A 144,179-nucleotide genomic window follows, 5' to 3' on the forward strand; every position below is an offset into this window, starting at 1 on the left:
TATACCTGCCTTCCTGGATATAGAGGAATGGTGTGGGAGCAGCAAAAAGCAACTGGCCCAATACCAACTAATGCTGCCCGAAGTGATTAGGACGTGGACGCTACAGTGAACGTAGAAGATGCAGATGTTGTTGCAGTTGATGTGTTTGCAACATCAGACTTTACAAAAATTATAGGACAAACGGTTTCGTCCAGGGCAGAGGCAACTCTTCAGACGCTGCCTCACCTCTTCGCTGGGAGCAGCGTGACCGTGAGTGGCATCGAAACCGTTTGTCCTCTAATTTTCGCAATGCTTGGGTGTCATGCCCCAAACGAGGGATCCGCGGACCAAAGAGACGTGGGAGTAAGTTGCTCTCCATTTGGTCCGGTCCAACAACAAGTGGTTGTGGACTTAGGATCCCTCACTATCCTAAACAATCAGACTTTACTCTTGACACCTCTCCAGTGCAACCAATGTCCATATCGTTGTCTAGGGAAAACCATATTGCACACGTCTCCTTCTTCATCGAGTTCTTTGGCCATTAAATTCTCACTGCTAATGTCTACCGCAAGATAATCGTCAGCTGTAAATATGTCAGAATTTGCAGGAAAAATGTCGGTTGATGCGAAGCCTTTTCGGATATTCAAGACGGTATAGCTCTGAATCAAGGCCTTATCAATCACTCCGGCAACATGGTATATCTCAAACTTTCGCCCGGCATTACTGAGACACCAATCATGGACTTTTTGACGGGACCAAAAACTGACACATCCAGTACACAAGTTGCATGCGGTGGCCACAATGAGGCGGCAGTGTCAAGACAATAACGCCTTTATCAATGCACAGATCAATGGCATCAATCGAAACATGTGATACGTGATTGTCCATGATCAATAGCAGTGGATTATCTTTCAAGGCCGATTTGATGTGCTTTATTCGGTAGATCCCGCTTTTTTCCTTTGCTGCCAAAGGATGCTTGACGCTTCCCAGTAAATTTCGCAAGGAGGACCATCGACTTGAACCTACGATTTCCAGTTGAAATGGGATAGTTATCCGTCTCGTGGTTGCCTCCTTATGCTGCGAGAATAGTGTTGTATAGCCACGCCTATTGTGTTGCTTGATTTTCCTTACGAGCTTCCCAATAGTCTGAGGATTATGCCCATTCCTAATAGCGGTGTCAATCATATGCTTTCGTTCCTTATTGAAGCCGCATTCCGAAGAAGGGTATGTGATCAGTCGGTGAATCATGCAATTATAGGCTGCAATGTGTGGTTTGAAGTTGCTGGTATCGGTCTCTGCGTTGCTGTAGGCTTATGGTATATCTCGAACTTAAGCTTCCCGATAAGGTTGGCGATATTCAGATCTAGCAAGTCCCATACTTTCCTACCTCTGGTGTAAACTCGATTTTGTGATGAATCTTGTTTATAGAGGAGATGGCCATGTCGATATCGTCTCTTCTAATAATCTCAAACACCTCGTCTACATACCTAAACCATACTTCAGCCATTATTCCCCTCGAATCAACTTCTTCTTCGATTGATAACGTGAACCTTTCAAAAAGTAACGGCGAGAGGAGGTTCCCAGCGCTACTCCCGAAGTAGTTTTGTAGAATCTATCCTGAAACGTAAAATAGTTTTCGTTCATGCAGAACCTGACAAGGTTTACATAGATTCGAACTTTTCTTCTCTATTCCGGGCCAGATTTGAACTGGCTCAGCCACCTCTCGAGTTCGAAAATTGGGTCTTTCACTGGTGTGTTGGAAAACAGTGCCTTCACCTCAAACGACATCATCCCCTCGTCCTCATCCATCCTCTCAATAATAATAACCTAACCTAGGGTAGCGCCATATCTCTAACGCTTTGATATGGATGCTGGATAGGAATGGAGTAAAAATTATGGCATACGCTGACAGCTTGATGATATTGCTGAGAACAAGAGATTTTAGAGGGTGCGATTGGAAAGGTATGTCTGTAGGCCAATCAAAGCCCAATCGAAACGGAGCTACAGCAAGGCCTGCAGAAAGGCTGTCGTGAGCAAATTGGATCTTCGGCCGAGGAAGGTTTTTTGTAGTTCTATCATAAAGTGCCCCACGCTTAGCAAGAAATGCAATAGGATAAAACTAAATTAGATCCCAAGAATAGCATGTGCAGCTCTTAATGAGGTTTTACAGTCTTCGTCGACAGATACCTATAGCTCCTTCTACTAGAACTTCATATCGTACCGTGCAGTGCCGCCAGACTTCGTGAGTCTGGATGTTGTGCAGTGAAGCCCTGGGGCCCTGTTAACATCCTTGACGAAATACCGTGGAAACTCTGGGTATCCCCAGCGAACTATACTAGACGCAAGCCGAACTTACAAAGGAATTTCGCTAAGGGCTTGCGAACTAAGGCAGAATGGAAGATCGGCAATGTGTTGAGAGGTTATGGTACAATATTCTTTACTGGCTGATCAAAGATGTGAAGTATTTCGGTTCCATATGAGTACAGTGTACCTGTGGCACAGCAGAATTCGCGGCATTCGAAATTTATTTCGAATGTTGCGAATACGAGCAGATGGATGGCGCACGTAACTCTCCACGTTTTGTAGAGCTCGCCACGGGAGTGAAGAGCTAGCGATGAGAATGGCTGTTGGTTGGGGGCAAAAGAACCGCATGGAGACGAACCGATCTTCTGCCTCCAACTGTGACTGCGAACAGTACAAAATACGCTCGACGTCGCCTTATACAAAAATTTAAAGTTGAAATAAAATTAATAGTATTTGAATTGAAATTGAATTAATAGGTAAATACCTAAAGTGGTGACCCCGATGTGATAAATAGAGAAAACAAACAACGCGCCCAGTTCAAAACCAAGTGAAAATCGGAGCCAGCTAAAACAAACGTTTGGTATACTAAGAAAAATCAACTAGAAAATTGCGCGGTTAATTGGCCCAGTTGATGTTCGCCGGTCTGTTTTTCAAATACTTCCGTTTCTCCCTAGAAGACAGTCCGTTCACAGTGTTCACGGACCATAAGCCTCTCACGTATGCTTTGAAACAAAAGCCCGACAAAACGTCCCCTCGTCAGCTTCGACACCTGAGCTTTATAAGCCAGTTTACGTCAGAGTTCCAGCACGTGTCCGGCAAGGACAACATAGTTGCTGACGCTTTGTCTCGTGTCTCCGAGGTTAATATCCCCGCCTCAGTCGACTTCTCGGCTATTGCCAAGGCGCAGGAGGATAACACAGCACTTCAGAGCCTCAAATCCAACCCCAAATACAAATTTCGGGAGTTGCCCATCTTCGGTACGAATCTCTCTCTCTGCTGCGAAGACTCGGAAAAGGGACCTGGGCCATACATTCCGGCCATCTTTCGCAAGGAAGTGTTCCACGCAGTTCACGACTTAGCGCATCCAGGCATCAGGACAACAAATCGGCTAGTCACCGAGAAATACTTCTGGCCCTCTATGAATAAGGATGTCAATTCCTGGGCCAGAGAGTGCATCGCATGCCAGAAGTGTAAAGTCTCCAGGCATGTAAGGAAAGAAGTGGGCTCATTCCCCCGCACCACCAAGCGGTTCCACACAATACACCTCGACATAGTAGGGCCTTTGCAAGACTCGCACGGTTACAAGTATTGTCTCACAATCATCGACAGGTTTATGCGGTGGCCTGAGGCAATACCTCTGAAAGACATTACGGCGCAATCTTGTGCCGAAGCCCTCTGTCGAGAGTGGATACCTCGCTTTGGCGTCTCTGCAAGGGTCATCACTGACCAGGGAATGCAATTTGAGTCCACCCTTTTCTCGGAGTTAGGCAAACTCCTGGGTTTTAAACGTCAGCGGACTACTACATACCATCCACAATGGGATGCTAGAACGTTGGCACCGGACGCTGAAAGCCGCCATGATGGCACGCGACGATCCGCGCTGGACTCAAATCTTGCCTCTCGTCCTACTCGGCCTACGTACACCCCGCCGAGAGGAATTTGCTGCCAGCCCCGCGGAGCTGGTATACGGGGAGAACCCAAGACTCCCAAGCGATCCGGTCTTCGACAAGAGAATGGGTCTCGCCGAGTCGGGGTTGGTGCGTCTGCTGAGGAACAATCTCGGACGCATCAAAGCCATACCACTCACCCGACACTGGTCCGCACCTGCCTGTGCGCCCAAGGAGCTGGACACGTGCACGCATGTCCTAGTCAGGACGGATGCCGTCCGAAAGTCGCTGCAGCCCCCATATGAAAGTCCGTACCGCATTCTCGAGCGGGGAGAACATTTCTTCCAGCTCAAAATCGGTAGACGCAAAAACGCGGTCTCCCTGTCCAGGCTGAAACCCGTGTGCACCCCGAGGCAACGTCGCGTTCGCTTCACGGACTGATGGAAAACTCAGTTACGAGTTCAGTCGCTGAAACCCCCTAGGTTTCATCTGGGGACGGAGTGATGTGGCGCAGCAGGACTCGTTGAATTGAAATTGAATTAATAGGTAAATACCTAAATACCCCTGTCCTACGGTACGGTCTTACAGAATACACCACTGTGTTCCAAATGAAGGTATTGAAAATAGTGGAGGCTTGTCGCCAATATCTTGTGCCAGTAACGACATATTACAACGCAGTGCAGAGACACGCTTAACATTCTGGGTGACAAGTTTAAAATTACCCTTTTCTGGGTTCTCGATCATTGGACAGAAACGGAACTGAGTAGTTTGATGGACTACCTAGGCGAGGCTCCGTTCTTGACAATCCCTTGGCGGATACAGTCTGCGTCTCGATGACGACTGTAAAGGGTGGCACGAAGGTTCAACATCCACAATAATTTAGGGAGGAACTGGCTTCCTATAACTCAACCCAATCATTAACACTTTTGTTCCAGGGGAACGTAAACCGATAAAGGATTACGGCTGTTGCGCGAGGCGCTGGCTTACAAAACGACCAGACTCGGTATACCTTACAATCGAATTGTCGAAATTGCGGAGGGGAGAGAGAGGCCCTGAGAGACTTTCTTTACGTTTGCCCTGTTCTAACTAGAGCGAAGCTAAGTAAACAATTCTTTAGAGACCTGGAAGAAAAGGGGGGGGGGGGGGGGGCAGTTGTTCTTCATTAACTTCATGGACTGGCTCTGCCGCCTCTGAAGTTTTGAACCGGCTTGGCTCTGTTCCCTTTGTCCCTCGCACATCAATCACGGCCTTAGGAATTTATGGTATCAAAATGGCGCACTACAGCTTTAATTGGAGTCCTCCTTATGCCTATCTGAAGAGAACATGTATTCGCAAACAAATGCAGGCTTTGAAGCACTTATCCCGCGTTAACTACTGTAATATTCAGGAGTTTATATCGTTTTCGTGGTATTTTTTGAAGTCGTGGCCAAAGTTTAAGTAAGATAATAGAATAATGAAAAAATTGCTCTGAATGTTGCCATATGTTAACCAAACGATTTATGGCCATATAGTAAAACAAAGGCGACGACGTCTCCGATATCACCTTTCTCAACCGCAATTCTTCCATACGTATTCAAACCCCATTCAATGGAAACATACCTTGTCATTTTCTTTACTCCCTTCTTAGTATTTCCCATCAGGTGATCCATTAATGATTCATTCTTTAGCCACGCACCGGAAAATTAGCTTCACGTTCTTCATATGTTCTTGTTCCCATAATTCCCAGCTAAGTTTTTTTTGCATTTTTAACACGAATAACCTATCAGAATTTGCCACGTAGCTAACAATATAAACTAATTGTAAGAAATGACTTGTTAAAAATTTATGTAATAAAATGGAAGAATATCTTCATGAGTATTGACTGATATGTACAAGGTGAACATACATATGTGCATACATAAGTCGCACGATATAGATACGGAAAGTCTCACGGTATTGTCAAGAAAAGTTTTATCACACAAAACCCAATACTTTACCGATTATTACTTATCAATTATTAATGATGATAAGTATTAAGTGATATCTGATTCAGACACCTTTTACAGACGCTCTGTTAGCTTTAAAATTTTAAATTCTTTATTACTTGTTTTACTTTTATTGCTTGTTCGAAACTAATTGAAACTTTTCTGATCTGTATTTACAGACACCAATCAAGACAGATCAAGAAATTCTAGAAAATTCCATGTTAGAAGATGACCCCAATGGGAACTCGTCAATAAAAAGCAATACCGCAGAAAAGACATCACCGCGATGGGGTCCGCAGCATAAAGGTGCACAAGAGCTAGCGAATCTCTACAGTCCAGGTAAATGTTTATCTTTAACAAATGTTATCCAGAATTTGCATCTATTGCAGGACGTACTACTTCGTATAACTTGTATACAGTTAGAAACACGAGAATCTTCCATTCGGATTCTCACCCACATAAGTCATTCTCTCTTCTTTTGCACTGTACCCAACTTCAAACCCACCAAAAATAATTGTTATATAAAATGTCGTTGCCGTATACCCATATATGGCACATATCAAGTCAACTTCAGCTCTCCCCACAAGTTTCCCAGAAGCTCAAAGAACAAGTTTGCCCTCAAGGCACTATTTGGCAACCTGCTCCGCTTGGGAGCGTTGAACCAGCAGCTTATACTATATCCATATATTGTGAGGGCAACAGAAACTCCTCAATTAAAAATATATAGGATGTCCTTTAAGGTACCTATTTCTGGTAGGCCTACAATAAATATGGATACTTCCCTTAACAACTCTAGAGTTCAGTGAAGGATTGTTCCTGGTATTAGTTCATATCTCCGTCCGCTTCGTTATCACTTTCCCAAGACCACCCCCATATCTTTTAAATGTATCCTTTATATACCTGGTAAGGCGATATAATATTAATAATAGCCGGTCCCAAGCCCGGTTGTGAAAGGAGGAGGGATGGATAGCGTCAGTCTGAATGGCAGTACGCCATCGCAACGTCTCAGGGAGTAGGCGAGAAAAGTGCAGGAAGTTTGCGGTCTTGCAGATTACTCACTAAGGAAGCTATCCCAACACCTGGCAGTTAGGGATAAAATGCACCACCAAAAATGAGAAGAAGAAGAAATTTGAGGTCCTGTACGGATATTCGGCGGGAGTCGTCTGACTTGATGACTGGGCCGGGCTCTCGTAATGGACAGCACGGCGTCGAAACCGCTAGTCGTGGGGCGGTTCGACGTCTAGGCGCCACGACGACCAGAAGCACAGCTCCGCCTGCTGCAGCTGTTTCGTCACAATCTGTGGCGACCACTTCAGCAGGTTCGCGTAGGCAACGGATGAAATGGACTGAAGAAATGAACCTCTTCATCATCCGCTCCTACTACGAAATAACGGCGGGGCGGGTACAACATCTTACCGCACCTTGTTGCACCAGAGATTCGTCGAGCGTTTCCCGCAATTCGCGCACTGCAGGCAACAGTTTCAGTACTCGGCGAAGCACTCTTCTCTACCGTCCAGCTGAAGTTTCCCCTGAGATTCGGGACGAATTCCAAAGAGCGTGTATAGAATTCTCGGATATGGATCCTTTGCATTATCCAGGTATTCCCAGGCTCTATGCATCTCCAGCTATTCCCAATGATGAGATTGCATCTCGCCTGTGTGCTATATGTCGCTGCTGCAACTACAATCACCTGTGTATTGTAGTGCAGTTGCGGCTATCAGATTGCACGGTCAGAAGATTCGCTTTCGTGTTATTGGTTTGAATGACCAAAGAGATCCACCATGGAAAATTCGTCTGGAACGTCGGCGGGACTCACTAAGGACATTGCTAGACTCATTCAGATCAGCACTGACATTGCCAGCAGACGGGTGAGAAATAAAGTGCAGAGGGTTTACCGCAACTATGCCATCCTCAGTGAGACACCCGTAGTTGAAATTCTGGATACACTAAAACAGAAACTTCCTGTCGCATGCAAACGGTTACAACGGTATGGCGAAAGTCATTCCAGACGTGTCCAGAATGCAACATACGTGAGGAACCAGCGGAGTTTTTTCAGATCTCTCAACGAATCCCAACAGAGCGCCCAGACAATACAGACGGAAGCGAAAGAGTATTGGGGTGGACTTTAGGGGTTACCCGCCCAGCATGCTGAGTGGATCACCGCCAAAGGCACCCGCCATGCCAATACGCCTGGCATGAATTTTGTGGATATTACCGAAGAGGAAATTCGACGAGTCATAAACAGCTCGAAGAGCTGGAGGGGCCCAGGTTTGGATCGGGTGCAAAATTTCTGGTATAAGAAATTTACCAGCATACACAGTCGGTTGGCACGCAGTATAAACGAGGTCATGAGTCGGCCGGAGGAATTTCCACCCTTCCTGCGGGGATTACCTACCTTATCCCTAAGAATGACACGGTGCAGGACCCCGCAGACACAAGACCGATTACTTGCTTACCAACCCTCTACAAATTCATCACGTCCATTATTAGTGGAAGGATCAATGCGCACCTCGAGACAAACAACATTCTGTCCGAGGAGCAGAAGGGCTGCCGAGTTGGGTCAAGGGGTTGCAAAGAGCAACTCATTATCGACCCGGTAGTTGTAGGACAAGCAACTAGAGGCCAAAGACACCTCTTTAGTTGCTATTTCGATTATGCCAAGGCTTTTGATAGTGTTCCGCATACCTAGCTAATCGATATCCTACATCTGTATCGCATTGATCCAAAACTAATAAAGTTTTTGGCGACAGCCATGGAAGGGTGGTATACCACCTTATCAGTCCGCACATCTGAGGGTGCTAATATCTCAGAGCCCATTCGTATACGGAGGGGCATCTTCCAGGGGGATTCGTTGAGTCCCCTTTGGTTTTGTATGGCATGAACCCCATTTCATGGCTACTGAATGATGCTAGAGGGCATGGTTTTTCAATAAAATATGGCCTACATGCTAAGTGCGAACTGACACACTTGATGTACTTAGATGACATCAAGTTGCATGCTGCGACTGACAACCATCTTAGAAGTCTGTTGCGAATAATAGACATGTTCAGCCGTGATATTCGGATGCAGTTTGGATTAGACAAGTGTCGAATCCAAGCCATCCGCATTGGTGACCTCCACATCGAAGCTATGACCGGGACAGACTTCTACAAGTACCTAGGAATTCTGCAAGGAACACATGCTCGAGTTGGTGATCTGATAGAATAAAATAAGCGCGTTGAATGTATACGCTATCCCTTCACTGGCTTATGCATTCGGAATATTGCCGTGGACGAAGACCGATCTCGAAAATGTCCAGCGGCGGATACGGACAACTATGTCCAAATTCCGAATGCATCATCCAAAGTCTGCCGTGGAACGGATGAACGTGTCTCGTGACATCGGAGGTAAGGGCGTGGTTGACGTGGCGGCACAACATCATCGCCAAGTTGACTCGCTGCGCGCTTATTTTTACAGCAAAGAGCAGGCGAGTCCCTTGCACTCGGCTGTCTGTAAGGCAGACTGTGGACTGACTCCACTTAACTTGAAGGATCGATCTTTCAATCCTCTGAGTGGGATGAAGTCGGACCAAGAGCGGATCGATGAATGGAAGTGGAAGGCAATGCACGGTAAACATGTGAATTGTCTTTGGCAGCCATTTTTCGATTTGCATTTGTCGAACAGATGGCTGTGTGGATCAGAGCCTTGAAGTGTGTTAGAGCACTTCATTCAAGACCGTAACGGTACACTACAGTATACTGTAGGAGGCAATATGGTCAGCATTGCGCTCGACCGAGATTATTACCCTGATTTGACTCAGGTACTCATTTACAGCTGAGTCGACTGGTATCCGACGTCAAATCACGATACAAATCTCACTGATTCGAACCGCGACCTTCCGTATGACAGCCTTGTGCTCTAACCACGTAGCTATCCGGACACTAAGGTAAGGTGATATAGACGAATTATTTACCTGGTAAGGCGATATAGGCGTCCGCCGCCACGACACTCTGAATGAAGTTATTGTCCTGTTAGTCCTGAGAGTGATCTTCCCTAATGTTTGCATATTGTTAGTCTGATCTTGCACGGTTTTTGTTAGCAAAACCTGGAGGTTGGGAGAAAAGTCACATAAATCATATCTAGCAAAAAAGTCCACGACCGTTCTTCCTGCCCAATCAGACGAAGGGGTGATCAACCTAAGAATCGATTTGAGGCAACAACCAAAGGCCAGCATCATAGTGATGATGCGTTTTAACGCAAAGTTTGAGCAACCATGGGAAAATGTATTCGATTGTCGCCAATACTTTAAGCCGTGACGAAGTAGTCCTTAGATGGTAAATATGAGCTAGCGCAAATCTAGATCTGGAGCCTTTGCTGCTAGCTGCGGCAATCTTATAAATGATGTTAAAACAAGTAATTGGATGACACTTTAAAGGGCAAAAGGGACCCTGTTCCCTGGGGATCAGATAAGTTATTCCCTTGCTGAAGAATCGTGGAACTAGGCTCAGATCCATAGGAGCCATGGTACTTCTAAATTGCAACGACTGGGTTATCTCAAAAGACTTCTACAGAAGACTTCTGCCCGATCCAGGTTGTGGTTGCTTTCCCGACTTGAGTTGGTGAGGTTTTCAGAAAATCCTCTTTGATGTAGAAAGAACAAGATGTTATCTGTCCTTTGTTGAAAGTTCTTATGATAGCGACTTTAACTGTGGTCAAAACTTCATTATAAATTGGGTGTACATCCTCAGTAACTAAGCTTTTCCTGACTACTGAGTTCATGGAGTGCCTTACAGGTGAAGTGTGCGAGTTCTTCATTCTTTTGATAATCCGGTTAATTGACGACTCCTCGCTCAAGTGAAATTTCATGACATATTTCTTGTCTGGTTGGAAGAGCAACTCTTTTATTTTTGCTATTTGGGCCAACCCTAGACTTCAAACTTGAAGGAGTGCTCCCTTCGCTCCAAGTCTTTAAAGAGGCCTTCATATGGTGCGTGCAGTGGTCTCCGAGAAGCGTTTACTCTAATGAGGACCTATGAGCATGTCTCGAAGTCCCTGGGGTTGTCAACCTCTGGCGCCTTATGTCGGGAAGATGGAGTCGACCGCAATTTTGAAATCCCGTCCCTGACTAGACGCAGCATGTCGCAGTCGGTTAACTCTTCTGTTATATCCAGCACAGGGTCGGCTGGAAGTCGCAGATTCTCCCCGTATACCATCTCCGCGGGCTCTCGAGGGAAGGGGGCATGTATCTAATTTTTTTTGTGACTTGATTGTTATTTTCTAATTTTTTTCTATATTTTTACTTTATTTTCTTATTTTTTATATTTTTTTTTTTTGTTTTATTTATATTTTCTTTAAGTTTTCCTCATTTCTTTTATTTTATTTCTTTTTACACATGGCAATGAATTTAAACTAATTCCCTTTTGATTTGAGCAGCTCGTTTAGCCCAGCAAAACTCTTACAGCAAGGGATATCCTGCAAAATCATAGCCTGAGTGTGTCAAGGTTGGGTGGGAAACTCAAAGGCTGGACCTTACTCTACAGCTGAGGCAGGGGAAACAAGGATCGAGGATGTAGTTCGTCGTGAATCCACTTGCGTCCAGAGTTTCACCGCTTTATTTTCAGGTTTAGCTCGCATGTTGGTATTTTGATAGGTGCACGTGAATCGCCATGTTTGTGTATTTTTCACGATCCGATGCTTAAAGGACTTCCCCCCCCCCACATTCCCGAGCCTGACTGAGACGGGTGCATGTGTCCACGGTGCGCTTCGATAAGCTTGAATATTTGTGGATGGACCTTCACAGTCAATATCGATATTTTTTTAGGTTCTTGGGCTAGTCTCCCCTCTTAGTCGTCTCCGGCCAATAAGGATGGTCTTCTGACCGTCGACAAACCAATTGGGTCGTTACAAGCCGATCCGATGCTTAAAGGACTTCCCCCCCCCACATTCCCGAGCCTGACTGAGACGGGTGCATGTGTCCACGGTGCGCTTCGATAAGCTTGAATATTTGTGGATGGACCTTCACAGTCAATATCGATATTTTTTTAGGTTCTTGGGCTAGTCTCCCCTCTTAGTCGTCTCCGGCCAATAAGGATGGTCTTCTGACCATCGACAAACCAATTGGGTCGTTACAAGCCATACGAACCAATGGCATGAAAACCTTTGGAAGTTAGTGTAAATTGTGTGTGCTCCTTTCATTTGAGGTTTTACCAGCAAATGACGCGTCTAAAACCGGACGAAAGGTGCCCCTTTGATATACTTCTCAAATTGGTCGGTATTTTTCAAGCAAAGAATCTTTCCGTTTTTTGTGTAGAGAGATGATAAATGCCTCCTTCTATTTGTCTGTAAAGGTCAATATTCGATAGATATTCGGAATAAGCATTCCTGATTATAGGTTCTTGGTCGAGCTTTAAAGCTGACTTGATCAATTCACTTCCTTTAAGGCGGAATTTTGGTTGGGCGTAATTGTCACTTTGAGCCCGGATTTTCTTCTAGAGCCTTGGTTCCAAGATGTGTGCCTCCTGTGTGGTATGGGGCATCTACACAGTCTCCTCATTATTGCTGTTATTTTCCTCCACCTCATTTCCAATCAGACTGTACTTCAGTTTCATTATCGTCACACTTAACGTTGTGCAAGTGATAATCCATGATAACTGGGATTCGAACCCGGGGCAACGAGATCGAGAGGCTTAATGGTACCTTGCATCGATACCCTTGCACACCCTCTCCACACTCGAAAGACAGACTCATCTCTACATAAATACCATTATCTTTTCCGCATATCAGCCTCTATTAAAATTGGATCAAATTCCTTTAGCGAAAATATTTTGAGTGTGAAATAATATTCTTGAATCTCACTCAACAGCGCTCACTTTTCTAAGTTAGATTGTCATCCGTAAGATATGATATTATATTTGGCTTATTGCCAAACTACTAAACGTCGCTGGTGATGATTCTTTTTTTCTTCCGGAATAATATATGTTGTGGATTCAGATATATCAAGGCTACGACAATTGATATGGACGCGATGCTGAATGATGGCGTTCAGGACGTGGCGTGTGTAAAAATCCATGAATGTGTTTTGTGCGAAATTTTGATGAGTTATTTTCGAAAATGTATGGGCACGAATATATATAGTATGCTGATGGCAACTATTTATGCTCCATTGATAAATATTTTTATAGGTCAATGTTTTGCACGTGAAATATTAAATCATTCAGGTCAATCAGATGGGCTAACAAAACAGGATGCTAATTTTGTCTTCTTTGATAATTCACCGTTTTATCAAGGGTAGATAGCTGCATTTTATAGTTTTTTTTTTTTTTGGGAGTAGGGTAGGTGAATGCGTTTAAGCACAGAGTGTTGGACTCCCGCAACAGCACGCTGCGGACTACCAACTAAACACCTCCCTGTCATCAGAGAACTAGCCTGGAACCGTTTGACACATTACTTCGGGCTAGCCCTCCCGCTCTCCCGGCGTTGGGAGCCTTCAAGTCAGGGAATTCCTTTCACCAACGTTCAGTTCAGGGAACCCCTTACCGTCCGATCCCTCCGCCGGTCGAGTTCAATCTTCTTCGTAGTAAGAAGAGCCCGAACATAATGCGCAATACGATTCCAGCTGCCAGCGCTCTTCAGCATCTCTCTGACAATGTTGTCTGGAGAGAGCTCCCCTGTGTCTGCATAAAGCTGCTGGCGGAGGCCCTCCCACCTCTCGCCAAGAGAAAAAGGTGTGTTCAGCGTTATCCGCCACTCTATTGCAGAACACACAATCAGGAGATCGCGCCTTCCCAACCCTGTGCAGGTAAGACTGAAAACCTCCATGCACGCTTAGAAGTTGGGTAAGGAAGTAATCAATCTCACCGTGTTTTCTGTTCAACCATGGGTCTAATTTGTCGATGAGCCGCGCAGTCCACTTGCCCCTTGGCTCATTTTGCCAAGAAAGTTGCCACTCGTTAAGGGTGCGTTGACACTCTTCACGGGCAACCACTTCTCTTAAGTTTTCGCCCTTACGGCGATAGATAGCTTTGCGCTCCTTGGCAAGGAGGGCAACGGGGATCACTCCCGCAATCACCATCACAGCCGGTTCGGAGACGGTGCAATAAGCAGACGCCACTCGCAAAGCTCCCCGCCTCTGCACTTGAGCGAGGCGTTTATGATGCACCTCCTTGTCAAGGACATCAGCCCATACCTCCGCACCATAGAAAAGGACGGACTGCGTTGCTCCCATGAGGAGACGTCTCCTAGTTGATATAGGACTGCCGACATTCGCCATTAGCCGACTCAAGGCCGCGACTCCTGCTGCAGCCCTGTCCGCGGCTGCTTTGATTTGCTCGAAGAAGCTCATCTTCGAGTCGAGCATTAAACCAAAGTATTTAATCGCTGGTTTTGACTGTATAGTCAACTCGTCGATCGATATGGGACGCAAGGTCGGGATTCTCCTTCTGGTCAGGATGACTACTTTGGTTTTTTGCCAGCGCAAGTTTGAAACCGTGAGCAGTCATCCATCCGCTTATCCGTCGCATCAATATGCCAAGTCTGCTTTGCGCCTGTTCAACAGTGCGTCCGGCAACAAGTGCCGCAACGTCGTCTGCATAACCGAGCAAGCGCGACTCTTCGGGCGTATCGAGTCTCAGCAGACTATCGTAGGAAGCGCTCCAGAGGTCGCCCCTAGGATGGATCCCTGCGCTACTCCCGACGTGATTTCCATCCTCCTCTGGCCGTCTAGCGTCTCATAGAACAGGGAGCGGTTTTTCAGATAATCCCTCAATATCCGCAAGAGATAGCTTAGCACGTGACAGGAGTTCTCTAGTGTGCCTAGCATATCTGTCCATCTTACGGAATTGAAGGCATTTCTGACATCAAGCGTTATGAGGAGCACTATCCGTCGAGATCGGCGGCTGTGTGCCCCGGCTCGATTAAACGCATCTACGACCTCCATAACAGCATCCACTGCTCGTAGAAAACTGGTCTCATACAAATTGTCAATCGACTACTGTTAACTATAGTAATTTGGAAAAAGGGAAGGAAATTGTGCTCGAAAATTGTCGGGGCATTGGAAACCAGTCTTTAGCATATAGGTTAAAGCGGACCTCTCCTGCTCGGATTGCTGACATAAAGCTCAAATGGTAACCACCTACTGAGTCCAAAGTCTGATCTATAAAATTTGCGTCCGAGCAATAAACAAAGTGACTCCGTCGGGCAAACTGCCTCCAAGGATCAACCGAAGCGGCACCACATTTTTTAAAATCCTAACTCGGAGGGGTGGGGTAGGTGAATGCATTTACGCACAGAGTGTTGTAGTCCCGCAACGTTACGTCGTCTAGCCACGATCTAAACACCTTCCTATCGTCAGAGAGCCAGCCTGAAGCCGTTTATCACACTACTTCGGGCTAGCCCCCAACTCCCCCGCCCTGCCTTCAAATCAGTACCCTCTAGCGGCCCCTCCTGTCCACCAGTGACGCCTCTGACTCCGACACGAAGGTTACATCTTGAAAGCATTCCTCGCAGCCTGGGCGCCGGAACGTTGTGGTGAATCCGCCGTTTAAAACTACCAGTCCTGTTCTTGCCGCCATTTCTACAATTTGTTTCCCTCTGGAGTCTGGGTGAGGTATGCCCCATTCAAGTACCATGGCATTGAAGTCACTCCCGACCAGGATCCGCCCCTCTGTGCCTAAGATAGCGTCCTCCAGATCATCAAGCCTGCGTCGAAAGTCCGGCATCGTTGCATCCGGCGTAAGATAAAATCCAGATAAATCCGTCCCCTCGGCCTTGGGCAAGAACCCAAATGGCACCGCTACCTGATATGTTAGGGTGCCATGACGCAGGGTCCTTGCTTCGATACTGCTCACTGATGAGCACTACATCAGTTTTGATCTGCGCAGCGAACTGTGCTAGCGTCCTGGCTCTTCCCAGTTCTTCTCTGAAGACTGGACACCGCCCCGAGCCCGCAGTGTTCACAACGTTCTTACACTTAAAACTAAGGCGCGAAAACGAGTCCAAGCTGTAGTGCATTATAACTCCGACATAGTCTCGGGATCAGGGAATGGAAATAGACTTCGAGCACCGATAAGGGCACACCAAAAATGTCAGCGTTACGCGTGTTGTATGACGAAGAGTGTACAAAGATTGAGGAAGATTCTACGTTGTTGTAGATAAGGGAGACGAAAGGTACGACGGGGAGGGGGAGGAGATAGTCAACACGGGGAAGCGGGTGAATTTACACTGTATCTGCTTTAGGGCAAAATAATCACAATTACGGAAGTAGGAATCATGGAACAATACTCAACGATACTTCTCACGAGGGAGTTAAAAAGGATTATGGAGGGTTGGACCGAGGTGAAATCGGTATAGGAACGCATTATGAAACCTGACATTTTAGTTTATTGTCGAAGGTTACGGAAAGAGTTCAGACAGACAGACAGACAGAGAGGTTTTAAGCGACTAACACTTCGAATGACATTTGCTGACAATAAGAATCAACTTGCTAACTGTGTACCAATGTACCAAAGTATCCAGATTTGCCTGCAGGGAAGCGGAATCCATTGGGAATGAAACAGAGGAAAGTAGCTTGAGGTCATCGGCGTATAACAAGCAAGGGCAAGTGAAGAATCGAAGGCCTTATGGTGCGAATGACATGGATTCCTGCCGAGTATTGAGGCATTTGGTGCAGCTGGTGAGTTCAAAAGGAAGCAGTGGATTGACGTTTTATGAAGCCGTGCTGCTCCTTCGCTATAAGGTGGCCGAAGGGGGTGGTCAACCAGGTATTGACGTACCTCTCGAGGATTTTGGAGCAAAATGAGAGGACCGAAATAGGGCGGTAATTCTCAGCAAGAGTATGGCTATCGCCTTTGTGTATGTCAAAATAAAGGCTTCTTTCCACAGACTAAGAAAATGACACTCTTCAAGGCTCTTATTGAAAACAATCCAGAGAGGAATGGAAATGAAGTGAAAGGTTTTAATCAAGAATAGGTTGGGAAGACCGTCTGGATCTAGTCCGACATTGGCACCAAAGTTGTCAATGAGGTACTCGACCAAAGAGGGAGTAAGGAGGGGAATGGCAGGAGATTCGGAGGAAGCTGTACTCAAAAAGGGAGAGAAAAAAAAGATGGAGAAGAGTTATGCACTGAGGAGAAGTAACTGCAAAGCAAATCACAGGATAACTGGGGAGAGGTAGCCGCGGAATTTGATAAAAGTGAGAGGTAACTAGGAGACATTGCGAGCGTTACGGATATGAGACTAGAAAGGCTTCAAGTTACCACGCACCAATTCAACTTCAACACTGTCCAGATAATGCTTCCTAGACTTAACTATCAGCGACTTAACTAAAGCTTGCAGAGCGCTGAAATGTTCAAAATCTGCGTGCACGCCTTCCGGCAGAAAAAACTTTTTTTTTTGCAGCTTGCTTCAGACGAATTTTTCTACGGATTTCAATGGTGAACCATAAAGGGCAGGAGCTCAGGGATTTGGGGGTGGGGGAACATAATTAGAAAGGAGGTCAGACAGAATGGAATAAAAGGAAAGGAAGGCTTGGTCGCAGGTTAATTGTGAGAAAATGGGAACCTAGTTGATTGACGCCAGAGGTAACTTCAAACTTTCTAACTTTCTGGGTTCCTGTCTCCGTTGCAGGTGCCGCATCACTTTGCGCGTCCTTTCCTCTGTTTGCGGATATTTCAGCCCTTGTTGCGTCCTTTGCTGGGCGCTGGGGCGAGTGGTGCATTTTCATGCTGTGAATAAACGCAGCCAGCTCTCTCTAGACTTCCACTATCTCCTCGTTTGATTTGTTTTTGTTCGCCATTTAAGTTGTTTAACAATGCATCATGTGCAAGGGAGCGGGCCGCAATAGTCAGGAACGGATATACCCTCGAGGACAAAACCCCTACGCCAGTTCCCTGAGGCCTGACTTACGATTAACTAATCCCGGCACTCACGGACGGATCAGCGCTCGCTCGAGGCAACGCGGTCTACTAATACCGGTTCAATGCACACTACCCGATGCAGAACTGATTTAACAATAGCACACTTATATCATAGTTTTCCCCAAAAAAATGGCATTTATTATTGTTCTTACTGTTGGAACAATGCTAAATGGCATCATCATCATCAACGGCGCAACAACCGGTATCCGGTCTAGGCCTGCCTTAATAAGAAACTGCAGACATCCCGGTTTTGCGCCGAAGTCCACCAATTCGACATCCCTAAAAACTGTCTGGCGTCCTGACCTACGCCATCGCTCCATCTTAGGCAGGGTCTACCTCGTCTTCTTTTTCTACCATAGATATTGCCCCTAGAGACTTTCCGAGTGGGATGATCCTCATCCATACGGATTAAGTGACCCGCTCACCGTAACCTATTGAGCCGGATTTTATCCACAACCGGACGGTCGTGGTATCGCTCATAGATTTCGTCATTGTGTAGGCTACGGAATCGTCCATCCTCATGTAGGGTGCCACAAATTCTTCGGAGGATTCTTCTCTCGAACGCGGCCAAGAGTTCGCAATTTTTCTTGCTAAGAACCCAAGTTTCCGGGGAATACATGAGGACTGGCAAGATCATTGTCTTGTACGGTAAGAGCTTTGACCCTATAGTGAGACGTTTCGAGCGGAACAGTTTTTGTAAGCTGAAAAAGGCTCTGTTGGCTGACAACAACCGTGCGCGGATTTCATCATCGTAGCTGTTATCGGTTGTGATTTTTGACCCTAGATAGGAGAAATTATCAACGATCTCAAAGTTGTATTCTTCTATCCTTATTCTTCCTGTTTGACCAGTGCGGTTTGATGTTGTTGGTTGATTCGTCTTCGGTGCTGACGTTGCCACCATATATTTTATCTTGCCCCTTTCCTGGCTTCGTAACATCGGTTTTCCGTGTAGCGTTGTCAGCCCTACCCAACTCCCAACCTGGAGGACCAGTTGGTACAATTTGTCCCGTTTTTAGGCGCGGGAGACTCACCTTCATCCTTCTCCGTTTGCAGCTTTTTGTTATGAAAAAGCTCCCAGCGGTCACCACGTGGAGGTAGAGATAGGGTTTGGTAGTAGAGCTGTTGGTATTGGTTCAGCAGGCATTTCCCAGGTTTTATGCTCCATCGTGGGTACCAATCCACGTTTCGCCCTGGGACCTATACTACCCTTTGACCACCGCTAAATGGCATACTTTGGTTAAAATTTACCTCCTGGTAGCCAAACTAATGGTTTGATTTCAACTGTCGACTAATCAACTGACCCTACTGATTTCCACGTCCGTTCGTCCGTCCAGTTAAGTGTTCGCCCTTATCAAACAAAACATTCCCCATTACGAGTTCATTGCCAAAAAAACTGACCCGTGACCCGTTTGTCAGCACTTCTATGAAGTTGATTGAACTGTGCGAATTTTTGAAGTGAAAAAACTCATTCAACCCCACAATTATCGCCACATTTCTCTTGCTGAAGTAACCTAGCAAAGTTCTTTCACTCCACATCGGAAACAATTAGTTGTCCCAATGAAGTCACCTTCCTTTTGTATTTCAAACACTCGATAATTAGCCACGTTACAACCACGACATGCAATCCATTATCAGCAATTTGAAGACTTTCACTGTTTCTAACCGTCCGCCATTATTTGAAATTCATTATTTCAGGCCACTCGATAAACTTCTAATTATGATGTTATCAGTGGAAATCAGTTAGTCTAATGTAAAGCTGGAGAGCACATTCGACCTTTTAATAATTGATTAATGACCACATATCCTCGCGATGGAAACGTGGGAACGCATATGTATGCTTCGAGTAAGCACGAAAAGCTGGCATGGGGGCGAATGCGAGATACGCACTGTTGTAAGGCCAAATATTTGTTTATCAGGCTTCAGGAATTTCTCTGCCTCGAGTCGTTGAATAACTTATTTGCATTGATCCGGAAACTCATTCGGCCGACAAGGAGCGTATTCATTCATGAAATTCTAAGGAGCACATGCTAAAATTTATATGGTGGAAAAACGGTGTGGGGAGAAGTTCATATTGCTGACGCAGGATTGGCAACAGATAGTGTGATTTCCTCCTTTTCGGAAAATAGTAAGGCATATGTCTAATTTTAATTGTTGAGATCCTTGTAAAATTGTAGAAAGAGCGGTGAATGGTTGCTGGAAAAGCATTCAATTGTAAGTCTTCGGTGGAAATTACATTGCAAGGGTTTTATAGAAAACTTGCTCCCTCATCACACTCTGTAGTACAAGACACCTTCTAACTACAAACTGGTCGATAGTATGGATTAAACCTTTTCCACTTGCTCCCACTCCTCCGCAGTTGCTTTTCTTGGCTCTCCATAGTCTGTGGGAGTACATTATTACTTACCCCTGTGGGAGTCGGCATTTTCGTTTGGGAAGAGAATCGACTACAGAATTTGCATGAATGACCTTGCTCTTGGTTCGATTTTCGATGGGAGTTGCTGATGCTTACATGGAATCTACCACAATGAAAGCCGTTCAAAGCTTTGTTTAGTGCAATAAAACTGAAATTTAAGGATAGCCTAGTCAACCAGTGAATCCCAAATTTAAAACTGCTAGGAAGTGCTGAAATGAAAACACCTACTTGAACTTCACATAATAGCAAAAGCAGTGCTCATAATATCTGCACAGGGATAAGCCCTTTATGCTTGGATAATTATTAACACAGACCTCAGTAAACCTTAACTTCCATCGCCAATGAAGCAATTACGGTTGAAGGTGCCTTGCCAAAAAAACTGTCTATAAAAACAGGAAACTATGCTCCCACGCCAGCAGGCGCAGGGAGGTACCAATCACTTACTTCAAAACTAACTCAATTATCCTTACGAAACTGAAGACTTAAGTTGATAGCTTTCATCCTTATCTCTCCAGCCATTATCGGCAATTATACTCGTACACTGAGCACTAGGTCATACCGAGGTGTGGATATTTGCATTTAAAGTAGATTGTCCTTACTTAACTTTTTTCAGGCGACAAAGTGTCTCCTCTTGATTGCCGCCCACTTAATTTGAGAGTCCTTGTAGCAGTCGCCGATACATTGAACATTAAACCGGGCACTTGAGCACTTCTCCCCCTCACTTCCATTGCAGTCAGGACCTGGCTCCCTGTGCCCGTATTTACCAACATTAAGGAATTCACAATTTTGCTGTAACGTTCATTTCTTTTCAATTTACAGGAAAGCGTGCACAGGAAATCATTTGCGTGTATTCATGCATAGCATTAATGGTTCTCGACTTTTTTCTAATAATTAAACATTTTCGCACGGAAAGGATAAGCGTGGCATTCGTGGCTGCATTCTGTGGCATTATTACAGCGGATTTCGGGTCGGGTCTAGTGCATTGGGCGGCGGATACTTGGGGCTCGGTTGATTTACCCATAATTGGAAAGGTAAGCATTGATTCAAGGTCATGTCCTTTTGAAGTAGGCCAGGCTGCAATAGGTTAATTGCTTAATGCATCAATCAAGTTTTGAATTTGTTTTCTTCCATTTTGCAGGCTTTCCTGAGACCATTCCGTGAACACCACTTGGATCCTACGTCCATCACAAGACATGATTTTATTGAGACGAATGGCGACAATTTTATGGTTGCTGTTCCGTTATTAGCTACATTAGCTTATAAATTTTTAACGCGTAGTAATCATGAAATTCAACAAGACTTTGCGTGGAGTGCGTACTTGTTCCTGTGTTCGATATTTGTAGCAATGACGAATCAGGTAAGTGAATGGCCAGAAAAGTGGTTGTTAGTAAAACTGATTTTGCAACTAATGGGCTCCATTTATTATCAGACCCGAATCAACCTATGTAGTTTGATTGATAATGACTCCTGGTGGGTATGAAAAGGATATTATGTTAAATATATCTCATTCAGTAGGAAGGCTAAAGTCTTAGAGCTTCAGGATGAACTTCCACAGGTCATTGCGCTCCGGGCTTCGACCCTTCAAGCAAAGAGAAAAAGCTACACGTGAATTGCTGGTCGTTTTCCATAATAAAGCACCACTTTCCCTAATGGGCATCATTGCGAAAAAACATCTTGTCAAAATATTTGAAGTGAGAGACAGCCTTCCCAAAATCCTTGAAGGCTTAAATCGTCAGTGACTAGCTTCGTCATCGTGAATCGGGAACTTTATTATATACGTTAAGGACTAATCGACTTTCCATAATAAATAATCTAACCAACCATCAGGAGCGACGTACTATAGATATGAACTCTCCCTAGGTTCAGAACGTTCAGTACCAAAGTATTTCACAGGTATATCATCTGAGCTTGGACGTGTTATCAACGGATCCATGCTTTGGTATCAACTGGGGGAAGGTGATACCAAACTGACTGGCAACAGCCTTCCTTAAATCAATTGTATTATTGAGACGGCATAATTCGCTCTTTAAAAAAACTTATTGATTATTATTATTATTATTCTGTTAAGGGAAAGTCGCACCGCGTCCTTGAAGAACTATTGTGCCCCTTTTACTGGTTATAGTGTACCTATTGATCATAGTATCTCAAGCAGGCCTGTAACCGTTAGGAACTTTAGTATGTTCCCCACTTCCAGTTCCAAGTTTCAGCTTTGCATCTGGTATTAAGTGTTCTCCCAGATGTCTCGACCTACTTTGCACAAGTGCCGGACACTGTCCCAGGACGTGTATAGAGGTTTCGTCCTCTTCCTCACAAAACCTGCAGGCAGTGTCCGTAGATATCCCTAGCTTCCGTAGGTGATAGTTCAGCCGACAATGACCAGTGAGAATTCCCACTATGATTCGGAGGTTCTTTTTGGTGAGGTTTAAGCAATCCTTTGTGCGCATTGGTTCGTATCCCCCAATAAGCACCCTGGACTGCTCCATCCCTTGCAGGCCCGCCCAATATAGTTCCCTCAACCGTTTCTCTTCATTTCTTAGATTCATAGCCACGAAACCGTTTCCGATTCCAAAGAAGGGTTCTGGCCCCTGCTCCCTTCTTGGCTAGTTCGTCCGCTGCCTCGTTGCCTTCCAACCCAGCATGGGCTGGAACCCAAAGTATCCAGACCTTGTTGGACGAGCCATACCAGTTTGTAGTTCACCTGGTTGGACCTAAGTGCCTTGATCGCTGCTTATCTATCGGTGAAAATAGCTATGTTCTACCCCCTATAGTTCCTTTGCAGATTAAAGGAGGCACATTTGTCTATGGCGTATATTTCCGCCTGGAATATGCTAGTGTACCTGCCCATTGGCTCAAAGTACATTTTCCTTGGACCAATGACACGGGCACCCGCTCCCTCTGCTGTAAGGGATCCGTCAGTGTACCAAGTAATCAATTTCTGGTTTAAGCCGTATGTCGCAGCCACGCTCTCCCAGTTTGCCTTATTACTCCAACGTGTTTCAAACTTCTTATCGAAGTGAAACCTCGTTGTCATGTTGTCCCTCGGTATCAGTAATTCGGGATACCGCCTAGAAAGAATATCAATCTTCCTTCGATTTAGGCAGCTCCTCACCTCACTCATACTACCCGCCATCCTGAATATTGATCTCCTCGCCTGCATCTGTATGTGCAGATGGAGAGGGGTTAATTCCCTGGCTTGTGTGCTGAGTTGGGTTCTTTCTGCCCAGATTACCGCTCCGTAGATAATCATTGGCCTTACTATTGCAGTATATATCCAAAGTAGTATCTGCGGGCTGCAACCCCATTTTTTTTGCTGCTATGGATCTGCAAGTCATCAGAGCCCTCGTGGCTTTCCGATAAGTGTTTCCGACATGTGTCTTCCAGAGTAATTTTTGGTCTAGCGTAATTCCCAAATATTTGACCTCTGTTTCTCGTTTCACCTCCATATCATGTAATGTTATGGCTCTCAGGTGATCCAGCTTACGCCTCCTAGTGAATGGTACTATGGTGGTTTTGGTTGGGTTGATCCGCAGTCCCACCTTCCTGCACCAGGCACTAGTAACCCTTAATCCAGTTTGGATTCTATCACATAGGGTATCTTCATATTTGCCCCTACAGGTTAAAACAATGTCGTCCGCGTAGCCCTGAACTTGTATTCCAGTATTTGTTAACACGTCCAGGAGTTCATCCACTACCATACTCTACATCAGCGGCGATAGTACTCCACCCTGTGGACAGCCTTGAGTGGTGTTCATGATAATAGAATTTGTACCTGTTTGACCCCTATTTGTCTGCTTTCTAGCATTTTGCCCTTCCAGAGTGCCAGGGTGTTTCCCACTCCTTTGCAGCTCAGGGCATCCTGTATCTCAGTGTGCGATGTGTTGTCGAATGCTCCTTCGATATCCAAAAACGCGCACAGTGCAATTTCTTTTGTTTCTATGGCGTCCCGTAGTACCTCTGTCGGCTGATACAGAGCCGTTTCAATTGACCGTCCTGCCCGGTAAGCGTGTTGACAGTTGATTATTGATACTTTTCATAGCAATCATCCCCAAAAAATTGGTGGCGATTTCATCGTATGAATGAGATAATTGGAGTGGTTTAGCAGTGAATACACTGATGAGCAGCCCATTCTTACAACACAGCTACCGTTCTCGGCTGATTCTCTGGTTCCGTTTGAAGGAAGTGGGGAAACGAAAGGAACAGCGGTGAAGAAGGCTGGACAAATACCTCAACGCTTAACTAGTACTGCACGTCCACCACCACGCCAACGCAGCTTTTGCTCTCCAGCAGAAAATCGAACTACGAACTCATTGAGGCAATTAAGTCATCTTTCTCCGAGTAAGGAAACTTTGTGAAAAGACAAAAAGAGCCCGAATCAACATGAACTGGAAGGTCAATACCCAGATTTTCGTTGTAGCCTGAAGCGAACTATATAGAAAAGCAAGCTGGAATACTACAGGAAATTATGTATTGAAGCCATGGGCACTTCCTAGAAAAGTGTTACACACATTACATATTGCTGAAATGGCATAGTTATTTTAAAAATCTGAATAAAGGGCGGAAACTTTCATCAGAGTGGAAAATGAAAATCTATTGCAATGATCGAAGCAAGTAAATATTCGATAAGTGAAAATGTAGATATGGGGTCCTCGGCATATTTAGGCCTGCGTATAGGGTATCTAGCGTAAAAAATCACAACCAATAACAGCCACGACGATCAAATCTGCTATATTTTAATAGTTAGTAAATACGTATTTCGAACCTACTACCAAGGTAGCTTAAGTACTGAGGAACAGAGTAAGTAGCTGCTCTCGAAATACGTATTTACTAACTATTAAAATATATTGTAGTCGGAGAAAGCTACCTAGTTTTATTTTTATATACCAGGAGACCGCCGACTCTGCTTCAAACTATTATATGTTACGATGAGGGTAAGACGTTGCATCACCTTGGCACCAACACGGTCACCAAGGCTGTCAACCAACCAAACTGCCCTAACAGGTTTGCCAATCGTGAACACCGACTGCGCGAGATAATATATGGAACCAGACGGCACGTGCTGAAGTTAACCCGAATGCTATCAGTTTGGTGAGATGAGGGCTGGGGTTTGTGGTTCTCAAATATTATCTCCCTGACAGAAGACAGAGATGTTACTCACGTGCCTAGACTCAATAATCACAAAAACTAAACCCACCCGAGGTAAACTACTCTAATAGAGACGTGTAGTCTTGAGGCGGGTTGATACCACCGAAAATTTCTTCACAAAAGGAGCTAAACTGCCAACCAGCCGTATAAGAAAGTGGAGTTTGCCACTGGTGAAATTGCCGTCCATCGGTGCTATCTGTAAATGAGCCCCAGCCAGCTCACTGAACAAACTCTGAAATTCATTTGGTATTGAAAAGCCGTTGCTGGTTTGATTTTCGCGCGGGATACTCGGTTCTTGTACCCCTAGCCTTACGGAAGCTGCAAGGACTACAAAGAGTCGTTTGACGGAGAGATCATCAAGGTCACCGGCTTTACCTCACTTGAGTGGATTACTAGCAGAAATGGTTTCATTTTTCTTGGGAGGGGACATTCCATTACGCTATTTGGCTGACTAACCATTGCATCCACAAAAAGTAAAACTTCATCGTATATTATCCGGTTAAGAACCTCTTAAGCAGTGCGTTATGATGGATAAGAAACTTTAACAGTAGGCTGAGAGCCATCAAAATTCTTACAATCGCCTACAAACTATTTCTTGAAGCGGTGTCCAGTACTGAAATCACTCATTGACGCGATAATTAATTCCTTTTTGTCACATAAATGTCATACAATACGCTGCATTTCCCGTCACTTGCCGAGGTACCGGAACTAATGCATATCCCATTCTTAACATCTTACGACGATCAAAAAGCATATATGATAGTTCCTTACACTCATCAATTCGCGTTCACATTCCAATTGTCGGATAGTAGCAATCACATACTGTTGACAAAAGCAAAAGATCGTTGCCAAGAAATTCAAGAGTCTGCCTTTCATGCGTAACACCCGTTTATGGAACATGAAAAATATTCCAGATTTGCAGATTGCTAGCCCACAAGTCTTTACCCCTTTTAGTCGGCCTTTACTAAAACAAGCTTAAAAATAAATACTATTAGTCCAGTTGAGGCCTACCCCAACAACACTACCCTGAAATGTTTAGGTCGCTTAAACTATAGTGATACTTCGTTCTTGGCGAAATTAACCTGGTACTTAGCCTTGCCTCCTGCATTTCAGCAGTACCGGCAGTGTTGTTCATGGCCTCCTGGTATAGATTCTTGAAAAGGACCGTGTTCCTTTTCACTTTCAGGAATCCTCACTGTCATTTTTGCTATTAACGTAAAGGCATTCGGCTGGTACTTACTGTGCTGAAATTCGCAGTCACTGTCCGTTCACTGGACGTAAGCGGTTTTTCCAACGAGGACGCGTCTGACAGCATGTTCTTTTGGTTGTTGAGTAGTTCATGAAAGTAGTCAACCCATCGCTCCAATATGCACATACGGCCGGAAATTAGATTTCCCTCTTTGTCTCGGCAGGATGATTATCTAGGTGTATGTTATAAGGCTTCATCTTGCTGACTTGTTGGTAAAACTTGTTGCTCCTTGTATTTCTCCAATTCACAGACTTATTGGTTCTCAAAGGCTTCCTTTTTCTTTCTGTGCCCACGTTCCTAAAGAGTGCAGCATTCTTCCGTTCCGTTCATCATCATCATCAACGGCGCAACAACCGGTATCCGGTCTAGGCCTGCCTTAATAAGGAACTCCAGACATCCCGGTTTTGCGCCGAGGTCCACCAATTCGATATCCCTAAAAGCTGTCTGGCGTCCTGGCCCACGCCATCGCTCCATCTTAGGCAGGGTCTACCTCGTCTTCTTTTCCTACCATAGATATTGCCCTTATAGACTTTCCGGGTGGGATCATCTTCATCCATACGGATTAAGTGACCCGCCCACCGTAACCTATTGAGCCGGATTTTATCCACAACCGGACAGTCATGGTATCGCTCATAGATTTCGTCATTGTGTAGGCTACGGAATCGTCCATCCTCATGTAGGGGGCCAAAAATTCTTCGGAGGATTCTTCTCTCGAACGCGGCCAAGAGTTCGCAATTTTTCTTGCTAAGAACCCAAGTTTCCGAGGAATACATGAGGACTGGCAAGATCATAGTCTTGTACAGTAAGAGCTTTGACCCTATGGCGAGACGTTTCGAGCGGAACAGTCTTTGTAAGCTGAAGTAGGCTCTGTTGGCTGACAACAACCGTGCGCGGATTTCATCATCGTAGTTGTTATCGGTTGTGATTTTCGACCCTAGATAGGAGAAATTGTCAACGGTCTCAAAGTTGTATTCCCCTATCCTTATTCTTGTTCGTGCTTGTGTTTGACCAGTGCGGTTTGATGTTGTTGGTTGATTCGTCTTCGGTGCTGACGTTGCCACCATGTATTTTGTCTTGCCTTCATTGATGTGCAGCCCAAGATCTCGCCCCCATTGCCGCCTGCTCGATCTGGATGAAGGCAGTTTGAACGTCTCGGGTGGTTCTTCCCATGATGTCGATATCGTCAGCATAGGCCAGTAGTTGGGTGGACTTGAAGAGGATCGTACCTCTAGCATTCACCTCAGCATCACGGATCACCTTCTCGAGGGCCAGGTTAAAGAGGACGCATGATAGCGCATACCCTTGTCGTAGACCGTTGTTGATGTCGAATGGTCTTGAGAGTGATCCTGCTGCTTTTATCTGGCCTCGCACATTGGTCAGGGTCAGCCTAGTCAGTCTTATTAATTTCGTCGGGATACCGAATTCTCTCATGGCCGTGTACAGTTTTACCCTGGCTATGCTATCATAGGCGGCTTTAAAGTCGATGAACAGATGGTGCAACTGTTGTCCAGATTCCAACAGTTTTTCCATCGCCTGCCGCAGAGAGAAAATCTGATCTGTTGCTGATTTGCCTGGAGTGAAGCCTCTTTGGTATAGGCCAATGATGTTCTGGGCGTATGGGGCTATCCGGCCTAGCAAGATAGTGGAGAATATCTTATAGATGGTACTCAGCAACGTGATACCTCTATAATTGCTGCACTGTGTGATATCTCCCTTTTTATGTATGAGACAGATAATGCCTCGCTGCCAATCGTCAGGCATTGATTCGCTGTCCCATACCTTGAGCACAAGTTGATGAACCACTTGGTGTAACTGGTCGCCTCCATATTTAACCAATTCGGCTGTAATTCCATCGGCTCCTGGCGACTTATGATTTTTTAGCCGATGAATTGCACGGACTGTTTCTCCTAAACTTGGTGGTGGCAGTATTTGTCCGTCGTCTTCAGTTGGCGGGACCTCCAACTCGCCGATGTTCTGGTTGTTCAGTAGCTCATCAAAGTACTCAACCCATCGCTCTAATATGCCCATTCTGTCGGAAATCAGATTTCCCTCTTTGTCTCGGCAGGATGAGCATCGAGGTGTATAAGGCTTCATCCTGCTGACTTGTTGGTAAAACTTCCGCGCCTGGTGCGGTTGCTCCCTGTACTTTTCTAGTTCACAGACTTGTTGGTTCTCCCAGGCTTCCTTTTTCCGTCTGTGAAGTCGCTTCTCCGCTCGACGGAGTTCGTGATAAGTCTCTGCGCGTGCCCGCGTTCTTTGAGAATGCAACATTACTCGGTATGCGGCATTCTTCCGTTCCGTTGCTAGCTTACATTCATCGTCAAACCAGCCGTTCCGACTCCTTTTGCGGCTGGGGCCAAGTATATTTGTGGCCGTATCCATGATAACGTTCTTCAGGTGGTTGTGAAGATCATTAGTTGATGCCTCATCTCCAGGTCCTCTATTGACTGTGGTTATTGCGGCATCCATTTCCCTCTTATAGGTGTCGCGGAGGGTTGTGTTGTGGATGGCTTCAGTGTTCACTCTCACCTGATTGTCAGAGGGGATTCTAGGTGGTATTGTTATTCGAGCTCGGAGCACCATGCCAACGAGATAGTGATCCGAGTCTATATTGGCCCCCCTATATGTTCTGACATTCATCAAGGCTGAGAGGTGGCGGCGTTCGATCAACACGTGGTCAATTTGGTTGAAAGTGGTCCCGTCTGGAGAGGCCCACGTATGTTTGTGGACCGCTTTCCGCGCAAACCAGGTACTTCCAACAACCATTTCGTGTGACCCTGCTAATTGAATAGTCCGCAGTCCGTTATCATTTGTTTTTTCGTGTAAGCTATGGGAGCCAACGTATCGCCTGAATACGGGCTCCTTCTCTACTTGGCTGTTAAAATCCCCAAGTATGATTTTGATATCATATCTGGGACAGGCTTCGAGGGTTCTTTCTACTGCCTCGTAGAAGGTATCCTTCTCCGACTCTGCAGTCTCCTCTGTAGGGGCGTGAACGTTTATGAGGCTTATATTTCTAAACTTGCCTCGCAAGCGCAGAATGCATAGCCGTTCGCTTATACTTTCAAAGCCGATAACAGCAGGTTTCATTTTTTGGCTGACTAAGAAACCTACTCCGAGCACATGGTTTACTGGATGGCCGCTATAATATATGGTGTAGTGGCTCTTCTCCAGGAAACCGGTCCCTGTCCATCGCATCTCTTGCAACGCTGTTACATCAGCCCTATATTGGGACAGGGTATCGGCTAGCTGCTTATCAGCTTCATCTCTGTACAGGGAGCGCACGTTCCATGAGAAAATGCGCAAATCGTTGTTCCTTTGTCGTTGCCGGGTCCGTCGTTTTAACATCCGTCCTATCCGAGGCTCCTGTTGTGGCTTCGTAACAGGTTGTTTTCCGTGTAGGGTTGTCAGCCCTACCCAACCCCCAACCTGGAGGACCAGTTGGTACAATTTGTCCCGTTTTTAGGCGCGGGAGACTCGCCTTCATCCTTCTCCGTCTGCAGCTTTTCGTCAAGAAAGAGCTCCCAGCGGTCACCACGTGGAGGTGGAGATAGGGTTTGGTAGTAGAGCTGTTGGTGTTGGTTCAGCAGGCATTTCCCAGGTTTTATGCTCCATCGTGGGTACCAATCCACGTTTCGCCCCGGGACCTATACTACCCTTTGACCACCACCGTTCCGTTGCTAGCTTAAATTCACCGTCAAACCAGTCACCCCGACTTTTTTTGCGACTGGGGCCAAATATGTTTGCGCTCGAATCAATGATAACGTTCTTCATGTGGTTCTGAAGATCATTTCTCGATGCTTCATCTCTAGAACTTCTGTTATCTGCGTGGTGTAGGTGGTGTTTTTGGTGTTTTTATGTAAACTATGAAAGCCAACGTACCTCCTCAATACGGTTTCCATCCCTACCCCATCCCTATTGACTGTTGCATGATTTTGATATCTTTTCATGTTTTGGCTGATTAGGAAACCTACTCTGAGCACATGGTTTACTCAATGGCTGCTATAATATATGGTGTAGTGGCTCTTCTTCAGGAAACCGGTCTCTGTCCAGCGTATCTCTTGTAACATTGTTACATCAGCCTTATTTTGGGACAGAGTATCGGCTAGCTGCTGTGGCAGCGTTCGATCTACACAGGGAGCGCACGTTCCATGAGAAAACCTTCGTCCGTTTTAGTTACCGAGTCCTTCGTTGTATTGTCAATCCAGTCCCAAGGATCCTTTCGTGGCATAACAAGTTGTTATCCGTGTAGGATTGTTAGCTCTACCAACCCCCAACCTGAAGGACCAGTTGGTACCATTTGTCCGTTTCTGGCGCTGAAGATTCGCCATCACCCTTCCCCGTCTGCAGTTTTTCATTAAGAAAGAACTCCCAGGTGGAGATAGAATTTGGTATTAGAGCAGTTGGTGTTGGTTCAGCAGGTGAGATAAAACCTCTGTGTCCTAACAAGAAGATAATATCTGAGAACCAAGAACCTCGGCCCTCATCTCGCCGAACTCGTAGCATTCGGGCTAGCTCCACCACGTACCGTCCGGTTCCTCATATTATCTCGCGCAATCGGTGTTCATCTATCAGGGGAGTTTGGTTGGTTGACAGCCTTGTTGACCACGTTGGCTCCATGATGATGCAACCCTGGACTCTCATCATAACAGAGTTGGCGCCCAACGTGGGGCCACAGTTGTTGCGTACGTAACACCTCATATATCTGGATATATGGCCGCATATATATAAATAGGAGCAACCCCATCCTTAAAGCAACTAACCATTTTTCAAATGTATCCTTCTGTCATTTCCATTCATAATTATAGACGAAGCGTCACTTTCGTACTCAAAAAATGATTAAATATTCGCATTCCTACAAAATATTGTTTGACCTAATAAACCAAATTAAAGTTCGCCTACGTTGAATTAAATATATAAAGCATGGCCTTGTACAATTCTCAAAAAAAGCTTATGTCTAACCAACGACAGACACACCCTCACAGTAAAAACGCAAAAAAATCGTTTTGTTAATTAAATATATATGTACGTACCCATCAAGCGTTCCTATCAAAACGAAAAGAATGAAAGATACATACATATGTGTGTAAGTTGGTGATGTAATAGGAAAAATTCAATGGGAGTGATAAATTGTCTGGATTCCTTTTTATTTAAATGACCGTCGTCGGGGGTGATATCAGTGAGTTTATCTGTGGAGGATGAAACAAGTTAATTGCTCTAATGGATGATAGTATGCAGGTCAAGGAAGAATCTTCATTGTAATTTTTATCTAATGGATTGGAGTTAGTTAGTTAGTTTAGTTAACTGGGGAGAGCCGCAGCTCCGAGCACTCAGGCCATTGTACTATCCCCGTAAGTTGCCTATTCAATGGCTTCCCGCCTACGATGTTCGTAGGCTTTAGCGAATCTGAGAACATTCTCAAGAGACAGAGAGTGTGCAGAATCTTCATTGAAGAAAACCTTGCCAAGGTGTCTTCGTCTGAGATCTGAGGATGCCGGGCAGCTGCACAAAAAGTGCAGGGCTGTCTCCTCCTCCTCCTCATATTGGCTGCATACAGCTGAAACCCTTAACCCAATCTTTTCCATATGGTAGTTTAAGGGGCAGTGTCCCGTCAAAAGCCCTACTAGGGTTTTCATGTCCCACTTCTTAAGGGACAACAAAAATGCCGCTCTAGTGGCCTTAGGCTCCTTCACAAGGATTTTCGCTTGCCGGCAAGAGTCCAAATTTCTCCACTCGGTTGCGTGAATCCTTGCGATTTCACCTTTCAGAGTAGACTTGACAGTAGATGGTCGGATTCCAAGAGCTGGTTCTGGCCCCACCATTGTAGATCCAGACCCTCGGCGAGCCAGTCTGTCAGCCTCCTCATTACCGGCGATGTTAGAGTGTCCCGGCACCCACATCAGGAATGTTTCGTCCAGTCAGCCAAGTTTCAGCCGCACCTGATGACAACTCCACACCAACTGGCTTGATATGTTGTTGCCATTTAGTGCTGTTAATGCCGCCCGACTGTCGGAACAGATTCGAATGGTGCGACCCCTCCATTTTTGTCGCAGATATTCTTCTGCTGCCAATGAAATGGCATATATTTCTGCCTGGAATATGGTCGTCATTTTTCCGAGGGGTCGGACCAGTTCTATAATCGGATTCTCCGAGAACACACCTGCACCCGATCTGTGAAGATTATTAGGTCTGTAATCTGAAAAGACTCATGGCCACTTGTCGACCATTCTTCTCTTTCGGTGATTACGACAGTGTATGTCTTTTCAAAGACGAATCTGGAAACCATATGATCGGTCGGCATCAGGGCTACCGGATGTTTTTCAAGGAATTTCCAAATAGGCGCATGCCCGTTGGATTTGCCGCCTTTCCACGCCTCAATGGTATCGAGCCTATATGCGTCGTTGGCTGCTTTCCGTTTCACCTCCAAGTGGATGGGGGGTAAATTTAGGATGGCTTCAAGTGCCGCAGTCGGCGTAGTACTCATTGCTCCAGTAATACTTAGGCAACCAAGTCTCTGAATCTGCGTTAGCAGCTTCCTGCTGTTAGCAAAGTTCAGTCTTGGCCACGAGACGATGCATGCATACATCAAAGTGGGTTTTATTATGGATGTATACATCCAGTGTATCCGTTTAGGTGAAAGTCCCCAGGTCTTGCCTATCGCATTCCTACAGCACCAGAGCAATCTGCAGGATTTCTGATATTGTTCCTGGATATGATGCTTCCACGTTAACTTGGAGTCCAAATGTACTTCTAAGTACTTGACTGTTTGTACCAGCTGGATTTCCGCCCCTGCTAAGGTGGGTAACGTACAGCTGCCCCACCTGACGTTCCTAGTGAACATAACTAGTCCAGTCTTTCTAGCGTTCACCGTGAGTCCATTGCGGAGGCACCAGCTGTCGATTACATACAGAGTTGAATTCAAGCGGTCGCATACTGTGTCCGCAAACTTGCCGGTAATTATTACGGCTAGGTCGTCCGCAAATACTTGTGCGAAGACTTTTTTGTCCTCCAGGAGCCACAGCAGGGTATCCATCACCAAGAGCCATAACAGTGGAGAGAGAACCCCTCCCTGTGGGCATCCCCTGAGATATCCTGCTTCAATAGATTTCTGGCCGACCGATATGTGGATTTTTCTCCACTCTAGCGTGTGAAGGATCCAACTGATTAGCAGCGGTTCGATTCCATGCTGTCTTGCCGCATCACAAATTGCCGCGAGAGAGACATAATTGGAAGGCACCTTCGATGTCCATGAATGCACCTAAGGCGTATTCTTTTTCGGACATGGCCTTTTCAATTTTTGCCGTAAGTTCATGGAGTGCTGTCTCCGTGGATTTGCCTTTCTGGTAGGCGTGTTACGTATGGTGAAGTGACCATTTAGGAATGTGTGTATCCCTTATGAACCGATCTACTAGTCTTTCTAGTCCTTTTAGCAGAAAGAACGTTAGGCTGATCGGTTGAAAGTTTTTTGCGTCTGTGCAGGTGGGTTTACCTGGTTTTGGAATGAACAACACCTTCACATCCCGCCATTTAATTGGAATATAAGCGTGTGCAAGGCATGCACGATATAAATTCCGAATGTGTAGACCCAGGGCATCCATTCCTTCTATTACTAGCGCAGGGATGATGCCATCCGGACCTGCAGACTTGTATCTATGGAACGAGTTAAATGCCCATTACACTCGCTCCAGTGATACTACTTTGCATGCCAGATTCCAGTCTCTCGGTTGAGGACTGTATGCACCTGTTGGCCCCGAGATTAGATTTTGGATGCTGCCTGGGAAGTGTACTTCAAGCAAATGATTTGCCGTTTCTTCATCGCTTTCTGTGTACTTCCCATTCTGTTCTTTGACTAGAATCCGCTTCAGCTTTGAGGTTGCCTCAAGAGAGTTAATCTCTTCGCAAAAGCGTCTCCAAGATGATCATTTAGCCGATCTTATGCTCATCTTTAGAGCCTTCTGTGCCTCTTTATAGCGATTCCAGCTAGTGCCTGATTCACCCTTCAGAGCACGATTAAGGAGCATCCTTGTCGTTCTCCTCTGCTTTGCCAAATCCGAGTTCCACCATGGTGTTTTACCCTTCTTTGGCATCTTGAGTGGACAGCTTTCTTCGAAAGCTTCTCTCATGCTAGTCGTGATCATCTGGGTTGTCTTCTCAATTCCAGCAATGGATTTGATGCGCTTCCCAGGGATCGTGACTCGGGCGCTCAATTCTGTTTGATACATTACTCAATCTGTCTTCCTCGGATTCCGAAATGGAGTGGATGGAGGTGGATCCATGCCCAGAACGAAATCAATGCGTCTGTGATCCGAGAGTGTGATATCGTTTGATACTCTTCGATCAGAGCCGCGATGTCAGGAGATGGCACCGTGATGTCGATGACCTCTCGCCTGACCACGTTGAAGAAAGTGGGTTCATTACCCACATTTAGGATCTGCAAATCGGTTCTTACTAGATACTCCAGTAGTCTCGATCTTCTTGCATTGATGTTCGAACTTCCCCAGCATATGTGGTGAGCGTTGACATCACATCCTGCTATTACCCCCATGCCTCTACTTTTGCCATATTGGATAGCTCTGATGAATGTTCCACTGGGAACGTCTTCTGCGTCGTAGGGGATCTTTATCTCCCTGTTGACTTTTTATGGTTAGCTTACCCGATGTGGTGTCGCCATCACATAGGTCGTTAACCAGGTTAGCCTGGAAGTCTTTGGAGACTACCATGCAGGTGCGGGGTCGATCGCTTCTATTGGCATACAATAGGTCAGCATGTTGGAAGTTTAGGCCCCTGACTGCCCCACCAACAACCCACGGTTCTTGTATGAGGTATATAAATGTCTTGCAGCTATTGATCCGATGACTGATAAGTGCAGTCGCCGCTTTACAATGCTGCAAAATAGATTGGGGTTAGTATAGGATACCATACAGTGGAAATACCACGAGTATCATTCCTTAAAGTTGTTGAAATGTCTGCTCTGTGTATTCAGAAATGAATAACCAGACTAGAAACACATTCCATGTTTCTAATATACAATATTTCGTCACAACAAAATTTGCAGAGCAAAAAATCGTAAATATCCAACCACCCACTTCCTTATCGTCTGAGTTTGTAAGGAATTATGCCGACAGCAGAAGTGACCATTTCAACAACGATGGAATTAGTTTCATAGTACGTGGGCTTGAAGTTCCTCTAGATACAATGCCTTCCACTCACCACATGAATCACATAAAAAAATCATGATCTTTGTTGTCCTTTCTTCACAATTTTCAATTTCCTGAGGCAGAAGGAGCACCATTCAAGTGTCTCCGCTTCGTTTCCGCATACTATCCGGGCAAGGCTATCGTGTAAATAGAATTTTGAATGTCCATTTATTCGCAATAGGAGCAGAGCGAAATTTTGCATGAAGAGACTATAAATGATATCATGTTCCGGAAAAGTAGAGAACCTCTTGCCGGACGGACGATCTAAAAAGTGTCATAAATATCGCATGTGGTATGCACTCCTTATAAAATGGAAACTCTTCCTTTTTCGTGAATATTTCAAAGACTGAATGAAAACTCGATGCAACGCTCTCATTTCAGATTCACAAGTGGTCTCATACGTACTGGGCGCTACCCCGCTGGGTGCTATTCTTGCAGGAGAACCATATCATCCTTCCGCGACGACATCATCGCATCCACCATGTTGCACCCCACGAGACGTACTTCTGCATTACTACCGGCTGGCTGAATTGGCCCCTCGAGAAAATAAGGTCAGTAGAGTTTAAAATTACACATAGTCGCGGCGACGTCCTTTTGCCGCTTAAATGGACAATTTATGCGAAATTCAGTGTCTGCTTCCCTTCCAGGTTCTGGCCTAGTCTGGAAATTGTTATTGAGTATCTGACCGGATACAAACCGCGCGCTGACGACATGAAGTGGGCGCAGAAAGTCGATTAGCGAAAATTCAATACTTGGAGCCTTTTGTGGTGCTACCGACATTGGAATGGACAAATATCACGACCCTACCACTTTCATTGCACATCGATTATTATTTATACTCATTTCAGTAAGCCGTAACCAACCAAACGTTAGAGGAGGCTCTAATTAGGAGGAGTCATGAGGAGCGCTGGACCACTTATTTTTTCGCTAGGAATTTTTTACACCCTCGATGTAACGCATAAGTGCCTTTTTGGTAACTCATAGCAGGACGCGATCCACGATACTTACAACCAGATAACAGCCAACTATTATCATGCGACTGCAAATAAACAGAATAAACTACTAAGTCATCGCCTATTACCATTCTAAAATGCAAGAGATGCATCTTTATCTTAATCTTGTGTTTCCAACAACAGCAAAGAACAAATCCTTATGCAGAAAAACTGATACAAATGTTGCCTTGCTGGTCCTCGGCAAGGTGAGCGACTGCAAGTATCGCATGTACAAATTTATTTTAGAAAATATTGAAGCGTTGAAAAAGGATTACTCATTACGGGTACCTACTTGCATAACTTTCTTGCTTAGCAAGCTTGCACTGAGGTGATTCAACCGTAGCTGCCTACTCAATTTGATATGTTCTCGGGATAAGGAACGAGAGAAACACTTTCATTGTTAGAAATATAAATAAAACGCCTTTAAACAACATAAATTTAGTGATTTATAAAAAAAAACTAAAATATAAACTCTTTATTGAAAAATTGACCAAAATTTTACAAAGCAAAAATCAAAAAAATTAAAAATTGGAACTTATATCGCAAAAAGATTAATTAAACGATATCAATTTTATTTATAACAAATAAATTGAGTTTTATTTGAGATGAAAAGTTAACTTTTATATCCATGAATGGAATTCATAAAAAACTATATGAGTCGCTATTTGAATTTTCCGCCTTTTGTGGAGTTAAGCGCTAGCAACCTTAAAAAAAAATTTGACAGCTGACACTTGAAGACTAGTAAAAATGCTGCGTTACACGATAGAACAACGTGTCTTTATTATTGAATATTATCTCAAAAATAATGAAACGAGTCGACCCCGCTTGTGAGCGGGTCAAAGACTGAAGAAAAAGATCTGAAAAATAATGAAAATTTCATAAAGAAAATATGGTCAGAATGCATCAACTGTTAAAATACTAATTGTAAAATTCAAAGACATTGGATCTTTTGGAAACACTAAACACACTAGTCACTGGCTCTAAGTTCCTCGATTGCGACGGTTACTGCGGGAAATCTTACCACATCAAATGCCTAGGTATCACTGCAGTATTCGATTCGAGCAAAGTTCGCTAAAAACATATCTTATCGCTGCAACACTTGCCATGGCTCCACGCTGTCTGATGCAATACAGTTGCTCAATAAACAGTCCTCGACCTTGGCCGCCATTCAGTGCGCCGTTGAGACTTCCGCTTTGGTACCGAAGTCAAATGGATTCCCTCTATCGGCGGCTTCTATTGTATCTACTGTACATCCAGCTGTGTCTACATCTCCTTCTGCCAAGGACGACCATACCAAGCCCCCTGATTCAGCCCAATCACTGAATTCCGCCGAAAACGTGAATCGCAACACTAGTGCAGTGCCAAAAATGCAACGATCAACGTCGTCATCTGCGTGTTCCCGACGGCTCAGGAATCCGTTAGACGAGACTGTGACTATCGAAAAGGCGCTTCCTACTGTGCATAACAATGTAGCCTCAACATCATCTCAGGAGTCTATGCACCAGGCCTCTCAATCGCCTGCAATGCCCTCCTGCATCAGGGTTGCTTCCACTGGCTCTACACCCCTAATCCAGCGGCCCCCATGCGACGAGTTACGGTCGACCGAACCTCCGATCCTGTCTCGCTCCATCGCGCCTACGACGGGACAATATCCGCAGCCTCCTCAGCAAGTTTCGAATCGAAACACAGCCGCCCCACTTTTTGACATCGTTCCTGTCGCCAACGAAGCTCCGCTTCTCGCTACCGCCATATATCCTGGCACTTCATCCATCCATACCAGTGGCCCCAAGCTAAAGGTGGCGTCCCCACCTAAACAGCTCTTCATCTCCAGGCTAGCGTTCACAACTTCTACGGACGATGTTCTGGAGTATATAAGGAGCAAAGTTGGTTTGTCCTGCATTAAACTCACAAAAGACAACAACACCGACCAGGTGATTGCATCTTTCAAGGTTACTTATCCACACGAAGTTGATGTCCTCGGCAACCCTTCTTTCTGGCCTGAAGGTGTATTCATCAAGCCATATAAGCGCCGCAATTCGCGGGTAAATTTCAGGGCGACCCACCTGCTTCGCCGAGCTATATAACTGAATTCATGTTCACTGTCCGTCTGTTTTATCAGAACGTCAGGGGTTTAAGAACCATGCTGGGGGCCTTCAATTTATCCGCGCTGGCTCAGCAACACCATGCCATCTGTATCTCTGAAACCTGGCTAGACGATGCCATATTATACTCCGAGCTCCCCGAAGGGTACTCCACTTTCCGCTGTGACAGGGACCGGGATGCTTCTCGTAAGTCCACCGGCGGTGGGATCCTAATTGCTATAAAAGATTTACTCCCCGCCGAACTCGTCTTCTCCTCCTCTGGCTTTCCTTTTGATTGTGTGGCTCTTCATGTCTCCCCGCCCAACTTCTTCCCGTTCATTGTTTCTTGTGTATATGTCCTCTGTGCTAGCCCTTCTCACCTCTATGAAGAACTGTTTGACAGTTTGTCTGAACTCCTTACCGTCAGATTCCCTTCCCTCCCTTTCTTCCTTTGTGGAGATTTCAACCTCCCCATGCTCAACTGGCCTAATCATCCTAGCCTTCCAATTCCTTCCAACAACCTCTCCCATTCTTCCCTCCCACTTTCTTCCTTAATGAGTTAACAAATAACAGTTGACAAATGGGTTAACAAATGAAACGATATTTGTTTTATACTTTTTTATTCATTCACGAGGGCCAGAGTGCTTACGCTCTGGTAGTACTCGAGGAACTGCTGATCTCCGTTTCTACACCTCCTTAAATACTACGTCTTATTTACTAATGAGTCGACAGGGAAATATACAACACATATTTCCTTGTGACCCATGGTTCTTATCTTTAACACAGGGAAACTATACAAAACATGTTTCCCTATGACCTGTGATCTTAATTACTATATGGGTTCAGACTTTTATTACCCATGATGATAATGTTCCTGGAAGGTGGGGGATTTATTTATCTAATGGAATATTATTCCAGGAAGGTCGGGGATTTATTTACCTAATGGGATATTATTCCAGGAAGGACTACAGACATTGTTATCTATTGAATTGCAGATGGTTGGCATCTGCTTCGTCGACTATGACTACTCCCCATCTTAAGCAGATTCGTCCCGAATCTGTTGCAAGTTGCTATTGATGGTTTTCAGGATGAGCTGCATTCTCTCGTCGTTGTTGAATTGGACTGGGGGTATGATTGTTGATGAGTATTGTATTCTCGTCGATTTGTACAATTGGTGAAATGTGGTGGGCTGTCGTGGTGTTGCACGTGGCTGTGGCGTTACTGAAAATCTGCACTAAACAGTGGTCGAAGGGATACTTCTGCCAGATAGATAAACTTAAGGCTTCTTTGCAATTTCTTAATGCTTGGTTTCCTGACTCACACGTAGAGATATTCTGATGAAGCAGATTTAGAATAGTATTATTATGAACTACGGAAGAAACTTTTACTAATGGACAGATTTCCTCAATTTTTGGAATTTTAATTAAATATTTTAATATGCTTTCGTCGGAATAGACTTTAACTTGTGAGGCTGTCATTAAATCATTTAGACTAATAGTAACGTTTGAATTAATCAAATCTCTTATTTCATAATTTGCTAAAATAATAGGATTTACAATGTTTAAGCGTGCAAAAGTAACCGAGTAGACGACATTATCTAATAGACCTATTGCTCCTTCATTTCTTATTGAGATTAGTTGAAATAGGGTGGATCTTGCAGAATTTTCCACCCTAATGGAATTACGTTGAATCGTATGAATTTGAGTGGTTAATTCGTTAATTTTTGCAGTGAGTTCTGTATTGGTCTCAATTTGTTGAATTTCCGCTATAAGCAATCTAGATTGTTTTTCTTGAAGTATTGTCCAGTCACTATGATCAGGAGTGCCAGTAATAAATTTCAATGCAGAGCCTATGAAATCAATTGGTCTTTTTTGTTTGTGGAATCGCAAGGAGTTTAGTAATTTCGTTAAAATCAGCTTCAAGAGATGCTTTTTCTTCTTTAACTTTAAATAGCTTTTCAAAGTTCTGAATATTTTCTGCGATTACTTCGAATTCGGTTAGGTTCACGGTGTGTATTAAATAAATAAATTCTTGGTAAATCGCGACGTTACCCTTCCGGAAAGGTATATACATAGCCGTTGAGAAGTCCAATAGTCGTGCGTTGGTTGTGGTGAAGACTAGTAATCCGAAAAGATTTTTATCGAATATGATCTTTGTGAATCTTTTTGCCATCAAGTAATACAGTTGTCCCTAGATCTTCTTGAACAATCTTCTTTACGTATCTCCTAGTCAGTTTTGTTCCTCGCCGTTTGTCTATTCTAACAAATATTTCTTGACCGGCGTGGAATTCACGGGATACCCGTTTCTTATTCTGGATTTGACATTGTTTCTCTTGAGCTTTCTGGAGGAGATATCTTACTTCCTTAATTTCCTTTTCAGGTAGGGAAAATAAGACGTCTACAGGTCTTCTTTTAGTTACGGAGTGAATTGAACCATTATATTTGATGGCGGCTGTTAATATTATTTCCTCAGTGTCATCGGTGTGGTTCTCCATATTCAAAGTTCTCGAAATTTCAGCAAGTGTTGAATGGAATCTCTCTATTTGACCATTACTTACGCTATGCATTGCAGGTACGGTATAGTGAGATAAGTTGAACTTGTTTTTAATCAGAGATTCGATAGTTTGAGAACAGAATGAAGGTTCATTGTCAGTAACCAGTATTCTTGGTTTCCTAAAAAATCCAATAATCTTGAGTAGAACATTCTTTGTATCGACTATGCATCGAGAGGATATACGTTCTACAATGGCAAACTTAGAGAACTTGTCGATACATGTGATAAAGTAAAGACCATTTGTGTTAAAAATATCCACGTGCAAGATCTCACCAGGGTAGTTGGGGATTGGAGTAGGAGTCAACATCTCTTTCTTCGGATGTCTTGCATACTTTCCTTGCGCACAAATAGCACATTTTCCCACGAAAGCCTTAATTTTCTGCCTAAGCTTGGGAAAGAAATAGCTATCTAAAATTTGCTGGTAGTTCTCGTTTGCTGAACGGCGTGCTCTTTCATGCTCTATAGCTATGGTTTCCACTTGATCGTTACTATTGAGAAGATCAATAACGAATTTAGTAGTGTGCCTAAATCGGACTGATGGAAATAGTTCCACTAATTCGTTTTGAATTTTTCCGAGCACATCAAGCGGACAATAAATTCCGTTTACAATATTATATGATAGTTAATTACATTTTTAAGAACCATATATAATGAATGAAAATCCTTAAATTGAATATCGTGTCGGAGATAGCCGGCGAACGGTGCTGTCGTTTTTATTTCGGTTGATTCTGCCAGTGATAAAAATATTTGGTTTCTGAAACTATTTATCGGTTTTTACACGGTCCGTATGTACTGAGTAAAAGATACTTCACTGTTTGTGCAAGTTCTTCCAGTGGAATTATCGTTGCTGAGATGTTGAATGTACTGACGAGATAGAGCGTCTGCTACGACATTACTATTGCCAGGTTTGTAAAAAATTTTTGGTGAAAATTCCTCAATGAAACTTCTCCAACGTTTAAGTTTTGTGTTTGGATTACGGTCGGAAATGGAGAATGTAAGCGGTTGGTGATCGGTAAATATTGTGAGATCACTAACGCCATATAAGTAGTTCCGTAACGTTTGAAGTGCCCATACTATAGCTAACATTTCCCGTTCATTAGTTGCATAATTTTCTTCAGTAGTACTAAGGGTGCGAGATATGAAAGTAATTGGTTTTCTGTTCTGCGAAAGAACTGCGCCTATAGCTACTGAAGATGCGTCAGTAGTCAGTTCGAATGGCTTTCTAAAATCCGGGAAAAGGAGGGTTACATCTTCAGATACCAGGATTTTTTTCTAATTTATTGAAAGCTTCTCTAGCCGTTGAGGACAACGCTATTTTTCTATTTTTGGATTGGTTGGTGCCAATATTTCCATTATCGCCTCGTAATATTTCCGTTAACGGTTTGGCAATTGAAGCGTAGTTTTTTATAAATCGTCTATAGTAGCCGGACAGGCCTAAAAACGATCTTAAGGAACGCAAAGTGGTTGGGTCCTCATACTTAAGAATTGCTTGAACTTTATCAACAGATGTTTTCAATCCGTCCTGAGAAACTGTGAAACCAAGAAACTCTATACTGCTTTTAAAAAATGTTGATTTTTCCACTGCGATTTTGATATTAGCGTTAAGCAATTTTTTTAAAATAATGTCAATATCTTCAATGTGTTTTTCCGCATTTTCTGAGAAGATTATAACATCATCGATATAAACGTGACAACGTACACCTATTTCACCACGTAATATATCATCAATTGCTCTTTGGAATATTGCAGGAGCATTTTTCAATCCAAATGGAAGTCGGCAAAATTCATACTTCCCATTGTTGACTGAAAAAGCTGTTTTCTCACGATCTTTCTCTGCTAAGAGTATTTGATGAAATCCAGATTTCAAATCTACAGTAGTGAAATATTTAGCCTTTCCAAGGTTAGCTAGAATTACTGAAATATCTGGTATTGGGTATCGATCGGAAATAGTTTTATCGTTCAGCTTACGAAAGTCGATAACTAACCGTTGTTTCTGATTTCCTGATTCGTCGAGACCTTTTTTATTCACTACCCATACAGGGCTGTTATAGGGTGATCGGCTTTTGCGTATGATACCAGCTTGTAACATGGAGTCAATTTCGTTCTCAACAAATTGTTTTGCGGACATTTGATATGGGTATATTCGACAATAAATGGGTTCACTAATCGTAGTTCTAATGGTAGCCACTACTGCCGTATTGTATGGTAGAGCTTCGTTTGGATCAGCAAAAACGTTAGAATTACATCTCAAGATTGATCTGAATTCCGAACGAACCTCTTCAGGAATTTTACTATAATCCATCTTCAAGGTATTTACCTGAGCACACTCCATAAAGGAAAGAGGTTCCACGCCATTTTGGTGTCTGATGCAGCTTGAACCTGTATCAACAGTAGCGCTGATTTCCTTAAGGAAGTCATAACCCAATATTCCGTCAAAGTCAACGAGGTTCGGTAGAATGAAAAATTCGGATTCCTGTCCTAGAATGTGAATGGTGCATTTTTTTGAAATTTTGGTTGACCCATTAATTGATGAAACATAAAATGGATTCTGTATCGGTCTAATAGATTTCAAAAATGAAAGTTCTTTGATGTAATTCTTTGCAGCTCCAGTATCAATAAGTACCTTCAACTTTTTTCCATTAGCTGCTGTTTTCACAATAAAAGGTAGTCGAGAGCTAGTGTTCAATAAATGAAGTTGGTCAGTAACATTTGAATGTTGTTCATCATCTGAAACATTAGGATAATTCTGAGCTGACTTTGATCCGTATTTCTGTGCACTAATATAATTGGCACGTTGTGATCTTTTATGGTCTTTACCGGATTCTTTATTCTTAGGTTTGCCTTGTCGGGAAAAATTTGTCACTTGGTTTTGGTGGAACACTCTATTTTGTCCACTTGTATTAACATTTGGTCGGTGAGTCGTCGAATACCTGTTCTGAGTTCTTTTAGAACTTGATACATTATTGAATCTCGAAAATGATGGATCTATATCCATAGGCTCGGGAGTAGGTAAAATCTGTTTCTTTGTTTGGGACTCTACCTTATACTGTGGAAAATGTTTGCGAGGTATTGGATTGAAACTTTTTCGTTCAGCGAATGCGCTAGCAAAAGCTGACCTTTCTTGGTTCATTTCCAATTCTTGAGCCAACGCTAAAGCACTAGGAAGATCTACGGGTCTGCTGGAAAACAGTATATCGCTTAATGGGCGATTCAATCCAGATACAAATACACGCAGTGCGTCGCTCCTGTATTTTTCATTCAGCAATTGCAATGCTTCCTGGTTCTCGGAATATTGCATTAACGCTTTGTTTGTTATGAGAGTGAGCTGTTTTTCCACGGTATCGTAATACTTTACTATAGATAATTTACCCTGCCGAAGAGTTGAAAGTTCCTGCTCTAAGAGATGCAATGGTCTTTTATCACAATACGTATGGTCAAGTCTAACTAGAATAGCTTCAAAATTCAAAGGAGTGCCAAAGGAAGACAAGACAGTGTCGGCTGCTCCTGTAATTTTATTACGAAGAATTGCAATCGCCTGATAATATCGATTTGATCCAACATATCTCTCATAAGGCTTAATAGCCGCTTTGGCCGATTGTCGCCAAGAGGGGTATTTCTCAGTTATTCCTGAAAATTCTGGCACGGTTTTTACAACGTCCAGCGAAATTTCACATGGAATAGCGTCATTAATTTGTACATCTTCGTACTTTTTTACTTCTTTAGAAGGAATAGCAGAATGAAATTGGGAAGATAATTCATTTTTTTGCGATTGGAGTGCATAAAGAAATCGCGTTTCTAAAGCGGCATTTGCTTCCGCTGAAATCTTTTGACTTTCAATGGCTAATGCATTGATTTGCCCTTGCACTTCGAATTGCATTTTAGATACAATCTCCGTAGTGATTCGGGTTATAAGGTCAGTAATGGCATCTGCGCTCAGTGACATTTTTTCGAAGTTTACGAAATTTCAAAAGAGAATAGAGAAATAAGAGCAAAGTAGATAATATTAGCTACAAGGTTTTACAAAAAAAAAAATTACTTACAGGATTAACATCGACATATTTTCACAGGTAACTATAACTAACACTTAACTGTCTCTAATTGCTCGCCAGAATGCCACTTATCACTGCTATAACACCGTGCAACTCGACGCGATTATTACATGTACTATACACTCTCTCTTATACCGGCTGTAACTTTGCCGTGAAAAAATTAATCAAGGAATAGGATAGGTTCAAATCCTTTGTTGGGCGCCAGTTAACAAATAACAGTTGACAAATGGGTTAACAAATGAAACGATATTTGTTTTATACTTTTTTATTCATTCACGAGGGCCAGAGTGCTTACGCTCTGGTAGTACTCGAGGAACTGCTGATCTCCGTTTCTACACCTCCTTAAATACTACGTCTTATTTACTAATGAGTCGACAGGGAAATATACAACACATATTTCCTTGTGACCCATGGTTCTTATCTTTAACACAGGGAAACTATACAAAACATGTTTCCCTATGACCTGTGATCTTAATTACTATATGGGTTCAGACTTTTATTACCCATGATGATAATGTTCCTGGAAGGTCGGGGATTTATTTATCTAATGGAATATTATTCCAGGAAGGTCGGGGATTTATTTACCTAATGGGATATTATTCCAGGAAGGACTACAGACATTGTTATCTATTGAATTGCAGATGGTTGGCATCTGCTTCGTCGACTATGACTAATGCATACTTGCTCTGCCTTGAATTTCAATACCACCAAAAACTCTTTGGGCCGCACTCTCGATCTCTTCCTTTCCAACCTCCCCGAGCGCCACCTCTCTTTATTTCCTGGCACATCCCCATATGTAAAAACCGACGTTCACCATCCCGCGGTTGAATTTGAAGCGGAAATCCCTCGTTCAAAACCCAAAACCAAGCGTAAACCCACTAAGTTCAACTTCCGCAAAGCCAATTTTGTCGGTCTGAACTCAACTTTAGCGTCTTTCAACTGGGTACATATATTAAGCAATTCATCGTGTGATCAAGCTCTTAACACCTTCTACAATATCCTCTCTGATCTCCTCTCCTGTTATGTCCCTTCTTCCCCTCTCTGCCTACGTTCGTACCCAACTTGGTTCACAACGGAACTTCATATTAATATTCGCTTGAAACATACACTGCGGAAGAAGTTTCGGGCTTCTAAAAATGACGCCGACCTTGCTCACTTTAAGGCTATACGATCTACTCTGAAGTCAATGGTCAGAAAAACACGTAAAAGGTACCTTTTGAGCGTCGAAGTCGCCCTTGCCCGCGGTAACTTAAAACCCTTTTGGTCTCACGCCCGCAACTCTCGTAATACAACTCAATCTCTCCCTTCTTCTATCAGCTTCGCTGATTCCACTGCCAACTCTCCACAACAATCCGGCGACCTTCTCTGCACCTACTTCTCTTCAGTGTTTTCTCCCTCAAGCCCGTCACCCTCTACACCTTTCATAACCACAGACTCCTCCGAATCACTAGCCATTCCTCTCCTTACGCCTTCCTTGGTTGAGTTCCTCATTGGTAACCTTGACCCCAATGTCAGACCTGGCCCCGATGGGCTTCCTAATCTCTTCCTCCTTTACTGTAAAAAATACATTACCTTGGGTACGCTCACGCGAAACTAGCAGCAGGCAAACCTTACTGCCTTCAAGCGCAATCGATCTCAGGATGAGAAAGAAAGTAAGAGGAAGAGGAACAGAATGTGTAACGGGAAGCCGGCGCACTACACCACGATCCCCATGGACAACAGGATGATAATCAAGCAGGAGGAACCCCAGGTGTACCACCAACCTTTTTTAGTCTAAAAAAGGTGAACTAGAATGTGCGGTTTGCAGTCAAGGGCGCAAAGATGAAAGTGTTACTTTCCGTAAAACGGAACGACCATTTAAACCGAATCATCGCCACCAACAAGCTTTTGAAGGATATCCAAATCGATGATTCAACAGAGACTGATGATCTTCTTACGCAAACAAGTCATGATCAAAGCAGTGTAGATGATTCTAAATAACTAATATCGGACTCGGTTTAATTTTAGCCCAGGGCCCGATTCTTTCACCTAATTTTCACCTTGGGGTTGGATATCCTCTCCACGGCCATGTAACAGGATGCACCATCCATCCTTTTCCGCAGTTCGGAGAATTTTGACGTTTGGGAGGAAGTCCTTGATTTCGTCCTGCTAACCGGCAGGTACTTTCAGGGCGGAGAACTGGGGAGATTTTTATGGACAGTTATATTCTTTTCCTTCTAAATTTCCCTGTAGAGGTCTTCTACCCTTTCAGAGACCCCAGAAGGATCGACTGGAAAGAGTTTAGCCAAGTGGTGCTCACAATGGCAACATTGCCACGAGTGCCCTGCAAAGTGCAACAAAAAACATTTCAACTGTAGTAGAATGAAGATCTTTCAAACTCAGGAAATTGATCAGGTATGTCTTTAACATCTAATACAGGCACAAATAGTGGCAGCCGGTACATGGACTGCCAGAAGAAATATAATTCGATCATCAAAACTGACCGGAAGTGACCCTGAATGAACTTTTGTCAGAACAACTAGTTTGCGAGACTCAGTAAGACTCTGCCCAATAAAGAAAGGAGCCCATCTTTTCTTAAAAAGCGGAAGGCTTCTGGACGGAATCTTCTGGATAGGTCCTAGAGTTAGATATTGTCTTCTATTTGTAGTCTAGCCTAAAATTGTAGTTTGGAGTAAGCTATTGGTCTATCGATCCTGGAATTGCTAGTCCATACGCACTTCCCCAAAAACAAAGAGGACTACCGGTCAGAATCTTGTTATTGGTGACATATACCGACAACTTGGTGATATTGGTATCAAAAGGGAACTCTGTTATGAGTGAAGTCATGGAGAAAATGTTTGTAAAGGTGTGTGTGGTCTTCAAGATGCGATCTTGGACCTTTAAATATAAAGTCGCTGGGTGGAATCCTGGATCCTCCATAAAATTTAGACCATACATTAAGCGAAGAGTTGGGTGTAGTCTCCTACAGCTGCAGGAGGACCTTTATAACGAAATGGAGTCTTCGTCTGAGGATGTATACAACCGTGGTTCATCCCTTCTTATCCGTTGATATCCCTCCCCCCTCCCCAGGAGATCCCCTGAAAGGATATGATGAATCTTTACTTTTCGAGAGAAATGAGAAAAGTGACTTCGATAGCGCGTTATTGGGACAGAGATCTATCGCCCATAATCCTCTCTTGTGAGACACAATACGTTACAGCCGAATAGAGTCTACTCCATTCAAAATAATCTAATTCTCTCAAACTGGTTTTTATTTTGAAGGATATGAAACGTTCCAGGCATAATAAATCTTATTATGTGGCTTAGATATCTGGAAACAGCTGAAAACTAGACTACATATTTTCTATCACACTTGTAAAATCGGAACAATCATTTTTATTTACGTTCTAGACGCGTTTTGTTGTTATGTAAATATTTAGTGAAATTTAGTTTTTGGTTGGCTTATATAAGTTGATTGCTACGATAGAAATGAGAATGAGTAGTGCATAAGAAACATTAAATATATGCTCAAGGTGGTTCATCTTTATTGTGAATATTTATAAATTTTTTTTTTTTTTTTTAAATTAATAGTGGTATAACAATTTTCTTCTTATTTGAATAAAAGGTAACAATAATAGCACGTTTAGTGTCTGACTTAGATATAATTCACTTCGTTTCGTTTTACGGTCACAGCCGAAGTTCCGTTAACTCACATTTTTAATGTAGGATACTACTTTGAAAGTACTCTAAACAATTATCAAACTATTCAGTACAAATAGCATAACAAAAGCCTGCACCTGTGCCAGCCATAATGCATGCAGATGGTAACTCGATAAGAGTCGGTTGGTACCTGAAAAACGGAAAATCTTAGAAATTCATATAATCACAGAAAGCACAACAGAAATTCTAATTGCATGGAAAATGTCGCACAAATGTAATCATATGAATAGACCGCATATAGAAACTTACACATTTTCAACATCTCCATTGCCGCAATTTCCATGCTCATTCCATCCCCACGTGAATACTGCACCCTTATCGGTAAGTAGCATGCCATGTTCCGAGCCCAGATGTAATTCTTCCGGCCGGTGATTATCAGCAAGTTCAAGCTTATTCGGTGCAGGAATGACTTCCTGTGAATCGCCTCCAACCTGACCATAGCAATTACGCCCCCATAAATACACTTCTTTCGTTGCTCCTGGTGCTACGGTCGTTACAATTCCATTATGAGTCCATCCGGAAGCAATTTGCACGATGGCCGTGTCGAAGGTGAACATATTAACTTGGCCATATTTATTTTCGCCTAATCCAAGAATTTTGTGTCCGTCGGACATGATTAAGTGATTTTGCCCACTGATAATTTGTTTTACGTTTATTTCAGGTTGTAATTTGTATATTTGTCCTTTGTTGAAGGGAATTAGCTTAATGATGATTCCTGGATGGGAGTCACCAAATCTTAGTCTTCCAAAAACGTATAGTTTATTATCATCTGTGAGAATCGCTGCATGCCTCAGTCCAATTGATAATCGTATTGCTCCTTCATTTCGCGGTAAACTAACATGCATGGGTTCTGTGACAAATGCAAATCCGCGCTGACATACACCAAGTTGTTGAAAACTATTTGAACCCCACATATAAAGTTGCTTATCTTTTGTAACGGCACCTGATGAATCCCATCCACAAGCGATACCCTTTACTCTAGGCCCGTCGAGGCTTTCTACGGACACTGGAACAAATTCATTCTGATCTTGAATATTTCCAATGCCCAGTTGTCCTCGATTATTCCATCCACAGGCAAAAATGCAGCCACCTTTGTCCAGTACTAAAACGTGCCCACCTCCACCTTTTATTGATTGGATGGTGACCGGATTGAATGGTACCCGAGAAAGCCTTTGCGGTGAACTGCATAGTTCATTTTCAAAACCAAGGCCTAGTTGACCGTGAGAGTTAGCACCCTAGAATAAACGTTACGGAAGTTGTTTGATTTAGTGATTTTATATAATTGTGGTGTGACGCTATTGAGAATGTAATTTTAACAGGTAGATTATGTTACAATTTAATTGTAGTTATTTGTGCTGATACGACGTAGAGCCGACAAAATTTTTAGAATTGCAAATATTTCCATAAAGGTCTGTTCTTAGAGTGATCATTAAAAAAAAAGAAGATAATAAAGTTGTAAAACATGGAACGTCGCAACCGTTAGAAATTTCCTTCTTTCTATATGTAAGATTTGGTTGTCTTCCGCTTTATTGAGCCATTAACAATTTACCTATATGGACGAAAGCTTGGGACTATCTGTTTGGAAATTTTGATGGTTTTCCTTTCGCAACTTGAAGGTGTTTGATGAGGTAATATAATGGCTTACACTTTTGAAACCAATGAGGTAAATAGGTAAATAGAATAGTCTAAGGAATATCGAATCGAGAATAGGATATTTAAGCATATGAACGAAAATTTCGTTGGACTCGAGAGAGTAGCAGCAATTCATTATAATTGACAACACATATATTATTGAAGGTTCTTCATAAAACCATAAAACCACCTCAATTAGGCTTCCTTAAGTCAATATACGCCACCAGCCTCTCATCCTGTCTGTGCTTTCTTCTGGGAAGAAAGGCTTTAGGCAGGCTAGGGAGACCCTCTTGATCGTGTCTCCGGCATTCAGACTAAAATCGTGTAGGCCTCGCTCGGGGACTTCGAAAGGGCTGCAGCGGCGGTCATCCTAATTAAGACATACGAGAGGGAGTCAAGATCTCTGAGCATTTCAGGCACGTTTTCGCTGGTTGGCTGGTGGTGGCGGCTTCAGTTTTCGCACTGCGTCCTTGAGCAAACGCAACAAGCTGGTAGTGACAAAGTCCTCACCGTGCTGCTGCAGTCTTTGTGGCTGTAGAGGCATTGGGAGGGCACACTAATTGTTTTTCGAAGTAATGCCCGACTCGCCACAGTATACTGGGCGCGATTTGAACGATAGAGAAGTAAATATCAATTATTTCTTTCGGTTTAGTGTCGCGTTATTAATTATTTTCATAAGGGTATATTCAACCCAATCCTCTTCTACTCCGCCAAACAACAAAATTCCTTTAAACGATTTCGATAGTCTAGTTTATTTTTTCCTAAAACAAGGAATATTTTTCAATTGTAGAAGCGTATTTCGGGCACCCGGTTCGCCTTTCTTCAGTACGCTATCAACTGTCTATTCGTAGTTGGTAATGTACTGGTGGAAGAAATACGCATCTAATATTAAAAAGTATATCCCATTTTTGGAAAAAAGTCAACTACAGTTCTTTTTTTAAGGTTTTGTGTGAAACAAAAGCTTATTAAAATCTCAGGCGATGACGGTTTTACGGTTTCTTACCAGGGCAGCACTTAATATCTGCAAGCCGCTTCGGTCACGCTGCTCCCAGGGCAGAGGTGAGCCAGCGTCTGACGATTTGCCTCTACCCTGGTAAGAAACCGAAAAGCCGTCATCGCTTGACATTTTTTTTAAATTTCCTCAGTACTTAAGCTACTCGGAAGTTCGATTACATTTAAGGATCGAGGGGGTGTCGGCGATGGCATTTCTCATTGAAGAACACCCTATTTGCGGCTACGATGTTTGGAACGACGAGTAACACTGTAACACTGTGAATTGTCGGGCAACCAGATAATGGCGATCCATTTGATTATTTAGTTCGGAAGCGATGCCATTCACAAGTTGTGTGTAATTGACCAATTGTCTAGAATTAAAGATGTTATGGGATATAAAGCCGTCGTGATGCTGTACATCCTCTAGAAGCCATATTGATAATTAACTGATTGAAGATGGATCGCGAGTGCCCGGAGGAGGACTTCAAGCGTCTTTTCAACAGAACAATAAGTTATAAAATTGAGGAGTACAAATTCAAAATTAACTCTCTTTTGTTTGCAGTTCAAAAATAAGGTGTAGGTGAAAAAGTATAGCAATTGCGGATTCTCTTCGTGTTTCTAACAATATTTAGTGCACATCAATTTATTCCTTCCGACACAAACTCAAGCCATAAAAAGCCATGATATAATAAATAATTTAATTTATTTAACCGAAGAAACGGCTTTACTGAAAGCTAAGACGGGGTGGCAGTGGGATTTGTATCGTGATTTAACGTCGGATACCAGTTGACTCAGCTGTGAATAAGTACCTGAGTCAAATCAGGGTAATAATCTCTGTGGAGCGCAATGTTGGTCGCATTACCTTCTATAGGGTACTGTAATCCTGCAGTGTACCGATACGGTCTTGAATGAAGTGTTCTAACACACTTCAAAGCCCTGATCCAATTGGCACGACGCTAAAAAATGGAATGAACATTTACTGTCACGCTTTCGCATGGACTCAATTTACTATTCATGGTGAAAAATACGCAGGCATGGAGTGCAAAGTTTAAGCCTAGGTTTAAAAGTTCCTCTTGGAGAGAGAAAAACCGGTATTTTATTTGAAAGCAAACAAAGGAAATGTGGTCGTAATAGTGAAGGAGACAGAATATAAAGCGGCTATGTTCGAAAAACTTCGGACGAGAGGATACTTTGAATGGACGAAACACCCTTTGCCGGATTCCTTTAAATGGGTAGAAAAAGTATTAAAGGAATGTCGCCACATTGTTGAGAATCCAGCCAAACTACGAATGACTAACCCCGTGCTGCCAAGAATAAAGGGGGCTATTAAAGATCGACACACCTGGCAACGAATTCCGGGAAATTATAACAGCCACAAACTCGCTCACACAAAATATCGCCAAGTGGCTATTGAATAGGTTTAAGGAACTAGGGGGACTACACGCTGGAAAATCCATCAGGAATAGAGAGGACCTCATCAGGAAACTAAAAGATGTGGAATTTACGATACCGGATGAACGATTATTCTCATTCGATGTAGAGGCCTTGTTTCCAAGCATCCCAGTCAAGGAGGCGTTTTTGAATCTGAAGGAGTGGCTCCTGGAGTGAAAAAGAGATACAGGAATGCGTATGAAACTTGTGGGGTATGCATGTTGTAAGCTACCTGACATGATCAGAGGGAAGTTCTACATAGGAACCCGAGGGGTGGCAGTGGGGAAACCTCTTTCACTCTTTTTGAGTGACGTATTCATGGACAAAAGACCTATATTCCAAAGACCTGCTCCCAAAGATCTGGTCAAAGTATGTAATTGATATTTTTTTCGCCATTGTCCATGAAGACGAAGTGGAGCAGATGCTGGAGGTCTTGAATAAGGTTCATCGGAACCTTAGATTTACAAAGGAAGTAGAGATCAATAGAGAACTCCCGTTTCTTGATTTTGAAGAAGGGGATCTCTTTTGACATCTATAGGAAGCCTACATACACGGAGCGAACGATACCAGATAATTCGAACCACTCCCATTCACACAAAATGGCTCCTTTCCATGCCATGATCCACTGATTGTTCACCGTGCCCTCAGTACTCCTTTTCTTTCATAGCGTATATAATCCACACCGGAGTGAAGAACGGCTTCCAACGGTCCATTATTGAAAGACTCATGTGGAAAAAAGCGAAACGGCAAGAAATAAGGACAATGACATTCCTTGCTAAAAACTTGGAAGGGCAAAGAAGAATAGGGGCCACGTACTCTGTGGCTTCGTCGAAATTCATAAAAACGATGAAAGGGCTAAACATCGACATGGTGTTATCGAGTATGATCCCCCAAGGACAGCAAATTAAAACATGAATCCAGTGGGATATATAAAATAGCATGTCCAGATTGTGAGAAGTGCTACATAGGACAAGCTAAAAGACTGGTTTCGGTACGCTGGGGAGAGCACGAGAGAGAAGCGGAAACGACCAGGAGGAAGAATAAGAGGAGCACAATACTAAAATAAATAATAGCACAGCACATGGTTGAAGAGAGACATAGCATCACATGGGACAACGTAGAAGTCATCAAGGAATGCGGGAGCAGGAGGAAGTTGGACGCGTAAGAGAACTTGGCGATCCTAAGGGAACTAGAAGGGAAAACATTGAACCACGACACGGGCAGCGAGCAATCGAAGCTTCTGAGAGGTGACAAGGGTGACACCGGGCAACATCTCCACGATCTCTAATTAAGTAATCGGGTAGCAATTATAAGATCCGAAACTTAAATTTTAAGGTTGCTAGCCCAGAGTAGGAATCCTGATCTTAGTTGATCAGGTACTGTAGAAGAGCATCACTTGCGCCCGAAATACGTACATACTAATAAATAATATACAGTGAAAACTCTCTTAGCGGATACCCCTAATGGGACGCCCCTCTTAGGCGGACAATTTTTCTCTGATTATTATTTTTTCTATATGTCAGAAAAATTTGCCACTCTTGGGCGGACTCCTCTTTTGACCGGACGCGGACGGTACGTTTTATATTTAAAAAAAGCCTCATAGCCGGAAACGAACCCCTTGAAGCGTATACGATGCACAAAATTTCGCGTAGGAATTCAAACGTAAAAGTCCAAAAACTAATTTGGGGGCTCTCCTAATAAGAAAAGTGTGTGCAAATTTCGTTTACAAGCGCGACATTGTCTCATTCAATCGCAGCAAGTTGAAGTGAAAAGTCTAAATGGTAAAATAATTAATAATGTCAGAGAATCCTTGAAAGAGAAAATAGATATTCTCAACGAATATGAAAATGAAAATACATCAGTGCGTGTGCTAGTCAAAAGGTAAAACTATTGACAAATAATCTGAAACAGTTTCAATATTGATAAATTAATTTGACTTGTCTGAACCAGATTTGACATAGGATAGACACAGGCTTCTCTTATTGTGCATAACAAAAAGGCATTAAGGGCCAGATGGATTGCTGGAGAAAATATCAACAGTAAAAATTTTTTATCAATTCAAAAGGGAAAAATATTGGTGCCATGGTTTATTAATGGTTTTGCAAGGTCCGAAGACAAAACACTCCATTATCGGGACCAATTGTTTAAGAGAAAGCAAAGGAAATAACTTTAAGCCTTGGAGTTAAAGATTTCGCCGCATCTAACGGTTGGCTGCAAAGATTTCGCAGTAGACACAACATAGCATTTCGATGTGAAGCCTCTACTGTTAATCCAGAAGACGTTGAACAATTTTCTAAAAAACTTCCAGCACTTCTAATTGGTTATAGACCCCAAGACATTTATAGTCCCGACGAAACTGGTCTTTTCTTTAGAAATACGCTTCCTCTCAAATCGGATAAGTGCCACGGTGGAAAACTGTCTAAGGAAAGTTAACAATTTGACTGTGCACTAATTTAGCAGCAGAAAAAGAAAAACCAGTCGTGATTGCGAAAACTGCACGTCCCAGAGCATTTGCCTCCATGGACATCAAGCGGTTGGCGATAATTTGGCATTTTAATAAAAAGACGTGGATAACACAGTTAAGAACTCAGTGGCTAATGGAAATCGACCGAAAAATTAAGCAGCAAATAAGAAAATTTTGGTTTTCCTAGACAATCCAACTTCGTATCCTCGCGACTTGCAATTACAAAATATATAAATTATTTTTCTTCCAAACAACACGACATCAGATTGTCAGCCGTTAGGTCAGGGCGTTATTAAAAATTTCAAAGTTCACTATCGAAGCATGCTTGCTAAACACATGTTGGCAATTATTGACACTTCTTCGGCGAAAAAACCAATTAACTGAGTGTAATTATGCGGTGTTTCCAACGATTAATTATCTGAAATAATAAAAAACTTGTTGGTTCTTTTTCGTTGGTGTGGATATTTATTCTTGCAAAGTTGAACTTGTTAGCACTGAATTAACATCTTGGAGGCTGTGTATTTCATAAAAGCAGCCTGGATTAAGGTGCATCCAGTAACAATTATAAACTGCTTTAGAAAAGCTGGGTTTGATAAAAATGATTCTGAATCCGAAGAATTCAACTCTGAGGATGACTTGCCCTTAGCGACGTTGTCTTCTATTTTTCAGTTGGCAGAAACACTTGGGGAGGGCCATTCGGACGCAAGAGAATTTCTCGAAATCGATAAAGAATTTGCCACTGAGTCCCGAGCAACACTCCCAGAGCTTGAGATCGACTGAACAGCCTCAGGAAGCATCAGAGGTGCTGATTTGAAAACAATTTCAATCTTAAAGATTTTTTGTAAAAACGACTATATTGCCTTCAAGCATTTAAAAAGTTATTCAAGCACTGTTCTTGGAAGAAAAACCAAAAATGTAAAGTCAGTCCACAATTTCCGAGTTTTTTAAAAAAATGTAATGCAAATAAAAATTGCATAAATTTTTGGTTTAACTTTTGCCTGGTAAAGAATTAAATAAAAATTTTGTCATATCTTTAGAAAGTGTAAAATTGATAGACAATCTTTTAGAAGGTAAAATCATTTGTTTACAAAAGTCACCCCCCTCAACGGATTTTTTTCGAAAAATTGTATTATTTCTCCTTATGGGCGGACACTCTTCTTGAGCGGACAAAAATTGCTCGACGGTCGGTGTCCGCCCATGAGAGTTTTCACTGTATAACATTTCAGAAAAAAATCAATTACATTTTATTTTATTTAGATTCACATTGTTAGCTTAGTCTAAGCTGCTTAGAAGTCAGTTGCAAAGTAGATCAAATACGAATAAATATTTTTTTTTTAATTCGAAATTCGCACTATGTAATCTTACTTGTATAGCACCAGGAAATGGTTATATTAAGAAGCAGCACTCCAAGTCCCATTTTTATTCGTTTTGGAGTTTTATTTAAAATAATTTGAATTTTCTGCCGGTCAGCATAAGACTTGAGAAAGTTGAGAGCGAAGCTATATGCTTCCCTGGAGTAAAGAGAACTAGGATTCAAAATCAACTGCACATACCCTTGAATTCAGAGTAAATTCCCCTTATTTTCGTTTTTAATTTTTTCGCGACTAGGTTGCAGCTGTAAATATAGCCAGCAGGGTTACACTTTATTGACTCTTAGCGTTAATCTTGGAGATTTTTTTTATCTTTTCCAATTAGATTATCATCGTCAACGGCCCAACAACCGGTATCCGGTCTAGGCCTGCCTTAATAAGGAACTCCAGAATAAACAAAACGAATATTGAACTGACTGATAACGAAATTAAATTGTTAAACAATGGTCTTGCGTTCGCGGTACCACCAACCAAGGTTGCCGACGAAACCGTGGTTAATATCGAGGAGGGTATAAAATTCTTGGATAACGAAACCAAGGATGAAATTCGTTCGGGTCTAACTAAAATCATTCGGAATAACGCGCCGTTAAAGATTTGTAAACGCGATTTAAAAACAATACGTGAACTTCGTGATAAACCGCTATACTTTCTAAAGGCGGACAAGGGGAACAACGTCGTTGTCATGGAAAAAACTAAGTATGACCAGGCTGTTTTTCGAAAATTGGAGAGTGGAAACTTCTTCGAACTGAGGAATAACCCACTGCCCGAATCCATCAAAAGGGTAGATCGAGCGTTGAAGGAAGCTAGCGTGGTATTCCCGAATATTGGGTGACTCCGAATGCCTAATCCTGCGCTTCCAAGAATTAGATGTCAACCGAAGATCCACAAGGAAGGAGATGAGATACGAGAAATCATTGCGGGCTCGAACTCACCGACGTACAACATAGCCAAGTGGTTGATTAATGAGTGCAACAACATTGGGACGACCAATAGTAAGTACTCAGTTGCTAACTCCCATGAATTGATAGAGAAGCTGCAACGCATTGAGAGGATGGGTGATGACGAGGTGATGGTATCGTTCGATGTAAAGGCATTGTTTCCCAACACATCAGTGAAAGAGTCAATTTTCGAACTCGAGAGATGGCTGAACCAGTTTGGATCTGGCCCGGAATGGAGAAGAAAAGTTCATATCTACGCTAACCTTGCTAGGCTCTGCATGAACGAAAACTATTTTACATTTCGGGACAGCTTTTACAAAACTACTTCGGGAGTAGCGATGGGGAACCCCCTCTCGCCGTTACTCACTGAAAGGTTCATGCCATCAATCGAAGAAGAAATTTAATCGAGGGGAATAATGCCTAAAGTATGGTTTAGGTATGTAGACGAGGTATTTGCGATCGTTAGAAGGGACGACATAGACATGGTCATCTCCTCTATAAACAAGATTCATAATAAAATCGAGTTTACACAAGAGGTAGAAAAGGATGGGGTTCTACCTTTCCTGGATCTAAATGTCGTCAACTCTAACGGAAAGCTTAAGTTCGAGATATATCGTAAGCCTACAGCAACGCAGAGAACGATACCGGTAACTTCACATCACACATTTTCCCAAAAAATGGCTGCCTATAATTGGATGATTCACCGACTGATCACATACCCTCTTTCAGAATACGGTTTCAATAAGGAACGACAGTACATTATTGACACCGCTATTAAGAATGGTTATAATTCTCAGACCATTGAGAAATTGATTGGAAGCTATTTTCGCAGCAGAAGGAGGTAACCACCAGACGAATAAGTATCCCATATTCCTACCTATTTAACAACATCAGGAATTGGGTAAAGAAGTACCAACTGGAAATCGTAGGTTCGAGTCGATCGTCCACCTTGCGGAGTTTACTGGGAAGCGTTAAGGATCCTTTGGTAGCGGACGAAAAAAGCGGGATTTACCGAATAACGTGCAGCGACTGTAATAAAATATACATAGGACAAACGAAACGCCTGATAACGACGAGATTTAATGAGCACATCAAGGAAGCGGTAAATTGTGTTCGGAAACAAAAGTCGTCCATAAGGTCATCAGTGGCAGGGCACATAGTCGAAGAAACCCATATCATTCAACGCGATAACCTTGAACTCTTGCGGCATACAAACCGAACGACAACCTTGCACCCTTGGGAAAGTCTAGAAATTCTGAGAGAAGACGCGACGCGATTATTAAATACAGATTCCGGTAATTGCCCCTCAAAATTAATAAGACTTGCCGACTTGACTACAAACAGAAAGCAATATCTAACATTCCAGACATCCCGGTTTTGCGCCGAGGTTCACCAATTCGATATCCCTAAAAGCTGTCTGGCGTCCTGACCTACGCCATCGCTCAATCTTAGGCAGGGTCTGCCTCGTCTTTTTTCCGATTACTTACTTTCTGCTACTGAAGAATTCTTTGCGTGCATCACAGAATACTTTTATTTCGAATCTCAAATATTAATCGCTGTTAAGACTTTATGAAAAAAATCCACTCACCCACGAGAAAACAGACATTGGAGAGCCTCGTTTAGATTCTTCCTAATTTTCTCCTAACGTTTGCGCTATTATTTTATCTTTTGTTTACTACGTTTGCACCTGTTTCCTTTTGTTTACCATTCACAATTTCAAAACAAGGCAAACACCGAGGGAACACTAGCAACAATTGTCAAACTACACGTGCGATATGTCCGTCGGTCGGCAGAGAAATGACAGAAGACTCGCTAGTGGAGAGACCAGGCGATGGTTGAAGGCTGCGCTATAGTTGAGGAAGTATCGATTCCAGCCGAATGCAGATGGCGCATGCGGCTTTAAGGGGGTGTTATGATTGGGTTGGAACTTTTGCGCGGGCCAGAGCGTATTGTAACGGCCAAAGAGCAAAGATTGATTTGAGTTGAGTTTCCAATTTCACCGAATTCGTTGTGAAGACAATCTTCATAAGTATACGTTACTTACATATAATATAAACAGAGGAAACTGAACCAATGTCCTGCAGTTACTTATTGGATAATTTCATGCGTAGTTCGAGCTAGCCAAATTTACGTTGGGACACTATCAAAGGAAGTGAAAGTATTTCCAGCTGCACTTAATAAACAAATAAAAAGTACATTAGCTGAGAGAACAGGAAGTGGAGCGAAATTCGATTCCAATGAACTAATAAGATATTGCAGCAATGGAGCCTTACTAATACAAGCCATTGGGGGTTTTCCTTAGTATGCAAACAACATGATAAGATATGACTAAGATACGTTTGCACTTCGGTTAAAAGACGGTCCACATGAGAAAAAAATCTACCTTGCGGAAAAACGTCGAAAATGAAGATATGGATATATGCTGATTGTAAAAGCTAACTCAGTATTAGCTTGCAATAATTTTATTGGAAATATTCAGTTGGAAATTTACCTGTATAGACCGTATCAGTACTTCCAAGAATAGGCGTTGGTAAGTATACTTTGCAAGTAGAATTAGGATCACTTTTTGCGCCACAGCTGTTAAGGGATAGAGGGGGAAAAGCTAATTTTATGAGTGAAATTTTTCAGATTCAAATGAAATTTGAAATTAAAAATGATGTTTGTATAGCGATGCAAGATTAGTCCGATTGTATAGCATTCGATCGAATGTAAAATCCGGCTAAAGCTAAAGAATATTTATATTATGGATTATTGTATTGCAAGGTCGATGACTGAACATGCTCCCCGCCTTTGAACGATAGATCAACCCTCGTTGCTACTGGTCCAATTGGCTCGTGAAAGATTGCGTTGTATTGGTTCTAGGTTGAGGAACTGGCATCTTCGGCCTGCTGCTCGTCGCTATCCGTCGGTTGGTCCATAGAAGATAGCTAGAGATAATTACAATGCTAATTATCCCTAGATAGTCCACTGAGACAGAATGAACATCAAATGTATCCCAAGTGGTATCTAGCATTTCCCGCTGCTGGAGCTTCATATTTCGGTGAAATTCATCTCTTGGTGAAATTCCTTTGGAAGGAACTACTCGAGCTCATCATCAACGGCGCAATAATTGGTATCTGGTATAGGCCTTAGTAAGGAACTCCAGAAATCCCGGTTTTGCGCTGAGGTCCTTTCTTATCTTCTTTCACTCACTTCAGACTCCTGGCGACTTATGGTTTTTAAACCGGTGGATTACACGGACTGTTTCTTCTATGCTTGGTGGTGGCAGCATTCGTCCATCGTCTTCAGTTGGCGAGACCTTCAACTCGCCGATATTTTGGTTGTTGACCAGTTCATCAAACTACTCAACATGCCTATTCTGTCGGAAAACAGATTTCCCGCTATGCTTCGGCAGGATCAACATTGAGGCGCTGAATGGCAACGCCGAGGGCTACGTGGCCAAACGGAAGCTTGATCTTTAGAATGCGAACTCTGAATACCTTGGGTATCTTTAGTTTCATATGAGACCCTTAGCTTGATGGCCGGGCTAGCCGTGGTGAACATTTTTCCCAGACTAACTTAATTCAACAAAACAAAAAAATGTATAACACGGGCGAATGAAGAAGAGGTGGTGATGCCAGGTATATCAACGGAGGACGAGTTACTGGTATCCAGCCAGAAAACAGTAGCCGTCGAAAGAAGTAGCCACTTAAAAACGATAATGGGAAGAACGCCTTTCTCTAAGTCCCAGCATGCCTACCTTGAAGGCAAATCGGCAGAAACTGCTCTCCACGAAATAATTGGCTCGGTTAAGTGGTCAGTACAGTACAAGCAGTATAGCTGCCTTCCTGGATATAGAATAAGTGTTCAATAAAGGTAAAATCCACGCCATTATGGAAGCCTTAATCAGTTTTGGATTGGTTATCTTATGCACTGGAAAATATCCATGCTAAGAACTGAGATAATCCACTCTGATCTGGGGGGTAACCACTTGACCAGAGCTGTGAATACAGGTGCGCTCCAGAGTGGTGCGATTTCTTCGGTGTTCTGATTGATAGTGATATACAGAATTTTACCCATATTGGAAAATAGCGGGCACATACCGACGACTGGGTGATATTGGTGGCGGGGATATTTTTTACTCCATTATGAAGGATGGAGTGTTGAGAGAGGGGTGCCTGTAGGTCGCAATATGTGGACTCGGCATAAATCCAACCAAAACGGAACTGATGCTGTTCATGACCAAGACAAGATTATCCAAATTCTACCTCCCGCGGTTAAAGGAACAAAGATTGTTTCTTTCCTACAATGTAAAATATCTTGGTGTAATCCTGGGTCCAAAGCTAAATTCAACTTAAATTGGAGATTGACCGTAGATCTCATCCTGCTGACTTGTTGGTAAAACTTATCATTGATATCCCTATGTTATCATTGGTATCCCTGAATAAGCTATGGGAGCCGACGTAACGCCTGAATACGGGCTCCATCCCTACTTGACTGTTGAAATCTCCAAGCATGATTTTGATATCATACTTGGAACAGGCTTCGAGGGTCCGCTCAACTGCCTCGTAGAAGGTATTCTCCTCCGACTCTGCAGTCTCCTCTGTAGGGGCGCTTCATTTTTTATCTGACTAAGAAACCTACTCCGAGCACTTGGTTTACCGGATGGAAACTATAATACATGGTGTAGTACCTCTTCTCCAGGAAACCGGTCCCTGTCCAGCAAATCTCTTACAGCGCTGTTACATCAACCTTATAGGGGGACAGTATATCGGCTAGTTGGTGAGCAGCATTCGGTCAGTAGAGGGAGCGCATGTTCCATGAGAAAATGCGAAGATCGTTATTCCGTTGTCGTTGCCGAGTTCGTCGTTTTAAAGTCCATCTTGTCCGAGGCACTTTCTGTGGCTTCGTAACATCGGTTGTCAGCCCTACCCAACTCCCAACCTGGAGGACCAGTTGGTACATTTGGTCCCGTTTTTAGGCGCGGGAGACTCGCCTTCATCCTTCTCCGTCTGCAGTTTTTCATAAAGAAAGAACTCCCAGCGATTACCACGTGGAGGTGGAGTTAGAGTTTGGTAGTAGAGCTGTTGGTATTGGTTCAGCAGGCGTTTCCCAGTTTTTATGCTCCATCGTGGGTACCAATCCACGTTTCGCCCTGGGACCTATACTATTCTTTGACCGCCAAAGCTGAAGAATATTTATATCATGGATTGTTGTATAACGAGGTTGATGACTGAACATCCTCCCCCTTGGAACGATAGTTCAACCCTCGTTGCTATTGCTTCAATGGAATCGTGAAAGGTTGTGCTGTATTGCTTCTAGGTTGAGGGACTAGTATCTTCGTCCGTAGGTCCATAAAATATAGCTCGAGATAATTACGGTACTAAGTATAATAACCCTAGATAGTCCACTGAGACAGAATGGATATCACCTGTACCCCAAGTGGTGGTATCTAGTATTTCCCGCTGCTGCAGCTTCCTTTGTTCATTTCCTTTGGAAGGCATTCCTCGAACGCATATTGTTGCTTAATTCTGGTTGATGGTCTGTGCGAATGAATTCGGAGATGTTTCTGATCGGTACGTATAGTACGATCTTGGCGCAATTGAAAGATGCCACTTCTTTTTAGCCGAGCCCTAAGTTATGGTAGAACCACATCCAATATTAATTTCCCTTTCATGTTCGGTAAAGTATATCCAGTGATTGGGTTTTATTAGTTGAGTTCAATTTGGTGGATGTTCTAGCGTTAACACTTTGCATTTCGTCTTAGCCGGAACATGACTGATGAAATTCATTTCAGAGTCATTCATTCGAGACTCAATTCGATAGAGAGGATGCAACCGTTTACAGATGTCGTTGAGATTTGATGTATGGCGACAATTTGCGAGCTCCTTTTCAGAGATTGAGTAATATTGGCTTCGATTCCAGCTGGTAATTAAGTAGCTGCAAATAGTTTGAGTGACCACGATGGGTGATGGGTACCGGTACAATATGTAGAAGTTCGAACCATGCTAGCTTCAGTCGAAAAAGTGTCTGATCTGTTACAATCCATGCTTCAATGCTCATGAGGTTATATTATATATGTAATTCCAAAGGATCAGATGACTTAATCGGTAAGCGCAAATGTGGCGGAAATTCCTTTTTAATGATCAATAATTCTTGGCGGAGTTGCTCTGATGCTTATAATTGAGGATTAAATTTCCCATGATGTGTATCGAAAAGTAGGTTTAGTAACGCCGTTTGAACCCTTTGGTAGCTGTTGATGACTAGCAACAAGTGCATAACTGCCATGGAGAATGTTTGTGTTGCTTCCCTTTTCCACATTTCCTTGCATATGTTGTTCATCCGAGTTATGGTTTGATTGAGTGCAAGATGATTCAATGAATGAAATGAGCTTTCTGTTTAGTTTTTCCAAGTGTGCATCGTTCCCCTTTAAATATTTAATAAAGATTGCCATCTTAGTTGCGTAGTCTGAGTCTAGTACCCCGAATAAAGAGTTGGCTATGTTAAATTCAGGGCTCTTGTTGTGTTCGTTATTTCGGTTGATATCACCTAGAAGATGATTGAACTGTTGCACTGTAATGAAGCGGGAACGTTTGCCCATAAATTGATCACATATTTTGGAAAGTTTCTCTACTCTGCACAAATATATTGCCTTTCATTCCAGTACAATCCCAAGTTGTAGTGTACGTTGCGCCCAGATTTGTTACGACCGGAGTTCAGGGTGGCATCTTGGCCCCAACACAGTCACTAAGGCTGTCAACCAACCAAACTCCTCTAACAAGTTGCCAGTAATACATGGGACCGGGCGACACGTGCTGGAGCTAACCCAAATGCTAGCAGTTCGGTGAGATGAGGACCGGGGTTCTTCGTTTTTCAATATTATCTCCCTGTCAGGACACGGAGATTTTGTCACGTGCCTTGACTTAGGAGTTAATGAAACTAAACCTACCTCGAGAGTAGGGAGAGTAAACTACTCTAATAGAGACGTGAAGTCTCAAGGCGGATTGATACCATCGAAGATTTCAATCCTAAAGGAGCTAAACTCCAAACGGCCTAGTAAGGAAGGGGACTAAATCGCAAAAATCTAAAGTGATTAAATATAGTGGAGGAAAGTTGATCTAGTCTGCATACTTTCGTACTGAAATTACTGCTCGAGACTTTTCTGTTTGCTTTTGGATGTTGGATTATATTTTATCAGCGTACGAGAACTTTGCCGTTTGTCGGATTTCGTTGCTATTCTGGTGAGCGTGATTGTAAGTGTTCATGACAATGAGCCAAAAATATGAGAGCGCTTTGAGTTCTGTCCTCAATTTTAGAGTAGTCGCTGTCACTGGATCCGTAATGATGGCCTTGACGAAGCTCTTGCCAGTATGTAGAGAGTGTTGTAGCCCTCACTTCATAATAGGCTTTAGGTTGCGTTTCCTCGACTCCATCAATTTGATGATATGCTCAATTGTGCGCATCTTGCATCCACGGAAATTCCAATGGCCTTCTGCTTCTTTGGTCTTATTGGTGGGGTTGTAGTAAATGCTGTCTTCAAGGTTCCCTCAGAAAGATGAACCCGTTGAGTTAAGTCGTTCCTCACCTTGACGTATTCGCGCATCACCGCATCGAAAAACGTAAAGTACGGATGGTAGGGACATGTGTAGCTTATCTGCTGATTATAATCATTTGCTTGGAGAATGATGCTCAAAGTTCATCTAGTCACGTTGATCGTGCCGCAACATATTTCGTGGTCTTCCTCTTTCTGGAGTCCTTCAGGTAGTTAGAGCTTCGGTTTGGGCGTTGAGTAGCCTAAGCTCAACCTTAAAGATCACGTTATGGTCACCAAAAATGTTCATATAGCGATTCAAGATTGGCCCGATCAGGTGCAGAATCCGGTCTGTCGCTTTCCCTGTTGATTAAATGCAAAATCCGTTCAAAAGCTTGTAGTCACAAGTAATTGCGCCGCTATCACCAATACTGTTATTCATATATATATAACTATTATATATAAAATTGGAAGCCAGAATTTTTCATTCTATGTTAGCTCAACGTCAACCTCTCGATCTTTATATTTGAGTCCCGGTTCATCTCTTTCAAGAATTCTCCTACAGCATATGCTTTCATAGTGTCACCCCCAAGGCAGCAAATAACAATGACAATGAGCCCCTTACAGACTCTAATATTGTTCTCCAGTACTTGGGAACAGTACTCCCAAACAGCTTATCTACAATAAACTCAGTGCGGAGGGCGTAACCAAGCCATTTGCCCACCATACTGCATGCAAATAAACAATGACGATGGAAGAAGGCACACGTGTATAGATTAGCGCATCATAGCGTTTCACTGCTAACAAGGAACTGACTTACATCAAAGATACTATTATCCAGCCCTATGAATTTAGCCCACATTAAACGCACCTCCACCTGGAACAAAGGTTTCGCGAGGATAGAAACTCATTGAAGCTAATAAATGGCCCTAGTCACTCCACCTGATAACTGCTCATAATATAATTTTTTAGCAAAGGTGCGCCTGGATTTTCGTGATTACCTCTAGATCAGGAGGAGGAATATCCGAAAGTATCTGCATGGTGTTGCTGGAAACCATTCGACATTCAGAAAGACACCCTAATAAGTGGACTCGACTCATCACAAATACATATATATATGCGAATACAAGTTTAATCAAATCTTGAGCCCCTCCAGGTGCGGGTACAAGTATATGCGTCACGATGTCATGCCTCCCCGTAAGCTAGATCCGGAAATTTACGAAACCAACAATCACAGTGTCCTTTAAATAACCTGTCCTAAACTGCGGGTAATCTTTCTCCGGGCACGAACAGGGGCTCATCGAATTGAAGACGACGTCCCATGCAACCCCCACCAAGTATAGGAGAAACGGTCCGTGCAGTTAATCGACTTAGGGAAATTCGATGAAATCACAACTAAACTGATTAAATATGTAATCGACCAACAATACCAAATAGTTCATCAACCTTTGTTCAATATTTGGGACGTCAATCTATGTCTTACGACTGGCCCATTTGTAAAAACGAAATATCACAGGGTCCAGGAAGTATAGAAGAACAACGCTAGTTTCTGCTGCCAGTTTCCATAATCCCCTGAGCCACAACATATACGACCCACACCAAAGAGTTTTCACTTCAAATAAGTTAGAAGCAAATCAGATTTTTCTTCGAGACAGTCGATGAGAAAACTAGTAACCTATGCTAATGATAACCAGTCCGAGACTGGTTCTCGTTTTGTAAAAACCTAAAACTTCCAAAATCCCTACTACGTGAAACTACGAAACTGGTACTGGTACTGGTACACATCCCCTATTCCTGTGTATTCGTTATAGTGAATTGCATAGCGTACTAATAGAACCCCGTTCATAGCCGCATTCAAGAGGAGAATCCTTAGTTGTATTTTCGTCCCTTACAAGGAGTAAATAAATAGCCGTAACCTACATAATGAAGGAATCTCTGAACTATATCGTGATTGCTTTGTTGTGTACACAAGGTCGCTCACTATCAAGCTAATATATATAGCTAAAAGTTTTCTAGCCCGGAAAATTCATAGGGGTAATATCTTCGGTAGAAAGTTAGACGTTGCAGATCCTAACTTTCATGGAGCAATGTCATGACCAGCAATGATCTGTACCTCCAGGATACACCATCTCCAATCTTCTCTAATTTCCACCCGCGATTTTAAGCATCAAGGATTTAAATAGTATCGTTGCTGCTGTACTTCTTGTAATTTTCCTGATGGCCTATTCTAATGCCAGATTGAAGACCACCAAGACAAGTCCGTTTTCCGACTTCAAGTCTATTTCGGTTCCGATGTGCTGCGTAAGCTCTCCTTGCATTCTGTCCTGAGAATCGGTATTTGCGAAACTGACGAGGAAGGGAAGAAAAAGGGATGATTTTTCCGGGTTCGAAGCTTCCTTGGGACTCAGAATAGAGGCTTTAATGAAATAAAAATATAATATAGGGGTTCAAAGGGGGTTTTCACTTCATTCCCAGATTTTTCGCTTATGTGAACTTCTGTATTCATCAGCATCCATTTCTCATTCGTTACTCACATGAAACAATCCAATTTGATTCCAAGAGTTTACAGTACACTAGGAAGCAATGAGGTCAACATAGCATAGCATCATGTTGATATCTGGAAAATCACCGGCGCTATCCACACATTTTTAAGGTTTTGTGTTTACACAAAACCTTATTAAAATCGGTTTACTGTCTGTCTTTTTTTTGTTTTTAGGTGGAAATCTTCAAAAGACACTTTTCTGGACACACCAGCGTGTGGGATCTTTGCCCACTAAAACCACCCCGACTCCCTTCCTGCCACGCGGAACCACCATAAGGTATTACATCACGGAGCGGAGTCAGCTCACTCTAGCTTAATCCCATTTTTTCTATACGCGGTGAACGTGACCGCGCTTTTCTCCTTTCCTCTGCCTTTCGCAATTTATCTTGAATAGATGCGATGGAGTTGACTGCATCCCAATTCTCTTGATGTGCTAGCATTTTCGGCACCAGATTTTCTGGTACCAGCACCTCTCCTAGAGTCTCCTCTCGATTCTTCCTTTCTTCCACAAATCTCGGATAGTGGGAGAATACATGCTCTAGGTCCTCTGGGACTCCATCACAATTTGGACAGTCGGGTGAGGCCTCCAATTTAAACCTGTGAAGGTATTGGAGATATCCTCCATGTCCCGTGAGAAACTGGGTGAGATTATAATTAATCTCACTGTGTCGTCTCTCCAACCACTCCTTGATGGCAGGAATGAGCCTGTGAGTCCACCGACCCTTTCCCGAGCGTTCCCACCGCTCTTGCCATCTATTTAGGGATCTCTCCCTCTCAGCGTTCTTCGTCTGCAATGAGGGAGAGATTGGCTTCGCATGGTATATATTCGCCGTCTCATCTGCCAAGATGTCAATCGGCATCATTCCAGAGGTGACGAATGCTGCATCATCTGAAACAGTCCTGAAGGCAGAGCATACCCTCAGAACTGTCCTCTTGTAGACTGCATTCAGTTTGCTAGTATTAACTGTCGTCTGTTCGTCTGTCTGTCTGTCTGTCCGTCACACGCATTTTTCTCGGAGACGGTTATAGCGATTGACACCAAATTTGGTAGAAAGGTGGGAACTGTGAACGCTCATGCAGTGAGTTACATCCTTTTACATTGGATTTAAGAGGGGGTCCCCATACATGCAAAAGGGGGGTGTAACATTTTTTTTCATCAAATATAGTCATGTGGGATATCAAATTAAAGGTCTCTGTTAGTACTTTTCGAAGCCGGTCTTAGTTTTGACATTTGTTGGAAAGGTGGTGAGTGCGGGGGGTTGAAAGTGATCATTTCTTTAAGGGGGCCATTCTCATAAACTACCTAACCGAAAAATCTGAAAAAAATCAGGAGGCTGCCACTGCCTGGGCTCTGAAATACCTTCCATACCGATATCTTTTCAATTAAAGTTAATAACAGTATATTACTATAATTTTTTGTAGTTGGCTGGAAACCCCCCTTAAATTCATCCTAGCACCATGAAATTTTGTAGTGATATAGGCTATAATGTAGAGCATGATCTTACCAAGTTTGGTGGAAACAACTACTAACAAAGTTATAATACGTCAAAGTTGTTGCTTCTTTGAAAATTGAAGACTATGAATGTCAATATCATCCGAAATTGGATACTCTCACATAATAGATGGATATATTACGTGCTACGCACTAAGAAATACACAAAACTTTTCGTACCTGAAGCGTCCAGCTTCCGGTTTTCCGACTCGTTAGAACTCGCCACAGGAGTGGAGAGCAGGCGGTGGAAGTGTGCCATGAGTTGGAGGGAGAATGACAGAAAAAAAAAGTTGCTAATCTTCTGCCTTCAGTTTGAGGAACCGCAGCTGCCACGGGAGAGATTTCCAATTTGAGTTAAGACTTGTTCAAACTTTATTCTATTTTGAATTCGACTTGAAATTTAAGTCTTTTCAAGAAGACGATTGCAGGGGCGCTTTTCGAGGACCTTTTAGCATAGCATTTACTAGGTTGGGTTGTGTGCTTGTTTATGACCTACGACTTTTGGCTTAGTTTGGCGAAACGTCTTTCAGAAGTTGCGGGATTTTATCTTCCATCGTATCTAGTGAAACTAAGGTACAAGCAGTGTGATAGTATTTCGATAGGTACTAAACTATGATAAAAGCCCAAATATTCCCTTTAATTTCGAGATATCTTTATTATATTGATATCTTTATGAGAAGAGCATAAATTTCTTACTCTTCCCAACATTATATTGTATATATTTAGCCCCGACAAACATATAATGGCAATATTTACTAAGAAAGCACTTTTGCCGCCTAATGCATTTCTAGTAGTAGCTGTAAAATGCTACCCTATCTTTTACGCCGCCCACAACCTCGTCAGCCGAAATCCGTAAATCCGTATATCCTTGTGTATTTATGGACATACTACATGTGTGTTGCCAGAAAATCTTAGCTGGGCTAAGCAAGTTGGCGATGGAAAAGAAAAGCAATCGAAAATGTGTAATAAATACCACAGATAAATTTATCAAAAAGAGGAGAAAAACAATGAGAAAAAAGAAATAACTAAAAGGTAGTATTACACATATAGGATCTTGTAATTGAAGCCTTATTTTGAAGGTGAATTTCTTAAGTAAGAATTTATGACTCGAGTACATTGAGGGAGTTCGAAACACTCTCCTTATCGTATTCTGGTCTTGCTGCCTTATGTTGTCCATGATGCAATTGTGGCCACCAGAAGACCCTGACATCCAGGAGAACACGATAGGTGTGCACTCAATTTATATGACCGTCCAAGCCATTTTGATAACACATCCTGGCCTTTTTCTTATACCTGTGAAGTGAGGAATCTATGATTGCTGTCTAGTTGGTCTTATATTGTACCTTTGAATAAGTACAAGTGCATACCTATACAATGTGCAAGTATGGTGCCCGTCTTTTATGTCACGTTTGCGACATGGTTACATGTTTATTTAGACGCCGACGGGTTCGGTGGAGTCGCGTGATATCTTTTTGCACGATACCACTGTAACTGACTAATGTTTACGACAGTAACAGGTTGCGATTAAGCTCTCATGTAGATTAATATTCTGCTGTAGTTGGATCTCTCGAAAATCTTGTGTACATCTACGTGTTGTAAATTGCAGGTAATAGAATTTTATTGTAAAGGAACAAGTGGTGTTTCCAAGGCAGAGGTGATGTGTTCGTCAAAATTGTTTTATGATTTCAAAACATTATTACTTCATGTATCTGGTAAAATCTGGAAATATCTAGCAGGCACAAGGTTTATCTTAGAGTATCCTGAAAGGAAAGCAATAATATGCTTTTCGAAAAGACATCAAAAATTTGGGAAATACCAATTTCTTGATGACAGGATTTAATGGTTAGAAGGTTTACCACCTGAAAGATAATCATCATCATCAACGGCGCAACAGCCGGTATCCGGTCTAGGCCTGCCTTAATAAGGAACTCCAGACATCCCGGTTTTGCGCCGAGGTCCACCAATTCGATATCCCTAAAAGCTGTCTGGCGTCCTGACCTACGCCATCACTCCATCTTAGGCAGGGTCTGCCTCGTCTTCTTTTTCTACCATAGATATTGCCCTTATAGACTTTCCGGGTGGGATCATCCTCATCCACACGGATTAAGTGACCCGCCCACCGCCGAATTTTATCCACAACCGGACGGTCATGGTATCGCTCATAGATTTCGTCATTGTGTAGGCTACGGAATCGTCCATCATCATGTAGGGGGCCAAAAATTCTTCGGAGGATTCTTCTCTCGAACGCGGCCAAGAGTTCGCAATTTTTCTTGCTAAGAACCCAAGTTTCCGAGGAATACATGAAGCCTGGCAAGATCATAGTCTTGTACAGTAAGAGCTTTGACCCTATGGTGAGACGTTTCGAGCGGAACAGTCTTTGTAAGCTGAAATAGGCTCTGTCGCCTGACAACAACCGTGCGCGGATTTCATTACCGTAGCTGTTATCGGTTGTGATTTTCGACCCTAGATAGGAGAAATTGTCAACGGTCTCAAAGTTGTATTCTCCTATCCTTATTCTTGTTCGTGTTTGTGTTCGACTAGTGCGGTTTGATGTTGTTGGTTGATTCGTCTTCGGTGCTGACGTTGCCACCATATATTTTGTCTTGCCTTCATTGATGTGCAGCCCAAGATCTCGCCCCGATTGCCGCCTGCTCGATCTGGATGAAGGCAGTTTGTACGTCTCGGGTGGCATAGGCCAGTAGTTGGGTGGACTTGAAGAGGCTCGTACCTCTTGCATTTACCTCAGCATCACGGATCACTTTCTCGAGGGCCAGGTTAAAAAGGACGCATGATAGGGCATCCCCTTGTCGTAGACCGTTGTTGATGTCGAATGGTCTTGAGAGTGATCCTGTTGCTTTTATCTGGCCTCGCACATTGGTCAGGATCAGCCTAGTCAGTCTTATTAATTTCGTCGGGATACCGAATTCTCTCATGGCCGTGTACAGTTTTACCCTGGCTATGCTATCATAGGCGGCTTTAAAGTCGATGAACAGATGGTGCAACTGTTGTCCATATTCCAACAGTTTTTCCATCGCTTGCCGCACAGAGAAAATCTGATCTGTTGCTGATTTGCCTGGAGTGAAGCCTCTTTGGTATGGGCCAATGATGTTCTGGGCGTATGGGGCTATCCGGCCTAGCAAGATAGTGGAGAATACCTTATAGATGGTACTCAGCAACGTGATACCTCTATAATTTCTGCACTGTGTGATTTCTCCCTTTTTATGTATGAGACAGATAATGCCTCGTTGCCAATCGTCAGGCATTGATTCGCTGTCCCATACCTTGAGCATCAGTTGATGAACCACTTGGTGTAACTAACCGCCTCCATATTTAACCAATTCGGCTGTAATTCCATCGGCTCCTGGCGACTTATGATTTTTAAACCGATAAATTGCACGGACTGTTTCTCCTAAACTTGGTGGTGGCAGTATTTGTCCGTCGTCTTCAGTTGGCGGGACCTCCAACTCGCCGATGTTCTGGTTGTTCAGTAGCTCATCAAAGTACTCAACCCATCGCTCTAATATGTCCATTCTGTCGGAAATCAGATTTCCCTCTTTGTCTCGACAGGATGAGCATCGAGGTGTATAAGGCTTCATCCTGCTGACTTGTTGGTAAAACTTCCGCGCCTGGTGCGGTTGCTCCTTGTACTTTTCTAGTTCACAGACTTGTTGGTTCTCCCAGGCTTCCTTTTTCCGTCTGTGAACTTGTTTCTCCGCTCAATGGAGTTCGTGATAAGTCTCTGCGCGTGCCCGCGTTCTTTGAGAATGCAACATTACTCGGTATACGGCATTCTTCCGTTCCGTTGCTAGCTTACATTCATCGTCAAACGAGCTGTTCCGACTCCTTTTGCGACTGGGGCCAAGTATGTTTGTGGCCGTATTTATGATAACGTTTTTCAGGTGATTGTGAAGATCATTTGTTGGTGCTTCATCTCCAGGTCCTCTGTTGACTGCGGTTATTGCAGCATCCATTTCCCTCTTATAGGTGTCGCGGAGGGGTGTGTTGTGGATGGCTTCAGTGTTCACTCTCACCTGATTGTCAGAGAGGATTCTAGGTGGTATTGTTATTCGAGCTCGGAGCACCATGGCAAAGAGATAGTGATCCGAGTCTATATTGGCCCCCCTATATGTTCTGACATTCATCAGGGCTGAGAGGTGGCGGCGTTCGATGAACATGTGGTCAATTTGGTTGAAAGTGGCCCCGTATGGAGAGGCCCACGTATGTTTGTGAACCGCTTTCCGCGCAAACCAGGTACTTCCAACAACCATTTCGTGTGACCCTGCTAATTGAATAATCCGCAGTCCGTTATCATTTGTTTTTTCGTGTAAGCTATGGGAGCCAACGTATCGCCTCCTTCCCTACTTGGTTGTTAAAATCCCCAAGTATGATTTTGATATCATATTTGGGACAGGCTTCGAGGGTTCGTTCTACTGCCTCGTAGAAGGTATCCTTCTCCGACTCTGCAGTCTCCTCTGTAGGGGCGTGAACGTTTATGAGGCTTATATTTCTAAACTTGCCTCGCAAGCGCAGAGTGCATAGCCGTTCGCTTATATTTTCAAAGCCGATAACAGCAGGTTTCTTTTTTTTTGGCTGACTAGGAAACCTACTCCGAGCACATGGTTTACTGGATGACCGCTATAATATATGGTGTAGTGGCTCTTCACCAGAAAACCGGTCCCTGTCCATCGCATCTCTTGTAACGCTGTTATATCAGCCCTATATTGGGACAGGGTATCGGCTAGTTGCTCATCAGCTTCATCTCTGTACAGGGAGCGCAAGTTCCATGAGAAAATGCGCAAATCGTTAATCCGTTGTCGTTGCCGGGTCCGTCGTTTTAAAGTCCGTCCTGTCCGAGGCTCCTGTTGTGGCTTCGTGACAAGTTGTTTTCCGTGTAGGGTTGTAAGCTCTACCCAACCCCCAACCTGGTGGACCAGTTGGTACAATTTGTCCCGTTTTTAGGCGCGGGAGACTCGCCTTCATCCTTCTCCGTCTGCAGCTTTTCGTTAAGAAAGAGCTCCCAGCGGTCACCACGTGGAGGTGAAGATAGGGTTTGGTAGTAGAGCTGTTGGTGTCGCTTCAGCAGGCATTTCCCAGGTTTTATGCTCCATCGTGGGTACCAATCCACGTTTCGCCCTGGGACCTATACTACCCTTTGACCACCAAAGCAATAATATGCTTTTCGAAAAGACATCAAAAACTTGGGAAATACCAATTTCTTGATGACAGGATTTAATGGTTAGAAGGTTTACCACTTGAAAGATAATCATAAAAAAAATGCAACAACTGAATCTCAATTCCGTAAATTGAATTGAAAAGTACTTTCCAATCACCATAAAACCATATTTGCAATTCGCCCACAAAGTAAAAAACAATAATTCCGTTCGCATGGATAAATTAATTATCCACGTTCAACGATTAAAATAATTTATATTCGTCAAACATGGCATGCCATGGTATTTTCGCCAAAAGGAAAGTCGCACCTGAGTTAATGATGCAGGTGACGCAGCAGCGCGACTTCCATGCGTTTCGCGCCATACAGAAATTATGCAATCATGCTGTGAATTATTGGGCGGCAGAAAGAACGGGAGAAGAAAATTTATTTATGACTGGCTTCATACACACTCCTATATATATAAATAGAGGTTCGTACCTACATGCATACTTTCTTTGGTCATATTAAAAAGTTCCTGTCGCGACGCTTTCTCCCATATTGCGCCTAATTTGTGCAGAAGGCAGTCATACGGGCCACATATGTTGGTAGAATGAAAAACGTATGGAACTATACGCAAGGAATTCAGTTTTCAATTGTTGTTTACGACGGAGGGATTATGCTATAATATATTTCCTTGATTAAATATGACGTACATGATTACATGCTTAATTATTGACACGGAATCTTAATAAATTGCATATGCGCACTGTGAAGGTTGCACCATTTCGTAAGGCTCTCCTTGGATTTCTAGAATTTCATTTAAATATTGTATTATAAAGAGGAATTTGTGTTCGTATATAAATGAATAATTTAGGGACAAAAGCCATTCCTGATTTTTCTTGTGACTTATCCACAAATCAACTTTAGGTTCCTCCTAGGAAGTGTAGGTAAATATATTAGAAAAAAATCAAAATTTAGTGACCTTAGTTATCGATTGTATAATTATTATTTCCCTTACTTCTGTGCACCTCCTAGATTTGATTGACCAACCAACCAACGCTTTCTATAAGTAACTGCATGCAGTTTATAAGAGGCTTCCCAAAGATTGCCGTTGGGATGGCAATGAGTGGTTTGAACAACAGTGGAAACAATTTTTTGTAAAAAGATTATACACACAGAAGATTCTTCCTTCGGCGCATTGATTGACATTGCATGGTGGAAAAAAATCATTGCGTATGTCTCACCTTCTCCAGTACATGCGCGGGAAAAAATCCGCGCATTACCACTGGCGTTGATGCCGTGTGTGAGATGCAGTGCATCGGTGTGCGGCCACGTGGTTGCGAGAACAGCTCTTTATGGCTTACCACAAAGGATGGGGGAACACACATAAGAAAACCAACTAGAGGCCATCGACACACCGACACATACACAACCACAAGGTCACGAGCCAGTTAACCACCTCGTCCCTGCTCCGCCAATGCATAATCCGTGCCCCCTACACACTTAATTTGTACCTCCTGTGTTTAGTCTTCTTGGTTTGTTGACTATGGTAATTTCACCGCCCGTTATTGGCGGGGCAATACTGGGGCATCACTTTTTTTACCGGACAAACTACACAAACTCTAAGCAACTCGCCGGAGGATATTGATGAGTAGTGAGCCGCTATCGAAGGTGCGTTTACCCCCTGTGCGGACGAAGTTTTCGGCCATGTCCGAAGACAAGGTCACAAGACCTGGCTTACTAGGGAAATTTAAAGGTGAATGGATGAACATAAGAAAATGAGAGCTCTGTTGATGGCTGTGAGCAGAGTATGCATCACGAAAGAACTTGCATCTGATCATTATCCTTTCGATGGTCCTGTAAGTGTGTGATTGATTCTTGCAGTTCTTCCAAAATTAGTATTTCCATTCTCTATGCCGCTTTAGATGAAGGATATGGAAAGGTTCAATGGCCAACGTCATTTTTAGTGAAATACTTTGGTTAGACTGATGATATCTGCTTCCTATTTCATAGATTCACGGACCTTAGCCAAATGGTTTTGGATTTGGCAAAGAAAGCAAGCAGAGTCTAATTTTAGGTAAAAGCCAATGAAGTCATCGCATTAATGGACAAAATATTGAAACGTCGAATAATAATTTGTACATCTAGTGCTGTTCTGGCCGCCGGCGACACTGAACTTAATTTCCTTCGATGTATTAATAGCACTAAATTCGCCCTCACTGTTTTGCCTAAAATCAGGAAACGCAATTATCTCAATACTAATATCAAGTTGAGTTTGTTTTTGCCAATGTTCTCTCTGTGCTGTTATATGAGGGCAGCACTTGGAAAGTGATTGCCACTATTACTCGAAAGCTTTAAGTGTTCTTCAGCTCATGTCTACGGCATGTCATTGGACATCGTGAGGAACCGGCAAGGATAGAGTGTAGGTGGGATTGATTCACCATGCCCCACAACCATATTAATAGTGATAAAACTTTTAGCATTTCGACAATTCCTTATAAGAAAATAATTTTGCTATTTTAAGTTGAACACAAATCATTAAAAATCACATAAAGAGATACAGTCAAATCCTTCGGAAACACTAATTTAAACAATATTCAGTCTATATATCGTCTAGTTCTATCCCTGAATTATTTCCAATTGCATGATATTTACCAACTCTATATCTATCCCACGTTGGGGGCTGTTTTATGAAAGCTTAATTGTCTATGGAAGCCCGTTGTAAACAAACTAAATTTATGTCTTATTATTAACTGAGGCATACAATTCGTCAACAATGAAGTTTTATCCGGGCAGAGCAATAAACACTATCTGACAATTTTCACTAAAAATGGAAATCTCTCTTTCGAAACACCTGACATTGTTTTTCACTAATTGTTGTTTTAATCATAAGATAGGAAGCGCTTTTCACAGAGGTCATTGAGAACATTATAACTTAGATACAAATTTTCGGTCCCAGATAACATCATTTCTGCCTTACTAACACAATTTTAATCTTATCCTTTGCGCCTTCAGTCTTTGTAGATGTATAATCCTCTGCCATTTTCCAGAATCCGTTCTTCAGTTTTGTGCCTTCTATGTCACTGTCATCTCGGGAATCTTGTACATTAACATTCCAGCTTAACCTTGTAGTACTTGATTCGTACCTGCACATGATCTGGTGGTTCTTCTTCCATTAACAAGTCTTGGACTAGGTGCTCGTCTAAAAGAATATTGATCTCGAGAAAACAACAGATGAACCTGTCTACTCCCACGTCCACGGTAAATCTCCCTTAAAGTTTGGAGATTGGACGTGCCAACTCCTCCTCCTGTACATATTTCCCCGCGCATGGTTTATCACTTCCACTGCTTTTAACGGTCTTCTGTGTATATCTTTTCCTTATGCATACAACTCCCAGGTGGACCTTACTCCCGCAATCGCAGTAGTATTTTACAGTCTTAACATCATCCATATGATGACACTTCCCTTCAGGATCATGACGACAGTTGTCTCACTTTAACGTCGCGTTCCGTTCTTCGTCGTTATATTGCTTCCGCAAGACACTTTGTTGTCTCCCACGTAGTTCTCCTTTTTGTGAGGATTCTTTCAATCTGAGTGGGCGTAATTTATCTTTCAATTCTGTTGTACACATCGTTATCAGATTTATTTTGCTATTTTCAAGGATTTCATCCGTTCCATTATTACAATCGCGGCCTCCATCAACCGATGTGTATTAAATGGTTCCGATTGATGCTCCTGACTGATGTCTTCTTCATCACAACAATTCACTAGTTCTAGGATAAACGAGCTTTAAATCGGCGTACTTCTTCCGTTTAATTAGGATTTTTCTAGTCGCAAATTTCCCTAGTGTTTTCCACCCCAAGGTTTTACCTTTCGGAAAGATTTTGAATTACTTTACATATATCCCAGATAACTTTAAATTAGCATTGCTCTTCAAGAGATGCCTGCATGCACCTTTACTTACGCATTCCTATGTTAATCCCTAGTCCTAACGCAATATGACATTATCTCCATATTGTATATCACCGAATCATATAATGACTTATTAGGTTGGACCATGGTCAAAAAACCACCATGATCGAAGTCAACCTAGAGGGGAAAGATATCCCATAAACTTAAAAACGTTAGGAAAGTTGACTGTGAAGATGCGCCCGCAAATATTGAAACTTCGTCGGAGGATTCCATCGACACGTGCTTGCACGCCGCTATGTTACTTTTGTCCCACAATTGTCATTATATAAATCCTCACGTGTCCTTAAACCAATGCGTGGGTCATCACCGGACACTTAAAAAGAAACAAACGTAAAAATATCGCGTGAACTTAGCGATAGAAAACACACGAGCTAAAACTGGAAAAAAGAAAAATAATGGCTCTACCAAGCTCGTGGACACTTTCGAGACCAGAGTGTGACGATGGAGAAGGAAGAGCCACGATCTCGTACCTCAGATATTTGTCTCTGCTACATCTACTAGGAGACGTCTTCCTATGAGAGCAACACAGTCCGCTTTGCTCTATGGTGCGGAGGTATGGGTTCTTGCCCTTGACAAGGTGCATTGTACGCGTCTTGCTCAAGTGCAAAGACCGGTAGCTTTGCGAGTGGCATCTGCTTATCGCACTGTCTGTGGTGACCCGACAATTTAAATCTGTGACTGAAACGAACAGATGGTGAAATTGATTACTTCCTTACCCAACTTTTAAGCGGACATGGAGGTGTTCAGTCATATGTACATGATTGGGAAGACGCGATCTCCAGATGTATGCAATGGAGTGGCAGACGACACTGAATGCACCTTTTTTCCTGTGAAAAGTGGCTTTCGTCAGCAACTTTATCCAAATACAGGGGCTCTCTCCAGACAACATTGTCAGAGAGACGCTGAGGAGCCCTGTCAGATGGAGCCGTTTAGCTCATTATGTTCGGGCTGTTCTGATTGCGAAGAAGATTGAGCTTGACAGGTGGATGAACCGGATAGCAAGGTGTTCCCTGAACTAACAACTCCCCGACTTGAAGGTTCAAAAAGCCGAGAAAGCAGGAAGGCTAGCCTGAAGTAATGTCTGAAACGGTTCCAGGCTAGTTCTCTGATGACAGGGAGGTCTTTAGTTGGTAATCCGATGGCGTACTGTTGCGGGAGTCTAACGCTCTATACGTAAATGCATTCACCTGCCCTACTCCCAAAAAAAATCCACCTCTTCACCCTCTGTTGCAAAGAGGAATGGTGCATTGGATTGCAACGAAAAAAAATAGGCAGTTTTAAGATTTGTAGTGACTTAAATGGTTGAGGATGAAGGTCTTATGGTAGGAAAGCGATAATAATTCCTAAGAATTCGTACTACTAGATCCGGCCTCTGTTCTATAATGCACAATTGCAAGCATTGAAAAAATTCTACCCATGATATTAGCGTAACCACAACCACTATGAAACTCCCACAAGGGGGCTGTGGGGGCTCACTAAATCGGTGGCTTTCTCTGACCGCGCTTTAACAATTCGCATATACCCTTTATCTCCTTGTTCAGATGGTGTAATTCCTTGAACAAGGAAGAAGAGAGTCCTTGGCTTAAGCAACTCATTCAACCACCGAGCTTGCCCAACAGTTCGTCTATCATGAGGTTCTACATAAATGAGGTTGCAGGGAATCCCTTTGAATTCAACATTCATCCATGCACGTCACTTGACACATCGAGCATCCAGACGATTCTTACATAAAAAAAATAAGCAGCGGCAATTGCAGCTTCGTATTCCAGGGAAGGAGTTTGTGCTGATTGATTGGTTGAAAGTTTTCAGTTAAAATGATTCATCTACTGTCAATCCGTTTCATACTGCGACATCATCGAAGAAAGTGAACTAATTTAAACAATGAATTCAGTATACAACAGTGGAAACGCTCAAAAATTAATTCCAACTATATTGTAGATTTTTATTGCGATTTTGAAACAGGCACGTGTTTCGGACACAGTATGTGTCCTTCAGCGCTGCTTGAACAACTTCACGATATTCCAATGTCTCCTTAATTTCTATCCCCAAAGCTGCCCTGACTAGAAAATTAGGTGCATTGTCAAGCAATCTTCTGCAGTTAGTTATGTTATCCTGATATAAGAGCTTCCAATTTACCTCAATTTTATAGGGCTGCGCTGTTATAGGGCTCTCATTAAAAGGTAATCAACCATAATAAATCTCTGAGAATGTCAGAAAGCAGAAGCCGTAGCCATGTGGTTACTTCCAAATCATCAATAACTGTTTGGTCTCATCATCATAATCATCAACGGCGCAACAACCGGTATCGGGTCTAGGCCTGCCTTGATAAGGAACTCCAGACATCCCGGTTTTGCGCCGAGGTCCACCAATTCGATATCCCTAAAAGCTGTCTGGCGTCCTGAGCTACGCCATCGCTCCATCTTAGGTAGGGTCTGCCTCGTCTTCTTTTTCTACTATAGATATTGCCCTTATAGACTTTCCAGGATTAAGTGACCCGTCCACCGTAACCTAATGAGCCGGCTTTTATCCACAACCGGACGGTCATGGTATCGCTCATAGATTTCGTCATTGTGTAGGCTACGGAATCGTCTATCCTCATGTAGGGGGCCAAAAATTCTTCGGAGGATTCTTCTCTCGAACGCGGCCAAGAGTTCGCAATTTTTCTTGCTAAGAACCCAAGTTTCCGAGGAATACATGAGGACTGGCAAGATCATAGTCTTGTACAGTAGGAGCTTTGACCCTATGTAGTTGTTATCGGTTGTGATTTTCGACCCTAGATAGGAGAAATTGTCAACGGTCTCAAAGTTGTATTCTCCTATCCTTATTCTTCTTCGTGTTTGTGTTTGACCAGTGCGGTTTGATGTTGTTGGTTGATTCGTCTTCGGTGCTAACGTTATACCCATATATTTTGTCTTGTCTTCATTGATGTGCAGCCCAAGATCTCGCCCCAATTGCCGCCTGCTCGATCTGGATGAAGGCAGTTTGTACGTCTCGGGTGGTTCTTCCCATGATGTCGATATCGTCAGCATAGGCCAGTAGTTGGGTGGACTTGAAGAGGATCATACCTCTTGCATTTACCTCAGCATCACGGATCACTTTCTCGAGGGCCAGGTTAAAGAGGACGCATGATAGGGCATCCCCTTGTCGTAGACCGTTGTTGATGTCGAATGGTCTTGAGAGTGATGCTGCTGCTTTTATTTGGCCTCGCACATTGGTCAGGGTCAGCCTAGTTAGTCTTATTAATTTCGTCGGGATACCGAATTCTCTCATGGCCGTGTAGAGTTTTACCCTGGCTATGCTATCATAGGTGGCTTTAAAGTCGATGAACAGATGGTGCAACTGTTGTCCATATTCCAACAGTTTTTCCATCGCTGCCGCACAGAGAAAATCTGATCTGTTGCTGATTTGCCTGGAGTGAAGCCTCTTTGGCATGGGCCAATGATGTTCTGGGCGTATGGGGCTATCCGGCCTAGCAAGATAGTGGAGAATATCTTATAGATGGTACTCAGCAACGTGATACCTCTATAATTGCTGCACTGTGTGATATCTCCCTTTTTATGTATGAGACATATTATGCCTCGTTGCCAATCGTCAGGCATTGATTCGCTGTCCCATACCTTGAGCATCAGTTGATGAACCACTTGGTGTAACTGGTCGCCTCCATATTTAACCAATTCGGCTGTAATTCCATCGGCTCCTGGCGACTTATGGTTTTTAAACCGATGAATTTGCACGTAATCTTTCTCCTAAACTTGGTGGTGGCAGTATCTGTCCGTCGTCTTCAGTTGGCGGGACCTCCAACTCGCCGATGTTCTGGTTGTTCAGTAGCTCATCAAAGTACTCAACCCATCGCTCTAATATGCCCATTCTGTAGGAAATCAGATTTCCCTCTTTGTCTCGACAGGATGAGCATCGAGGTGTATAAGGCTTCATCCTGCTGACTTGTTGGTAAAACTTCCGCGCCTGGTGCGGTTGCTCCCTGTACTTTTCTAGTTCACAGACTTGTTGGTTCTCCCAGGCTTCCTTTTTCCGTCTGTTAAGTCGTTTCTCCGCTCGTCGGAGTTCGTGATAAGTCTCTGCGCGTGCCCGCGTTCTTTGAGAATGCAACATTACTCGGTATGCGGCATTCTTCCGTTCCGTTGCTAGCTTACATTCATCGTCAAACCAGCCGTTCTGACTCCTTTTGCGACTGGGGGCCAAGTATGTTTGTGGCCGTATCCATGATAACGTTCTTCAGGTGATTGTGAAGATCATTTGTTGATGCTTCATCTCCAGGTTCTCTGTTGACTGCGGTAATTGCAGCATCCATTTCCCTCTTATAAGTGTCGCGGAGGGTTGTGTTGTGGATGGCTTTAGTGTTCACTCTCACCTGATTGTCAGAGGGGATTCTAGGTGGTATTGTTATTCGAGCTCGGAGCACCATGCCAACGAGATAGTGATCTGAGTCTATATTGGCCCCCCTATATGTTCTGACATTCATCAGGGCTGAGAGGTGGCGGCGTTCGATCAACACGTGGTCAATTTGGTTGAAAGTGGTCCCGTCTGGAGAGGCCCACGTATGTTTGTGAACCGCTTTCCGCGCAAACCAGGTACTTCCAACAACCATTTCGGGTGACCCTGCTAATTGAATAGTCCGCAGTCCGTTATCATTTGTTTTTCGTGTAAGCTATGGGAGCCAACGTATCGCCTGAATACTGGCTCCTTCCCTACTTGGCTGTTAAAATCTCACCCATGGTCACGAAACAAGACCAAAATCAGCTCTGGTCCACCTGTTACACCTTAAGATTTGCTTTTGAAATTTCAAACACAAACTTTCGTGTGAAGTTCGTTGGTAAAAGTTGCTTCGATGCAAGATCGCTGTGACCTCAACTGAATGTCTAATGGTCGATCACTCTTCGTTTTTCGTTGTTGTCTAGGTGAGATGTAGATAAACGACCATCGCGGAGCAATGATGTTTCCACAAAGTCGGTAGATATTTCTTCGGTATATATTCCTTAAAACACAAACACGAAGAAGAATAAGGATAGGAGAATACAACTTTGAGACCGTTGACAATTTCTCCTATCTAGGGTCGAAAATCACAACCGATAACAACTACGATGATGAAATCCGCGCACGGTTGTTGTCAGCCAACAGAGCCTATTTCAGCTTACAAAGACTGTTCCGCTCGAAACGTCTCACCATAGGGTCAAAACTCTTACTGTACAAGACTACGATCTTGCCACTCCTCATGTATTCCTCGGAAACTTGGGTTCTTAGCAAGAAAAATTGCGAACTCTTGGCCGCGTTCGAGAGAAGAATCCTCCGAAGAATTTTAGGCCCCCTACATGAGGATGGACGATTCCGTAGCCTACACAATGACGAAATCTATGAGCGATACCATGACCGTCCAGTTGTGGATAAAATCCGGCTCAATAGGTTACGGTGGGCGGGTCACTTAATTCGTATGGATGAGGATGATCCCACCCGGAAAGTCTATAAGGGCAATATCTATGGTAGGAATAGAAGACGAGGCAGACCCTGCCTAAGATGGAGCGATGGCGTAGGTCAGGACGCCAGACAGCTTTTAGGGATATCGAATTGGTGGACCTCGGCGCAAAACTGGGATGTCTGGAGTTCCTTATTAAGGCAGGCCTAGACCGGATACCGGTTGTTGCGCCGTTGATGATGATGATATATTCCATAAAACAGAAATACTACTACGACAAGCTGTTCATTTTTACTTAAATGATTTTGGGGTTTGTTGCAAATAGAGGGTTTTTTTTGTGGCAGCATTCAAGGATATCACCTCGAACAACCCTTTGCAAAAGGCAATATTATGAGTAAGATTATAAACTCGATAAAGTCGCCAACGGAAAACCTTCCAATTTTGAGTAAATTCGGTGGGGAACAAAGCTCAAAAGAGGAGCAGTCTTACAAATCTAAAGCTGAATAAAGCACCTGGAGTTGACGAGATTCTCGCAGCAATTCTAAATAAGGCTTTGTTTCACACAAAACCTAAAAAAGTGTGGGGCTGAGGATATCAGGCGAACGAATAGCTAAAATATAGAAAAAGGGGGATTACTTGATGGTTCGCGGAAAAGCATATTGTGTCCAATCCTAGAAAAATTTAACGTCTGAGATGTGAAAATTAGAAAGGGATATGGATGTGCTGCAAAGTACTGACAAAAAGTACCGAAAACCACTCAGGCCATAAACAGGGACGAAGGCGGCTTCAGAAATCGATGGTTTATTATGGATAAAATATTCCCAGTCAAGTATGTCCTAGAGTAGAGCTGCACATACGACGCCGATTTATACCAACTGAATTTCTTACGAGCAATAGTATAAAACATATTTGAGCCGATACGGCTAATAAAAACCTTGATAGAAAGTTCAAAATTTGAGGTGCGAATTCAAAATTAGCTAACTTATAGTTTTCCGGCTGAGTCAGCACTAGAACAGGGAGATACTCTTCAACCTAGTAATAGAATCTGCTGAAAGGTGGTCTCACTTGACAAAAAAACTTGCTGCTAACAAAATCTGCACACCTAGTAGCGTACGCTGACAATGTTTACATCATACTTCGAAAAGGGGGTTGGAAAAGTCGATCGACACATTTGAGTGAAAGTTTCTGCGGGATTTTTTTAGGCACTGAAAGGAGGAATTGTCTGTATGTCACATGTACCTTTCTCAGAAATGGTGACACGATATTTGTTGGAAAGGTTGGAATTGTGAACCCATACCTATGTAGGAAATGTAATTGTTCTATGTTGAGTTTAGGTAGTCCCCATATAGGCAAAAATAGTATAATGCATTTTTTTGTGGTCGAACGTAGACATATGGAGTATCAAATAAAGGGTCTCGATTAGTACCTTTCGAAGCGTGTTTTGGCTTTGAGGGCAGCTGTGAAAGGGAAAGTGGGGGTTGGAAAGAAGTTGCTTACATTAAGGGACCATTCGCAAAAACTAGCCATTCAAAAAATGTGAAAAAAATCACACCCTATACAGTACTCGAGCCTCCCGTACCGTGCTCATTCTATATTTGAGCACGGCACCACATTTTAGAAAATTGCCGAACCCCTTTCGTACATCCTGGAAGTAGCAACAATATAGACTATAATATGGATCACGATACTGGAAATTTTGATGGAAATCTTAATTTTATTAACAAAATGTTTGTAGGTTAAAATGTAGATAGAATGTCACAAGAAAGTGAATATCCTGACTTACCTAATACACTACGAACTTTGCACAAGTGGAATTATGGAGCACCCAAATATTATGAAATAAGAAATCCACAAAACCTTTCATAGATGAAGCACCAAGCTTTCAGTTTCCAACTTGTTAAAATTAACGACCTTTCGCTTTAAACAATTAGTGACTATAGACATTAGACCGTAAGATGACTCCATAGAGGTGTAGGAGTTTTTTGTTTAAGGTCACCTTACTTTTCGCATCCGATATTTTACTACCTTTACAATTCTCAGGTATATATAAAGGTAAAAAAACCACGAGTAAAAAAATCACGAACAGTTCTGATTCCTGTGGTAATCCAAAGAAATGAACAAATTTGGCGCACAAGTCCACATGCTCAAGTGCATAACTTAGCCATGCACGTTTGTCCAATCAAAGGACAAGATGCATAAATTTATTCACTGTTGTCAAAAAAGGAAAAGGTTTATAAATCTTCATTTAAGCGCTTGTATTAATTCGAATGCGCATGCGTATCCGTATCTGTGGGAGGCTAGGAGACAACTCGCGACACCGTACACATTTTCAGTGACAGTGTCAGCGCAAAGTGCGCAGATAGTGGGCAATTCAACAATATGCAAACACATCGTCTCACTCCTGATGCCATTTTATATTGCAGTGGATATTTTTTCGTATTTGCACTTTTTGCAACCAAAGGTATTATTACTTTTTGCAAGGCTTATAAGCGTTTTTTTTCTGACCTTTTAATGCAAAATATGCGATCTGTCGCACTTATTATAATTCCTTGTAAGAGATAACAGCGAAATGGTTTATGTTCAACCTGTAAGAAGGTGCTTTTGATTGGTGAAATTATTTTTTTCTTGGAGTATGTTCCTCTGGTGGTCTGGGGAAATTAAAGTGATATTTTACTTTGATGACTACTTTATGTGATGAGATTAATTTATTCCTTTTTAAGAGGTGTCTCAGGGGTTATGAAAGTGGCACACTAGGAATATTTTTCACAGGTATGTAGACACTTAAAGGAGCATTTATCATTATTTTTTTCTTTCGAAATATTTTTACATGAATTAAGGCTAATCGATCGCGTATATGTATCTTGAAAACACTACGGATGCATATTTGGTAAGACATACAGAAAAAGTTGATATGGAAATAGATACATGGGTCAATAAGGAGTTCCTTAAGGAGTGATATTAGTGCAAAGACTTTTTGATCGTTTGTCTTTAATGAATCAAACGGTTCGCTCAGTGCTCCAAAACGCTACCGAAGTGGTTTTGTGTGGGGTGAAATGTCTAATTGGACATGGATGGAAACAATCAGGGAGTAGTCGTTTGATTTTATAAATAAGACCCGCTTACTAAACTTTGCTTCAAGAGCATTACCTGATAAAATTTGTGCTATTAGTACCTAGCACGTAATATATGATTATAAATATTATGTGGGAATATTCACTTTCCACTATTTATAGTCTGGAATTCCATCTTCGTGTATATCATGATGATGAGGTATTACACCCCCGACTTCGGCAAGACCATGGTTTCATCCTCAACTCCTCCTGTCCTTTGTCAGAAAGTATCGACTCGCCGCATCATCATTCCCAGGGTATGCTGAACTTTTTCAACCGTGCCTGCGGCAATCACTTCCGTTGACGGCGGCTGGTGCTGTTTTGTCCTTCATAGACAAGACCGCTTGTTACTCGATCAGAAAAGATTTAGCATAGTGGAATAACTCCATCTATACTTTCTTTATCTCTTTCCCTGATCTCAGCATTTTATTTTCATTTGACTGATAATAGTACAAAGTACGTTGCCTTAAACCTTCCTCTTTTACCTAAGCTTGGGACCAGCATACTACGTTAATAGCATGGCTGAGTTGAAAAGGATAGACAAGGCCGCCTCTTACATTTCTTTTTCAGTGAAGAGTTGGCTTTTCTAAATACTCCTCTTCTCATCGACACCGGATAGGAGAAAGTGACTGCACAATTTCTTTTATCTTCACTGTTTGCATGGAAGAGGGTGGTCAATGAACACGGAGCTTTTTGAGATTCAACTTTTATCCGAGACCCCAAAGGCTCGGACTAGCTCTTGCCAGCAGAAAACATTTGCCCTGTTGACTTAGTAGCGAAGTTACTTTTGGCTCTTTTGTATTCTGTGGATCTAAGAGTTGAGGCTCATTTGCCCCTTTCGAGAGAACTTCGGAAAAATTTGTCAACGTTGACTTTCCCGGTGTTCCAGTAGTACCGGATGTGACAACATTGGGTAGAGCCATTTGTCAATTCGAAAGAAATATTCCAGTACCGTTACACCCCTAACATTAAAGTCCCCATAGGAAAGGTCACGTCAGAGATAGTGCCTTTGCACCCAGAGCCTCCGAAAGTCGGAGTGCTATCGATATTTAGGGCAATAAGTTTTGCCCTGGTGGTCATCTAAAAATTGTATGTGCCTCAACAATCTGGTTTAGGCATGCCGCATTTGAGTATCTTCCCTGTTTCGAACCTCGTCTTCCAAGGTGTCGGGTTTATTCCGAAAAAAAAAGCTGAAAATGCTGAAAAAGTCACTTCCATACTACAAACCCAAACGAAGTCATTTTCTCGGTCATGGCCCGCACTCGTATCTCCAGCTCAAGTGGCAGTAGTGTCTAATATATCGGTATACCACGACGGTAAGTTTCAATTTCGGTACTACTCACTGCGGAGCAGCAAGCCAGCTCTTCTTTCTTGCACCATCAGGTCATGAGCAGTTGCACTCCTATGCATGTTCGCTTACAGCATGCGGATCATGGCCGCTGATTTCTCACTTACTTCCTTGAAGACCTTGCCTCACCTGAGATCATGGGTCATGTCTTCTTCCTGCAGATCGCGGTCCTCGCAAAGAATACAGCATTTTTCCGACGCGCAAGTCTTCGCATTATGTCCGAGTTGACCACAAAAATGCTTCTATCCTGCGATAGCCAATTTTAGTCCTCTAGAATTGACAGATGTAACTCCCACTTTGATGTTGCTCGCATCTGCATAATTCCTATGTAGATCCCTTATTTCGTCGGTTCTAGATTGGGAATTACTGATTTCGTGCCTCAGATGCTCTGGACTGTCTCACAGAACATACTACGCCGATTCGAGTCCGCAGGGTAGATTTATCATTTACCCCAGCGTCTTCCGGTTTGATGTTTTTGCGAATTTTTTCAAAGCACTTCCACTAACGATCCCCCTTCATTCAAGATTATGAGAAGGCCACTGCCGATGGTTTGCCCTGAAGCCTTTACAATTCATTTAAATACAGGGTGTGGCAGCATAACTTCCTTTTTTCAAAACTCAATAAAAACTATTGTATGCATCGGAAAATATTTATTTATTTTTTATAATGTAGGTACATGTCTAAGGTTTTTATTTACATTGTTTTGAAGATCAAATCTGTTAGGTAACGTCCCCCATTCTCCATACATTGCGTAAACCGATTTCTGGCGTTTGTCATGATTCTTGTTAGCATAGCAGGTGTTATGTTGGCAATTTCTTCTTGGATGTTGGTCTTCAAATCTTGAATGTTGGTCTCTTTTCATTGAAAATTTTGGTGTTATTGCGGAGGCGGCTACCAGTATAGTTCCTTCCTCAAGTACTTTTAATCAACGTCAGATGTGCCTTTTAAGGGGTGACATCACTGTAGAATTTTCCAGGAATGGATTTTTGTATTGGTTGAAAAAATATTTTGAATTTTAAAATATATGAGGCAATAAACAAAATAAACAATTTTAGATTGAATTTTGAGTTTTTCATATAACACGCCGAGGGATGACTATGGACGCATTTTTCTCGTAACATGATTTTAGAGGATGGTAGGCAGCATAACTTGAACAATTTTTAATATTTTTACTTTAAAATAGAACAATTAAAATTTTTTTTTTTTAATTTTTGAAAGTGCTTTTTCCAACTGGCACATCAGCTGGAAGCTTAGAAGATCTAGTTGGTCTTTAGAAGGGACTGAGACTTTAGATGCGTGTTTCTTGTATTCGTTCCAGGCGCAGACGATTGCCAAATCAGTGCCATGAAATAGCATCCGAAGTGTCCATTTTCTTGAACGAATGTAAATTCGGCAGAAACTCAGCAGTTGATCTGATAAATCCACCCCACCGTTCCAGGAAAAATATTTAAACGAAGGATCTTATTCCAATATAAATTCAAACGAGGAAATTTGAGATTTACACAAATTACATAGAGACCTATCAACTGTTTGAGTTCAGCGGCGTTTCTAGGTTTCAAACAAGGAGTTTCTTGTTGTATAGCATTAAAATTTGTATAATAAGCTACAGATTCTGTTCTGAAAGATATCGATTAAAATAGTGTAAGGGAGTTTCTAGGGATATATTTCCAAGATCAGCAGTCACTCCATCTTCAGGTTTGCATTCAGATGCAGGACGATTTTTCATGTCCTCATGTTTCCAACCCATGTCTAATACTATTTTTTCTCTACTTCCTCTGCCTTCAATTTGCTTGTTTTTTTTTCGATTTTTGAAAATAATTGAATAGATGTGAGCTTACCTCCTAAATAATATTTGGTTGAACATTTGCCTCGGAAAAGATTGCTATGGAACACCGTTGCTGTGAACGTCCAGTAACTGGCGTTGGAAATGGAAAGCTTGGTTGAACGTCTTCGGTGGAACCCTCTTTTTGGAAAGCCTCATCATACTGAGGCTAGGCTACTTCAGCCTTAGTCTCCTTTAGAAAAACGGAGCCTACATACGTGCCATTATTGGTAATATCTTTAGCTACCATGGAAAGCGGATCTCCAAGAACTTCTCCCTCAAAACTCAAGTTTTCAATATCAGACAAATCTTGAAGTATATCTGCCACTAAATCTTAAACTCTCTCATTATTTACATCAAAATATTGTTGATTTGAAGCAAAGAAATTGAAATACCAGAAAATATCATACATATAGCTAGTGTAAATACAATGAAGACTTCCGGTTGTATAGAACGAAATCATAAAATATGTGAGCGGCCGCTTGCTTGGTCTCTTTGGGTTCTATGTGACCCAAATATTCCAATGTTCGTTTCTATTTATTTTTGAATGAAACAACTTGAAAGCCCTTCTTTATATTTTTTATACGCTGTTCTTATGTTAAAGGCCAAAGAACAACTTTACATTTTCGTAAGAACATAACAAAAGACCAACCACCAACTTACCAGTTTCCTCAATCATGATCGACTTGTTATGTCACTATATGCACCTCTACCACATCGTTTGCCATAAGTGGGTAGGAAATAGCTGTTTTCCTTATTAAACTAACCAGTGCTGTCACAAAATTAACGTAAAAATTCGCAAACAAATTTTAAAAAATATTTCAAAGCCTCGGTTGTATACAACCTGTAAGGACTGAAATGGTTAACTATTTTGATTGAACGTCAAAGTCTTTTTTTCTTGATGGAAATCGAGCAACTTAAAACAAACACTGGTCAATTATTTAAAAATCAATATATATATAATTCCGTATGTCATTCTTTAGTTATGCTGATGTAGATTAAAATATTTTCTTTTGTCTAGTTTTAAATTACGACTAGTTATACTCGATTAACCACGATAATTTGAGCCACATCAGTGTACCTGGATGTCCAAAGCTGCTATTAGAGGCTAATACCAAAGTATCCAAAATTTAAAGTCTTGGTAGGATATTTCTAAAATGCTTCGAAAAGGATTGTTAAATAGTGAAATAGCTGAAGTCCAAAGGAAACAACCCTTGCATGTGCAGCAACCTTTTTTTTTCATAAAACATGTCTCAACGCTACTTAGTTAATAAGCTCCTGGCGTTGTCATGAAATGATGCTAAAACTTGGGTTCTTTCTATTTTAGATTGATTATAAATTACAATCCTTTATCCGATATCAAATTTAAAGTTAATTTTTCCTCCTGAAGCACTGAGTACAACGGATCCTATGTTTAATGGTTAATTTTATAATATATGATTCGGTGGTATGGTCGAGATGTTTGCGCGTATGCCTCTCTATTTTATTACCCGGGCTTGAATTCTGGTCGTCATGGATGTTCGTACTTGTAATTGTGTTGGCTTGCTGCTGTAGGCTTATCACTTAGATATGATTATGTCTGATGGTAAATAAACTAACATTTTAAACTGTTTGGAACTGGAACTGTGATGAATCTGGAGCTGGTGTTCGACACCTTTGCTCCAATTTTCTCTGTGGACATTGTTGTCCATCTCTACTCTGGTTGTTATCGTTCTTCTGTTTTTTTTTGTTCAAACGTTGTAATACTTATGGTCTTATACTACTTATAAATTACTTACAATACTTATAATAATAATAATTTTGTCTTATCCTACACTACCATCTTAACTAACAATATTACATTATCCTATAATACTAATTACCTTATAATACTATATATTCTTACAATACTAGTGCCCTTAAGCTAGGATAGGTTTCATTTTTTTGATTTTCTGTTTTTAAAATATTTAGGGTTTTATTCTTGTGGGAATCAATTTTTTTGAACAATTTCGGGACTTTATCTTTAATATACTTATCTATAGGTTCTAATCTTAGATCGCTATGTATGTCTAGATTTCTTATATAATGCGGGACATTAAAAATTTTTCTTACAGCTATATTCTGACATATTTGCAGTTGTTTTTTATATGTCTTACACGTTTGGTAAAAAATACTGCTCCCGTATAGCAGAGAGGGGCGAATTAATTGCTTACAAATTAAAAGTCTATTCTTAATGTTTAGTTTATTAGATCTAATTAAAGGGTAGAGAGAATTCAACGTACCTGTGCATGCTTCGGGTTTCGACTTGATGTGTTTTTTCCAATTTAGTCTGCTGTCGAAAGTCAGTCCTAAATATTTCGCTGTTGGTTTCCAATCGATGGGCTGATTGTCGATTTTGATTTTCCCGGTTTCTGTTTTCTCTTTCTTGTGATGAAGATTGCCTGGGTCTTCTCCGGGTTTATTTTTATCTTCCACTTTTTGAAGTATTCCAACGTTGTGTTGGTTGCCTTCTGAAGATTGCTTGTGATGAGGCGTGCTTGTTTCGAAGTGTAAAAGAGGCATGTGTCGTCCGCGAATAAGGAGATCTCTGTGAAGCGGTTGAATTGTCTTGGAATGTCCGCCGTGAATACTGTGTATAACAGCGGTGAAAGTGGTGATCCTTGGGGTACTCCTGCCTCTATTCTTCTTTCGGTTGATTGGTGCCCTCCAGTGCCACCCTAAAACTTCGATCTGTAATAAAGGATTGGATTAGTCCTATCAGTGAATCAGATATTTTAAATTTCTTCAGTTTGGCTACGAGCCCTGCGTGCCAGACTTTATCGAAAGCTTTCGATATATCGAACATTATTAGTCCGGTCGATTTCCGCTTGTTTAATCCACTGCGAATGTGCTGGACTACTCTGGCCAGTTGAAGCTCGCATGAATGCTCTCGTTGGAATCCGTATTGTTCCTCTGGGATGATGTTGAGCTCGTTGAGTTGATCCTGCAGTCTGCTCCGTATTATCCTTTCTGCAATTTTTCCAATTGTTGGAAGTAGGCTGATGGGTCTCCAGTTCTGTGGGAAGGTTGGGTTCTTTCCCGGTTTCGGCAGAAGGATGATGATGGATTTTTTCCATGCTTTTGGATATGTTCTGAGACGGAGTACTGCATTTATTACTGCGGTGATTGATTCGGCGATGTTATTCAGTGCGTTCTTGATGCACTCGTTTGTAAGCATATCCCATCCTGGGGCTTTTTTGCTGCTTAATCCATGGATGATGGTTTGGACTTCCAGTTGGTCTGTTTGTAGTTCCCAGTCTTCTTTTTGTGTTGAGTCATCTTGTGTCTCTGTTTCTGACTCGTAATCTCCGATGCGGTGTTCTCCCTGAACTGGAGTTCGAGTGAGTCTGCGAACGCTTCGGTCTTTCCCTCCTTATAGAATTCAAGGCCATTGGGACCATGAATTGTAGGCATTTGCCTTCTCGAGCCTCTTTTAAAATATTTGCTGAACCGCCAGAAGTTGTTGTTTCCCGGCTCTTAGTTTTGGAGGAAGTATTCCCATTGTTCGTTCCTGAATCGGTCAATGTCATCTCTGATGACGTTAGTGAGCCGATTCGTTTCTCTTTTCAGATTGGGATCTCCTGTCATTCTTCCTCTTTTTCTGATGCGATTTCTCTCCCTTATTCTTTCTTTAACATTTCTTGGAAGCCGGTAGTATTGTTGGTCGTTTGCTTCTGTCTCCGTTGAGCTCTCCTGCGTGGCTGAAGTTAGTTGGGCGGTTAGGTTTTGAATCTCTGTCTCTACCTGCTCCGATGTTTCCAGTTTTGTTGTTGTGGTGTATTGTCTTAGAATGTGGCGGTAGGTGTCCCAGTTGGTGTTTTTGATCATTTTCGGCGGATTTTCAATATACATGTTGTATATTGAAAATAGCACCGCTCTGTGGTCCGACGAGAGGTCGTCCAACACGTTGATTGTGATGTGGTTCTTGTAATTCTTTGTTAGAGCCACATCCATTATGGTGCCGGTCGTGCTGCGTCCATAATGTGTTGGTTCCTCTGGTGCGTGAATAGTTGCTCCGTTTCCGTTTAGGAAAGTGAGTAGTTTTCCCCCCGCTTTGGTGTTTCGGGTTGCTCCCCAATCTCGATGACGCGCGTTCAGATCCCCGGCGAGAAAAGTCGGTTTGTCCTCGTTGAGTAGCAGTTGAAGGTCCTCTGAAAAATTATCCGCTGATGGTGGACGGTAGGCTGATATAATTTTTACATCAGCTGGTCCTGTTCTTGCCTCGATGACTGTAGCTTCCATTCCAGTGATGAGCGGTGTTTCCAGGTGGTGATCCTCGATGCTTCTCTTGATGAGGACTGCTCGTTTTAAACTGGGACAGTGTCGATGCTTTATACTCCACAAAGGAGTGAATAGGAGACATACATATATTTCAATAGTGACACTGTCTTTTTATGTATTCGATGAGTTTTCATGCTAATTTATTTACTTCTTATTTAAAGAGAAAAAGCTAGAGATTCATTCATTTGGTTGGGTTCAGTTGATGGTTTGCCTTCCATGATGAGTTAACAATAGTTTACTCCATTTTTATACAAAGATAGATTACAATGGCCTTTAAAAATGTTATAGCCAGTTACAGGTCACTTACTAAAATATGATAAAAGTAAGTAATCCTCTAAACGATGGTGCTAAAACCATACAGTCTTTGTGAAATCTCCGAAATTCAATAAGGTCTTTCTATTGAAGTCTTCCGGGAATATAGAGTGCATGTATTAGACTATCACAGAATCCCATTAAACCATCTATGTTACCATCAATTTCCCATATTTGACATGACTCGGGTTTCAGTACGAGAATCAAAAGAGTCAAACAGCCATTGAACGGCATCATCAAAAAGCCTAGCCGCCTTCACTCCTTTCTCTAGGAGAAATATGAAAACATTGACCGTGCAGTGCATGATCTGAAAAGCGTAGGAACTGGCCATACAACTTAAGTACGCATTGTCGTAGCCATCGCCATAGTCATATAAACGATTTTACAAATTACTGCACTCATTCGGCTGATACGTAAAATTAGATCAACATCACGCGATTGACGATCAAGACAACATTAACCTGTCAGCGAATATGGCTGGCCGGGAATGGGTCTACATCTTGCGGCTGGCGCAAGAAGGCTTAAACCTAATACAAAGCGACTGGATTGCATTCTAAACGAACCGAGGAATAACGCTAATAACGCTATTACTTAGCGAATAATCAAACAAATACGCGTTTTCGTGTAGGATACTTGCACGTTCTTGTGGTGTAGAGATGCGATAGGGAAACGATAATTGAAAATCAAGTTGTGGTTGATGGCCGGCATTAGGTGGTCAACAGATGGCAAAAAAATATTTGCAATTGACTTTGCCCGGTAGATTATTTGTAACAAAGATACTTATATCACTGTGTGAGGAAAGAGTTTTTGGAGAAGTCTTTTAAACAGAATTGGCAGGAAGTCCCGCGACACCAAAAGGGGATGGAAAGCTTACATTTTTTGAAATTGTTCAATTAGTGAGAAGCACTAATTTTGTAGGAAATGATCCCTTAACTTTTCAAAGAACAAATAGGGTAGTTGGCTGATTTTCAATAGATTCCTATGTTTACTTACAGAATGAGAAATGCATCACGCCCCTTAAACTGTAGCTTGAAGTATCAGCACGGAGTAAAGCATGTATCGCCATAACAAGCGCCACCAGCACCACCATCATCATCATCAACATTATTGGCGGCTTAACGCAAATGGCAATCACATCTTACCTACCGACTTTTACCTGTGCGATCTCGGCGACTATTAACATTAGATCGGGTGCAGACCACATCGTCTACTTTTATTATAATTATGATTATTACGGAATAGAACCTTTTCACAACTTTTTCCTCGTTTTGTGGAAGAATCGCTTTACGGGTCATCCCAGCTCTTCAGAGATATTATCATTAATATTTTATTAATATACCTTCATACTTTCGGACACATGCTTTTTGGCATTTGAAAATTTCCTTATTGATTGTGTCTACTATTTTGCCAAACTGGCGACGAAGATGCTTCGCGTCGACGGTCTACACAACATTACCTTCAATTTTTAGACCTCAGGTATCCAGGGGGATCATCAGATCTTGTAGTAAACATCTTATCTCTATACGATCAATACTGTCGTCAGTATAATCTCGATGGGCCATAAATAAATTAATCTTAAAAGAGGTTCGATAGGTGGTTTGGGTCGCTATTAGTTCAGGAACTATCAAGTCTGGGGTCTTTCGACAAACTGCCATACGATACGGATTAAATTGTAATTGTGACATTTATAATGGTGTTGCGAATGGGGTTTTATACGCGACTACCTGAGAAAAGGTAGTATTTTGACTGAATTTTCTATGGTATTTATGGTATAAGAAGTCATCATTCTGGCAGGTTTCTTCTTTCGGAAATATGGAAAATATATTACTCTTTCAAGTTCAAGACTTCCAGTCCAAAGCTCCTTTAGTAGCAAAAGATAGGGGTATATAGAATCATCACATTAGGCCCATTGTTCTGGAGAAATACTCTGAAAGTATTAGATAGTCTTATCTGAATCCACTGATTACTTTTGTGAAATCGGAGTAGCAGTTTGGAAAAAAATATTTCTTTGGGCTAAACTAGATGGTTGTATGTTAGTTAGTTAGTTTAGTTAAATGGGGGGAGCTGCAGCTCCGAGCACTCAGGCCACTATTAGGCCCATTGTACTATCCCCGTAAGTTGCCTATTCAATGGCTTCCCGCCTACGGTGTTCGCAGGCTTTAGCGAATCTGAGAACATTCTCAAGAGGCACAACCTTGCCAAGGTGTCTTCGTCTGAGATCTGAGGATGCCGGGCAGCTGCATAAAAAGTGCAGGGCAGTTTCCTCCTCCTCCTCACATTGGCTGTACACAGCCGAAACCACTACCCCAATCTTTTCCATATGGTAGTTTAAGGGGCAGTGTCCCGTCAAAAGCCCTACTAGGGTTTTCATGTCCCACTTCTTAAGGAATAACAAAAATGCCGCTCTAGTGGCCCTAGGCTCCTTCACAAGGATTTTCGCTTGCCAGCAAGAGTCCAAATTTCTCCACTCGGTTGCGTGAATCCTTGCAATTTCACCTTTCAGAGTAGACTTGACAGTAGATGGTCGGATTCCAAGAGCTGGTTCTGGGCCCACCATTGTGGATCCAGACCCTCGGCGAGCCAGTCTATCAGCCCCCTCATTACCGGCGATGTTAGAGTGCCCCGGCACCCACATCAGGAATGTTTCGTTCAGTCGGCCAAGTTTCAGCAGCACCTGATGACAACTCCACATCAACTGGCTTGATATGTTGTTGCCATCTAGTGCTGATAATGCCGCCTGACTGTCGGAACAGATTCGAATGGTGCGACCCCTCCATTTTTGTCGCAGACATTCTTCTGCTGCCAATGAAATGGCATATATCTCCGCCTGGAATATGGTCGTCATTTTTCCGAGGGGTCGGGCCAGTTCTATAATCGGATTCTCCGAGAACACGCCTGCACCCGGTCCATCCTCCGTGACTGACCCGTCGGTGAAGATTATTAGGTCTGTAATCTGAAAAGACTCATAGCCACTTGTCGACCATTCTTCTCTTTCGGTGATTACGACAGTGTATGTCTTTTCAAAGACGAATCTGGAAACCATATGATCGGTCGGCATCAGGGCTACCGGATGTTTTTCAAGGAAATTCCATATAGACGCATGCCCGTTGGATTGGCCGCCTTTCCACGCCCCAATGGTATCGAGCCTATATGCGTCGTTGGCTGCTTTCCGTTTCACCTCCAAGTGGATGGGGGGTAAATTTAGGATGGCTTCAAGTGCCGCAGTCGGCGTAGTACTCATTGCTCCAGTAATACTTAGGCAACCAAGTCTCTGAATCTGCGTTAGCAGCTTCCTGCTGTTAGCAATGTTCAGTCTTGGCCACCAGACGATGCATGCATACATCAAAATGGGTTTTATTATGGATGTATACATCCAAAATATCCGTTTAGGTGAAAGTCCCCAGGTCTTACCTATCGCATTCCTACAGCACCAGAGCAATCTGCAGGATTTCTGGTATTGTTCCTGGATATGATGCTTCCACGTTAACTTGGAGTCGAAATGTACTCCTAAGTACTTGACTGTTTGTGCCAGCTGGATTTCCGCCCCTGCTAAGGTGGGTAGCGTATAGCTGCCCCACCTGACGTTCTTAGTGAACATAACTAGTCCAGTCTTTCTAGCGTTCACCGTGACTCCACTGCGGAGGCACCAGCTATGGATTACATGCAGAGTTGCATTCAAGCAGTCACATACTGTGTCCGCAAACTTGCCGGTAATTATTACGGCTAGGTCGTCCGCAAATGCTTGCGCGAAGACTTTTTTGTCCTCCAGGAGCCACAGCAGGGTATCCATCACCAAGAGCCATAACAGTGGAGAGAGAACCCCTCCATGTGGGCAGCCCCTGAGACATCCTACTTCAATCGACTTCTGGCCGACCGATATGTGGATTTTTCTCCGCTCTAGCATGTGAAGGATCCAACTGATTAGCAGCGGTTCGATTCCATGCTGTCTTGCCGCATCACAAATTACCACAAATGAGGCATAATTGAAGGCACCTTCGATGTCCATGAATGCGCTTAAAGCGTATTCTTTATCGGACATCGCCTTTTCAATTTCTGCCGTAAGTTCATGGAGTGCTGTCTCCGTGGATTTGCCTTTCTGGTATACGTGTTGCCTATGGTGAAGTGACCATTTAGGAATGTGTGTATCCCTTATGAACCGATCTACTAATCTTTCTAGTCCTTTTAGCAGAAAGGACGTTAGGCTGATCGGTCGAAAGCTTTTTGCGTCTGTGTAGGTGGGTTTTCCTGGTTTGGGAATGAACAACACCTTGACATCCCGCCATATAATTGGAATATAAGCGTGTGCTAGGCATGCTCGATATATATTCCGAATGTGTCGACCCAGGGCATCCATTCCTTCTATTACTAGCGCAGGAATGATGCCATCCGGACCTGCAGACTTATATCTGTGGAACGAGTTAAATGCCCATTTCACTCGCTCCAGTGATAATACTTTGCATGCCAGATTCCAATCTCTCGGTTGAGGGCTGTATGCACCTGTTGGCCCGGAGATTAGATTTTGGATGCTGCCTGGGAAGTGTACTTCAAGCAAATGATTTGTCGTTTCTTCATCGCTTTCTGTGTACTTCCCATTCTGTAAACGTAAGTAACCCAGTTTCTGGCTACGTTCTTTGACCAGAATCCGCTTCAACTTTGAGGTTGCCTCAAGAGAGTTAGTCTCTTCGCAAAAGCGTTTTCAAGATGATCGTTTGGCCGATCTTATGCTCTTCTTTAGAGCCTTCTGTGCCTCTTTATAGCGATTCCAGCTAGTGCTTGATTCGCCCTTCAGAGCACGATTAAGGAGCATCCTTGTCGTTCTCCTCTGTTTTGCCAAATCCGAGTTCCACCATGGTGTTTTACCCTTCTTTGGCATCTTGAGTGGACAGCTTTCTTCGAAAGCTTCTCTCATGCTAGTTGTGATCATATGGGTTGTCTTCTCAATTCCAGCAATGGATTTGATGCGCCTCCCAGGGATCGTGACTCGGGCGTTCAATTCTGTTTGATACATTACCCAATCTGTCTTCCTCGGATTGCGAAATGGAGTGGGTGGAGGTAGATCCATGCCCATAACGAAATCAATGCGTCTGTGATCCGAGAGTGTGATATCGTTTGATACTCTCCACTCTCCGATCAGAGCCGCGATGTCAGGAGATGCCACCGTGATGTCGATGACCTCTCGCCTGACCACGTTGAAGAAAGTGGGTTCATTACCCACATTTAGGATCTGCAAATCGGTTCCTACTAGATACTCCAGTAGTCTCGATCCTCTTGCATTGATGTTCGAACTTCCCCAGCATATGTGGTGAGCGTTGACATCACATCCTGCTATTACCCCCATGCCTCTACTTTTGGCATATTGGATAGCTCTGATGAATGTTCCACTGGGAACGTCTTCTGCGTCGTAGGGGAAGTATGCAGAGCACCATAGTATCTCTTTATCTCCTTGTTGACTTTTTATGGTTAGCTTAGCCGATGTGGTGTCGCCATCACATAGATCGTTAACCAGGTTAGCCTGGAAGTCTTTGGAGACTACCATGCAGGTGCGGGGTCGATCGCTTCCATTGGCATACAATAGGTCAGCATGTTGGAAGTTTAGGCCCCTGACTGCCCCACCAACAACCCATGGTTCTTGTATGAAGTATATAATAGTAGTAGCTTAAGTACTGAGGAAGAAAGTAAGTAGCTTTCGAAATACGTATTTACTAACTATTCAAATATATTGTAGTAGGAGCAAGCTACCTAGTTTTATTTTTATTTTTTAGGTATATAAATGTCTTGCAGCTATTGATCCGACGACTGATAAGTGCAGTCGCCGCTTTACAATGCTGCAAATTTACTTGGGAGATGCGGCACCTCATTTATGTTTCAGATGTAGATGCCGGGGGCTGCATGTCCCCTTCAGTGGTTTTAGGAGCCGATACTTGTAACGTGACGGTCCCCAGCCCATAGTAGAGCCGGCAACCCGATTTTTCCCGAACTTTCTTAACATCAGGTTCGGGAACGCCGATAGTGAGAAAAGTTCCCGGCCTATCGGTTCTCTCTCCTGTTTTGCTGCCTAGCAGCAACCAGGTGGAAGTGTTAAGGTTGTTCTGTACACCAAGTTGTTCCAGAACCCCGACACCATTTCGCTCTTCGTCTGGAAGCCAGAGAAAGCACTTTTTGATCGATGGCAGCTCAGAGACCCTTTTCAAGGTTAGTCGCGCACCCTCCCGCACATCGTTAAGGGAGGAGCAGTACTGCCTGAGCCACTCGTTCGTGTCTTCGTCGGCAAAGTTCAGCCGTAACATTTTACGGTATACACCTACCGACTCAAAGCAAAGCTTAATGCCTTGCGCGGACGCAGTCCTTACAGCTAGGAGGAGTTTCCTTCTAAGCTGTTCGCACTGCTCAGTATCGTAGTCGGATGGATTAGAGTCGTCATACAGGACCCATCCATCGGCTTCGATAGCCGAGCCCTCTTTGCCGCCTTTTGTGTCGAAAAGTTAGGATCGTCCGAGGACCGCTGCCGCTTCGGTTTCCCCTTAGCCGCAGGTGCCCCGAACGTTCCTTTCCCCTCAACCTTGGCACAGCTCTTTGGTTGTGCGTTGCCCGGAGGCGGTTTGCCCGAAGGCGGTTTGCACGAAGGCGGTTTGCCCGGAGGCGGTTTGCCCGAAGGTGGTTTGCCCGGAGGCAGTTTGTTTTTTTGTTTTTTCATAGTTGGCTGCCATGGCCTCAATTTTTCCGGGGAAAGTAAGTCGATCTCGGCAGAGCCCCTTTTTGCCGAGACAAGGCTAGTTGAAACTGGGGGTCGCCTGGTACCCAGAGTTCACCGTTTACGGCCACATCTTAACCCCTGTGACCATTCAGCCCTCGGCACGGTAGTCACACCTTGGCTTGGGGTTTTGATTTCCGCTTGGCTTCAGGTGTCACCTCCCGTTTCCTGGAGGATCTTCCTTACTGAGCTCCCTCACCACGTCAAGGTAGGTAATCGTTGAGCGTTGTATGTTAGATTTCTTTTGGCTTCCCCTAAAAATATAATATCCAATGAATAACTTCTTTTGTTCTCCGTGTAATCGCTTCAGCATGTGCTTTGACAGTTTGGAGGTAGAGAGGTTTTTAGCTGATAAGACCTGACACCTTAAACAGAAATTTTATCGTTTTGAATCCTCCATAGTCGTTTCGCACTCCCCCTTCTCAACAACAACGCTTACAGTAATCTGCATTCCACCACTATATTTCAAATTATTTCTTCTTATCTAATGGACACTATTGGCCAAAGATGGTAAATTAAAACTACCGTCTCTCCTGGTTGTCGTGATTTACAATCGCACTCTGCATTGATCGCTGACCCTTCGCCATATAGGGATCATTGACGGTTCGACGAACTCAAATGACTGGGATAATTTTCTGAAAATGGGACAGGTAGTTAATTATCTTTGGATTTCTCACATTCGTACATATTGGAATGGATCCAAACGGGTAGCATATATCGTATATACATTCTTATCTCCCCTTTTCCTACGGTAGTTTCATGCGCTGGCAACTACGTCAGTTATCTATGTGTGTACCTGACTGTGGCTACCAATTTTGAGAATTAAAATCAAAAACCACCAATTAACCATATCGAGAATGGAAGCGACATAACAAACATTTTACTAGTAATCAACGGAAGTTTTCCGCAGGCATAGAATCACGACTTTCCCATACAATTTGTATGGGCGCTTGCGAGCATATGAGGGTTTTCGCCTGCTACTATTCGAGTCATGGACTGTCCACGGGAAGGTTCTGTAACGAGATTCTGCGTTACAAATGGAATAAAAGCATGCTCTGGTGATAATTAATAACATTGATCTTGGTTCGACTTTGAATTAAATTTATGTAGACGTGATTTATTTGTAAGTTATTTGAAAAGCAGATATGTCGATTAAGTCAGGCGCTAGGACACAATTGGTACTAATTAAATATACTCGCGAATCCACTTGACATGGACGTCTTTGAAAGGCTTCCATTATTCAAGGAATTCAAGTCACACTTGGTTGGCTCATGATTTCGAGTTTGGATCTGAGTCTAAACCTTAATTTTTGATATTAAGTATTTGTGAAGAAGATATTTATTACTAAACATACATGTTGGGAGTACAAATTAATTATAAGGACTTTTCTCGTAAAATTGAACCTTTATTTTGGTCGGTTGCAATGTGATTATTCAAAATATTGTCCATGGTTAGCCGCTACTTTTTCCGATATTTTTTTTTGATTTAATACACGAATCGGCCCATTTTCCTTGTGAGAACGAAATCGTTGAAGTTATTGATCGGAAAATGTGGTAATCCGAATCTGGGCTGTAGAGCGGGTGGGGCAGCGCATATCAGTTTAATGCTTCCGACGTTTTACCTCACTTTACCTTCAACGCTCGACATCAGTTGTTATTGATAACACTCCCCCGTGATAGATACTTTTCATCCCCAATAACGATACAATGCAAAAGCCCTTTCTTTTTTGCTGTTGAACCAGCTGTTCACATGTGAAAACCTGCCTTTCCACGCCTCTTAGCTTTAGTTCGAATGGTAGCCAATTTCCTTCTTTTTGAATCATTCCAAATGCTTTTAAAAGTACGGAAATGGTTGGTTGGGTCACCCCTAGTGATTCCCTAAGTTCTTCTTGAGTTAGACTAGGATCCTCATCCCAAAGTCCTTCCCATTCAGTGTTTTAAAAATTTTTCGACTGGCCAGGATGTTTCTTGTCTTCAACTTCAAGATCGTCATTTATCAGGGAGGAAACCACATTTGAACTATCTTGAGACTTTTTTAGTATGAAGAATTAATTGGAATTCAATCAAATTTGAACATTATATTAGTCATGTTCCGAGAATTATTTGGAAAAATTTCATCCAAAAATTAAAAATTTACGCGACAATATTCGGCTGAAGGTCGCACCTAGCATCCTTCAATCGCGGGACGGCGACTCCAATTTTTATGTGAAATCAAAAAGGAATTTTAGATCACTAGCTTATTTTCTAGGAAAATAAACCTCTTCCTCTTTTTCTTCAGCCTTTGTCCCGTGCAAAATGTACTTCAATGCGAGTAAAAAAAATTTGCAGCTGTTGAATAAAAAGGCGACTAACTCCTGCTCTTTCGACTTTGAGCCAATGTATACAATAATCGCTCGGTTCTTTGCCAATAAAATGTGAAGGAATGCGAATTTCATTTCGAAGTTTCTGCAGCGTATTTTGGAATAGCTAAGTTAACGATCTATACAACAAAATAGAGTCGATTCTGAAAACTTCCTAATGTGGTTTTCCCCCCTTAAAGTGTTGAAGCCAGTACTCGCAGTATTTTCTTCTAAATAAAACAAAAATGTAAAGATTCCCGTAAATTGCGTTTCGCTGGCACAAAATTTAGCATGGTTTAACACAGAAAAACATGTTGTTTATACTACAACGGAATGGCATATACTGAGATCTGATGATGACGCTTCGTCATGAGGTTGGTTCCGGTATAGCTTGACGCAGAGTTACTATCTCTACCAGACAAGGGAGTTGAATCGCGAAGCCTGTCCCAGGTATGACATCAAAATCATACTTGGAGATTTTAACAGCCAAGTAGGACCGGAGCCCCGTATACATGCGATACGTTGGCAACATGAAACTACCGACGACAATAGAGTGCTAACTATCCAACTAGCAGTGCCACACGAAATGGTTGTTGGAAGTACCTGGTTTGCGCGGAAAGCGGTCCCCAAACATACGTGGGCCTCTTCAGACGGGACTACTTTCAACCACACTTGGCCTCACGTTGGCCTAGTGCCCTGAGCTTGTATAACAATACCACCGCGAATCCCCCCTGACAATCAGCTTAGAGTGAACATGAAGCCATCCATAACAGAGTCCTCCGTAACATCTATAAGGGGAAATGGATGCCACAATAACCGTAGCTAACAGATGTCCTGGAGGTGAAACATCAGCAAATCATTTCGACAACCATCTGCAACGCTGGTACAGCCCCAAACATACTTGGCTCCAGCCACAAAAAGTCGAAATGACTGTATACCGAGCAATGCTGCTCAAAGACCGCGAGCATGTGCAGAGACTTACCACGAACTTCGTTGAGCAGAGAATCATCTTCACAAAAAGAAAAAGGAAGCTTGGGAGAACCAACAAGTCTGTGAGCTCGAAAATACAGGGAGCAATCGCACCAGGTGCGAAAGTTTTACCAAGAAGTTAGCAGGATGAAGCCTGCCTCGATGGTCATCTTGCCGAGACAAAGAAGGAAATCTAATTTCCGACAGCATAGGCATATTGGAGCGATGGGTTAAGTACTTTGATGAACTGCTACTGAACTCTAATTTCCGACAGACTAGGCATATTGGAGCGATGGGTTGAGTACTTTGATGAACTGCTCAACAACTAAAATATCGGCGAGTTGGAGGTCCTGTCAACTGAAGACGGCGAACGAATCCTGCTACCAAAAAACATAAAGAAACAGTCCGTGGAATCCAGAGGCTTAAAAATTATAAGCCGTCAGGAGCCAATCGAATTACAGCCGAACTGGTTAAATATGGAGGCGACCAAGTATATCACGCGGTTTGTGAACTGATGACTAAGCTGTGAGAGAGCGAATCAATGCCTGATGATTGGCGAAGAGGCATTATTTGTCCCACACATAAAAAGGGAGATATCACACAGTGCAGCAATTATACAAGATAACCCTATACTCCCAAAGACGACTCACTCCAGACAAATTAGCAACACATCAGATTTTCTCTCTGCGGCAAGAATGGAAAAACTGTTGGAATATGGTCATCAGTTGCACCATCTTTTCATCGACTTCAAGGCCGCCTATGCAAGCATAGCCAGGGTAAAACTGTATACCGCCATGAGAGAAACGAAACTGATAAGACTGACCCTGACCAATTTGCTAGGCCAGATAAAAGCAGCAGGATCACTCTCGAGACCGTTCGACATCGAAAACGGTCTACAACAAAGGGATTTCCTACCATGCGTCTTCTTTAACCTGGTCGTAGAAAAAATGATCCGCGAACGTCAGTATCAAAGAATAAAGAAGCGACAACATCAAATCGCACTGGTCGCTAATCTCTCCTATCTAGGGTCGAAAACTCACAACGGATAACAGTTATGACGAGGGAATCCGTGTACGGTTGCTAGCAGCAGAGCAACAGAGCCTATTTCAGCTAATACAGCTTAAACTGTTTCAATCGAAACGTCTCACTTTAGGATTCTTAGCCACAAACTCGTGGATGCGTTCAAGAGTAGAATTCTCCGAAGACTTTTTAGCCCCCTACATGTGGCTGGACGATTCCGTTCTCTGCTTAACGACGAAATTTATGAGCGATACCGGATAAAGTCCGACTCACAGGTTGTGGTGGGTGGGTCACCTAATCCGTATGGGTGAAGAAGTTTCCGCCCTATCTTAACATCCGCAGGTCATTATATTGGAGGATGTTTACGGCAATCGATTTGGTGGCTCCACGCATGCGAACGAGCCGTCCTTTTTTACCAAACCAAATAATTAAACATTGCGAGCTAGGTGTAAATGAGATAAACGCCCACTTAAATATGATTATATAAGAAACACACAAAACCTCTAATACCTGAAGCGCTTAGATTCCGGTTTACCGACCTGTTTTTTTATTTTTTTCATTTATAGGTTTAGTTCGCGTGTTGTTTATTTCGACAGGTACATACGAATCTCCGTGTTCGTGTTTATTTTTCAGGATCCGGTGCGGACCCACGCACTGGAAAAGACACGTGAATTTTGTGTAATGACACCTGAGGGATCGATCGAAACCCCCCTACATATTTCCGAACCTGGCTAGCAAAGAAGCGTGCAAGCATGTATCCACGGGGCACTCGATGACCATCACGGTCAATTTCGCTATGTTTTTAGGTTTTTGGATTGGCTCTCCCATTTTGGTCGTCTCCGGCCATTCAGTATGGTCTTTTGACCATCGACAATCCAAATAGTCATCACAAGGACAATATCTATGGTAGAAATAGAAGACATGGTAGACTCTGCCTGGGATGGAGTGATGGCGTACCCCAGGACGCCAGACAGATTTTAGGGATATCGAATTGGGGGACCTCAGCGCAAAATCGGGTTGTCAGGAGTTCCTTACTAAGGCAGGCCTAGACTGGATACCGGTTGTTGCGCCGTTGATGATGGTGTTGATACGTATATATGTCAGCCTTGTGACAGAACCCCACTATTACAATGCCTCATGATTACCTTCAAATGTGGGGAAGGTATTTGAAGGAGTGCCGTTGAAATACAGCGTCATTGCAATTCATCCAATTTTTTAATGTGGTTTACTTTGCCAATCCGAAAGAGTTCTGCCATTTTTCACCACACAATCACAACACCAAGGAACAGGGTGCCTCTTCCACTTCAAAATGTCGACGAACTATTGGTTTTTCCACCAAATTTTCATTTCGGTTCACTGCGCAAACATCTCAAAACATAAATTGATAGCTGAACAGCACAAAGGACGCGTGAAAGGTTCAAGAAGCTATAAAACCCAACTTACAATCGATACAGCAGCAGTGGCACAGACAACCCACTGAAAGCCTACATCAACTATAAATCAGCTTTTGTCTCCATATCTCATTCGTTGTTATTACAAGTACAAGCTTGTACAAAATCAACTTGAATGTCGTTCATCTTCTGAAAAAACGGATCTTCATTCTTGGAACACAAAGCTATTCAGACGTGCAATCTAAACCAGCTGCGGGCTTGTTTGGCTTTGAATCCATTTAGTCATTTAATATATTATACGAGTATATTGACGATAAGCTCCGCACACTGTTCCAAAATGTTTCACCTTCACAATTCGGTTTTGGGCCGATGTCCACCTAAAGTTACTTCGATATTTTCAGTGGTTTTGACCAAACGTTTTCCTAAAATAATTAATTCAAAAAGTTGGCAAAGATATCCCTAATCGTAATTCTACGATCCGGCGGTGAGGTGTCCAATTTGAACCTGTACAGGTATTGACGGTATCCTCCATGGCCGATGAGAAACTGGGTGAGATTATAATTGATCTCCCCATGCTTTCTCTCCAGCCACTCCCTGATGGAAGGGATCAACCTGTAAGTCTAACGACCCTTTTCTGACTGGTCCCATCGCTGTTGCCATCTGCTTATGGATCTCTCTCTTTTGGCTTTTTTCACTTGCGATAAGGGAGAGATGGACCTGATTGCCAGGATGTCAATCGGCATCATTCCCGAGATGACGAACGCTGCATCGTCTGAGACGGTCCTGAAGGCAGAACACACCCTTAAGGCTGTTCTTCTGTAAACCGTACTCAGTTTATATGCATTGCCTAAAACCTGCAGCCCGTTTCCCTAAACAGGGACTGCACACAGCACGATAGACCTCACCACCCTGGCTATGAGCAGCCTGCAAGTATGGCGCGGTCCTCCTATGTTCGGCATCATCCTTGCGAGAGCCATACTCGTGGTGGATGCTTTTTTGCAAGTATGCTCTATGTGCTGCTTACAATTGAGTTTTCCGTCTATCATCACCCCCAAGTATTTAATGGCGGGCTTGGCAGTGATGATACGATTCCCCCCCCCCCCCCCCCCCCCCTCTCTATTTGGTGCCCAGGAATTAAAATATTCTCCATATCGATATCTGTTCAAATTAAGTTAATAATAGTATATTACCATATTTTTGGGAAAATTGAGTAAAACCTCCTTAAGTTTATCTCAGAGTTATAAAAGTTGGTAGTAGGATAAAATATAATATGAAGCACATAATCTCCAAGTTTGATCAAAATCATACTATCAGTAACAAAGTTATAGTAGCTCAAAGTTTTCTTTACTATGTAAATTTATAACCCGAAGTACTAAATCTGATATGCTAAAAGCATATACATAACGGGCTACGTACTAATGGGATAGTTCTACACTCAAATATACTCACACAAGAAGCAAACAAAACCTTTCATACCTGAAGCGCCCAGCTTCCGGTTTCCCGACTTGTTTTAAATTACTAAAACTTCGTGGCTTAATCCACTGTAAACTGTAGGGTGCTGTAATCATTATAAAGCAATACTCAGCCTATCCCATATCGGTTAAGATACTCTAGGACTGGAGGTGGAACTTTGCCAGCTATGTATAGCTTTTCGGTGTCCATGAGCGAAAGGTGATAACCAGATAAAATCAGCTATGGGAGCACATTCTGAAAGACGGCCAAAACATCTCTAGAAACCACTTAGCGGTGCTTAGGGACTTAATCCTCTTTCTCTCTTAGTTGCTACCTCCGCTCCTTTAGATGTTTGCCCAAACTCATCTCCATAGAACTATCGAAAGGTTTAGAATAAAAGGTACGTCTTTTTGTAATGTGATATGGGGAACCGGTGTCAAAGGGGGGGGGGGGTATAATTAAGAACACGTACAATTTTCCCAGCCTTCTAGTTGATACGCCATACTTTTTTCGACGATTCAGACTACAGTAATTCTGACCTACCCTTTTCAAAGGTACAACCTACCGTATGTAGGAAAAACGGAGAAGTACAAACCGGTAATGTCTCTATTTTGCAAGTGCAAGTTATTTATGTTTAATTTAAATAATTAACCTGGAATTCGAGTAATAATGTATCTTGATGCAGCAATATGATGCTATACACATACAAACAAGATCTTTTCTAAAATATCGTGAATCACAAAGTAAAACTAGAAACATTTACGTTGCACTATCTAAAAACTTAAAAATATAGATCTTACAAGAGGTACAATGAAAATAAGATGAAAATGCTTGCCTTATTATTTCTTTTGAAATATCTTCTGACAAACAAGAACGGTCAATCCTCCTTTCGGAATTGATCTCGAACTTAATCAACATCAACCTGATCTTTACCTGACCGGACGTTTAGGTGAAGCGGCATGCTTACCTGTACTTTCTGGACTATCTATCTATCTAATAGGTAGATGGAAAACAATTCGATCATTTCACGATTTTTACCTAATTTGATTGGAGTATGCCGATTACGATCTTTGATATGTTATACAATACTGAAATGAAGACGATCTCAACTTATTGTAGATTTTTCGATACTTGACTATAGTCATTGAATGGCAGCATCTTGACGCGTGCATCCCAGATATAATTTGCCGTGTCATCTAATTAATACTGCAGAAGGACGGCAAAGTCATATCGATCGTTAGATGGGCTTCTGAACACTCTGGAATGCACAATTATCGCCACTTGATTTGGATCTGCACCGTAATGTAGATCATTTCTGGACATTTGGGAAATACCATTAGTGTCGGTATATTCTCTATTTTAGTTCTGCTATGTTCTGAACACATTCTAACTTGCGGTTATTAGGATATCGAGGAAATTATTGAACTACCCTTTGGAAGAAAAAGTAGGCTGACATTTGTAGAGAACGGACGTGTCTACAAATTGATATTATTAATAAAAATAATTTAAAATTGAAATTAAATTAACTTTTATCAAGAATATAAAAAGATATTTATATTGCTTAATTAATAATATATAATTTAAAACTTAATTGAAACTAATTTACTTTTGATTTGTTATCTAAGTTACTTTTTCCTTAAAAAGTTTTGAGAAAAAATTCGTTTTTTTTGGCTTGGCGGGAATGAGCGGCGAGCCGCCGGCGGGTGGCGGACCAGACTGGCCCCCCACCATAAGGCCTAAGGGCACTCGGTTCGGTTGTGGAGTCCGCAACGGCTGACTTGAAAATAGCCAAAGTGAGGATAGCCAATCTTGAAAGAAGAAATGGCGAGCTTGCGAAGACACTCGAAGATTTGAAAAAGCAAATGACAATATTGATAACAAAAAATGGAAAGCTAATGGAGTAGCTAATGGCTGGGGAGGCGGGCCCGCCGTCTCCAAAGGTAGCCAGAAAAAAAGTGAAGCTTTCTTCGACTACTTTTGCAGTCATGGAGGAACCGGGTTGCCTTGAGGGCGAACAAGTTTTCGGCAGCGAATCTGTCCGCATGGAGGACATAGAGAACAGTAAAGCTGATGATACGAGAGTCAGCGACAACGGTGGCGATGGAAATGTACCAGAAGAGGGTGCTAACCAGGCAAGTTGTAGTACTGAAGACGGAAAATTGGGTGAGTTTTTGCTCTATGTTTCCAAAAAATTAAAGAAAAAAAAAACAAAATTCAAGAAAAAACGTTAAATAATGTAAAAAACAATGCAAGTACTAGTGAAAATTTAAAAAATGGTCCGACTGGGGATACAATTAGCACCCGAAATAAAGAAAAGGGGAAAAGGGTGCCCCCCCATTAACATTTATAAATTAGGTGGTAGAGATTTAGCCACTCTACTTAATGGGAGCGCGGGGGTCTCGAATTTTGTTATTAAAAAGACGGGGGCCGAGAGAGTCCAAGTCAAATGCAACAAGATTGTAGATTACAAAAAAGCACGGGAGGTCCTCGAGCGAGTGAAGGCTCATCACTTCACCTACACTCCAAAGGAAGAGAAGGTGCAAACCTTCCTTCTGAAAGGCTTGGATGCGGAGGAAGAGCCCGATGAGGTGCTCAAAATGCTCCGGGAGACGGGAACTGAGGTCAAGTTCCTCTCAGTGTCACGCTTTAGTACGAGGAGATCCGTTTTGGAAAAACGAATCCTGCCGCACTTCCTCGTGCAGATAAACCCGGAGAGCCGGGGAAGCGATCCGATCGGCATCAGGTCGCTTAATTACCAGGCCATTCGTTTTGAGCGCCTGCTAAGGGGCGAAATAGTCCAGTGTCGAAGATGCCAACGCTATGGTCACTCGGCAGTGAACTGTCAAATGACCTTACGATGTGTAAAGTGCGGGAAAGACCATACCGCAGCCGAATGTTCGCTGACTGAAGCAGATGGCAGGGAAAAAACTTTCTGTGTCAACTGCGGAAGCGGAGGGCATCCGGCTTCGTACCGTGGATGTCCTGCATACCGCAATGTTAAGGTCACAAGGCAGCAGGCACCGAGATCGGCCCAAAGAACGAAGGTGTCAGCGGCGTTGAACGGTACCGTCCCTTCGGCACCAATCGTCTCGGGGATCCCATTTGCAGAAGTAGTTCGACAAGGGGGAGCTAAGAAGCCCCAACAAGATGCAAGTGGCGGGATGAACACCATCCTCAATAAAATACTAACCATACACGTACACAATACAAAAATAAATAGCATAACAGAATATTTACACAAACAGCATGCCCGCTGCTAGGTCTGCAGTCACAGCGGTACCACTGGATGGTCTCCGGATAATCGCGATTAATGTGAATTCCATCGTAGGAATCCTTGATTTCGCTGCCAGATAACAGCCTGACATAGTCTTGATTTCAGAAACCCACCTCAATCTGAGGCTTTCGATAACATTCAAGGATTTTGAATTCGTGAGGAACGATAGACGAAATTGTGATGGGGGAGGTGGTACCGGAATACTTGTGGGTCGCCATTATCGTTTCAGGCATATTAATAGGCCTGAATTTGAAACCTTTGAGTGTATTGAAGTCTCATGTATTCTGTTTTTACTGCCTAGAGGAGGGAATTTATACATTCTGTCAGTCTATGCAGTGGGAAACAACCGAGCCAAGTTCAACAAAATCTATCGGAGATATGGGGACTATCATCATCCCACATTGGTTGAGTTCAAATCACTTCTAAAGATCGCGAGATCGAAGAGTAAACAATAAGAGATTATCCGGTATGGATGGCATTCCCAATGTGGTCCTCAGGCATTTACCAGACATTGCCATTCGTAATTATTGCATTTTATTCAATAATTTATTGAACAATTCCTTCACAATTTTTCACAATTTTAAAGAGAGGGAAGGATTCATCCAGCCCTCAAAGCTACCGCCCAATCAGTTTGCTGCCTAACATCAGCAAGGTGTTTGAGGTTTTGGTATTGAAAGCCTTGAACGGGCATGTCAAGAAGAAGGAATTATTGCCGAACGCGAAATTCGGATTTCGATCTGGACATTCGACAATACATGCAATAACGAAGGTAACGTCTGATATTTGCTGGCGGATTAACAATGGTGAGTGCGTAGGCGCTTGCCTTATAGACATGGAGAAAGCGTTTGATACCGTCTGGTTGGATGGACTGATTTTCAGGCTCCTGAAGAATGAGTTTCCCAGCCACCTCGTAGCGATGATGTGTAGTATGCTGTATGGCAAGTGCTTTGTTATTACGAACGGAAATCTCACTACTATCAAAGAATTTCATGTTCTGAATGGATTACAGCAAGGGACAGTGACTGCGCCTACACTTTTTGCGGTATTTGCCGGTGAATTACTCAACTTTTTCGATTTTAATAAATCGCCTAAAAGGTCGTTGGTTGCCTTTGCTGACGATCTGATAGCCTACACGGTACACAAGAAGGTAACTGAGGTGCAAGTTGAACTTCAGAAGATGTTCAATGATATTAAGTTCTTCACGAACAGTTGGCGGATGAAAATCAATGCACAAAAGTGTGAAACGATTCTGTTTCGAAATTCCTTGGCGTATGCCAGTAGGAACTTGGAAAGGAATTGAAGAGATTTCCACATTGTCGCGAACGAGGATAGTTCTCAGCGCATTCCTCATAAGAAGTGCATTAGATACCTGGGTGTGCGTCTTGACGAGCAATTTAACGAGCACGTTAAAGTCGCGCTAGAGAGCGCTCGCAGGGCATTCATGTCTCTTCGAAGACTCTTTTATGCTCCACATCTTAGCCGGAAGGTTAAGATTATTTGCTGTCTTACTTTGGTTAGACCGGTGCTCACCTACGGGTGTGCTATCTGGTTTAATTTGAGTGCTAGTCAAATGGAGAAAATAAGGATCTTTGAAAGGAAATGTCTGCGTGCTTGCACGGGGCTTAATAGGGTTGCTTCGTCAAACTATGAGCACTATGTAACTAATGAAGTGATGTATGCAGCTGCTGCTGTGCCAAGAATCGACACAGTTATCGTCAGATTGATTCGGAATCATATAGTGCGATCTGCTTCGCATGGTGAGAACCCTTGGGTTTCGCAGCCATTCTACCCAAATGATGGATATTTCGAGAAAACTCTTACGACAGGCTTCATTCCTCCCGAAGCGTTCGTGTATCTTGACAGGAATGGTCTAATTCTTGATTCTGCCGGTGATTCGGTTATGTATCATATACATAGACGGGTCACGGGCAAAACGATAGAATACCCCCCGAATTTGACAGTGGGGGTTCCGGGATTCGACTGGAGATACTCCAGAACGAGAGCAATTGATATTAAGCGGGATGAAAAAGAGAAATCCTGGTACTGGTGGCTGCGGGATGCCGGTTAGCGGTGGCCGTGCTCAGTTCTGCCATTTGTTTCTTGGTGGGGCTTTGTAAATATGTACATATTGAACGGGTTCTGATGTTGCCTCCAGTTGTAACTTATACATACGTTATTATTCATTGTTTCTCTGTTAATATTACAACTCTTATTATTTATTACCTTTTCTAACTATGAATGTTGTTGTAAAAAAAACGTATAAAATAAAATATATAATTATGATAGTTTTAAGCACAATAATTTAAGTTAAAAGTATCTTTTGAAGCGATAAAACATTTATTACTATTATTACTTTTATATTTCTTTATTTGCCACTAAGGCCAAGTGAATTCTGTCGGGTTTTTGACCATTTCCCGACAACTTATTGTAAAATTATTATAGATTTTTATTTCTTACTGTTTCTCTTCTCTGCCTGTAAATTGTTATTCGAAAACTTTGAGAGCCCGCAGTGGCTATTAGATTTAAGTTATTTTTGTTATTTTAAAAGATTGTTTTTTATTGTTCATTTTTCCAATCTATTATATATACTATTGTTACCTATTTCTTAAAAATAAAAAAGATTTTAAAAACTAAAAACTAAACCCTTTGAAAAATTTCAAGTTTTAAGAGCACCCGTATGGTAATCAAGTGGCGCAGGATGTATCAAAACTCTAATAAATCGAGCTCAGATCGATCGACAGGCCATCCCCATTCAGCAAAATATTTCTCATGAAACCGTTGAGACTGTGCAGGGAATGTACGTACGTTTTGTAAGGTGAAATTTACCTGCCGCTGTCGTGCTATCCTCCTAACGTGTAAAGTACCATTCCAAATTTGGAAGAGCAGGCAACCACATCGTGATTATAAAAAGATACACGAGGTACCGAGAGCCAAAAACTGATCCAATAGATTGCCGAAAGATTCGTGAGATCTTCTGGGTGGCGAAAAGTAAATTTCAATTGACAGGCTACATGGGAATTTGCGGTGATATGCGCACCGATCATTGGAAATCTTTGATACAATGGGATTTTGAGTTTTCCGACAGTTTTTTCGGAATATCGCCAAACCTTACATTGTGCGGGAATCCAACCTGTAAAGCAGAGTAAAAAGTGAACCAATTTTAACCCTTCAAAGCAAGTTTATGGTATGCCTTGAGCAACAGGGAATACTGAAAGCGAATACCATGTAAATTCGTCATGAATTTCTGACCTAATATGTAGACATTTTTTATCTAGAGGTCGGACCCAGATAAAGATGCTTTTGGCTGTATCGCAGTCAGCAATTAAATTTGAGTGATTCAGCCATAAACCAAGAAGGGTTAAGTAAACTTGCCGTTAGTAACCTTGCTGTTCAGATAGCACGTAGATTGACCAAAAATCGAGCCATCGATTAAAGGATGATCTGTAACTAATAAGTTTCACAATTGTAAAATTTCATAACATACCAAAGGAAAATCGATCGGTATGTAGGTGTGGACTATTTCAACGGATGACTCTACAAAACTCGAGCGCCACGGACAGGTTCACGTTGGTATTTCGCGATGAATTGATAAGTTTTTCATTACAGAAAAAGTGTTATGTCATAACAGAAATAACATTACTTAATAGATAGATGTGTTGCGAGTAGTGAACGCTATAGGTTGCAATCCGTGATTTTTTCTTGTGGGAGTGGTGGATATAATGCGTTCTTCAATATCCACGGCATCTGTTTCTTTTTTTCATTTGCACCATTAAATCGATGATATTTATATACATTACAATTGCTTCGACGGCCTTTTTAATTAAGCAAAATTAGATTGCACTTTTTGCGTTTGCATTAGCTAATGTGTGTACAAGAATAAAAGGAAATGTTACAGTTTCTAATTTTCGAAAACTTGCCCTGAATTGAACCCCACAGTGGCATGATATTCGGATTATTGTTATCGGGATTAATTTTGGATGGAATAGAACTTTCAAAGTCAACCCGTTATGTATACGTGACGGAGGGTGTGGAAGTAGGTTACAGGTGGAAAAGTAGTTTTGATTATGCTATAGAATACTGACTCATGGTATATACCTGTAGATTTGAAGTCAGGTTTTAGGTAGATGAGCATATTAAATTTTATGTTGCGTATTTTATTTTTGCACCAATCATCTACTGAAATTGACTTGGGAACAGTGGGATCAGGTGACCAAAGAATTGGTGGGTAAAATAGATTGAACCATCCAAGAAAGCCTGGAACTTATCTGTATATATAAAAGAAAGTCGTGTTAGTTACACTATTCATAACTAAAGAATGGCTGAACCGATTTGGCTGAAAATTGGTGGAGAGGTAGCTTAGAACCAGGAGGCGGACATAGGATACTTTTTACCCCGCTCGACCACGTTTCCGTGAAGTCCCTATAAAACATGGTATAACAAAGACGCATCTGACATGGAATAACAAAACGCAATTGACAGCTAAACGTGATTTTGTCTATGGTTAAGTAGAAAATTTGATAATATAAATTTTGTCAGAAATATATAATCATCAGTAATTTGTATTCTCTTTGAATCATTATTAACAATGCCGCGACCAGGACGATCGAATCTTTCCCGACAAAGTCGTAATGCAAGAAGGATACGAAGCATTGCGAATGAGCACACAAGCTCGACTTCGTGCTTCTCAATCACAAGAGCAAAGCGAGGCAGCCCGTGAAACGGCTCGGTTGGCAATACGAAATCGTCGAGCGAATAACAGAAATCAACAAGTAGATAATTTTCAACGCACAAGAAGAGATTTATCAAGTGTTGATTTGAATCGAGCAGCGTTTCGATATGATCGACGGCAAGTATTCCAAACGATAACCACGGAAATTAACAGCGGAGACCATCACTGGCAACGATGGTTATCCACTGTATCGCCGTCGTTCACCCGATGATAACGGTCGAACTGTCACAACAAAAGTGAAAAGAATGGATTTCGTTGTCGACAACAGTTGGATTGTTCCATATTTGCCACTTATTTCCAAAACGATCAAGACACATTGCAACGTTGAGTATTGCAATTAAGTAAAGTCCTAAAAATACATTTGCAAATATGTCACGAAAGGCAGAGATATGGCGGTTTTTGGTATCCAATCTTCCAACACCAACGATGAAATTGCGCGCTATCAAGTTGGTCATTATGTGAACTGCAATGAAGCGATTTGCCGTATATTCGCATTCCCTATTCACGAATGTCATCCTATTGTTGTGCATTTGGCGGTGCATCTGGAGAATGGTCAACGAGTATATTTCACGGCTTCGAATGTTTTTCAACGTGCTGAAACACCTCCAGCTACAACATTGACCAGTTTCTTTGTGATCTGCCAAAGCGATCCGTTTGCACGAACTTTACTTTACTGGGAGGTGCCAAGTTATTACACTTGGAATTTTCAACGACGGAAGCAAGCCGATACTGTTCCTGGTTATCCGGATGTGCGTTCTACTGATGCTCTTGGTCTAATGTATACAGTTGTTGCTGGTAGATGTGCGTGGGCCAATGTCATTCGGGTGACTACGGACTGTTAATGGTAGAATGTTCCCAATATATCGTGCTGCAAGTGAAGAATTCAATTTACTAGAAAACGATGCCCATTGGGATACGACAATCGTTGAAGCCACTATCTCTGCATCTTCAAGTCCGATACGCACATTATTTGCAATCATCATTTCGACATGCTTTCCGTCGAACCCATCTAACCTGTGGCATAAATACAAGGATAATATGTCAGAAGATATTTGACAAATACCTGTCAGTTCCAGAAATCCCGATCTTGAGATGAATAAGGAGATACATAATCGGACTTTACTCTTGATCGAAGACATGTGTTACCTTATGTGCGGTAGTTTATTAGTCAGGTTAGGAATGCCTGCGCTAAATCGCGAAATGAGTGACGCATTTAATCGAGAATTGGAACGGGAACGTGAATATGATCACCAGGAATTAGATTTAGTGGTTCAAACGAATGTACCACTGTTGAATCCCCAACAAAAGGAAGCTTATGATACATTAATGAAGGCATTTGGTGATGGAATTCCTGGATCACCCTGGTGGAACTGGCAAGACATTCCTCATGTCAGTAGTTTTAGCGACTGTTCATGCGAGATCTAACATTACGCTTGCGGTTGGTTCTTCTGGAATAGCAGCCACATTTTTTGAAGAATGCCGTACCGTCATTCAGCATTAAAATTGCCGATAAATCTTCAAACTATTGAAGAACCAAAATGTAATATTTCAAAAAACTCCGCAATGGCCAAAGTTTTATCAGCATCGAAAATCATCATCTGGAACGAATGCACAATGCCGCATAAACGTGCATTAGAAACCACTTAGCTGAACATTGGAAGATCTTCGCAATGACTCGAGATGTTTTGGAGGCGCAATGATTTCAGTGTCTGCGATTTCCGCCAAACACTCCCAGTAATTCCAGGATCAACGGCTGCCGACGAAATAAACACTTGCCTCAAATCATCGAATCTATGGCGCTATGTGAAGAAACTCCAGCTGACAGCAAACATGAGAGTTGCATTGCTTAATGATATATCTGCTGAAGATTTCTCGGAGCAGTTGCTGATTATCGGTAATGGTCGAGTACCTGTCAACGAATCGAGTGGATTGACTTTGAATAAAGATGTAGATGACCTTAACTACATATTTCAGAATGATATCATTGGAACAATGCATTCATTCAAATCCATTGACTGTGTAACAAATAAAGATGAAGCCACCAACTCCAATTACATTTTTAAACTCCTTGGATGTGCCTGGCTTGCCAGAGCACATTTTCGCCTAAAGGTTGGCTCCGTAGTAATCATGCTTCGAAACATAAACCCACCAAAACTTTGCAATGGTACGCGTTTTGTGGTAAGTAAATTGATGAACAATGTGATTTACGCGACGATACTCAAAGGAAAATTCGAAGTTCTCATTCCGAGGATCCCGATGATCCCAACCGATATCCCGTTTGAGTTTAAAAGACTTCAATTTCTGATCCGTGTTGCATTCGCCATGACCATTAACAAATCACAAGGTAAATCCTTGAAAGTTTGTGGTCTGAATCTGGAAAATCAATGTTTTTCACATGGTCAGTTATATGCGGCATGTTCATGGATCGGTTAACTGAAGAGTGCAACCTATTAAAAAATCATTGAAAAACTTGATAAACAAAAAAATGAACTTAGTAAAATCAAAAATCTGCTTAATTTTGCCTCTAAGACGGAGCAAAGTTCGCAGGGTCAGCTAGTTTATTATATTTTTAAATGCTACCTACTCCAAGACGATTTAGTTAACTAGTCCCGCTCGGGTTGGATGCTTGGGGTATGATCCTTTAATATTGTGCCATAGTACACCAAGTAGAAAGTTAGTCTGGCGAATTGATTTACACTTATTCTAGGTTTTTTTCAGCTCTTAGTCTTTTTAGTTTTCCCTAGATTTTCATGAACCGATGTGATGTGATGATGTCCTTAAGTTCTCTGTTACCACGGAGGCGACTACGCAAACGAATAAATAACTACGATCTTGGATATTGGAATGTTAGATGTTAGATCTCTAAATAAATATGATGCTGTCAAAAACCGACTCTGGCAAGCTAGGAAGTACAAGGTCAGAGTTCTAGCTGTTCGGGAAACGAATTGGAACGACTGTGAGATAACCAACATGAGATGTCACACAATCTTCAAAAAATGGGAAGTTATCAGGGAAACATGAGTTTGGAGTCGTTTTCATCTTTAAAGCGAATGTTATCGACTTCAAACCCATACACGAAAGATTGTGTGCGCTTTGCATTAAAGCAACGTTTTTTTAATATATGGCTTGTCAACATACACGCCCAAAATTGAAGTAAAATATGACAAAATTAGAGAGCAATTTTACGGCAGACTGGAAAGCCTATACGATTCATTGCCTCAAGATATTGATTGGGAATTTCAACGCGAAAACTGCTAACAAGGAAACGTTTCGAGGAATGACCGGAGCGCACACTCCCCATAACAAATCAAGTGAATGACTTTGCAAATAGCAGAAATTTAGTTATAAAATCGATATGCTCTCCATACAAGCGCATCCACAAAAGGACATGGGGTCCTTAGATGGCATTACCTTCAACCAGATAGATCACGTTCTCATCACCCAAAGATAGTCATCCAGCATCCTCGACGTAAGATCATATCGAGGAGCAAATTGCGACTCCGATATCAATTCAAATTATCGAGGACGAAAGTGAATCATGTGTGTGTGCGTCTTATTTCAAGGATACTCCGTAACCCATCGCATACAGCCAAATCACCAGAACTCACAAGGATCACCGTCGATCATAATGGGAACATTACATTGGAAGAAATAAAGACAGCGATTAAATGTCGAAAAATGAACAAGGCGCGAGGCGTAGATGACTTCCTCCCTGAACTTATCAAATTAGGATGGAAGCTATCCATAATTTGGTTCTCTCCATCTGGAACCACGAACAGATCTCGCTAAAGTGGATGAGAAGTGTGATATGCCCTATCCACAAAAAAGGTGACAAGTTGATATGTATTAATTTCAGAGGAATCTCACTATTTTGTACGGCTACGTATCTTCACAAAAATTCTAGAAAGAAGAATTAGACTGTGAGTCGATACGATGGTTGGTGAATAAGAAGGAAGTTTTCGGATTGGAAGTTCGACAATTGATCAGCAACTTACGGTCAAAAGTCAAACAGACTATTAACAAGTATAATCTACAAAATGTAGACAATTTTATTCACTTACGTGTACAACTGACGAAAAATGGAGATGAATTTGCGAAATAAAACGATGAATCCAACTCGCAAATAGAGTAAGTAAGCAAACCTCCAAGAATACAAATGATTCAGATGTGAAAGATGGATCATAACACAGATTTCTGAAAAACTGGTCAATACCTTCGAGAGGAGGGTCCTGAGAAGAACAATAGGAGCTAAACGAGAGAATGGCCAATGGTAAATCAGACACAACCATGAGTTAGCGACCCTGAAGTCTCCAAATTAGTAAAACTTAGGGAGTTGCAATGGGCTGGCCACGTTCAACGTGTGGGTGGAATTCGGATATCTAAAATGGAATTCAAAGGGACGGCAGAAGGGCGGGGACCTGTGCAAAAACCCCAAAAGCACTGGGCGCATTCTATTGAGAAAGATATCACTGGTCGAATTTCAAAATTGGAGGATGTGATCGATGGATCGAGATGATTGGAAGAAGGATATCCAGAAAACCAACTTTCGAAATGGATTGTAGTGCCTCTTCGACGAAGATATCAAATATGCTATGTGGTCATATCTTCTCTATGTTAAGTAACGTAAACATTAAGAAGGCTTCTCAATTAGCAGCGGGATAGCGTTCACCGGTTTGGTAGTGTGCCATCAAATGATAAACTCGTCATCTTGTCCTATTACGTTTCCCTATATTAAGATTGCCTCTTTGGTTTCTATCGGGTTGAAAAGTAAAATTGCTCTGAATACCGGTAACGTTTACAGGAATAGCGAGGAAGAAAATTCTTTTACTAGAATCTACTCGAAATATTCCGTCGCAGTTCGCACATTAATGCAGCCTAAGTAATCGATATACATATAAAGCATGTTATTAACGAACTTTGGCCAGTGCAGATCAGGAGTCTCAAGTTTATCGTATAGCTCTTTATAATGGGCTGCTTGCGCTATGATGATCATTTTTCCGGTCATGCCTGGTAATCGTATGGACCCGCAAATTGGAGAGAAGACTTTCAGTAAAACTCTAAGTGTCTCTGATCTTTGCAGACCGTTTTTTGAAACCTGACCTTGTCTGCTGGATAGTATGATCTTCCTAACAAAGCCAAGGGGAGACTAAAATAGGGTGAAGAATCGTATTATTATATAAAATTTTGTAACGCTTGTTTTGTGTTTTGTGCCGCTTGTTAACTTTCTCAGACGACAGTAAATGGGAAATCTTCTATAACTACAGAATATGTTCTATGGAAACAAAGAATATAAACACATTTGCCAATCCTAGTCAAAACAAGTCGGGAAACCGAAAGCTGGACGCTTCAGGTACGAAAGGTTTTGTGTATTTCTTAGTACGTAGCACGTAATATATCCATATATTATGTGAGAGTATCCACTTTCGGGTGATATTGACATTCATAGTCTTCAATTTTCAAAGAAGCAACAAATTTGAGGTATTATAACTTTGTTAGTAATAGTGTGATTTCCACCAAACCACCAAGATTATGCTCTATATTACAGCCTATATCATTGCAAAATTTCATGGTACTAGGAGGAACTTAAGGGGGATTTCTAACCAATTACAAAAAATTGTAGTAATATACTATTATTAACTTTATTTAAACAGATATCGGCATGGAAGGTATTTCGGAGCCCAGGCACCATATAGTGGCAGCCGCCTGATTTTTTTCAGATTTTTTGGTTTGGTAGTTTCTGAGAATGGCCCCCTTAAAGAAGTGATCACTTTCAACCCCCCGCGCTCCCCACCCTTCCAACGAATGACAAAACTAAGATCGGCTTTGAAGAGTACTAATCGAGACCTTTAATTTGATACCCCACATGACTATATCTGATGAAAAAAAATTTTACACCCCCCTTTTGCATGTATGGAGGCCCCCCCTTAAATTCGACGTAAAAGGATGTAATTCACTGTATGCGTGAGCGTTCACAGTTCCCACCTTTCTACCAAATTTGGTGTCAATCGCTATAACCGTCTCCGAGAAAAATGCGTGTGACGGACAGACAGACAGACAGACAGACAGACAGACTGACAGACGGACAGACAGACAGACAGACAGACAGACAGTAAGCTGCAAAAAAGAGCCAGGCCGGACGCGCTGATAATAACAAAAACCAGCGAGTTGACGTACGCGGAAATCCTACGCAAGGTTAAAGCAGATGCCTCCTTGACGGATCTGAGTGCAAATGTCACGCAGATAAGACGAACACAGAAAGGCGACCTGTTGTTCGAACTTAAAACCGGTGATGACGGAGGCGAAAACCTACGGAAGAGAATTGAAGCATCACTAGGTGAGGCTGCGGCGGTCAAAATGAGTAAGGATTCGGTGGTGATCGAAGGCAAGGATTTGGATGAAGTCACCACAAATCTGAGATCTGCGAGGCCTTGCAAACCCAATTGGGATTACAATCAGTGAGCGAGTCTAATGTGCTACGACTTAGAAAAGCGTACGGTGACACGCAGATAGCGTCGGTAAGTCTTCCTATTGAAGCAGCGAAAAAGTCGATTGCAGTGGGCAAAGTACGTATTGGATGGGTGGTCTGTCGGTTACGGGAACAGAATCCAGTACATAAATGCTATAAGTGCTGGCAGGTTGGTCATATAGCGATATAGCGCTTGCACTAACTCCCAAGACAGATCAAATCTGTGCCGCAAATGTGGAGAACAAGGTCATTTGGCAAAGGACTGCAACGGAATGCACAAGTGCGTATTCTGTGTGGAAGCAAAAAGTAGTGACAGCGCCCACATTGCAGGAAGCAGTAAATGCCCAGTGTTCAGAAAGGCGTTCATAAATAAAGCCAAATGAAGTTTATGCAACTCAATCTGAATCACTGTCGAACGGCCCAAGACCTACTTTCCCAAAGCGTATTCGAGAACAACGTCGACGTTGCGATTGTATCTGAACAATACGAAAATCTGCATAGCGGAGTATGGATAGCAGACAAAACTAGTAAGGCGGCGATATGGAGCTGCGGAAGCCAAGCTATAGTAGATGCGAAAAGACATCCAGAAGACGGGTTCACCTGTGCCAAGATTGGAGGGATATATATCTATAGCTGTTACGCAGCACCGAGCCTCACATTAGAGGAATTCACGTCATTGCTGGAGAAACTGGATTCAATGCAAGTCGCTACAACCCCAAAGTAATAGCCGGCGACTTCAACGCATGGGCAGAAGAATGGGGTAGCAGAGAAACCAACGCAAGAGGACGAATATTGCTGGAGACATTCTCGCGCTTGAACGTGGTACTTGCCAACTCTGGGGGAGCCAACACATTCCGAAGGGGAGAATTGCAATCGGTGGTAGACCTCACCTTCGTCAGTGATACCCTAATTAGAGACTTGGAGTGGCGTGTCAGCGAGGAGTACACACACAGCGATCATCAGGCTATCATCTTTCAAACCTCGCAAAGGAATAATTTGAAGCCATTAATACGAATAACGATGAGCTGGGTAACTAAGAAATTCGACGCAGAAGTGTTCAAGGAGGTACTTCTGAAAGATACGTTGCTATCGGGAAGCGCACAAAACAAAGTTTCACAGGTCGTGGAAAAATTGCAGCGGGCATGCGATGCCTCTATGCCTCGACGTAGCACTTTCCGAAGACGAAATCCTAATTTTTGGTGGAATTCCGAAATTGAGGAATGCCGGAAAAAGTGTCTCAAAGCTAGGAGACGCTCCCAGCGCAGAAGAAACCGACCTGAGTTCGAGGAGCTACACGTGCAATATAAAAATGCGAGGAAAAAATTGCAAGTAGCTATCGCAAGGAGCAAATCCGAACATTTCAAGCGGATGTGTACTGAAGCTGATTCTGATCCATGGGGTGGCGCATATAGGTCAGTGATGTCATCACTAAAAGGCGAGCGCTCCTCACCGATTACTTGCCCAGAGTTGTTGCAGAATATAGTGAACACTCTATTCCCAGTGGATCTGAATGGTACAAGTCTGCCTGCAGTACATTTAAATCCCGACGAAGTTCCGATAGTGGTAAATGAGGAGGTTCTAGACGCAGCAAAAAGATTGATTGAAAAAAAGACTCCAGGACCGGATGGAATCCCTAACATTGCCCTGAAGGTAGCAGCCAGGACAGCACCAGGTATGTTTGCCCAAGTTTTCACGGCATGCCTTAGGGAAGGAGAATTCCCCGAGCAATGGAAGGTACAAAAGCTAATACTCATTCCGAAGGCAGGTAAACCATTGGGTGACCCCTCCTCTTATAGGCCGATATGTCTGGTCAATACCATTGGTAAACTATTTGAACGAGTAATATATAACAGACTGCTCGCTGTTGCAGAAAAGGAAGGAGGCCTTTCCGACAAACAATTCGGATTTCGTAAGGCAAAATCAACTGTCGACGCAATCAGCACGCTGACTGGCTTGGCTCAGGCTGCAATAGAAGAAGGAAAAAGCTGCGCAGTAATAACCCTCGACGTAAAAAATGCGTTCAATAGTGCAAAATGGAATAAAATCATCGAGGCACTCGACAAGATACAAGCCCCGAAGTACATTGTGCGCATTGTGGTCGAGTTTCTCCTTGGGAGAAGACTTTACTGCGACTCGGACGATGGGCTAAAAATATTCCCGACAACTTGCGGAGTGCCACAGGGTTCTGTCCTGGGTCCCTTGCTGTGGCTAGTTATGTACGATGGAGTGTTGACGCTACGCCTACCGGACAACGTGACAACTATTGGCTTCGCCGATGATATCGGAATAACGGTGGTTGCAAAGCACCAAGACGAGATCGAGATCTATGCAAATGAAGTGATATGGGAGATCAATTCCTGGTTGAGAAATTCTGGCCTTTCACTTGCCGAGCATAAAGCAGAAGTAGTTCTCATTAGCAAGAGAAGAAAGAACACAACTGTGAAAATTAAAGTTGGCGGAAAAACAATTTACTCCCAACCATCGCTCAAATACTTGGGAGTAATTATTGACAGAAGACTCAACTTCAAAAGACACATTGAGTACGCCGCAACTAAAGCGTCTTCCATCGCTACAACGATCTCGAGGATTCTACCGAACATTGGTGGGCCAAGACAAAGTCGACGTCTTCTGCTCTCCAGGGTAGTCAGCTCCGTGCTACTCTACGCAGCTCCAGTTTGGGCAACTGCTCTGAATAACAAAGTGAACTGCCGAAAATTGGGAATGGCGTATCGGTTAAGTGCACTCCGGGTATGCAGTGCATATCGGACAACATCAGGAGAAGCGGCATATGTACTAGCAGGGATGCTCCCCATAGACATCTTGGCGAAGGAAAGTCGGCGACTCTACGACAAAACGTATGCAGCTGGAGAGTCTAGCGCATTTCGACGGCAGCTGGCACGGTGGGAATCTATCGAACGGTGGCAACAGCGATGGGACGAGTCCGAAACTGGTCGTTGGACATATCGCATCATTCCGGATATTCGGAGATGGTTTGAAGGAAACCATGGGGAATTAAGCCACGAGTTAACAGAATTCTTGAGTGGACATGGAGGTTATCGTGCTTATTTACATCGATTTGGTCACGACGAATCACCATGCTGCCCAAGATGTGGTAACGTGGCTGAGAATGCGGAGCATGTCATATTTGATTGCCCCAGGTTCACCGCGCACCGAACAAGAATGGAAGCGGTCGCAGACAGGCGTTTAACACCCGGAAACATTGTGGAGTTTATGCTGGAGTCAACGGATGCCTGGAACCAGGTTGTAAGGGAACTGCAAGCTATTCACCAACAGCTTAGGCAGGAAGAACTACGACGAAAACAAGGAAGGGAGAGAACCATAATGAGCCGCAGCTAAAAGCTGATCCAGCCCCGCGATGCAATACTTGATAGGAGTTCCGTGGGGAGAGTGGAATGAGAAGGAGGTGGTTTTAGTGAGTAGAAGTCTCACATAACTGCGTGGCAGGAGCCAGCAGTAGGTTTTGAACCTTTCCACCTTCCAACGCCGAAAAAAAAAAAAAAAAAAAGACAGACAGTAAACCGATTTTAATAAGGTTTTGTGTTTACACAAAACCTTAAAAAGGGGTGTATACGTAAGCTTCCCTTGGAAGCACTATTGCAACTGCCATCCTTAGACCTCATCCTAAAGAGAGCCGAGGTTTGCGGCTTGGCATACGGGTACAGTAAGATTATCCATGAAGCAACAAACCACTGGAAATTGGCAGTGCGTTTATTTAATAATTGGAATTAATATAAACAAGTCGGCAAACCGGCGCTGGACGCTTCAGGTATTGTGTATTTCTTTTATAAAAACATTTGAGTGGAAATTTACCTCATTAGCGCCCAACACGTAATGTATATACATATATTATGTGAAATTATCCACTTTCCCGTGATACTGACATGCATAGTCTTAAACTTGCACAGAAGCGACAACTTCGACATATTATAACTTTGTTAGTAATAGTGCGATTTTCGCCAAACTCAATAGAATCATGCTCTAAATTTACACCCCCCTTTTGCATGTGCCCTTAAATTCGACGTAAAATAATGTAACTCACTATATGCGTGAGTGTTCACATTTCCCACCTTTCCCTCAAATTGGGTGTCAATCACTATAATCGTTTCGGAGAAAAATGCATGTGACAGACAGACAGACAAACGGATGGACAGACAGACAGGCAAACAGGCAGTAAACCGATTTGAATAAGCTTTTGTTCTACACAAAACCTTACAACGAATTATTTGAGAGAACAGATGTTATAATACGCAGATGGAAAGCAGATGAATTAAGTGCAGAAGCACATGAAGTGAATTCAAAATAAGATATGTCGGGAATTCTAAGACATCCCATGATTTTATTTATAGAAAAAGTGCCCACGCGCTAAAATCCATATTCTCTCTGACAGCCAGGCAACTTTAAAACTATTGCATTTCCCTGAAATTGATGTAGGAATGGTCACAAAAACTTAAGACCCTGAAAACTGAAAACTAGATACCGTTAAAGAGAATAGCTGGAATCAAAGTATTGACGGTAATAAAAAGCTTGAGAAAAAAGTATCTCAATCCCCATTTGTAAGATAAGGCAACCATTTAATAAAACATGTATTGACGAACAAAAAGTCTTAATTGAAATTTGGATACCATAAACGTCTGTATGTCTATTTACATTACGTTCATCTTAAAATAGTCGCAGTTAGGTTGAGCCTTCTACCAGGCAACCAAACTAACTAACATTTCTAATCAAAATCAGCATCATCATCAACGGCGGAATATCTGGGATTCGGTCGTTTTTGCGCCGAGGTCCACCAATTCGATCTCCTTAAAAGCTGTCTGGCATCTAAGCCATTGCTCCATCTCAGGCAGGTAGTGCTTAACTCTCACCTGATTGCCAGTGGGAATTCGAGCTGGTATTGTTATTCGAGCTCAGAACAGTATGCCAATGAGATAGTATTGCGAGTCTATATTGGCGCCCTATATGTTCTGACATTCATCAAGTCTTAGAGGTAGCGGCGTTGAATCAATAAGTCGCCGAGTTGGTTGAAAGTGGTCCTATCTGAGGCCCATATATATTTGTGGATCGCTTTCCGCACAAACCAGGTACTTCCAGCAACCATTTCTAATCAAAAGCAAGTCAGATACCGGAAGCTCGGTGTTTCAGGTATGAAAGATTTTGTTGTTTTTTTATGTAAGAATTTTTGGGGGCACGTACATAGCTCGTAGTACATATACGGTGAATGTATACGATATTCGATTTTATGATGTAGTAATTTCACGCAAAAGATGCAAATTTGAGCTAACATAACTTTTAACAATATTAGATTTTCTACCAAATTTTCCAGTATGGGGCTTCGTATCAAAGCCGATGCCACTAGGAAATTTTACGGAGCTAGGATGAACCTAAGCGGGGGTTCACAGTAAATTTGTTTCAGCAGATATCGTAATCTAGACTATTTTGGAGCCCAGATACCGTGTAAATGCACCACCAAAATTTTTGAGAACGAGTTGTTGAAGCAATTGACCCCTTTTGGACCTTGTACATTTAGGTTTAATTCCTTGAAGCACAACAAGTTAATAATTTCCCTCATCGCGTTAAATATGTGCATTCAATTTTCGGGTAACCATACACATAATTGCTTCCCAATATACCGCAACCATATTAATTTTGCATAATAAATAATTCTTTTTTCATTCCTTCCAAGGGGGTGTGTCCATTAAAGTATTGCGTGGATAATTGTATAATTTTGTTTCTTCGAAGAGGCAGATATTGTAATTATCTTGTTAACAATCTTAGTAAAGCTATTTACTGATGAAAAATAATTCGTTGTTTTTATTCATAACGTAATTTTTGCGATAAGAACATAATAACTCTGATTCTTTACATCGCGTGTTAAATTCGCAGAATTCCAATTTAGGTGGAAGTTACTGATAAGCAGCATTTCATCAAGGAAACAATATTATTTGGAATGGTATGTAAACAAAATGTTATTTGGCTATCTTCATCACTTCCAGATAAACTGAAAAATTTTGGAAGATTAGTTAAGAAGGATCCGTCTTAGTAGTTAAACGTGTTGTGGGGAAATGTTGTGGTGTACAGTTTTGTTCACTTTAGTCGCCCTTCCAATTGTGATTTATCTATTTTTCAAATGGAAATTCTCATACTGGAAAAATCGTGGTGTACCCAGTTTGCCTCCCATCATACCCCATGGAAATTTCAAGGGTGTTAGTATATCAAAACATTCGAACGATTTACTTTCAGAAACTTACTTCACATTCAAAGGGAAGTCCCCCATTGCTGGGATCTACTTTTTCTTCAGTCCCATAGCAGTTCCTATTGATCTTGATCTGATAAGAAATATATTGGTCAAGGACTTCCATTCATTTCACGATCGCTGGTTCTACTTTAATGAGAAAGAAGATCCATTATCGGCGAATATGTTTGCATTGCATGGTGAAAAATGGAAAAGGATTCGGAGTAAGTTGTCTCCAACATTCACGTCCAGTAAAATGCGGTTCATGTTCCCAACGGTCGTAAACGTTTCAGAGAGACTGGTGAAAGCTTTTTCTGCAGAAATAAAACTTGGAGCAGATATTGAAGTTAAAGAGATCCTAGCACGATTCACGACTGACGTAATTGGAGAATGTGCTTTCGGGATAGTGTGTAACACATTACAAAACTCCAATTCCGAATTTCGTAAATTTGGTCGAATTGCATTAGGCGAGCCCCGGCATTCACGACTGACTGTTAACGCACTCAAACAATTCCCTAAAATAGCAGAAAAATTAAAATGTAGAATTATTCGAGATGATGTAACTGAATTTTTCTTTCGTATTGTTCGCGAAACCATTTCTTTTCGTGAAGAAAATAATATCCACAGAAATGATTTCATGGATTTGTTGATTGAGCTGAAGAATGAAAGGAAAAATGGAGAAGAAGGAAATCTTTCAATTGAAGAAATTACGGCACAAGTATTCCTATTCTTCCTTGCTGGTTTCGAAACATCGTCAACGACGTTATCATATACACTTTATGAGTTAGCTCTCAATTCGGATATACAAAATAGGGCACGAGACGAAATATTTACTGTTCTTAACAAATATAATGGTCAGCTGACCTATGAAGCACTAATGGAAATGCAATATATTGATCAAATAATCAGCGGTAATTAACTTTTCTGTTTATATAATAAATACATGGTGTAGAAACTATTTGTAGTTCAGTGAAAATATTGTTTCTGCTAAATATACTTCCCTGAATCAATTTGATTATTATCTTACAGAAACTCTAAGAAAATATCCGCCAATGGTTACTATCACCCGGCAAGCTACAGAAGATTACCGTATTCCAAACACAAACATTACATTGGAAAAGGACACATCGATCTTCATTCCCGTTTATTCCATTCACCATGATCCTGAAATCTACCCAAATCCTGAAACCTATGATCCAGATAGGTTCAATTCTGGTGAAGAGAAAAGAAGACATCCATTAGCATATCTAGCCTTTGGAGAAGGACCACGTAATTGCGTTGGACTCAGATTTGGAAAAATGGAAACACGAATTGCCATGGTTAATCTGCTGAAAAATTTCAGATTTGTTAAATGTTCGCGAACTGAAATTCCGTTAAAATTCAACAACGCAGCTAGCTTACTAACAACAAAAGGGGGGATATTTTTGAAAGTTGAGAAACTTACTCAGTTAGAAGAAACATAAACATGCATTAGCTCTATATCTGTCTTAAGTGTAAATATATCGTGAAAAGAACTTGCTGTTTTGGCTTTTATTTTTGCATTATAGGTATCTGTATTCTGACCTATCGTCGAGTTGCTTTAGCATAGTTAGACAGTTTGATAACTTGATGGCCTTAAGGAGGAAATCCGGCCGTGGGTGAAAGTTATACGGAAAAAAAGGGCTCGGGGTGAAAATTATATGGAACTGTGGTGAAAATTATTCGAATACCCTTATTTCCCCTTTTTTTAATTTTCTATTCTGGATCTGGGAAGGATGCATCCTCTCCTGTTTCCACTCCCTCTCGCCAAGCCCTGCTTCGGACTACCAATTAAGCATCTCCAATCATCGTTTGACACATTATTTCGGGCTAGCCTTCCTATTCTCCCGCCTTAGGAAGCTATCAAGTGAGGCTGTTCCTTTCATCAAAGGAAGGACATTGTTTAGTTTATCAACCGAGGTCAATCTTCGCAACAAGAAAAACTTGAACCTAATGCGCAGCACACCTCAATCTGTCGGTGCTCTCTCTGAAAATGTTGTCTGGAAAGAGCTCCCCTGAATCTGCATAGAGCTGCTGACCTATTCCACTCACCCTCAAAGGTGTAATCAGGATAGTCCATTCCATCGCACATAGTCGGGAATCGTGCTTTCCCAATCTTGTGAGGTGACACTGAAAACCTCCATGCTCACTTAGAAGCTGTGTAAGAAAGTAATCAATGAACCTCTTGACTTTTTTCCCAAGATAGTTGCCACTCATTTATTATATGTTCCCGGTCTTCAAAAGCAACCATCTCCCTTAAGTACTCTTCCTTGCGCTTGTGAATGATTTTGTGTTACTCAGAAACGAGAGGAAGGGGTTTCGACGGTTTTATGATAGCGCGGTAAGTAAATGTCAAACAGCGAACCTACCACTTGCGCAATGCACTTACGCTGGTATGTGGAGTTTTAGCAGAATATCGTAGGATACATTTCAGAGGTCCGGGCCTAGGATGGGGTCCCTGTTGTTGCAAGGTGCCCTACTCGTCCTGGGTGCCTCAGATTGATGAACAGCATCCACCATCCACCATCTCCCTGCTATAAAACCGCACTATCTTGGAGATAATTCGGTGACAGCACCTATCACTTCGTCAGGCCTAATGAGATTTTCGAGCAGTTTCCGGCTTTGTCAAGCGTACAGAGTGGTCAGAATGCAGACAGAAACTCGTTATTTTTCATAGATAGAACTACTCTTTAAGCTCTTTCATGGTGAAAAGTGGGCAATCCACGGAGACTTCCATGCTTTTGTCATCAACCCGAACGGGATTTGTAGGGAATAATGCTCGCGCAATTCGGACCATTTGTTCGGCATTAAGCGAACAGGAATTTCGCAGGCTTCAATTTTTCGGGTTTACACCGTGTCCCCACGAATATCCCTCTGACTAACTCCTGCCAACAGCGAGCTATTTTTTTTGTTTGTGGTGCTGCGGGCTCACCTGCCGTTATAGTGCACTTTTCCCCCTGTTCTTTTAAACCTTGTAGCAAAGGGCGCTGTTTGTGTTTGGAATTTCCGCTGTCCACTAAAAAGGGGTGGCACGTTCGGGTGCTTCCGGGGGCCCCGCATTCCGTTGTTTCCAGGTCCTCTAGCGAGGCTCTACCTAATCCAAGAGATGAATCTCCCAAAGTTCACCAATGCGACTTTTCATGTACAGGGAGGGCGCCGGTTTGGAGTACGCCGGGAGATAGCATCAATTAATTCGACCGCAATACATTGATAGAAGCTTGCCAGGAAGTCTGGCAGAATTTGCAACCCCTCCACCGACGATAGGAATGATTCCAATGAGAATGTTCGGGAGAGAATGCTTCCTTTTGCAGTCTGGGCGCCGGAACGTTCCGTTGGTTTGGATCCGATGTTTAAAATTTTGGCCCTCGTTCTCGCCGCCATTATTAGATATTGTCCTCCCATTGAAGTTAAAGTTACAATCCGTAAAACTGTTTTGTTTTTAAAATCTGTCTGAGATTCAGTTTCTCAGACTACTGCAATCGAGGTGGAAGAAACTTTTGGATTATTGTGGCGATTGCGCTGTCATGAATATGGCGAAGGAAAGCTGCTTTTAAGAGGAGGAAAACAATATTTCATTTGATATTTCAACATTTACAAGGCTGTTTTCCTATGTGACGTGCGTATTTCATCGTTTGTTTTAGGTTTTTTGGAATAAAATGTTCGTCCCCTGCCGTTTCAAACATAATGGGGGAAGACTAGGGCCATCATATTATCTGGCCCCCCATGAAGAGGAAAGGAAGACGGGGGCCACTCGTCCCGGAGATACCAGAGTCAGCTCAAATCTAACCCTTTCCCGTTCATCCTGGGCGCGCCAGGTTTTTTTTTTGTGATTATGTCCCTTCCTTGTTAGGCCGTTAGGCAGTGTAGTTTCTTTGGGATGGAAATCTTCGTTGGTATCAATTCGCCTTGAGATTTCACGTCTTTATTAGAGTAGTTTACCCCCCCCCCCCCACCCGTGTTTTTAGCTTTGTTGACTATTGAGTCAGAGCACGTGATAAAATTTCTGTGTGTTGACAGGGAGATGATATCTGAAAACCAAGAACCCCGGCCGTCATCTCGCCGAACTGCTAGCATTCGGGTTAGCTGCAGCAAGTGCCGTTCAGTTCCTCGCGCAGTCGGTCTACACCAATGGCAAAGCTGTTAGGGGAGTTTGGTTGGTTGACAGCCTTGGTTCCCGTGCCAAAGTGACGCAAGGCTGGATTATCATCGTAACAGAAATGGCGCCCAACGTGGGGCCATAGTTGTTGCATACGTAACAGCGTTCATCAATCTTTCTTCGCGTTTTCGTAGTTAGCTAGGTTTTGTAACTTTCTTGTAGTACGCGGTTGACACTTGCCCCGCTCCAGAGATAAAGGTGGCCCGGTGTTCATCGATATTTTCCAGCGAGTTGTTTCCAGTGCCTGTCCTCAACACAGCAAACAAGGTTGGACGAAATGGCTCGACGTTAGGAAGAGGGCGTTGTCAGACACATTTGCGACACGCAAGCGAAAGTAACTTTTTGAGGCCGATGTTAGCACCCCTCGAGTAGAGTAGGACCGATGAAAAAGAGGTGATAGTTGCAGAAATCTACCTTCTCTTTACCTTTTCGCCATTATTGTTACGTTTATCAAGACGTCTGTCTATCACATGTACGAGCAAGATTTTTTCAGAGCCCAACTTGACATCCAGATCAGTCATTCCGATCACATTGTAATGTGCAATGAGTAATTATGGTCTTTGACATAAAATTGAATTGATCCTTGACCGCCGATTTTCTAATTTTTGTATCTACCATTCTGTGTGTGATGGTATAGTGATAATAACAAAATTCCGAAACTATCTGGGATGGCAGCAAAATTATAAATGAGTGAGATTAGGTTGGACAACAAATTGTAATTCATTAGGGGGCCAAGAGTTACGACTTTTAAGTTGTAGATGCTAAATCTAAAAACAGTAAACAGCTTAATGAAGTATTTCACACTAAATTAATATTAGATTGTATAACTTGACAATCTGAATTTTTTTTTTCAGAATATTTTTAATCTTAGTTGGTCTTATCGACCTTTTTTTTACAAAACGTGTCAGTAAATGTTATTTTTGTGTTTGCTAAACTTTGAATTTCTCTCTATAAATAAATGAACGTGGAATTTGTCTTTAGCGGTAATATAAATTTGACCCGTGTTGTTTGTTATCTCGATTATTAGAGAATAAATAGTAAGTGATTATCCGCATATTGAAAATCAAATATAACATGGAAATAAATCCGATATTGTCTGATGAAAATTCAACAATAGTTTGAATAACTCTCCATCTATCCAAATATCAAAATCCTGTGTGGAAACGTAAATTGATCCATGGTTTATGGGCAGTATATAAGTAGGACATTTTTTTAAGACTTGCTCAGTAGAGTGTCAATGAAGGGCACCCACGACATAATGCAAAAGAACTCCGTTCGCCATTAAGGCGGTGGTTGGAAAATGATAGGGAAAGGTGAATCATGCTGCTGAACAGCTGAAGCTGTTCCACATCGGTATAATCCGCAATTTCACACCTAGAAATATTGAATAACCATGCGTAAATGCGTGTAGATATGCACAGGTAGAAACCCATTTAATTCTCAACATTCGTCGCGTATGTATGTATTATTATTATTCTGTTAAGGGAAAGTCGCACCGCGTCCTTGAAGAACTATTGTGCCCCTTTTACTGGTTACAGTGTACCTGTTGATCATAGTATCTGAAGCAGGCCTGTAACCGTTAGGAACTTTAGTATGTTCCCCACTTCCAGAAGTTTCAGCTTTGCATCTGGTATTAAGTGTTCTCCCAGATGTATCGACCTACTTTGCACAAGTACCGGACACTGTCCCAGGACGTGCATAGAGGTTTCGTCCTCCTCCTCACAAAACCTGCAGGCAGTGTCCGTAGATATCCCTAGCTTCCCTAGATGGTAGTTCAGCCGACAATGACCAGTGAGAATTCCCACTATGATTCGGAGGTTCTTTTTGGTGAGGTTTAAGCAATTCTTTTTACGCATGGGTTCAAATCCCCCAATAAGCACTCTGGACTGCTCCATCCCTGGTAGGCCCGCCCAATATAGTTCCCTCAAGCGTTTCTCTTCGTTTTTTTAGATTCATAGCCATGAAACCGTTTCTGATTCCACAGAAGGGTTCTGGCCTGTGTAAAGGCATCCCTGCTCCCTTCTTGGCTAGTTCATCCGCTGCCTCATTGCCTTTCAATCCAGCATGGCGTGGAACCCAAAGTATCCAGACCTTGTTGGGCGAGGAAAGTGTATTCAGTCTCTCAAGGCATTCCCATACCAGTTTAGAGTTCACCTGGTTGGACCTAAGTGCCTTGATCGCTGCTTGGCTATCGGTGAGAATAGCTATGTTCTGCCCCCTGTAGTTCCTTTGCAGATTAAAGGAGGCACATTTGTCTATGGCGTAAATTTCCACCTGGAATATGCTAGTGTACCTGCCCATTGGCTCAAAGTACATTTTCCTTGGACCAATGACACCGGCACCCGCTCCCTCTGCTGTGAGGGATCCGTCAGTGCATCAAGTAATCAGTTGCTGGTTTAAGCCGTATGTCGCAGCCACGCTCTCCCAGTTTGCCTTGTTACTCCAACGTGTTTCAAACTTCTTATCGAAGTGAAACCTCGTTGTCATGTTGTCCCTCGGTATCAGTAATTCGGGATACCGCCTAGAAAGGATATCAATCTTCCTTCGATTTAGGCAGCTCCCCGCCTCACTCATACTACCGATCATCCTGAATATTGATCTCCTTGCCTGCATCTGTATGTGCAGATGGGGAGGGGTTAATCCCAGAAGGACCTCCAGGGATGCCGTTGGGCATGTCCTCATTGCCCTACTGATACAACGCAAGCCAGCCTTTGGAGCTTATGTAATTCCCTGGCTTGTGTGCCGAGTTGGGTTCTTTCTGCCCAGATTACCGCTCCATAGGTAATCATTGGCCTTACTATTGCAGTATATATCCAAAATAGTATCTTCGGGCTGCAACCCCATTTTTTTCCTGCTATGTGTCTGGAAGTCATCAGAGCCCTCGTGGCTTTCCGACATATGTCTTCCAGAGTAATTTTTGGTCTAGCGTGATTCCCAAGTATTTGACCTCTGTTTCTCGTTTCACCTCCATATCATGTAATGTTATGGCTTTCAGGTGATCCAGTTTACGCCTCCTAGTGAATGGCTCTATGGTGGTTTTGGTTGGGTTGATCCGCAGTCCCACATTCCTGCACCAGGCACTAGTAACCCTTAATCCAATTTGGATTCTATCACATAGGGTATCTTCATATTTGCCCCTACAGTATGTATGTAAGAGATTTGCAAATAATTATTGTCACTTAGTTTTTCAATACCTTCAGTCACCACATTCGTAATGACGAAAATTCATGGAGCTGCAAAAAAGTTCATTATCTCACAAGCCGATAATTTACCTTCTCGTTTCTAAGTGGATTCATTGCTAGTCACATATACTCGTAGATTCGTACCTCATTTTCTGTTCACCTCCAAGTCTCCATATCTCACCTTTGCCATCAAGACGATGTCATCATATTCAACCAGTTCTCGTAAGTCTGCATAATAGCGTTCTATAATCTTTTGCTCTTTCATAACATAATCTGATTCAGCTACCGAATCCATAAATCAATGTGATTACTTCCGTAAGGTAAAAATAAATTTATTATCGAAAAACCAAAATATGACTGGTTTGCTGATCCCATAATCGACTCGGCGCAATATAAATTTTTGCAATATTGTTCTGGGCCACGATTTGCCTAAAAGAAATCACTTAAAAACAAGATCGTGACGATGCCATTTTTCAATTATTGAAGCTATTACGGTTGCTACTGTATCGAAACTCCGTTGCGTCTCCCCTTTTCCGGGCCCCATCATAATACCCAAATATACCGTCCATTGTTTTGACGCCGCATAGGAACGCCGACGCCATGACACTTATTTCACTCTCGTTTTTCAACTTTGAATAAACAGAAGAGATAAGAGTCGTTATCGGTATTTTAGCCAATAATGTTACGGTGGTCAATGGTTCAGACTCGTTTATTATTGAACCTGTAAGTCCATTTATTATAGAGGATTGGTTAACAGGTTTACTTCGTGACAAGGTTATCCAAGAGAGGTTTGGCGTGGCACCTTACGCACGAGGAGCTTGCACCAGTAAGAAAAACAGTAGCAAAAATGCGATACGTGGCCGTTTATTTATTTTAAGTATTGCTTTAGAAACAACCACACTTGATTTCGAAGAAGCTCTGTGGGCTGAGAGGTCAAAATTAATTTTAAATTGAGGATATTCATCCAATAAAGTTCAGGCGTATTTGGTGTTGGTTTTATATCTTTTCGTAAAATTATCATTGAGGGTGATTTTTGTGGTGTTTATACATTCATGTGTATCTTGAACGCTAAATCATAGTCATGAAATTATGGAGAATTTCGATGTAAAATTGAAGTTTGGAAATTTCAGTATGAAATAATAATTGCCTCCTATAAGCGCACACTAGTCAATAAATCATCATTTGGTAATTGGAGTTTGAATCCAATTTCTTGAATTTCTGATGGTTGATTCCATACTCCTGAAAAGGAGAAACAAATCGGAATACCAGACGTTGGGCGCTTTGGGTATAAACGGTTTTGCTAACCTTATGTGAGGAACTTTCAATTCATACAAAATATTCCTTTATAGTAAAGACACAAATATTGTGCTCATTATAAACAAACAAACATTATCTATTGCCGTATACTGACGCATATATATATCTCTCCGCATCTAACTTGATCGAATATTTTTGCTTTACTCCACGGGCAAAAGCATATATAGATATACATCTACCTAAACTGATTTTTCGGACCTATTCCACTTTCTGAAGCATAAATTTTGAGCTCTCAGTCCCTTATGTTCCCAATATTAAAATAGAACTAGTTGCACCACCTACGGAGATATTCTGTGAAAACAATGTTCACCCCTTTTTAGCATGTTTTACGTAGAACCATAAAAAAGGCCAAAAACCTTCAATTTGCTAAGGTAACATTATTTGTTCTTTAGATAAAGATATACCTTTTTGGTAATAATTTAGCATTTTTCAATTTCTTCTTCTTTAGATTTTGTTCCGTTTGGTAACGGGTCGCCTGGTTTAGATTGAATTTGTTGCTTTTCGTGTCCATAAATTTGGTACAGGTCGTCGAGAGGTTTTCAAATCACCAAGTATCGCTCGCCGTAGCACTTTTGGCTGTTTCTCATCGACTCGACCGCCAATTTCCACATTTCCGATGTGGTTCTAACATGTTACGTCACTAATCCAATGCAACAACTTCATCTCCATCACCGCGAGGTGCTGTTTATTGCCTTCGGTGGTCGGTCAATATTCAGAATAATAGAAGGCAACGGGGCGCATGTCAACACGGCAGATTTTGGATTCGCGATGTTAATTGATGCGTCAATCACAAAAAAAAGACAGTTATGAAACACCACTCCATTGAGGTCGATCGTCAAAAACCCAGTTTTATTCAGATTTAATTGGAGATCATATTGCAAGATGTGATCATTCCAGTTTTGGATAAGTGACTCTAGATCAACTTTGTTGTGAACCGCTAGAAAACATTATTTGCATAGAACATTCTATTGGGCGGTAAATGTTCGATGTCCGGTGTGATGGTGTCAATGCAAAGAACAAAGAAAAGTGGTGAGAGTTCGCGCGACAGAGAAATGGAGCGATTTATAGCGATTGTGTTTTTATGCCGCGCTCCTCAATAACACGTTTGAAGAACCCACTGGGCTCCAAAATTTGGTTCCAGTTCTTCGCTTCAAGAGCTCAATCGCGGTGTGATCAGGTTCTGTTGCTTCCCTAATTTCATTGGCTTCTTCAACTTTTGCGCTGGTAGAGATGATGGTGATAGCGCGTTTTAACGGCGAGAAACTTGAGCTTCATTTGAATGTCGTCATTCCGAACCTCTTGTCAGTTGATGATAGACCGGTTACCGGGCTGCTTTGTAGATTCTTCGCCCCTTTTGGATGATGTAGTATTCCTTTCTGAATATGATGCTACTTTTGCTCTATATTTTTTTCAGTCATTACCTGCAGTAATGTTCCAAAATGTGTCTTCACAGTATATACATATATGTACGCTACTTTTGTCGTGCTACTCTACAGTATCTGCACTCAATGTGCATGCATAAAATCCTTTTTTGCTCGTGGGGTGTTTGCTATGCGAGATCGATACTCAGCACGAATGAGGAATTGGCTTAAGGCATAGTTCACACGACATAAAATCCTGATTTTCTGTATGCTGAAGATAGCCCTTTTCTCGCTAGTTAATGTAGCTAGTATTCTCCCTTTATGTTCTCGAAAAACGTTTTTTTTGGTCAAGTTAGAGATTATCTAATCAAACATAGAAATGTTTTTTTCTTCCTTGAGAATATGGGATACCAGATATTAAAATGCGTTTATGTGGATTAAGTAGATACGTCGTTTTTTCGGTTAGGGGCACAGAAGTCCCGCTTGCCTGCTGTTTCAAAAATCAAATCTCACGGTGATCATTCCGCTCGTAGGTGGGGGTAAGGTTTATAGTAGAGCTTCCTCATGTAGGGAGCCAAAAATTCTTCGGAGGATTCTTCTCTCGTACGCGGCCAAGAGTTGGCAATTCTTCTTGATAAGAACCCAAGTTTCCGAGGAATACATGAGGACTGGCAAGATCATTGTCTCGTACAGTAAGAGCTTTGACCCTATGTTTCGAGCGGAACAGTTTTTGTAAGCTGAAATAGGCTCTGTTGCCTGACAACAACCGTGCGCGGATTTCATCATCGTAGCTGTTATCGGTTGTGATTTTCGACCCTAGATAGGAGAAATTATCAACGGTCTCAAAGTTGTATTCTGCTATCCTTATTCTTCCAGTTTGACCAGTGCGGTTTGATGTTGTTGGCTGGTTCCTTCTCGGTGCTGACGTTGCCACCATTTATTTTGTCTTGCCTTCATTGATGTGCAGCCCAAGATCTCGAGCCAAATACCGCCTGCTCGATCTGGATGAAGGCAGTTTGTACGTCTCGGGTGGTTCTTCCCATGACGTCGATATCGTCAGCATTGGGCAGTAGTTGGATGGACTCAAAGAGGATCGTACCTCTTGCACTTACCTTGGCATCACGGATCACTTTCCCGAGGACCAGGTTAAAGAGGACGCATGATAGGGCATCCCCTTGTCGTAGACCGTTGTTGATGTCGAATGGTGTTGAGAGTGATCCTGCTGCTTTTATCTGGCCTCGTACATTGGTCAGGGTCAGCCTAGTCAGTCTTATTAATATGCTAGAGGTGAAATCGATAACTTTTTGCCAGTGGTTATTAGTTGTGTGATAGAGACTATACCATCTAATAGTCGCATTATGTGGTTCATTTTCGATTTTGTATATATAGTCGACTCTCAATAATTCGAACCTTGATATTTTGAATTTTTAGATAATTCGAACTCTTCAACTTGCAAATTTGGTAATTCGAACAAATTCTATGTAGGAGCCTCTCGATGATTAGGATTTTTTTTCCGGGAAGGAGGATGTGAGACCACTCTATAATTCGAAATGAACCGGTCACCCCTCATTGTAATTCGAAGTTTTTGAAGGAATGTTTACTCTTGGAACTCTCGGGTTCCGCGAATAATTTATCTTGTTAGACAAGTCATTTTTCTGCTAGTACGTCTGTACTTTATTATCGAGGAAAGTCTGTTAGTATCCACTTTTAGAGGACTCTTTGATTAAGTGGTTTAGACAATATAGATGGCAAAATTTACCTGTTGGTGGGTCTTTATTAAAGTCAAAACCTTTTAAATACGCTGCACAATTGGGTATTTCTGACTTTAAAGCAAGCGAAAGATGGCTGAGCTGTTTCAAAACTTGAGACGACAATTATGCAGGGAAAATGCGAGTGTCAATGAGGATGTATATTCCGAATGGAATGAAAGTTGAACTAAAGAATATCAAACAAAATTATACACCATGTAATATTTTCAATGCTGATCAGACAGGTTTTTTCTATAAATGTCTCCTGATCGCACATTAACATTTAAAGATGGAAAATGTTACGGGGGAAAGCACAGCAAAGAAAGAATTATATTGCTACTTTCCACCAACATGGATGGGATGGAAAAACTGAATTCCTTAGTTCTAGGTAGTGCAAAACCCCTCGATGCTTCAAAGGTATCAAGTCTTTTCCTATTTTTTACGATTTGGCTTCTAAAATTTGATAAAGATATGAAAAAAACAAAACAGAAGTATCTAATAATTGTACTGTCTACAACAACCCACCCAAGTTACAAAATATTAAATTGATTTTGCTCTCATCATATTACAACCCCTAGATCAGGGAATAATTCAAAAAAGGGAAAACTATTAGGTTGTTGCAAATGAAATGGCCGTTTTTGTACAAAAATTTGAAACGACTGTAAAGCTTACAAAAATTTAGTTATTTAATCAAAACAGATGCCAGTCGATTCAAAACACTTCTCCCAGCGAGATTCAAGAGCATTTATGCCAGTTTCGTAGAAGTCCAATTTTCAGGGGTTGATAAACCCATTGAAAGCAATTTTGATGACCTCTTCTTTCCTCAATTGTTATTCCGCCAAAAAATGATCCAAATGCTTAAAAAAGTGGTAGTTGGTTGGCGAAAGGTCCGGTGAATATGGTGGACGAGGCAGAGTCTCATACTGCAATTCGTTCAATTTTTGAACCGTTGTTCTGCAAACATGAGGTCGTGCATTGTCGTGAAAGAGTATCACACCATCTCTATTGACCAATCTCGGCCATAGAATACTCAATTTTTGGTGCATTTCCTCGAGTTGAGCATAGTATTTCTGTGCATTTATCGTTTCACCAGGTGCTAAGAAAGAATAGTGGAGAACTCCAGTTGTAGACCACCAAACAGTCTCCATTACCTTCTTCGGATGGAGGCTCAGTTTCGGTATATGCTTCGGTGGCTCATCAGCATCTAGCCATTGTGCTGATTGGCGACGATTGTCGTATAATATCCACTTTTCATCACATGTCACTATTCTGTGCCAAAAAGGATCGCTTCTCTTGCGGGAGAGTAAAGAACTGCAAATTTCCATTCGGAGCGCCATATTTTGCTCCGTAAGGGCATACGAAACCCATTTATCTAGCTTTTTACCTTTCCAAGTTCTTGAAAGTGCCGGGAAATTGTCGAATAGTGTACGCCCACTTTCTCTGCAATGTCTCTCACAGTCTGACGTGTGTCGAATTCGACTAGCAAACGAAGCTCGTCCTTGTCAATCGATGGTCCTGGATGTCCACGTGGCCTACTTTAAAGGTTTACGTCCCTTGACCGAAATTTTTCGAACCACCGCCTTCCGGTTCGTTCGCTTACCGTATCAGCTCCAAATGCGCTGTTAATGTTTTTGGTCGCCTCCGCTGCTTTATGACCGAGTTTGAACTCATAAAGAAAAAGTATACGTTCTTGGCTCTTTTCCAAATTTTTTTTCCTTTCTATGCCCTGTTATCTCAACGATGGTCAAAACTGAAATGACTCCTTGATTAAATGTAGGAGTATTTATACTTTAATATACAACACCAACAGCGCCAACTGGTGGTGGTTTGATAAACCAAAATCGCTATTAACTTCACTTGATTGCCAAAACGGCCATTTCATATGCAACAACCTAATAGTTATAGAAAGAACTTGTCAGAATTATTCTAGACAGGACTCAAAATAATGAAACGATAAATATCTCTGTACTGACAGCAATGTTGACGATTGATAACGCGTGACAGTCTGCCGTATCAAGCTGTTTCAAGAAATGCCGTTTAGCATTGATGAAGGGAACCAGTGGTTCCCGAAATATCGGTATTTGCAAGACCAATAAATAACACTAGCGAATAGAGAAACAAGTTTTTATTATTCCAAATAATTTAATCGCTGGAAATACCGCGTCATTTCACTCAGAAAAAAAAAGTGGCAGTCTAACATATCAAAATCTTCCAAAAAATGCGGTTTTATCAGGGATTCACAGATTCTACAGGAAGTTTAAGCAACGAAAGAAAAAGAAGAGGATGCGATAGACACCTGGAACCTGCTTACTCAAATACGCACGGATTTGACTTCCGATGAATACATACATTTTGACGATAATGTGGCTGTTTGCAGCTTATTGTTTAATACCGACCAGCACTACAGAAAATGGGGAAGACGATGCTGACGAAATTGAGCCCATACCATCTGTATCATCAAGCAAGGCTAGGAAATCATTGGAGAAACTTCGAACTTTCGTGACGTTTGTCGTCGTATGAATTCAATTTTGTGGTTTCTCCCCACTCTTAGCACCTTGATACCTATGCGGCGGGCTAGCTTTGCTTTGATCAGTATTGAGTTGACAGTCACGGTATAAAGTTGTTTAGTCAAACTTTTTTAGGCTTTTGATAATATGAATAATCAGAATGCTCCTGGTCGTTCGAAAAGGGTAAAGAGGGTGAGCTATTGTGATCCTAATTTTGAAGAAACTCTGGTAAAATGAAGGAATGGAGAAGGGAAGCCCAGACCATGAAAGTGAAGATAAATCTGATAGGGAGTACATACTGAGCGAACATGAGA

The 144,179-nt window shown here is 42.3% G+C and overlaps 3 protein-coding genes across 4 annotated transcripts; 2 read left to right on the forward strand and 1 right to left on the reverse strand.

Annotated features, from left to right (window-relative positions):
- Positions 1 to 6,015: 6,015 nt before the first annotated feature.
- LOC119647404 (plasmanylethanolamine desaturase) lies at positions 6,016 to 37,329 on the forward strand (the record flags this gene model as incomplete). Its single annotated transcript, XM_038048283.1, has 5 exons — positions 6,016 to 6,193; positions 20,978 to 21,189; positions 21,297 to 21,515; positions 36,128 to 36,297; positions 36,394 to 37,329. Coding segments are annotated over 5 exons (870 nt in total), but the record flags the coding sequence as incomplete, so codon positions are not given.
- A 10,772-nt stretch (positions 37,330 to 48,101) lies between these two features.
- Positions 48,102 to 59,730, reverse strand: LOC119661481 (secretion-regulating guanine nucleotide exchange factor). Its single transcript, XM_038070846.1, has 3 exons — positions 59,537 to 59,730; positions 49,370 to 50,355; positions 48,102 to 49,250 (listed from the first exon to the last, which is right to left on the reverse strand). Exons 1-3 carry the CDS (start codon positions 59,552 to 59,554, stop codon positions 49,163 to 49,165), a joined length of 1,092 nt encoding a protein of 363 aa, XP_037926774.1. The 5' UTR covers positions 59,555 to 59,730; the 3' UTR covers positions 48,102 to 49,162.
- A 69,641-nt stretch (positions 59,731 to 129,371) lies between these two features.
- LOC119661480 (probable cytochrome P450 6a13) lies at positions 129,372 to 131,083 on the forward strand. Of its 2 annotated transcripts, XM_038070845.1 has the most exons (3): positions 129,372 to 129,800; positions 129,870 to 130,487; positions 130,606 to 131,083. In XM_038070845.1, exons 1-3 carry the CDS (start codon positions 129,407 to 129,409, stop codon positions 131,037 to 131,039), a joined length of 1,446 nt encoding a protein of 481 aa, XP_037926773.1. In that variant the 5' UTR covers positions 129,372 to 129,406; the 3' UTR covers positions 131,040 to 131,083. The 2 variants fall into 2 exon arrangements, with proteins under 2 accessions (XP_037926773.1, XP_037926772.1); XM_038070844.1 differs by having other exon boundaries at positions 129,372 to 130,487.
- Positions 131,084 to 144,179: the final 13,096 nt, after the last annotated feature.

Source organism: Hermetia illucens, chromosome 1, assembly GCF_905115235.1.
Source record: "Hermetia illucens chromosome 1, iHerIll2.2.curated.20191125, whole genome shotgun sequence".
In the NCBI taxonomy this organism is placed as follows: Eukaryota; Metazoa; Arthropoda; class Insecta; order Diptera; family Stratiomyidae; genus Hermetia; species Hermetia illucens.

Excerpts from the sequence above, each read along its gene's own strand:
- LOC119661481 (XM_038070846.1), bottom strand. Across the intron at positions 49,251-49,369 it reads AATGGAGATGTTGAAAATGT|GTACCAACCGACTCTTATCG; the intron begins GTAAGTTTCTAT and ends TCCGTTTTTCAG.
- LOC119661480 (XM_038070844.1), top strand. The coding sequence starts at position 129,407 with ATGTTGTGGTGTACAGTTTTGTTCACTTTAGTCGCCCTTCCAATTGTG. Across the intron at positions 130,488-130,605 it reads TATTGATCAAATAATCAGCG|AAACTCTAAGAAAATATCCG; the intron begins GTAATTAACTTT and ends ATTATCTTACAG.